General features: G+C 44.0%; 2 protein-coding genes across 10 annotated transcripts; one reads left to right on the top strand and one right to left on the bottom strand.

Annotated features, from left to right (window-relative positions):
• Positions 1-7,726: 7,726 nt before the first annotated feature.
• Positions 7,727-35,230, bottom strand: WDR82 (WD repeat domain 82). The gene is made up of 9 exons (XM_053289752.1): positions 34,853-35,230; positions 25,684-25,781; positions 17,109-17,175; positions 16,823-16,922; positions 16,485-16,601; positions 14,644-14,799; positions 14,115-14,184; positions 13,712-13,854; positions 7,727-8,482 (listed from the first exon to the last, which is right to left on the bottom strand). Exons 1-9 carry the CDS (start codon positions 35,011-35,013, stop codon positions 8,453-8,455), a joined length of 942 nt encoding a protein of 313 aa, XP_053145727.1. The 5' UTR covers positions 35,014-35,230; the 3' UTR covers positions 7,727-8,452.
• Positions 35,231-35,255: 25 nt separating this feature from the next.
• On the top strand, positions 35,256-78,706 carry GLYCTK (glycerate kinase). Of its 9 annotated transcripts, none has more exons than XM_053289750.1 (9): positions 35,256-35,779; positions 39,410-39,794; positions 43,999-44,159; positions 46,049-46,242; positions 48,675-48,741; positions 65,574-65,976; positions 67,309-67,460; positions 73,505-73,680; positions 74,640-78,706. In XM_053289750.1, the coding sequence occupies exons 5-9, from the start codon at positions 48,723-48,725 to the stop codon at positions 75,543-75,545; spliced, it is 1,656 nt and encodes a 551-aa protein (XP_053145725.1). In that variant the 5' UTR covers positions 35,256-35,779; positions 39,410-39,794; positions 43,999-44,159; positions 46,049-46,242; positions 48,675-48,722; the 3' UTR covers positions 75,546-78,706. The 9 variants fall into 9 exon arrangements, with proteins under 9 accessions (XP_053145725.1, XP_053145720.1, XP_053145721.1 ...); XM_053289745.1 differs by lacking the exon at positions 39,410-39,794 and adding an exon at positions 40,012-40,118; XM_053289746.1 differs by lacking the exon at positions 39,410-39,794 and adding an exon at positions 40,021-40,118.
• The last annotated feature ends 65,473 nt before the right edge of the window (positions 78,707-144,179 follow it).

Raw genomic sequence — 144,179 nt, forward strand, 5'->3', positions numbered from 1 at the left:
GCTGGTCTTGTGGTAGCAAGCATGACTGGTCCCCATAGCTAAGCAGGGTCTGCCCTGGTTGCATATGAATGGGAGACTTGATGTGTGAGCACTGCAAGATATTCCCCTCGGGATGAAGCCGCTCTGGGAAGAGCAGAAGGTTTCAAGTTCCCTCCCTGGCTTCTCCAAGATAGGGCTGAGAGAGATTCCTGCCTGCAACCTTGGAGAAGCCGCTGACAGTCTGTGAAGACAATACTGAGCTAGATGGACCTGTAGTCTGACTCAGTATATGGCAGCTTCCTAACACATCCCATTTGTAAGTTGGGGACTCCCTGTACTTTTTATAATATCACCTGACAACAGTCAAATACTATAAGAATAACCGTGGTGGATTAAGCCCAAGGCCTATCCAGTTTCTCACAGTGGTCCACCAGATGCCTCTGGGAAGCCCACAGGCAAGAGTTGAAGGCACACCCTCTCCCCTGCTATTATTCCCCTGCAACTGGTATTCAGAGACACCCTGGCTATAGGCTACCTCCAGGATGAGGTATCCTGTCTCTGAGCATGGAGGTCGCCTATAGTCATCAAGACTAGCAGCTATTGATAGTCCTGTCCTCCATGACCATATTCAGTAATGGTTGGTTTATCCCATCCAAGTGATTGGTACCCCAATCAGGTTGGCTTGCTTATTTATTTAGTACATTTCTATACTGCCCTAAACGCAAGTTCTCTGGGCGATTTACAAAACAATTAAAACAGCCAATAAAAGATTAAAACATTTCAACAATTAAAATTAAAAAATTCAAACCTATACTGCCTGTATCCTTGTAAGAGGAAGAACTTCATGTCTGTTGGTCCCACTTCATCTTTGTTGCTTCCTCCTTCAAGCCCCTCTCTCCAACTCCCTGTGGGTTTTTTTAGTAGGGATGTGCAAAATGTTTCAAAATCTAAATGTATCAACTCAAAACAGGCTATTTTGAGCTCAAAAAATCCTTTAAATAAAGTGCCTGTTTTGGGCTTGGAACAAAACCCCGTTTCAATTTGAGATGTTTCAAGTGCCATTTTGGAGGCCTGTTTTCCCCTTGCTGATTAGTTTTCTGGCACTGGCTTGTTTCTTGGTTGGCTTGTTACACAAATCAAGTGTACACCCATTGGCTGGGGGGAGAGAGAGGGGAACACAAAAGGAGGGTGTTTCAAAACTTATTCAAAGGGACATGGAGGCAGAAAGAGACCTTATAGTGTACCTCTCTTGAAGAGGAGACAAGGAAAGAATCAAGGAAGGTTTGATTTTTATAGTTTTCTCAGCACGGAGTATAATGTGCTTTGTTATTGCTGCTATAACAAAGATGTGTGAATCAATTCAGCAGTGAATTTATTCTACTCAAATCTGGCTGATTCGAGTGTTTATACCTCAAAACTAATAAAAACATAAGAACAGCCCTGCTAGATCAGGCACAAGGCCCAGCTAGTCTAGCATCCTGTTTCACACATGTCTCTGGGGAGCCCACGGGCAAGAGGTATGTGCATGCCCTCTCTCCTTCTGTTGCTCCCCTGCAACTGGTATTGAGAGGCACTGTGCCTCTGAGGTTGTAGTGATGGCCCACAGCCACCAGACCAGTAGCGATTGATAGATGGCTACTAGTCCATCATGAATCTGTCTAAGCCCCTTTTAAAACGATCCAAGCTTGTGGCCATCACTGCAAACCCATGGCAAAGAATTCCATAGATTAATAATATGCTGTGTGAAAAAGGTACTTCCTCTTGTCAATCCTAAATTTCCCAACCTTCAGTTTCATGTGGTGACCCCTGGTTCTAGTGTTGTGAGAGAGGGAGAAAAATTTCTCTCTGTCTACCCTCACCACTCCATGCATAATTTTATACAATCATGTCTCCCCTTAGTCGCCTCTTTTCCAAGGTAAAGAGCCCCAGACGCTGTAGCCTAGCCTCATAAGGAAGGTGCTCCAGGCCCCTGATCATTTTAGTTGCCCTCTTCTGCACCTTTTCCAGTTCTACAGTACCCTTCCTAAGATATGGTGACCAAAGCTGTACACAGTCCTCCAGATGTGGCCGCACCATAGATTGGTATAAGGGCATTATAATATTAGCATTTTTATTTTCAACCCCCCTCCTAATGATTCCTAACATAGAATTAGCTTTTTTCACAGCTGCTGTGCACTGAGATGACACTTTCAATGAGCTGTCCACCATGACCCCAAGTTAAAGAGCATTGGTCCCAGTACGGATTCCTGGGGGACCCCGCTTCCTACCTAACTCCATTATGAAAACTGTCCATTTATTCCTACTGTATCCTGTCCTTCAGCTAGTTACTGATCCACACATGAACCTGTCCTCTTATTCCATGACTGCTAAGTTTACTCAAGAGGCTTTGGTGGGGATCTTTGTCAATAGCTTTTTGAAAGTCCAAGTATACTATGTCAACCAGATCACCTTTATCCACATGCCTGCTGACACTCTGAAATAACTCCAAAAGGTTAGTGAGGCAAGACTTTCCCTTGAAGAAGCCATGCTGGTTCTCCTTCAGCAAGGCCTTATCTTCTATATGCTTAACAATTTTGTCCTTCAGTATTCTCTCCATTAATTTACCCAGCACCAAAGTTAAGCTGACCAGCCTATAATGTCCCAGACACGTGCCCCCACCCCGCCAGATCCCTTTTTGAAAATTAGAGTCACATTGGCTACTTTCCAGTCCTCTGGTATAGAGCCTGATTGTAGGGACAAGTTATATATTTTTGCTAGGAGATCGGCAATTTCACATTTGAGTTCCTTCAGAATTCTTGGGTGGGTGCCATCTGGCTCTGGCGATTTGTTAATTTGTAGTTTTTCAAGACAGTTTAGAACATCTTCCCTTGCCACCTCAAACTGGCCCAGTTCCTCAGCCGCTAAACCTGAAAAGCTCACCAAGAAGGGGTGGTTAGATTTCAAGGTCAAATTGAAATCAGCCAGATTCAAGTAGAAGCTAGCTGATTCAATCCGGCCTTCAATCTAAGGGGGTGGGAGAGCCTCTGAATTACTTTACTAAAAGGAAAACAGCACTGGGGTAAATAATGTATTATTATATTGTATAATATATTGTAAATAATGTATTATTAGTAAATAATGCATTACTTTTGCAGAGCCTGCAGTGGTGACCCCCGACCGGCCACCATTATTCCCCTGCAGCCACTGGCTGCTCCTGTTGAATTACCTGCCCTCTTTTTTTTTTTTTTAACCTGCTCCACTCCTCTGGCAGGAGCAGAGACATAGGGCTGGCTGCTGGCAGCTGCGGGGAGGTGGCGATCAGATCCGCCATTCCTCTCTTCAGCCAGCCTGGCTGGTGCTAGCTCTCACATTGACCACGAGGCTAGCTTCTAAAGGGTCTCTGAGCAGGTGCAGGAAGGCCATTTAATGGAGTGGCCCGGTGTTCTTTTAACTAGAACACTGGTGCTTTTGATCTAAGCACTGGTGTTCTAGTGAACTGCCAGAACACTGGTGCATTAGCTAGTTAAGAACACCAGGCCACTCCATTAAATGGCCTCCCTGCACCTGCTCAGAGACTATTTAGAGCAGGGCTGCTCAATTTCGGCCCTCCTGCAGATGTGGCCTGCAACTCACACAATCCTTGGCTATTGTCCACTAGGGGTGTGTGTGCATGGAACTGTCTGGCCTGGCTCGGTTCGAGGCCGGACTGGCCTCAAACGGAACCAGGCCAGTTTGGTCTGGCCACCTCCAACCCCCCCGCCCCGTCCAGTCCCGGATTGGTCCACAATTTTTTTAAAAAATTAAAGTAGATTTTAAGTACCTTTAGCCCCTTTGGGTGGCTTGCTGAAGCCACGGGGTGTGTGTGTGTGTGTGTCAATGTCTATGCGGGTTCCCTCTCCCCCTGCCGGCCTTCCTCATCACCGCCGCGGCCAGGTAACTGAGCATTTTCGACCCTTTCGGGCCTCTGTACGAGCACGCAGCTGCCATTTTGGTGGCCGTTGTGCATGCGCCAATGCCCTTTGTGAGACCATGGCCTCGCAGAGGGCATTGGCGCATGCGCAGTAGCCGCACGCTCGTATGGAGGCCCAAAAGGGCCGAAAATGCTCAGTTACCCGGCCGCGGCAGTGATGAGAAAGGCCGGCGGGGGGAGAGGGAACCTGTGCGGACACACACACACACCCCACGGCTTCAGCAAGCCCCCAAAAGGAGCTAAAGGTACTTAAAATCTACTTTTAATTTAAAAAAAAATTCGTGGACCAGACCCGGCAGTCCGGTTCCGGTCTGACGGAACCGGGGGGTGGTTCGGTTCGACCCCGAACCCGTGGACTGGACCGCCAGACCGGTCCACACATCCCTATTGTCCACTGTGGTTGAGGATTTAGTCCAAAAACAGCTTGGGGGCCTAAGTTGAGCAGGCCTGATTTAGAGGTTAGCCTGGTGTTCCGTGTGAGAGCTAGCACTGGCCACTAGGGATGTGCATAGAGCCAGGAACCTAACCCCACCCCCTTCCAATGACTTTGATTTTAATGGCCTGTTATGCACGGTTCTGTTATCCAGTTCCCCTGTGGAATGGAACCCCTGTGGATAATGGGGTTAACTTGTATCTGGTTTTGCTGGACAGTCCTGCATTGGGTAGGGGGTTGGACAAGGAGCTCCAAGTTCTGCTTCTGAGTATTCAACCTTAGTCTACTGATAAGCAAATTACTATATTTTTGCCCAACCACCTTGTCTTTTCACCACAGCATTTGTTACATACCTCATTAAGTGGGATGAAAGTAGGTCTTAACAGCTAAGTTTTACAAAGCACTGAAAGCAAGAGATCCCCAGAAAAATGTTGGTGTCACTCCCCCTGCAATTACGTTTGTGAACAGTGTAACAGCACACCCACACTGTGCAAATACAGTTATAACATGATTAGACACACTATCTATAAAATCTTTTATTTTTGTTTACAGCTACAAAATTCAGTTTTTCATATGTTTTCCATGTTTATTTACTTAACAAGTTTCCATACTGCCCAAAATTTACATCTCTGGGCAGTTCACAATCAAAACAAAATCTAAACATTAAAACAATTTAAAACTTAAAACAAGTTAAATATTAAAACTGTAAATCTAATAAAAGCCTGGGTGAATAAATGTGTCTTAACTCACTTTTTAAAAGTTGTCAAGAGATGGGGAAGCTCTTATTTTAACAGGCAGTGCATTGCAAAGGCTTGGGGCAGTAATAGAGAAGACCCATCCGAGTACGCACCAGACGAGCCAGTAGCAACTGTAGATGAACCTCTCCAGACGATCTTAATGGGCAGTGGGAATCATGGCGAAGAATACCCAGAGCCTAAGCTGTTTAGGGCTCTATAGGTTATAACCAGCACCTTGTATTTTGCCTGGAAACTTATTGGCAGCCAGTGTAGCTCTTTCAATATAGGGGTAATATGGTCTCCCCAAGATGACGTAGAGACCAGCCTGGCTGCTGCATTCTGTACCCAACTGCAGTTTCCATGTTAATATGACACAATCATTTTCAGACAAGGGGATCGACTGAACTTGCAGACTAATCCTATGAACTCAGCAGCAAGGCCTAGGGAGTATAATGCTCCCACATGGGTGTGCAGAAGACTGCAGTCTTAGTTCACAAAGTCAACGATGTTTTGTAGTTTTACTCGTTAGCCTCTTTTCAAGGGGGCAGAATTACTCCAATATTCTTCACAGCCATGAACCCGGGTGTTAAAGTGCAATGTTAATTTGGAAGTAACAAGAAATTCAGTCTCCCCTGCCAATATATAGCTGCTTCTATATCTTTTTTTTTAAAAAAAAATCAAACCCTATGTGAGCATAAGCAGACAGCTAAGCTGAACACAAACTTTTATTATGAAGTCATATACTGAAGCCTTAAAAAAAAAGACATTTATTCCTTTAAACACTAAAACTAGAGGAGAGTCCATTTTTGATGTTGCTTAGTATTGCTTGACCAACACGGACTCAATTTTTGTCGTGACCCTGTAAAACATTCAGGGGCCAATAAACCTGTGTGTCAAGAAAGGAGACCTGAGAAAACATATGCCAATCAAAAGGTGGCAATGTTTCCTCAGGCCAAATTATCTTGGAATATTTATATGTGAAGCCCAGCATCAAAAGTTTACAATCTAGCAACTGCTTCAGCAGCTATATGTTTTTTGAATAGGTGGGGAAAGTAATTACTGGTGCACTTTGACAGAAGGGAGTACACAAAACTGAAGACGTACAAGTGACGGAAACATCTGGCAAGGGATGGGGGAGACACTGCACATGTGAGACAAGACAGCAGTGCTCCTTGTATCCAAGACTGCAATTTATTCTTGACTGAAAGTACTTGTAAGGTCATGCTTAAGCTGCAAATACAGGTTTACAAAATGCAACATAAGAGGTCGGATGCACAGTACAGCTTTAAGTTCAGTACACTTGCAAACAGAGCTTTTTCTACAGAGATGCTCCTGTCAAAGCCAGCTCCCAGCAAGATAAATGAAAAGCATACATTTCATTCAGATTACAGAGAACCAGCTCCAGTTGAATAGCAATTACTCAAGGTAAAAAATAAAACTTTATTTTTTAAAAAACAAAACCAACTAAAGAAAATACAGACCAGGTAGAGTAACAAACAAAGCAAAATAAAGAGACCCTGGCATCTCTTTAGAGGTGGAAAAAGGGGGAAAAATGAACTGCTCATATAAAAGATGACTGATGTAGCTTAGTGCAGCACCATAAGATGAATTACTGCCAACACAGAACATACACAAGATTCCTGGCCTGGACCTCGATTCTGCATCTGACTGCCTTGCCACTGGACTCTGAATTAGTGCAGCAGAAACAAGGAGGTACAGTGTTGATGCAATGGAGACAAACCCCTGAGCTGGAGCTTCTTGCACCACTGGAATTTGGCAGGCTCAGGAGAGATTCAGTACCTTGTGTCTGCGGTGTGAGAAACAGCTGAACCAACACAAAACCCATTTTAAATACAAGTACAACCTAGTTAGCACAGAGACAACTAGAAGTCTAAACAAATCTCCACTCACCATGCCCAAACAATGATTTGAAACAATTACATTCCTCAGACTAGCTTATGCATAGCAGCTCTTTGGATGACAGAACACTGGTAATTTGATGTACTAAAACATGTACAAGTAACACAGAGACCTCTGTAACATCTGCCCCCAGATGCGTGAGCAAAGCTAAACTAATTCAGAATATAGCCCAAGTGGGCTGTATGGTGGCTGGAGAAGAGCATTCATTAAGCACAGAGACTTGAGGATGAAACACTACTACTGCTTGAAGCAGTAACACGGTGCTAACTTGAATTCTTGAAGTGTCCACTGTTAATATCAGGTGCTTGGTAGTTAAGATCACAAAGCAGTAGGTCCAGGCAGTTCACACAATGCTGCAATAAATCTGGTAGAAATGTAGGATCAGTATTGGAGAACCCAAGGCTGCCAAATGCAGTTCTGGAAAAAGCCTTACCAAGGGATGGGAGGAAAGCTCATCAAGTGGAAATGCTGCAGGTCCATCAAATTAGCATTCCCTCTCTCCCTCCACACCCCGACTTATGCTTGCTTTAAGTCTGTACACAGAGAATGATATAATACAAAGTGGATAAAGAGCTTGAGGGCTGGGATGAGGTGGGGGCCCTATAACCTGTACATCATCTTGGCAGAATATAATGGAACATATTGGTTGAATCGAAGGAACATTGTTTGAAAAATAGGTAAACAACCAAGACTCATGCCACAATACTGTATTGGTCCAAACATTATTTTAATATCCAACAGTAAAAAAAAAAAAAAAAAGATACAATGCCCTATCCACCCTCCTTCCCCATATTTACAGAATCAACTAACAACACAGAAGGAAGGTGTGCAGGGAGTGTACTTCCATTCAGTTCATTTCAGAGCATGTGAAAGACTCCTTTATTGCTTAGGATTACCCACCAGAACACTCCAAGTGCCCTTCATGCCCGAGATGCTGCCACGGCAAAGGCTTCTATGTGATCTTCTGGAAGCTCTAAACTCATCGGCACTGATGCCATTGTGCAAACAAAAGCCCTCTTTGCATACGTGCAGGGACAGACAGCTGAAGAGGTTTCCCCCAGCAGCTGGGTGGTTATCTGTGTATATATGGCACAAAGAAGTGTTTACTAAGAGTGTGCTATATAGATACTGTAGAGATTTCACACTGGAGAGAACATGCTGCAAAGCTCATTTCCAAACAAGTCCAGGGTCTCAGGAACTGACAAGAAGCAACAACACTCAATTACAAGCAGAAGGGACTGAAAGTACTCAAGTTCCCAGACCAGGAAGTACAGAGTCAAATGAAGTTTCTTTTGAGGAAATGCAGCAAGGAGCTTGGCATACTCAACCATAGGGATATGCTGGATGGGAACATTCAGTCAAAGCAATGCAAACCCAATACTTCTATTATGATCTTCAAAAATACGTTGCACCTCAGCATGGATGAAAGCAGAACTAGTCATCGATTGTCGGTAACCAAAAGGCCTGAAAGAAGCAGAAGTGAGTGAGTTAGTATGAGGCGAAGAATGTCTGCTGCCTGCTGGTTTGTATCAAAATGACTACTCTTGAATGAACACTGAAAGAAACTTCTACAGCCACAACAATTTGAGAGATCCAAATCTGACTGACTGACTGTTTAAGATGCTCATGTCCCTGTGCCTGAGAGAGGTATTCAGGCTATAGAGATCTGCCAGAAGTGAACAGGCACCTAGTACCGACTTTTCTTTAGCCTGAACAGGTGCCCAGCACATCCTGTTGATGACTGATCATCAAGAGCACTCCTTAATTTATTCAAAATTATGAATAGTTTTGTGGTGGACCACAAAAATTTTTAGTAGAAATGTGCGCATCCCTACCACCCCCTCTATCTACCCATTTGCCCATCTGCTGCCAATTCATCAAAGCAGAAGTTAGTTTGAGGAAGGGAGATCCCTCGACTCAGCAGAGGATGCCATGCATTATGTAATACTGCTCATGCTCTTTGTTTAAACCAGAGATATAAATCACTAAGAAGAGACACTGATTTGATTCACTAATTTAAACCACTTTTGTATTTCATAGCTTTCTAAACAACAGTGTATACCAATGGATCAACATAATCATTGAAATATGTTATTTCACAACTAAATTGAGAGTTTATATTATCTGATTAGGCAGCCACATGAATTTTGAAATGCATTACTAGAGATACAAAAGAATTACACAATAGATTTCAATTTCTCGCTGTACTCATGGCAAGGGCAAGGAGGGTGTACGGAGGGAGGGAGGGAGATTTCCTTGAAAATGGCCCACTCCAACCCATTAGTAGGTCAGCATTCAGCAAACAGCCTGGCCCACAGAAAGTGTGCATGCACATTTTGACAAGGTATGAGGGTGGTGAGGCTGACATCCAACCACGCAGTATTTCTGAGCAAGAGCGAGCAAGTTTCCCTGCATTACTCAATTTCTATTCTTGCCTACTCACACAATGATTAAGAGCATTTCAGAAACCGGATATCTAGTTGAGGCCCTGCAAGGACTCTTGCAGGGGCTCTCTCTTTTCTGAAGTCATCATTGTGGGGAGAGAGGTGGTCATAGAGGTCACCCCCACCTTGAGCAATACAGCACAGGTTAGAGTGTCCTCCTCGTGGTGCATTGCTAGTCCCAAACCCAAATGTTACATAGCTGTAGCACTATGATGAGGGGGTTAAGCCACTTCTGGGCACTATATCCTGTGCTATTCATTGGTGATCAGAAGTTTCTACCAAGTTGTATAGCCAACTCCCAAGCCAAGAAGTACAGCAGGGGAAGTTCCCTCAGCTCTTCCCGAGAAAGAGTTAGCTCTTTCCTTGTTGAAAGGGACAGCACTGAAGGGCTTATGTTCAGGACTGATTACTACCCCCAAAATTAAAGCATGTGTGTGTGTTCCTGCTCCCTTGTTTAAAAAAAAAAAAAAAGAAATATGGGGGGGGGGGGGGTAAGAGATGCCATTCCCACCTGAAATTCCTCCATACAGCACGGGGAGCGGGGGGAGGCATTGCGGGGGGGGGAGAATCCTCATGGCATGCATCCCTCAATCTTAATCCCCACCTCCAGGATACTATAATGTTAGGAGCTCAAGCAGGCCAATTTCTCCCCCTCACCACACATACACTCACATTCTAAACATTCAATTTCATAGGTTCTACAAACTACTGAGCATGGATCTTTATCAGCCTCTCCACTTTGTTTTCTCTTATTTTCTTTTAATTTACAAACTTTATTGCTAACTGAGCAAAGAGGCACCTTTTAAGTGGAAACTCTTTATATTTAACAGGGTGAGAGCAACTGCCCTTTACATCCCAACACAGTGTCCTTTCCAGTGGCTGCTTGTTGGTGTCTTTTTTGTTTTTTGATTGTGTATTCTGTTCACTTTTTATACACCACTTTGAGAAGTAGTTTTTGAAAAAACATTATATAAATATATAAATTGAATCAATCAGTAATACTTTTGCATACTTGGAAAGCCCCTCAAGTATACAGAAATCACTATTTTAATTTGAGGTGACTATTTTGTTGCCAAAATGACAGGCACCAAACCATCCAAACTCAGTACTAGGAGGAATGATAATAATATAAATTATCTCACAAAAATATATAATCTGATGTCAGAACTCACCAGGTATGCATTGTTTCAATGGTTCTTTATTTACACAGAAAACTAGCCTTTAACTCAATATATGGAGGGGTCATGGGTCTTGAGAAGGTGTGTGGGTTTTAACATATCTTATAGATTTAAAATATTTACAGGATAGTTTTTCAACTTTAAAAAATTAGATGTTACTTTGCCTGAACCTTGCCTTTTGTTTACCCGTGCCTGAACTGCGTCCTTCAGGGAAAGAGGCTAAATAATTTGAGTCAGGGGTGATGAGAAATGATGTCCTAAACTGCCTGGAAAAGTGAAAAATTAACAAATCACCAGGGCCAGATGACATCCACCTGAGAGAGTCCTTGAACTCAAATGTGAAATTGCTGAACTCCTTGCAAAAAATATATATAACTTATCCCTACAATCAGGCTCTGTACTAGAAGACTGGAAAGTAGCAAATGTAACACTGGTTTTGAAAAAGGGACCCAAGAAATTACAGGCTGGTTAGCTTATCATCTGTTCCTGGCAAGTTGATAGAAAGCATTTAAGGATAAAACTGTATAGCACATAGAAGAACAGGCCCTACAGAAGGAGAATCAGCATGGCTTCTGCAAAGGTAAGTCTTGCCTCACCAACCTTTTGGAGTTCTTTGAGAGTGTCAACAGGTATGTGGATAAAGGTGATCCAGCTGGCATAGTTTACTTGGACTTGCAAAAAGCTTTCAACAAAGTTCCTCATCAAAGACTCTTGAGAAAACTTAGCAGTCATAGGATAAGGGGACAGGTTCATGTGTGGATTGCTAACTGGTTGAAGGACAGGAAACAGAGGGTAGGTATCGATGGACAGTTCTCTAAATGGAGGAAAGTAAGAAGTGGAGTCCCCCAGGGATCTCTACTGGGACCAGTGCTTTTAAATTTATTCATAAGTGATCTAGAATTTGGGGTAAACAGCGAGGCGGCCAAATTTGCAGATGACACCAAACTCTTTTGGGTAGTGAAATCCAAACGAGATTGCGAGGAGCTCCAAAATGACCTCATCAAACTGGGGGAGTAGGCAACAAAATGGCAAATGTGGTTCAGTGTTAACTAGTGTAAAGTGATGCATATTGGGGCCAAAAACTTCACATACAGGTGAAACTCGGAAAATTAGAATATCGTGCAAAAGTCCATTAATTTCAGTAATGCAAATTAAAAGGTGAAACTGATATATGAGACAGGCGCATTACATGCAAAGCGAGATAAGTCAAGCCTTAATTTGTTATAATTGTGATGATCATGGCATACAGCTCATGAAAACCCCAAATCCACAATCTCAGAAAATTAGAATATTACATGGAACCAATAAGACAAGGATTGAAGAATAGAACAACCTCTATTGTTCGGACCTCTAAAAAGTATAAGAATGCATATGTATTCAGTACTTGGTTTGGGCCCCTTTTGCAGCAATTACTGCCTCAATGCGGCGTGGCATGGATGCTATCAGCCTGTGGCACTGATGAGGTATTATGGAAGACCAGGATGCTTCATTAGCGGCCTTCAGCAATTCTGCATTGTTTGGTCTCATGTCTCTCATCCTTCTTTTGGCAATGCCCCATAGATTCTCTATGGGGTCAGGTCAGGCGAGTTTGCTGGCCAATCAAGCACAGTACACTGTATACTTTTCAGAGGTCTGATATTGTTCTATTCTTCAATCCTTGTCTTACTGGTTCCATGTAATATTCTAATTTTCTGAGATTGTGGATTTGGGATTTTCATGAGCTGTATGCCATGATCATCACAATTATAACAAATTAAGGCTTGACTTATCTCGCTTTGCATGTAATGCGTCTGTCTCATATATCAGTTTCACCTTTTAATTTGCATTACTGAAATTAATGGACTTTTGCATGATATTCTAATTTTCCGAGTTTCACCTGTATATGCTGATGGGGTCTCAGCTCTCAGTGACTGACCAAGAGAGAGGTCTTGGGGTTGTGATGGACAGCTCATTGACAGTGTCAATTCTGTATGCAGCAGCTGTGAAAAAGGCCAATTCCATGCTTGGAATCATTAGGAAGGGGGTTGAAAATAAAACTGCTAATATTATAATGCCCTTATACAAAGACTATGGTGTGGCCACGTTTGGAGTCCTGTGTGCAGTTCTGGTCACCATACCTCAAAAAGGACATTATAGAACTGAAGAAGCTACAATCAAGGTGATCAGGGGCCTAGAGCACCTTCCTTATGAGGCAAGGCTACAACACGTGGGGCTTTTTAGTTAAGAAAAACAACAACAACTGAGGGGAGACATGATAGAGGTCTATAAAATCATGTATGCTGTGGAGAAAGTTGATCCCTCTCAGATAACACTAGAACCAGGGGTCATCCCATGAAACTGATTGCCAAGAAATTTAGCACTGACAAAAGGAAGTACTTTTTCACACAATGGAATTAAACTATGGAATTCTCTGCAACAAGATGTGGTGACAGCCAACAGCCTAGAAAGTTTTAAGAGGGGCTTGGACAAATGCATGGAGGACAGGTCTATCAATGGCTACTAGTCTAGTCTATAGGCCCCTTCCAGCCTCTGAAGCAAGATGCCTCTCAATACCAGTTGCAGGGGAGCAACAGCAGGAGAGGGGGCACACCTTCATCTCTTGTCTGTAGGCTTCCCAGAGGCATCTGGTGGGCCACTGTGTGAAACAGGATGCTAGACTAGATGGGCCTTGAGCCTGATCCAGCAGGGCTGTTTTTATGTTCTTACTTTATAGCACTAATTTTACAGAGCCTTATCATTTTAAATAAATTTGATTTAATGTTTTAATTAAGGGAGAAAAAACCTCAGATTTTTACACTGGAGAGAAAGAAAGAAAAAAGAGAAATCCAGTCTCACTAGTTATCCATTCATGCTTGAGTAGAGAGAAGTACACAGGTATTCTATGGATTCTGTCAATTTGGGAAGTAAGAAGAGTCACATAGGTAAAGATATCATCTCTGCTGCCTGAAAGACTATGATGATGATTCAAATTGGATTATGATTACTTCACTGCAACAAGAGGATGGTCCACCAATGAAAGATTCCATTTGCTTAAAATGTTGCAGAAGTTTTAAAACCATAGGTCTCCTTACCATATTGGAGCATGCGCTGGCAAAAGTCATAAACTTGGGATTAAACTGCAAACAAGTGATGGGTCCTGTGTGTTTTCCATCCAACACGGCTACTTTCATTCCTGTCTCTCCATTCCAGACATGGATCTTACCATCCTCTGAACCTGCAAGTTGGATTATGTAATATCAAAATACATGTATATTGCAGCTGATGGGATGCCCAAACAGAATATCACATCAAATTAACTGAAAAGAGACTAGGAGGTCAAGTTCTGCTAATGCAGAAACTGTTTCGGAGTCAGGGCTTGTATGAGAGGGAAAAGCAGTATATAAAACACTAGAAGTAGTCATCATAGTGATTATCTTGACATCCCCTTATAATTAGTGCCCTACAGTTATATAGGAGGAAGCATGTCTCTCTTACCAATCATTATAAACTGGGAGTCCGGAGTGAATGAAGCCTCCAGGGTGACAGCTTTACTGTTGTTGTACCCCTACAAAGGGGAAAAAAACAAACAGAAATACTAATGGCTAGAGGGATACAAGATGAAGTCAAACCAAGTCATGCCTCCTTCTAGAAGATTACACACTTGAAGTACTCTAGTGGCCTGGGTCAAAAATAATTCTAAGATTTTGGGATGAAAGTGGCAATTAAGCAAAGGTGGCAAATATTTGAAGCACACGTGAAACAGAAGTGAAAATTAAATAGAGTGAATGGATGTGCAAGCACAAATAGCACTGAATAGCCCAAATACCCTCCTCAAAATAATTATGGCATAGACATGAGTGTAGAAAGGTGACCAGACAAAGGACAAAGAGCAAGAATGCATGCACGTACATGTATGCATGCAACAACGTCCTCTACAATAGTTGATCTATGTAATACATCACCTTAATCCTGAAGGAAGTTCAAAACAAAGAGCCCCCCAGAAGGTACAGCACAGCAAGCTCACCGCAAATGTATGAAGAACAGCTCCTTTAAAGGCATCAATGAGTCGGATGAACCCTCCACTAGTTGATATAAGAACAAGTTTGCCGTCATTACTGAACTTCAATCCAGTCCACTCACAGGTTCGATCATACTGCATTTTAAAGGTAGCAAATGGGCCCTTCAAGAAAGAGACAGATGAGGGGATAAAGCAAAATCATCCCAGTCACTCTGCTTACTAAAGGCCCTCAGATTTTGAACTATGTTCTTCCAGGAAAATTCAGAGTTGCTAATTTATTTATAGGTATATATACCGACGAATATATCACAGAGGTCTTCAAGGTGGCTTATGAACATATTTGAATAAAGCTATCTTCAGTCACAGCAGGAGTGGGTTTTGATATGCAGACCTTCCATGCTGGAACAAATCAATAGACTCCTCCATCCACCACAAGGTCTACTCTGGGAGTACCAATAATTCCAAGCACTGCTCTCCAGAAATGCCTCAGTAGTAGTAGAAGAGCAAAAAGCAGCTCCTCCCTAAATGCACTCTGTACAAAATAACCATGTCCAGCTCCAGAGGCTAAGGCACCTCCTGCCACAGAGTCCTTCCCATAGGAAGCTGGTTTAAGAGCAGTTAAAATTCTCAGAGAAGTGGAATTTTTAATAAAAATATTTATACTGCTTTTACAAAAAAAAGTTCTCAGAGTGGCTTATGTAGCAGAAGGAATGAGAAAATTGTTCCCTGTTCAAAAAACAACACCAGATCAACAACAGCATTAGGATGAAAAGGGACAGTATATGAGAGTCATTACTTTACCATTTAACTCCTTGCCCAGTTCACAAGGTTTGATGAAACTAACCTTAATGGGGAAAAGAGAAAGCCTTTCCTAGACTAATCTGGGAGTGAATCACATGACTATGTCTGAATTAGGACAGGGCTGCTTTTGCCACAGATTTCTTCAGGTGTTTAAGCAAAAGGTGGGCAGAAGGTAGACTATGTTTCATTGGTAGACCATGGATCAATGTCTGGTATTGATCAGCTAGTGTATTGTTTGGATTCATGCAAAGAATATTGGACTAGGTGGACCTTGATCTGATCCAGCAGGGCACTGATAAGTGATCATGAGTATGCCCTCTTGCTTAACACAAATTAGTTATATGTTAAAGATTCCAAATATGACTTTTTGCTTTACACATGTAATACACAATATATGGACCACAAGAATTACACCTTTTTCCCCAAAAGGCAACTTCATAAGATGGTTAGCCAGCCACCCTGGAAGAACTTGTCTGAACAGGCAGGGTATAAATGATTTAAATAAAAAACCCTGATACCGGTGGACCTCCCTATATGTGGACCCAACATCCACGATTGGGTAATTAACACCCGACCTTGGCATAAATGGGGTGGGGGGGAGAGAAAAGGAGTTAATTCTGCATAACGAATTCATTTCTGGCCACCATTTTATGGGAGGTAAGCCATTTTATGGCTCATTTTATTATTATTATTATTATTATTAATTTTTATTTATTTTTAAGAAGAATCTCCCCAAACCTGCAATTTTTTAAATAACAAAAATTTAGGGACTTTTGGATAAGGGGCATTCTTGGACGTCTGAAGGTCTGTGGAGCACGGTAGGGCACTTTATTTGGCCGATTTTAATGGGGTTTTTTGGCACTTTGTTTTTAGTCTGGAAACCTAACTCATGCAATCCCATAGACTCAATGACTCATCTGTGGTTTTGTTAACTGCAGTAATATGCGGCAACGGAAATCCTGTGAATAATGAGGAACAGCAACAACATAATGCTTACAAATTTTTTTTGTAATTGATGCAACCAAATGCACCTGAGTATTGCATACCTTGTCAAAAGAGCGAAGATCATAAAGTTTAACCATTTCAGAGTTGACCCCAGCTGCAAAAATCAAGCCCTCTGGATCAAATGAACACACAGGCTTCCCTTGAGGATGCATCAAACCCTGCAATTTTGGAAAACATTGAAGAGAATTATTCCACAAGTTGGCTTTCTGAAAACCAAGAGGTCTGTTTAGTGCTATTAATTTACTCATCCTAGAATAATGTCTTGAGTGAAGTATGAGACATGTACTTTTTGTTCATTGCCACTACCATCTTGGAGCAGAACCAAAGGCTACCATCTCCCATCTATTCCACATCTGAAGCAGACTTTGGCACATCTTACCTGGCAATTTGGAGACCGAAGATCCCAAAGCCTGATTGTTTTATCAAGTGACCCAGAAATAAAGGTATCATCCACTGGAGACATGGAGAGAGCAACAACTCTGGAACAAAAGATGATCAAATAAAAATACAACCAACCAAGATAATAATATTTAACTATTTATTCTTGCATGTTATAAAAAGTGAAAACTTGAGACATGAGAGGTAAAGCCTGAACTCTACCATAGCTTTGTTTTGCTCCTCCTGCTTTTACATCACCAAGATCATGACCAGTGTTCTCATCTCACCTCTTACTGTGTCCTGGAAAGTATCTGATGTATTTATTGTCATGCAGCGAAAGATATCTGATTGTATCTGTAAGAAAAGATCAACAATGCTAAGCAATATCATCAGATAGTGGTGATGGCTTGCTCACTTCAGTACAGCAGTTCTTTTCCCCAGGGATCATAGGCCATCCTCAATAGTGGGTTGTGTTTCAGGCATGCTCAAAGCAGACAGGAAGTAGTTGAATTTTGCTAGCTTTTGGCACCAGAAGGTGCCAGTCACCAGTTCCATGATGTCATGTGCAAAGAGAGCAGATAAACTACAGGATCTAGAGAGGAAAAGAGACTGAGAAGCCCAAGTTAGCAGAAAACAGCACAAATAGAACATATCAGAGAACAAAGGCAAGGGGAGGAGTCCCTAAGAACTGTATGCCCTGGGAGCCGTGGTCACTCCAAAATGGCAGACTCTTATCCCTTGCGTAAAACATGATAAACTATATACAACTGAGGGAGGGCTGGATGGCCTACGATCCCTGGGAGAAAGAACGTTTAATGGTAAGAACCAATGTTCCTTTCCCCCCAGAGATTGTAGGCCATCCTCAATAGTGGGACATGCCCAAGCTGAAACTGTTGGCAGAGACTGGATGTACTCAGACCACCTACTGGAGGACTGTGCAGCAAAAGGCAGCCTGAGAGGTCACGAAGGAGGAGATCTTATAATGTTTAATGAAGGGAGTTGAAGACGACCATGTGGCCGCTCTGCATATATCCACAATAGGGGTCTAGGCAGAAAATGCGGTCAAGGTGGAAGCATTACGAGTAGAGTGTCGTGATGCTGCCAGGTTGCCACCTATGCTTCATAGGTGCATCGCCCTCGCTTAGAGCCAGGAGGCCAGAACTGAATTAGATGGCTTGGAGCCCTGCGATGTAGGGTGGAAGGAAACCAACAAGGAATCAGATCGGCGGATGTCCTTGGTGTGTCGAAGGTAGATCCCACAGGGCCCTGCAGACATTCAGAGTGTGCCAGATCTTTTCCCTGGGGTGGGTCAGAGTGGAACAGAAGGTAAGATGAAGTCCTGGGCTCTATAAAAGGTGGAGTTAACTTTGGGCAGGAAGGTGACGTCAACCCTAAGGACTACTGAGTCTAGCACGAAGGTGCAGAGTTCCTTCCGGGCTGAGAGGACTGCTAGCTCGGAAACCCTGAGGGCCAAGGTAAAGGCCACCAGGAATAAAGTCTTGCAGGAGAGGAGTTTTAGGGACAACAAAGCCAGTGGATCAAAGGGTGCTCTGGTCAAGGCATCGAGGACCTTGTTCAGGTTCCACGACAGAAAGCGGTGAATAGGTGGTGATGCTATGTTCAATACCCCTCAAAGGAACCTGCAGATATGTGGGTGGAGGTTCTTTGATCCACTTGTTGACAGATGGAGGACTGATGCCAAGGCCGAGGCTTGATGCCTGCTTGCAGGAATGCTAGTACCTCTGGGACTCCCGCCTTGAGGGGATTGAGATGTTTTCTCCACACCCAATGGGAGAAGGCTGCTCAAGTAGCCTGGTAGATTCTGTTCGCCAAGGGCTGGCACGATACCAGAATGGTATCCTGGACAGCTGTAGAATACCCCTTGTGGACTAGGAGCTTGCACTCAACCTCCAGGCGCAGAGTCAGAGCCAATCGGGATTGAGAATTGGTCCCTAGGACAGAAGGTCTGGACGCAGATGGAGGAAGAGTGGTGGACGTGTGGCCAGAGAGGCCAGGTCCGAGAACAGGCAACGTGGTCAGTGAGGGGCTACTAGTATGAGCTCCTCTCCTTCTAACAGCATCTACTTTATCATTTTGGGGATGATGGCCATTGTGGGGGAAGGCACAGAGGAGTCCGGGAGGCCAGGTTGCTACAAGTGCATCTATGACTTCTGCCCCTCTAGTCTGGAAACGAGAGAAGTGAGGAAGGCGATGGTTTAGACTGTGAGCCCTTTGGGGACAGGGATCCATCTTATTTATTATTTCTCTGTGTAAACCGCCCTGAGCCATTTTTGGAAGGGCGGTATAGAAATCAAATTAATGATGATGATGATGATGTTGGCTGCCCCTGGAGGTATTCTGCCACGACTGAGGCTATGTGGAGTTCCACCCATTGAAAGACAAGGCCAGTTTCATTCATGAGTGTCCTGGATCTGGTGCCGTTCTGATGGTAGATGTGTGATTTTATGGTGACATTGTCTGTCTGTAGGAGTACGTGTTGTACTGCTATGAGGGGGAGAAAATGAATGAGTGCCAGACGTGCTGCTCAAAGTTCCAAAAAGTTTATGTTGTGAGAGGTTTCGCTGTGGGACCAGCATCCCTGGGCAAACTGGTTGGAGCAGTGCACCCACCCACCCCACCACCCATCAGGCTGGCATCCATTGTAATGGTGATTCTGTGCGGGTCTGAGAAGGGAAGGCCCATGGTGGTTGCCAGTGAGAGCCACCACCAGAAGGAGCGTTTGACCTTGTGAAGAAGGTGTATGCTCTTGCGAGTGTGGGTCACTATAACATCCAAAGGGGGAGGATGAGCCATTAGAGGGGACGGGAGTGCCATCCAGGCAGGCAATCATGGACCACAGCACCTGACACAGGAGGTGCTGTGTGGAGGACTAGTGATGGATAGAAGACTCGGGTTTCTCCCTCCTCTCTGCAGTAAGGGAGACCAAGGCTTGGATGGTGTCAAAGACACTGTATGAGGTCCTATTGGGCCTGATATAAGCAGGGGGATCGGATCAGGACGTCGTCCAGGGAGGGATGTAGGTGAATGCTGGATAGACAAAGATGAGCGACCAGGATCTTCGTAAAGACCCATGAGGTGGAAGACAGGCCAAACAGGAGGGCATGATATTGATAGTGCTGGCAGTCGCAGCAGAAGCCGAGGAATTTTTTCTGGGTGAGGTGGATAGGTATGTTAAGGTATGCTTCTGACAGGTCTATCGACACGAGGTAGTCATAGTGCTGTATCACTGCCTTGATAGTTTGGAGCAATTCCATCCTGAACATTCCCTTTTTGACGTATTTATTCAGGTGTTTTAGATCCAGGACTGCCCTTCAGGACCCATCCTTCCTGGGCACGAGCACACCTTAGAGGGAACAGCTTAGAGAGCCAGCATGGTATAGTGGTTAGAGTGCTGGACTAGGACCGGGGAGACCCGAGTTCAAATCCCCATTCAGCCATGAGACTTGCTGGGTGACTTTGGGCCAGTCACTTCTCTCTCAGCCTAACCTACTTCACAGGGTTGTTGTGAGGAGAAACTTATGTACCGCTCTGGGCTCCTTGGAGGAAGAGCAGGATATAAAATGTAAAAATAAATAAAAAACCACAGTTGTAAGCCAGCATCTGCATGAGGGCTGAAGTTGAGCAGCCCTGATTAAAAAAGAGAAATGAAAAACAAACTTTTTGAGAATAAATCCGATTAGCCAAATAGGAACTGAAAAAGGACATTTGGAAATACTTGCAAAGATCTGAATTAGCACGACTTCCTTCCCTCCCTTGCACAATCTGGGAAGGAGAAGGAGGGAGAAGCGGAAAGCCAGGAAGAAGATAGGTCTCAGATCCACAAAAACCGCTGAGCTCTCTAGCTGGAGTTGCTGCCTTGAATAAGACAGGAACGGAACTGGCGATTAGTGCCCTCTGGTGCTGGAAGCTACTCTGGTGCTGGAAGCTAAAATTTAGCTACTTCCTGTCTGCTTTGAGCATGCCTGAAACACAACCCACTACTGAGGATGACCTACGATCTCTGGGGGGAAACTGAAGCGAAGAAATATCATCTCATGAACTACTTTGAGCAAAATAGTACTTAGATGACCTACAGTTAGTGACCCAGCAGGAGTGTGATTTAGTTTAAGCCTTTAGGGACAATACACTGCATTTACTGTTCAAAAATATAACCATTTTTCTAACAGTAGTTTTGGTTAAGTTCTAGCTTGCAGGGACATAGCTATGTTATAAAGTAGCAGACCCATTAACCCAATCAGAGCACAAACTGCCACCAGCTCTGGAGACACTGCCATTACAAAAAGTGGGAATTTTAGGACAATAAGCATTCATATCACCAATCCCCCAAGACATCTCTGAATCCAACACTCTCACTATCTTTATGCTCCGGTTTAAAAGTTATAAACAAGAATAAACAATTTTAAAAGGAAATTGTACAGCTGTACTTCTAAATAAACTAACAGCTCAAAGCTGAACTATGCTCTCTCTCTCTGGAAATGAGCATGAAAAACCAGAATTGCCTCTCAAATGGCCAGGCAAGAATGATCTAATTAGAATGAAAAACCCACAAGTCCTATGGTTCTTCAGTTCCAGGGAAAGCAAAGGTTTTCCAGAGAGTCAGTGGGTGACTATTTTGCACAAATACCCAGAAGTGGGTAGGCCAATTTTAAGAAAAATCCTGCAGCCAAACGTTAATGAACAAGAGCAACATACTAGTCTGAAAAGCCATCTCTTCACTACAACATACTCCAATGATCAGACAATTTTGTATTCAAGAACAGTCTTGGAGTTTTCCTTCTTCAGACAAAGAGTGAGAGACACATTGCCAGTCTCTAACCAGCAAGAGTTACCTGGTATCAAATGAATGCAGCTGGGAAGCTCCGTTTCTTAGCAGACAGAGCGCTGTCCCAGGCAAGGCAGTGGCCTGTACAGTTATCTCCTGTACCGGGTGGTATCATAGACCCTCAAACTGTACAAACTACTACCTCAGCCTGGAATCAGGCAGGTGGAATCACACTTGAAAGTTTTGTGGAAGTCTTCATAGAGGAAACGGTAGGACTGGTTCAAGCAGCAATTCCGAAGCACCCAAACATTAATTTGCACGTGCCATCTCTGGCAAGTCTCCTTCAGGAAAGGATAAAAGACTTCATCCATCCCGGTTCATAATGCTGCCCCATGGTGTAATGCTACATGAATAAGCCCAAGGGAGCCACAGCTTGCTTGCCACTCCCACCCACTCCATGTCACATGTGCCAGAGGAGAGTGAAAGCTTCTACTTTCACAAACTCTGGGAACTGTGGTTTTGTTTGTTTAACTCAGCTAAGTAAAAAGCTTTTATAAGATTTTGCTCATGTGAGATTCAAGTGTTCACAAAAGGCACATAACTTTGAACAAACCACAATATCAACTTGGATTTGATCCCGGTTTGATAACCTGGCTTGTTCTAACCCTACTAAAGTAAACTACAAGTCCCAGAATCCGTACACAACATGGAGCGGCAATTTTTTCTTACAGTAAAAGCAAAAGCATTCATGCCTCTTCTCTGATACATGGAGGAGGAAGGAAGGGAAAGTGGAAGCCTGTGATTTGCCAACGTAGAACTATACCATGGTTTAGCATCATGCCTGAACCAGGCCTCTCAATATTTCTTCTTCACAGATAATGTGTCCAGCAGGCACATCTATCTTTACTTTCACTAGAGAACACATAGTGTCTGCTTTATATCTGGAGCATTACTCCATGTAGTGCATTCCCTCATGTTAGATAGTAAGTTGAACCATTATTTGAAAGGTACCATTCAAGACAAATTATTTATCCATCTATACTGTGAAAAGGCTGTGATCTAGAGAAGTCTGTGGCTGTGTGTGCTTGCATGCACAAATATGCAGGAAGGTCCCCACAACCCCAGGCAACTGCAAACTGCCTTTCAAACGTAGGAAGCAACAAGACCTGACAATGCTTCTTTGAGAGAGGGCAGGATGCCTCCTTGTCTTAAGGAGGCAATTATTAGACCTATTCTAAAGAAGCCTGCAGAAGATCCTCAGAGTTGAGCAACTATAGGTCTATCTTCAACCTTCCATGGCTGAGCAAGGTAACAGAGAGTGGTAGCCTCTCAGATTCAGAAAGTCTTGGAGGAAACTGATTATCTAGACCCATTTCAAACTGGGTTTCGGGAGGGCTATAGGGTGGAGACTACCTTGGTTGGCCTGAGGGATGATCTCCAATTGGGAATTGACAGAGGGAGTGTGACTATGTTGTTCCTTTTGGATCTCTCGGCAGCTTTCGATACTATCGACCATAATATCTTTCTGGAATGTCTGAGAGATTTGGGAGTGGGAGGCACTTTCTTACAGTAATTTCACTCCTACTTCTCAGAAAGATTCCAGATGGTGTCAATTGGAGACTGTTGCTCTTTGAAATCTGAGCTTATGTGTGGCGTCCCTCAGGGTTCCATACTGTCTCTAATGCTCTTTGACATATACATGAAATAGCTGGGAGAGATCATCAGGGGATTTGGTGCGGGGTGTTATCAGTATGCTGATGACACCCAGATCTACTTCTCCATGTCAACATCATCCGGAGAAGGTATAAACTCCCTAAATGCCTGCCCGGAAGCAGTAATGGGCTGGACGAGGGAGAATCAACTGAGACCGAATCCAGATAAGATGGAGGTACTTATTGTGCCGGGTCAGAACTCCAGAAACGATTTTGATCTGCCTGTTCTAGATGGGGTCACACTTCCCCAAAAGGAACAAGTACACAATCTAGGAGTGCTTCTGGATCCACACCTCTCCCTGGTATCTCAGGTTGAGGTGGTGGCCAGAGGGGCTTTCTATCAGCTTCTGCTGATACGCCAGCTGTGCCCCTTTCTTGAGATGAACGACCTCAAAAAAGTGGTACATACGTTGGTAACCTTTAGACTTGACTTCTGCAATGTGCTCTATGTGGAGCTGCCTTTGTATGTAGTCAGGAAACTCCAGTTAGTACAGAATGCAGCAGCCAGGTTGGTCTCTGGGTCATCTCGGAGAGACCACATCACCCCTTTGGTGACAGAAGTACACTGGCTGCCAATAGGTTTCTGGGCAAAATACAAAGTGCTGGTTATAACCTATAAAGCCCTAAACAGCTTAGACCCTGGGTATTTAAGAGAATGTCTTCTTCATTATGAGCCCCACCACCCACTGAGGTAATCTGGAGGGGTCAGTCTCCAGTTGCTGCCAGCTCAGCTGGGGGGCCACATGGGGACGAGCCTTCTTGGTTGCTGCCCCTAGACTGTAGAATGCACTCCCTACTGAAATATGATCCTCCCCATCTCTGACAATTTTCAAAAGGCACTTGAAAACCCACCTCTTCACCCATGCTTTTCCAGCTTTTTAAGAGTTTAAGTTTTAATCTGTTTTTAATTTTTAGATGGCCTACATTGTTTTAAGATTTTTGTGTATGTTTTAACTTGTTTTATGTTATTGTTAACTGCCCAAAGATGAAAGTTTGGGGTGGTGTACAAATTTGATAAATAAATAAATAAAATAAAATATATGGAGTGAAAATCCTCCTTTTAGTGTTAATTGCAAATATGTTTGATCTGACAAGAAACATCACTGAGAAAGAGCAAAACTACTGCTGTTCCAGGTTCCATGAACAATACATGTACAACCAAGGTAAAGCAATGGCAGAGGTCAACACATTTGAGCAAAATTTGTGGCTGGCTCAAGCGGGGAGGCCACATCTTTCACAGGACATCACACTGGTCTTTGCAAGCCCTGCAACATCTCCAAGACCCAGCACAACTGCAGAGGCAAAGCCCTGCTGTCCTCCCTCCATTCCAAGCCAGGGCAGCACCATGACTCTGCAAGCAGCACCCCATAGAAACACCTGCAAAGCAGCAAGATGCTCCTGCCCACCCGCAAACACATATTCAAATACAGGGGGGTCCACAAATTTAGGATTAGCTCACTAGCCAGTCATTATTTGTGCTCACCACCAAACCCCACTCCTCCCTTGAATCCCATCTGGCACACAGGCAGAGGGCTTGGGAGATAAGTGGGTTTTCTCTCATGGCACTGGGATATAAAGAGCCCTCTCCTACTGCTCAAAAGGGATTCCTGCTGTTTTTTACCTTCTCAGAAATGGGATATGAGGCCTCTGTTGACCTGGGTTTCCTGCTTGCCAGAGGGCCAGGGGCACTCACCACTGGCAAGCTGGCAAGTAGATTTGCAGATGGCTCTTCAAATATCCTTTTTTGAGAAAGATAAAAGCAATGGTGTCTAATCCATATCAGTGGATATAATTAGACATCAAACTTTCAAAATTCTCTTTCAGACACACAAATCTCCTTTTTGGGCTTGAATTTCTACCTCAAGATGAACTCAAACGTACACATTTGCATATAATGCCACCAACAGAAACTAGTCAATAAAATGCATCACTTCAGCACAGTTTATTTCACTGATCCAAGGCAATCTTGCAACAACTCACTACAACATTTTGAGAAGAAAAAACTGAGACAGCAGTACTAATTTGGAGGCCACATGGTCAGATGAAGAAAACGACTGGGGTCTAAGCTAGTAGCAAAATTAAATTAAGAGACTAATATTCTTTTAGCTACTATCAAATCACTGGCACATGCCTACATTATGCCTTCAATTTACTGTTCAGGCAAAAACTGGTTAGGAAACTTCTTTGAAAGCAATGCTTTAGAGACTAAATCTTAAGAGCAGGAAAACATTCACTTATGATCTAAAAGCTTCAATGAATAAACCATTCAGTTATGTCAAGACCAATCTTTTCCTTAAACCTCTAGTGCTATTATCTACCCCTGCCAAAATGCAGGCAGAGATTAGGGACAATGAAGAGATCACTTACCATCTATTTTATTGGAACTGTACACCACAGTGTTGGCAGCATGTGTGTATCTGATGAGATCCACTCCATACTTTTTACTGTATAGTGTTCTCTTTGGTCTGCCAGAAAGAAATACAAGAACAATTATACCAGTTCCAACATATAAGAGCCCTGCCAAATGTCAGCTATATCAAAGCCTTTTAAAAAAAACACCATAAATCAAAAGAATCCAACTGCAATTATAAGAATTTCTCTCTCCTCTAATTACCGAAAAGTGAACTGTGACTAACTCAACAGACTAACAATTGATTAATCAATCCTGGCTTATACCATTCATTTAAAAAGTCCCAGTTTCAGGCATCATGCTGAACCATGGTTTACTCCTGAGATGAGCGGCGCTTGGCAAATCTCAGTTGCCAGCTCACCATGGCGCCTGGCTATAGAATTGAGGTGCCCAACCCCCTGCTTACTCTGAAGTGCCTAATTGATAAGATCATGCCAAAAACCAAAACCAAAACCCAACTCTACTGCTGGGCACTTGTCAGCATTAACACCGAGTTCTTCTAAGAGCCCGTGAAATCCCCTCCACTAAAGAGGGCTAGAGTGCAGGCACGGGATTTCCAGGATGCTGGCATCCAGAGTACAGGCGCTAAGGAGAAGAGAGCAGCAGCTGACTGGAGGGCTGGGACTTGGTGAAATAGTTAGACCAGAGAGGAAAAAACACTTTTAGTCTTGGTTTTCAGAACAAAGAGAACAACAAGAATTGATGACTTTAAAATAATATTTGTGACTAACTTGCATAGATCTGAGTTCACAATTTCATTTTCATGGTAATATTATGATACTACATGACAACTGATGGACATGTTGCACAGATTCTACAATTTAGTATCTCATTCTTAACTGTTACCCTTAGGACATTTTTCCACAGAGGAACACAACCCTAAAGCATCTGCAATATCTTTGCCTTGAACCTAATCAATCAAGACATGTTACCTGAGGCCTCTACAAGTCCATGTGCCAAGTCCCTGGATGAACACACACAAAAACTAATGAGAAGTCTCCTATATCACATGGAGCAGGAAAGCCTCTAAATTCTCAGCACTAAAATGACCCTAGTCTCTCATATTGTATTTAACTTTGGAGCAGCAGCACAAGAACTCACACTGCTTCCGCCTTGTCCAAAGCTCAGTACAACAAGGAAAACATCTCCCCTCATATCTCTGGTGGCCACAAAAATGGCCCATTACCAAGTCAAACCAATGATTTTGGACCAATATTTAAGCCTAGGAACTCTGCATGTAAAACCTTTGCTCTCTGTAACCAGCTTTAAGAACACTTAGTTTATAATAATAATCTGCATTAACATGAAGTGCTCAAGGTGACTTTCAGTCATGTTCTTGTCCTAACAACTCTACAAGATAGTTTAGATTGAGAGATTATGAACGTTATGACCAAACCAACATTTGAACTTGAGACTTCCATGACAAACCCCATCATTCTACATATTACACAACACAGATTCTGTCACATGGCAGGTAATAGTATCTGAGCAACTTACTAGAAAGTTCATGTTTTATTCTCATATTCTGTTGTATGGGTGTGGGGCAGAATGAGACAGTTTTTAGAATTGGAAGGCTGTGTGCTATGCCACTTCTCCAGCTGCACTTACAATGCAAAATTAAGTACTTCCTCTCTGGTACATCATTATCCCCATAAATTGTCACACAACTGCAGAAGCAAGGCAAAGTGAGAATACTGAGTGGCAGCTCTATGCTACCATGCCTTTGTGTAGCTTGAGAGAGACTCACTGGAGGGGCAGACAAAAAAAGCTTGGAAACCTTGCTCTAGCAACTTTTTGGTGGTGGTGGGGGAACCACAGCAAAACAAAAACCCATAAGCTGCCAATGAAAAGGTAAGGAAATGGGCTTTTCTTGTTGGCGAAATGCACTTTCCCTGGGGAAAGTGATGGGATGAACAGTATACTTCTACAAATGCCAAAGTACAAGATCACAGGATTGCTTTTCAGCCAATTAGTTAAAAAGCACTTATTCGGCCAAGTTTGCCTTTAAAATAAAGCTTTATTACTTGGAGTTACAAAATAATATTGATTATAAGAGTGTTTCTCATTTATGTTCTGTTCCACTCTTTGATCCACAAACACTAGACACTCTTGCCAGAACCAACCAATTTAATCAGTAAATTGACCCTACCGCATTTCAAGGAATATTTACAAAAAGTCACACAGGCATAAGAATAATATGTTGTTGGTGGTGGGGATTCCTTAAAATTGTATTAACTTATATAACTGTAACTCAATAACCGAAATCTATGGGGTGGAAGAGATGGCAAAAACGGCAAAAACAAACAACCTGGATCAAATAAGCATAATAAATACGGCACAGAAAAGAAAGTGAAGGAATGTTAACACTACACACAGACTTTCCAGAATTAAAGGGGAAGCTAGAAACTTGATTTAAGGAAAGCAAAAGAGTATGGAAACCTGATAGACAGTTTTGCAAGTAAGTACACAGCCTTTAAAGTTGTGCCGTCAAGTTGGTGTTGACTCCTGGCACCACAGAGCCCTGTGGTTGCCTTTGGTAGAATGCAGAAGGGGTTTAACATTGCCATCTCCCACGCAGTATGAGATGATGCCTTTCAGCATCTTCCTATATCGGTGCTGCCCGATATAGGTTTTCCCATAGTCTGGGAAACAGAGCAGCGGGGATTCGAACCAGCAGCCTCTTGCTCTCTAGGCAAGTTACTTCCCCGCTGTGCCATTAGGTGGCTCACACAGCCTTTACATGAAGTTTATTACATGAGGGCAAATGATCTGCAGCTTGCAGCCGTGATACACCCCGTACACTCCTTCATGAGATTCAAAAGCATGTGCCATTTTTATGTTACTAATCAATTTCAGCAGAAGATGCTTTTAGCAAAAATGATTTCATACTTGGCAAATATTTCACCACCTTCATGTATGACTACAGAGGTTATTTTCAAATTCCATATGACATACTCAGAATGAGAATAAAAACCAACGATATTGGTATCTCAGTAATTTCAGAGGACAGGAACTTCTTTTCGAGCTTCTATACTTTTAATAGAATATTGATCAGATAAGGTAATAAAGAATAAAGAATTTTAAAATGTGTGGAAACAAATACATGGAAATTCCAAAGTTCTGTATGGCCTGGGGCTGGTACACCAGCAAACTGAGCAGCTAAGCAGAGAAGTGTAGTGGAAACGCTTCCTATACTAGATTTTTCTGTGGAAAATTTTCCATTTTGAAAATTTCTGCCTGGCTTCGTGAAAAACATATGAGATATAGTGAGGGGAAATTAATATGGTAGAGGGTCCACCCCTCACCCAAATAAATAGATTTAACAAGTCAAATCATATCACATTCTATTAAGGGCATTAGGAAAGAATCATAGTAGTTTTTAGAGGAAAAAGTAATGCAAATGTGGGGAACAATTGTATGGGATTGACAAATCTAGTTTGTCAATTTCTAGAAAATTTTCCAATTCGAAATGTTCTGGAAAACCCTCATCTCTGTGGCCAAACATTATCAAATAATCCATAAGCTGAGAATGCCAGTATGTAGGCCTACTTGGCACAGTTGCCTTTAAAAGCTGATTTTTAAAAAATAATTGTTGCTAGATTGTTTATGTCTGTTTTAATTTGATTTTGTCAGTGTAGATTAACTGTTACAGGATAAAAACCAAAGGAAATAAGTGTTTGATGAATCTCTCACTCACATTTAGGAATCTTCTAAACATTTTAGACTAACTTCTTTAAAAATTGCAAAAAAACTCTCATGATGGAAATTAACTAATTGGTTTTTGTAGTCAACTTAAGTACCAAACCTGTTGATGATTAACGTGTCTATTCATTCTGATAAACTTAATGCTTTAAAATATCATTCTAATAAACTTAATGCTTTAAAAATATGTGGCCTTTATTATATCTGTCAACTGAGCAATTTTTTTTGACTGGTCAAAGGCTCAAGCCTAGAGAGTGAAGTATAACCTTACTTGAAAAATGAAGTTGTAAATATGGACACTCTATCCTTAAAAGGAGAAACAAACCTTCTTAATAAAGTTTGATGGTACTACATAAATAATAATTGGTTTTGAATAAACATATTTTAAACAAAAAAGAATTCCAAAAGTTATTAGTGATTTATTACAAATTTCAAGCACTGTACTGGCAATTTAGTTTCTTCTCCATGATTTCTAAAATATTGACCAACTAATATGAAGCATATTCAAGAACTTATGGATAAGGATGCATGAGAGGTATGAAGAGACACACTGTGCTGATAATTAAGAACAGGGTTTTGAGTACATTACAACACAACAGCATAAAGAACAAACTGTGAAACTGGAAGAGAATATATGTAAGGCATAAGTAAAAACCCAATCACCATTATTAAGCTTTTAAAAAATTAGTTTGCATCGCACCTTTCTGCACAGAAGCACAATGGCTTACATTCAGATAAAGAGACAATACATTAATAAACCAACAGCACAACACGAACTTCAGTGAGGCCACTTTAAAGATCTAAAAAGCTCACCTAAATATAGTTTTCACCAGCCTTCTGAAGGCAGGCTGTAAGGGATCCAGGTAATAATTGCTAGGGAGGCTATTCTACAGTTTGGGTTCCACCACTGAGAAGGCCTTATCCCTCATAGACACCCAGTGCACTATGGTATGTCTATGTGGTGTGAACATGGAGGGGCTCTGTAAAGGACTGACGGCCATAGGCAAGGTTGTACAGAAGGTGGCAGTTCTTAAAATACCATGGTCCCAGGCCAGTTGGAGCATTAATGGTTAAAAAAATCAGTACCCATGAATTGACCTTGCAAACACTGGAAGACTCTACAAGAACAATTCAAATCTAACTTGTCAAATTTAGCTACCAGAGCCACATCATTAACTAGAAAGGTGTCCAACGTGGCAATGTTATGTGGGAAACTCTCTCCCCACCTGTGGGACTTTTAAGCATGGATATCAAGCAGGCAGTACCCCCCAAAAGTCACAGCCACAGACTTAAATCCAAATAAAAAGTTGTTTTATTGTATACAAAATAAGAAGCTTGACTATAAGAATAAAGAGAGAATTCCCACGTGACTCTGGTGGAAGCATGCCTGCTTTACCTTTGCTATAACTACAACTGACAGTGGTTTAAAAAGTGGGGGGGAGGTAGGTGGCTGGTTTTTGGTCTGCTTTTTATGAAGAGGAGGAAAGACCAGGAAAAGGGAAGGAAACAGCCCCTCTACTTTATAGGGGAGGTGACGGACATCTCTCTAATGAAAGGCTATGGACCTTGCTTCCCTGACCTGGTCTCTGGAGAAGTGGAGAGCTGGTCTTGTGGTAGCAAGCATGACTTGTCCCTTTAGCTAAGCAGGGTCCATCCTGGTTGCATATGAATGGGAGACTAGAAGTGTGAGCTCTGTAAGATGTTCCCCTTAGGGGATGGGGCTGCTCTGGGAAGAGTACCTGTTGGAGATTGCTGGGAATCAGGAAGCTGAATCAGGGACAGGAACATTGTTTTGGGAAGCATTGTTTGGGGAACTTGGAGGAAGGAGGAGAAGCTGTTTGGGGTGCTGCCAGAATCCTACTAAGAAAAGAGAATGGAAGTGTAGCAGAATCCTCCGGGTTCAAAGTGAGAGATTGACACCAGCAGTTGAGAAAAAGCAGAATTTATTAGCAAATAGACTCAGTGGGATAATTCCCAAAAAGCTGAGCTCCGATCACATTCCAGCTTCAGCTCTTATACCCATCTTAATTACATTCAGTGGATACATTCCTCATTGGTTGCCATCACTTAATCGTCATTTTACAATAATTATAATCATTGCTATTATTACAATTAGGCAATATTTCTCTAGCTTATAATTGAGCATTCCTCCCCTCCATCTTGTTCCAACCTCTACTCCCTTCAGCTATTGGCCTTGAAGGTCTACTGACCACCACTTTGCTATCTAGAGATATCAGAGAGGCCCTAGCCTGCATTCCACAGGAGACAGATTTATGACTTTTAGCAAGTTACAATTAACAACTTGTAGACTCTTTAACCATTTCTTGACCACAACCTGAGTTCTGCCTCAGAAGGAGCATATGTTTGTGTGTGAGTGGTCTCCCTCTCAGGAGCAAGAGGTGGCTATCCCTTGCTAGTAAAACCACCTAGAAAGCAAACCTTGCTTCGGGGCTAGAAGCAAAACTAGAGTCTCATAGGGGAAGCTCATTTTGGGGTGTTGGGGCACCTGATTTGGGCTTCACTAGATTAGAGAGCAGCAGGGGCTCCTTCCTTTGCTGGTTTCCCTCCAAGGCTTCTAACCATAGGGGTGGACTCTGCCTTCTTCTTGAACCCCCTTGTGTGCAGGCAGACCAAAACTTTGTCCCTTCTTAAGAGCAGAGGTGGTTTCCTGGAGGTCCACTTCTGGACCTTCTAACAACAGAGATCATATCAATGTGGGAATATCCTACAATGCTACTTTGGAGCTTATTTTAACAACTGCTGGTACAGCAGACAAGACCTGCAGAAATCCAAAACAAAACTCATGATTTTGCCTAGGGTCTTTTATATCCACATCACCACCTTCCATGTGTATAGACCACACACAATCCTAGATTCTGAACATTTGCATATGGGGAATGCATAAAAGTTGCACACAAGGTGCCACATGGCTTTAATGTACTGAATGAGGCTGCCCAAGAGCCAACAAACTATCTGTGAAGGAAGCCAATAATCTTTTTTTAAAAAACCTTCATAAGGTACTATAATTAGCACATCAGCTAAGCACTACATGCAGGAAAACAGTGTATTTAGCAACAAGGATGAAGAAAAATATCAGATTCATACAGTCCCAGTGTTTTTGACTTCACACATATTGAGTTGACACTAGATTTATGATCACAAAATGATGATGTCCCCCACCCTCTTCCAACTGCAGCCCCGCAAAAAGCTGCTTCTGAGGGTCAGTGCGACCCTTGCAAATAGCATGTGGTGGTCCTCCAAGGGTTGGCAGAACAGAAACAAGGCTGCTTGGGACAAATAAAGATTTTATTGAACTACCACCTCTGAATATTCTAGCCTAGGTGCTATGGTTAGATTTCTAGGTGCTATGACTCCCCGGCACCTGGGAATTGTCAAGCCGTGCAGTAACAACAGCAACCAAATACATTTATAACCAAATCATTTGCTTTCCAGACGTGTATTAGGCCAATAACATTTCTCTTCAACCTTAATGCTGCACTATTAGATATAAAGACACAAATATAAGATAAAAGCCCAATCACAGACATTTTCTAATCCAATTAGGCTACTTGGCAAAGTGACACCTTTTAATGTGGTGATTCTCTTTATTTAGCAGGGGGAGAGTAACTGGCCCTATTCACCTCCAGCACAGTACCTCCAGTGACTGTTGCTGGTGTCTATCTTATGTTTCTTTTAGATTGTGAGCCCTTTGGGGACAGGGATCCATCTTATTTGTTTATTATTTCTCTGTGTGAACCGCCCTGAACCATTTTTGGAAGGGCGGTATAGAGATCGAATAAATAATAGTAATAGTAATAGTAATAATAATAATAATACTGTGTGCCAGATTAAGGGGGATAACCAACATGACATTTAAAGGATATTGAGTATGATGTTATTCTTTAGCAGAATCCAGATTTTAACACCCAATCCTGAAGGTTTACCTTCAAGTAAATACAACTGATTTTAATAAACATTCTCTTCAAATAAATGTGCTCAGAATTGCATATTTTATGTTACAGGATCTGATCCATATTATTTATTTATTATTATTTATTTAAAATATTTATACTCTGCCTCTCCAGTGCACTACTACAGACACAGATACAATAAAAGTAATAAAATTAACTAAGTTTTTTTTAAAGTGAGATTAAAAACCAGATTATTAGGTTCAAATTAAAATTGAAAATTATAAAAAGCTAAAGAAGCCAAAGAACCTACCAAATATAACAAAACAATAATGGAGCATTAAAACGCCTCCTTAAAAAGGTGTGTTTTGAGATTTTTTTTAAAAAACACAGAGGGAGGGAGATGGCGAAGTTCTTCAGGGAGGGTGTTCCAAAGCTGATGGGCCACAACCGAAAAGGCCCTGTTTCTAGTGCCCGCCAAACGGATCTCTGTTAGTGACGGGGTCATGAACAGGGCCTGAGATGATGAGCGGATATTATTCAGGTAAGTCATTTATGCATAATACTTCAGGGTCAGAATTTCTGCTCCATAACAGGTAACCAGTGGTCCCTCTAATTTTTTAAATCTCTGTGCGGAATGAACTTTGTTCTGGGAGGCAGTATCAAGGCACTGTGTGCGCCCGTGCATTCAGAGTGGGGCCTTCCTAATACAACGTGAGTGGGATCTAAAATGAACTGAGTGAACATCCAAAAACTTGTGAGCGCAGGCACATGCACACACCTTAGAGGGAACAGTGCAGGTAACCACAGTGGCTAGAATTTAATTACTTGTTGATCAAGCTTATTTGTTTTTGGATCATGACAAACAAGGATTTTTTTATAAATTTCATCTAAACTTGATTACAGTGATGAAAGTGTTGCTACTCAGTAGTCTACTATTAATCCAAGCCCGTTCCAACCAAAGTACCTTTTCTGGATGCCACAATTACTTCCCACTTTGCATGCCCGCACTATTAGCTGAACTGCCGCGAAGTACAACTAGCGATCCAAGTAACTTTGTGCCTAGTTCCGGGAGTTCAAAAACAGAACGCATCAGCTGACAAATGCTTTTAGCTTTCTCACATGTTTGAATCCAAAAGCTTAATCACAATTTCTGATATCTGAAATGTCTAACCCGTTAAAAACAACAAAAAACTGTTTTTAAGATGCGCAAGCCCACTTTCCTTCAAGAAGGACTCAAAGCAAGAAATCAGTTCCTCCTTAGAAAGCAGAGCATCCGCCAGAGCCCAAGAGCTGCCCTGTCACGATCCCGTCCCGTTGCTTACAATCGGTCCACGAGGAATCGCTCCTGAGAGAGTAACGGGCTCGGCTAGCCAGGACAGGCAATTCCTTTCTCCGCAGACAGAGGCGGCTCCTGGGTCTCCCTCCAACCCCCCCCCCCCCGCTGCCCGCACAGGCTGCCCCTCCATCCCCCCCTCCGCCGCCGCCGCCGCCGCCCTGCCTTCGCCCGACTCACTTGCCCTCCTGGCAGTCGTAGAGCACGATGGAGTCATCGTCGCTGCTGGAGATGACGGTCTCGCCGTTGGGGCTGAAGTCGAAGCAGTTGATCTTGTCCGAGTTCTCGCGGAAGACCTTGGCCACGCGGAAGTCCCGCAGCACGTTGTCCGTCAGCTTCATGTCGCCTCAGCCGCCGCCACTGCCGGGGAAGAGGGAGGCGGGCGGCGCCTGCACGCCGGGAAGGGAGAGGGAAGGCGGGAAAGGCCTGCCGGGATGTGGAGGAAGCGGGAATGGCGGGCGAGTGAGCTGACCGACTGCGCCCTCCGGCGGCCTTGGCTCAGGCTGCGGAGAGGAGGCGGCTCCTGCTCATTGTGTCCGCCATCTTGCGAGCCCAAGGGAGGGGAGGATGAAGCGGGCAGGCGCGCGCGAGGGATTGTGGGGCGTCGGGGAGGCGACAAGAAGCGGCGGCAAAGGCAGCGATCCGAGCAGCGCGGTGCATGGTGGGATTCCAGGTTAAGGAGGCGGGGAACGCGGCGAGGAGCAATGACTTGTGGGATACAGGGAGGCTCTGGGAAGCATCATCGGCCTAACGGATACGGGGGAACAGACGAGCAGTGCATTGTGGGGGTGGAAGTTGTAAGAACTTTGGGTGCAGGCACGTTCGTGGTTTCTTTGCCCAACCGCGTTCGTGAGGGCGGTTCCCTCGGCGAGGGCAGCATCATAGAACTCCGGAGCGGGAATGTTCTTCTGTGTAGAGAGACACCCAATCTCTGCCCAGCCCCGAGCTTTGACCTTCTTCTCCATACCCCCCCCCGCTTTTCCCTTCTTAGAGTTACTTGTTGTATTGCTTGAAGATTATGGATACGGTCCTGTACACGCTTACCTGGAAGTAAGCTTCAGTGAACTCATTACGACCTACTTGCGAGGAAATATGCACAAGTTCGAGGTACACGGCAAGATTCCCTCCCTCCCTCACTACTCTAAGTCATTTAGTGTCATCTGCAAATTTGACCACCTTACTGCTTATCCCGATTTCTAGATCATTCACTACTGGAATGATCTAGAATTGTGATGATCAGCAAGGTGGCCAAATTTGCAGATGACACTAAACGACTTAGGGTAGTGAGATTCAAAACAGATTGTGAGGAGCTCCAAAAGTATCTCTCCAAACTGAGTGAGTGAGCATCAAAATGTCATAGACTGAGCCAATTTGCCATTTTGCTAGATGTATAGCTTGCCATCCTGCTTGTAGTTTTATTGCTTGTAGCATTATAGTCCTGTGAGTGTTTATAGTATGTAACTTATGGCATACACTTAAAATCAATAGTACCTTTAACATGTAACCAATACTGTGATACCAGTATTATATTCTTGCTGTATTCTTATAAAACAACATGGTTGTTGAGATACTGTCTGGAGACTTTGGTAGTGGGCAGTATAAAAATTTATTAAATAAATAAATAAATGTCAGAGTTATCTTCATGTATAACGATATGTGTGATGTGAGTGGGTGTGTGAATGAAAATTTCTGGAAGAATGAGTTAGTACTGGAAAACAGTGAACAACGGACAAATCTGAAGGGAAGAGATCTTTATGACCTCAAAGTGGTGAAGCATGACAAGATAAATTCTGATAAACAACTGGATTGTTTACTTTTCTGGGAGACAGAGTGAAAGTCAACAATCCAACATGACAAATTGCCTTCCAAAATGAAGACATGAAAGAACTGTAGGAGATCCACAAGGAATGGACACTGACCATAAAAGCACTCCAGCAGCATGATGATTTTGAGAGAGATGCCCATTGAGACAGACGCCCAAAAGAAGCAGTGTGCTGACACAACTCTCCGCTTCATGCATATGGTTTGATCTGACCACCCAGAGCATGACTCCAACAATTCAGTCGGGGATCTAGGTTACAGGAAGCTAGAGCATAGTTTCCTCTTTGAGCCAGGTATAGAAAGTAATACTAGTGTTAAAGGTTTAAAGCTTCTGTCTGGATTCCTTTCTCTGTCCCTCCAAAGACATTTTTTTTACATGTCCTGTACCACCCCACATTCACGCCACTCTCATGTGCAGTTATCAAAATGTTGGAGTCGTGCTCTGAGTGGCCAGCCCAAGTGATACTCCGGAAGTATGTGTTATGTCAGTGCACTGATGCTTCTTTTTGCAGAGTGGGAGTCTCAAAATCATCATGCTGCCGGGACACTTTTATCATCAATGTCCATTCCTTGAGGGTCTCCAGTGTTCTTTCATATTTTGGTTTTGGAAGTCATGTTGGATTATTGACCTTCATTCTGTCTCCCAGAAAAGTAAACAATCCAGTTGTTTTTCAAAAGTTATTTGTTGTGCTTCAGCACATTTGGGTCATAAAGACCTCTTCTTCCTTCCCTTTGGCTTTATCAGTTTATTGTTCTCTGGCACTTCCTTCTTCTAGGCTTAAAGGGTTAAACCCGTTTATCTTTGGATCAGTGGGGGCCGGAAATGACCTTGGAGGTAATTTCTGGCTGTGATTTGAATTCCGCAAAGATCGGGAGCTATTTTATGGCTCATTTTTAAAAAAAAAACTGACAAAAAAAGCCAATGATCTTCAATCGGTTTTTTATTCTTGGGGGCCATTGCTGGACTTCTGGGGACCTGTGGAGCACATTAGGCCACACCCCCATGTTTATAGGGCCATTTTACCCCCTTTGTGACTGGGATCCTAACCCCCAAATTTCCATAGCCCCAGTGATCCAGTATTCACAGTTTCCATATCCATGATAGTAGCAGTTACATGTTAAAAGTATTATTGATTATAAGCATTTGGCATTAGTTACATATAAACACTATCACAGGACTATCACAGTTGCAGGGGAGTAATGGCAGGAGAGAGGGCACGCCCTCAACACCTGTCTGTGGCTTCCAGCGGCATCTGGTGGGCCACTGTGCGAAACAGGATGCTGGACTAGATGGGCCTTGGGCCTGATCCAGCAGGGCTGTTCTTATGTTCTTATGACTATAATGCTACTAGCAGCAGAGTGCTGGACTAGGACCGGGAAGACCGGAGTTCAGATCCCCATTCAGCCATGATACTAGCTGGGTGACTCTGGGCCAGTCACTTCTCTCTCAGTCTAACCTACTTCACAGGGTTGTTGTGAGGAGAAACTTGCATATGTAGTACCTCTCTGGGCTCCTTGGAGGAAGAGCGGGATATAAATGTTAAAAAACAACAACCAACTATGAGCAAGATATACATCAAGTAAAATGGCAATTGGTTTAGCATATGACAGCTTTGAGAACACTATGTCAAAAAGCAGTATGTACATATATTATTATTATTATTTAATAATAATAGTCTGATCTAGCAGGGTCAATCTGCTAGAAGCCCAGCAGAGGAGAGGGAGAGTCCATCTGCTTCCCATCCAGTGCTGCCTGGGGTGAGAGACCAGGTGGGTGCTGGTGGCTTCTGCTGCTGCTACCTCCTGCTTCCCCTGTGGGGCTGCTGCCTGCTGTCTCTGTGTAACATCTGTGGGGAGTGTGTGCAGGATTCGGACCAGCTCCTGAGTGACTCAGCAGTTCCTGGGGTCACCTGCCCAGCTTTGGGCCTTTATAGGAATGCTGCCTGTGATGGCGGGCCCGCCACCAAAGGGGTGACACTAAAAGGGGTCGCCCCTTTGTGGGAGCCACTTCGAGGGGTAACAAGGGTGAGGGCCTGGCTGTTTGGCTTAAGATCCCTCGTGGGTGTGTAAAGGAGGGTGAGTATTGTAATTGGGCTTCTTTTTAAAATCTTGGGTGAGTTGAGTTTTAATGTGTCTGGGTCTGTCTGGAGATGGGGAGACTGGGTGTGTGTGTGTATCCACTGATTATGGGGCAGCTATTCCGGTGGTGGTGGGGAATACAAGAAGTAATGTTGACAGGTCAGCAGGCTATTGCAGGGGAAGGGAAATGAGAAATTTAATTGCTGTTTCCCCTTCTGGCAGTCCTGCCAGCTCTTTGACCTTGGAAAGCAATGCCAACCACTCACAGAGCCTTGTTTTGCTCCTTTGTAATGCCAGGTCAGTCCAGAATAAACCTGAAATCATCCATGATCTGATTCTGGATGAAGGGGCTGATCTGGTATGTATTACAGAGGCTTGGTTGGGGGAGGCTGGGGGCCCAGTCTGGTCATGGCTTCTCCCTCCAGGGTACTCTGTTGAACAGGTGAGAGGATGTAGGAATGGCTGTGGGGTGGAGTGGCTGTGGTCTATAAGAACAATATCTCCCTGACCAGGATCCCTGCAGACGTGTCTGACCATATTGAATGTGTATACCTGAATTTGGGGACCAGGGATAGACTGGGACTTCTGTTGGTGTACCGATCGCCCAGCTGCCCGACGGAGTCCCTAAATAAGCTGACGGACTTGGTCTCGGACTTGGTGTTGGAGTCTCCCAGGCTTGTGGTGCTCGGGCACTTCTATGTTCACTTTGGGACCAATTTGTCCAGGGCGGCTCAAGAATTTATAGCGTCCATGACAAAAGTGGGCCTGTCCCAGGTGGTCTCGGTACTGACGCATATTGTGGGTCACACACTTGATCTGGTCTTTCACTCTGAACAGGATGGTGCTCCATGGGTGGAGACTTCTGCGATTTCCCCATTGTTATGGACGGACCACTATCTGGTTAAGGTTGGACTCATGACCACGTCCCAGACCAGTTAGGATTGTCTGCCCGGATTCCAAGAAGCCTTGGAGGGATTTAGTGTTGGCTCTGCTGGTGATCCTATTGACACTCTGGTGGAGAATTGGAATAATCAACTCACCAGGGCAGTGGGCACAATCGCTCCTAAGCATCCTCTCCGACCCGCTTCAAAACTGTCACCTTGGTATATGGAAGAACTATGAGGGCTGAAGCGGTGAGGTAGATGACTAAAGCGCAAGTGGGAAAAGACTCGATAAATCCGACAGACTATTACATAGAGTGCGTTTGAAGATCTATGCTCAGGTGATACGTGCGGCAAATAAGTGATTCTTTTCCTCCTGTATTGTGTCTGCAAGTTCATGTCTGGTGGAGTTGTTCAGGGTTGTGAAGGGGCTAATATGCACCCTTTCCCCCTTGAATTAGTACTTGGAACCAACAATTACTTGCTGTGATGTTTTTAATGAGTTTTTTGTGGACAAAATCTCTCGTATTCGGATCGACTTAGATTTAAACTCTACAGTTGTTACAGGGTCTGATGCTGAGGTGTCCAGCAGCTCCTCTTATGTGATGATCCTGGATGGGTTTCAGTTCGTGACCCCTGAGGATGTGGACAAGTTGCTTGGAATGGTGCGTCCTACCACCTGTCTTCTTGATCCTTGCCTGATATAGCTTATACTATCTAGCAGGGAGGCTTTTGTAGAGCAACATAAATGCTTCTCTGAGGGAGGGCAGGATGCCTCCTTGTCTTAAGAAGGCAATCAGACTGCTTCTGAAAAAGCCTGCCTTGAATCCCTCAGAGTTAAGCAATTACAGGCCTGTCTCCAACCTTCCATGGCTGGGCAAGGTGATTGAGAAAGTGGTGGCCTCCCAGCTCTAGGTGGTCTTGGGGGAAACTGATTATCTCTAGACCTATTTCAAACTGGGTTTCGGACGGGCTATGAGGTGGAGACTACCTTGGTCGGCCTGATGGATGATCTTCAATTGGGAATTGACAGAGTGAGTGTGGCTCTGTTGGTCCTTTTGGATCTCTCGGTGGCTTTCAGTACTATTGACCATAGTATCCTTCTGGAACGTGTGAGGGCACTGGGGGTGGGAGGCACTGCTTTGCAGTGGTTCCGCTCCTACCTCATGGACAGATTCCAGATGGTGTCTCTTAGAGACTGTTGTTCTTCCAAATCTGAACTTTCCTATGGTGTCACTCAGGGTTCTATATTGTCTCAGATGTTGTTTAACATATACATGAAACTGCTGGGAGAGATCATCAGGAGATTTGGTGCAGGATGTTATCAATATGCTGATGAGAACCAAATCTATTTCTCCATGTCAACATCATCTGGAGAAGGTATAACCTCCATAAATGCCTGTCTGGAGGCAGTAATGAGATGGATGCGGGATAACAAACCGAGGCTGAATCCAGATAAGGCGGAGGTACATATTGTGTGGGGTCGGAACTCGGGAGACAATTTTGATCTGCCGGTTTTGGATGGGGTCACACTTTCCCAGAAGGAAGAGGTATGCAGTCTTGGGGTTCTTTTGGAACTGAAACTCTCCCTGGTGTCCCAGGTTGAGGCAGTGGCCAGAGGTGCTTTTTATCAGCTTCGACTGATATGCCAGCTGTGTCCATTTCTTGAGATGAATGACCTCAAAACGGTGGTACATATGGTGGTAACCTCTAGGCTGGGTTTATGTGGGGCTGTCTTTGTACGTAGTCCAGAAACTTCAGTTGGTTCAGAATTCAGCGGCCAGGTTGGTCTCTGGGTCATCTAGGAGAGACCATCTTACTCCTGTGTTGAAGGAACTAAACTGGCTGCTGATATGTTTCTGGGCAAAATACAAGGTGCTGGTTATTGCCTATAAAGCCCTAAACAGCTTAGGCCCTGGGTATTTAAGAGAACGTCTTCTTTGCCATGAGCCCCACTGTCTGTTGAGATAATCTGGAGAGGTTTGTCTGTGGTTGCCGCCAACCCGTTTGCTGGCTACTCGGGAACGGGCCTTCTCCGTTGCTGCCCCTGGACTTTGGAATGTGCTCCCTCTTGAAATAAGAGCCTCCCCATCTCTGGCAACTTTTAAAAAGGCACTGAAGACACATTTATTCACCGAGACTTTTAATTAGATTTATTGTTTTAATATTTTTAATATTGGGTTTTAAATGTTTTCAGTGTTTTAAATGATTTTAATTGTCAATTGATTTGATGTTTTAAATGATGTAAACTGCCCAGAGACGCAAGTTTTGGGCAGTATAGAAATATTTTAAATAAAATTAATCTATTATTAGGCTGCTTTTTAGAGTAACATTGCGCTATAGCAGCGCTGTCTGTGCATTTTGCATTTTAGTACATAAATCTTTTAGCAGATCCACTTGGGGATGGACATAACTCAATGTTAGAGCATCTCCTTTGCATTCAGAGGGTCCCAGGTTCAATCCCTGGCATCTCCAGGTAGGGCTGGGAAAGCTTCCTGCTGTTGGGAATTCTCTCTGGTAAGAGAAACCCTTTTTCATTATAGCAGAGTGCACAGAGGCACAACGCAGCGGAATTTAGTTAAGGCATGCGTGCATGCTGAGAGTAAAGTAACTTGGAGCCAGTTCATAGTTTCCAATCAATATATAAGGCATTTATTAGAGAACTCAATTCTAGATAGGAAAGTGAGGAGTTAGGATCTCTAATCTATCTAACTGGATGCAGATGGATTCTGCATCTTCTCTGCACACATGGTGAAGGGAGAGGAGCTTGCATGTATGTTGCAAGGTAGAAGGAACAGGAAGAGAAGAGAGAGGAAGTGTCCCTGAGAGTAGCAATCTACATTCCAAAGGGATAGTGTCAGAGCAGTAAAGAAGGGATGACCAATGTCTTGACCCTCTAGCCCTCTGACTCACTAATCTGTCCTCCACTGTCTTTGAGACAAGAGACAGCGCAAATTCCTTCACTTCCAACACCTGCCTAAAACCTTGGAGAACTGCTGTCAGTCCATGAGGACCAAGGGTAGGCAACCTGGGCACCCAGCTGTTGTACTAACACTTCCATCTTCCCCAGCCACAATGTATTCTGGCTGAGAATAATGTAAGCTGCACATCAACAGCTGGGGGGCCCAGGTTGCCAACCCCTGATGTAGACAGTACTGGGCTAGATGGACCAATGGTCTGACTTGGTACAAGGCAGCTTTCTGTGTTCTGAATGTCATATCAGACAAACACACACAGAGGGGAATTTTGATAGAAGGCAGTCTACAAAAACTGCACATTTGTGATGTTGCACTTGGAAATTTTAAAGGGAGAGATTATTGTTTGGCTAGGAATAAAAGTTGTCAGGTCATGGGGACAGGGCTGCAGTGAAACTAATTCATTAGAAATAAAGCAGATAAGTAAAACTTCCAGCCAATGATGTGGTTACTGAGTATCTGTAATGGCCCTGTGTGCCATCTCTCATAAATCCAGTTTATCATGGGATTGTGAGATTGCATACCTCTCTTTTGTTAGGGACCTGCTTAAATCTGTAAGATGCTGTGCTCATGTTAACACAGTGAACAGAGTTTCCTTTATAGCGTACTCAGGAAGACATACCATAGCTCACACAGATTTTAAGGACTGGCATAATTAGTGCCCTTCCCAAAGAGGAACATGTTCAGTGACGGAATCAAAGAAAAAGTATCTCAGACTTCTTGACTTTGTTTTCACAGTACAAGTAATAATCCTGTGGCTCTGCGATGACATGAGGCACAAGGAAAAGCTGAGGCTCTATTCCAGTAATACCTATACACATGTAAGCAGTGCAGCAATTATGGTGTGCCTTCGCTTTAAAGAAGAGTTGTACACCCTCCTCACTGTGGACATTTTCATGTGACATGAACATTGCTTTTTGCATTTCCTACGCTGCGGTACAAATGTCAAACCTATCCTAGCATTCGGTTTTTTAAACCGCTATCTTCCACTTTTCCTTCCTCATCCAGCTTTCAAAATGCACTCAAGTAATGAGCATGAGGCTCAAAAGTGCTTCTCAAGCCACGTGTAGAATTCTCTAAAACATCTCTTTCCATCAGAAGAGTTGGGGGTGGGGGGGAACATGCATCAGAAAAGCTACCCTTAGAGACACTCTTCACAACAAGAGCTTGCTTGTTATGATATGAGAAGATTACAAAGTGGCATAGGCCTAAATAATAAAATTGCCAACTGCTGCCCCCCCCCCATATTTGGTAATATTGGGCTATTCAGTGAAAGGAACATTCTGGATATGTTTAGTCAGAATTATTCAAAATCAGTGGGACCTTTATCTAGCGGTAGCATCTTTGGAGATCCAATATCTAAGGCTCTGGAATTGTTTTCAGTCAAAAGAAGAGCTTATATTTGTCTCCGTCATGAACATTCCTCTGGCCATTCTTAGTGGCCCCACTCTCATAGAACTGCCCTTCTCTCTGAAGTACTATTGTACGTGTCAGTTTTCAATTGTTCCTCTGTTTTCATTTTTGTTTTTCAGGTGCTACCTAATCTTTTTTCTTCTCCTCTTTCTGGCAGGAACATTCTGCTGAACTGTAGAGCAGTGGCCAAAGTCCACCCAAGTGAATGGAATTCTCATCAGCATCTAGATTTCATTTAGATGTTCAGCACACTTGTCTTGATCTGCTAGCATCCGGACATGTCATTCATTGCGCTTCAGCCTGGTGGACTGCTGTGAGGTAGGATTTGCAACTTCAAATATTCCAATAGCCAGTTCTCACTAGAGTGTTTCTAGAACAGATAATACATTCTGCTTCTTGGGCCCGAAGTGATTGTTAGTCTTACAGTGTCACACCAACACTTATTTAGAGATGATTGGCAAGAACAGTAAAAAGGCTCCCTTGTATTTATCAGTGAATAGATGGCATTATGTTAACAAGAGAATGACATTCAGAATGTTTTCCAGAGTCCCACAATTCTAAGAAGATTAATGGGATATTTTTGTTGGCACTAACAAGTAAGGAGGAGTGTTTAGCCTCAGACAGATCAATGAATCCAGTCCAAAACTGACAAGGTGACATACAGTATTCTCCCAAGTTTTCCTTCGGCTGCAGTCCTAAGGATATTACTCCCCTTCTGTGGGACACAGTGGAACTTCTGAGTAAACATAAACACTGCACATGTACTTTGGTTTCCAGTAATGTGGGGTGCTCTACCTTCATCCCCAAGGTTTAATAACCCAGGTTTCAGATACTGGATGGAAGTATATGTGGATTGTTTCTCAAGGTGACATACAAAGGCTTACAACCACTCAGGCACTGACTAGCCCAAGACCAGCTTTGCTTCAGCAAGGTGCTGCGTCCTGTGTCCTCAGACCATGCCCTGGGAACATAATGCCTAGAAATGTATGTATTGTCCTTACTGTGTATTTATAAATTGCCTTTTCCCAAATGCATACAAAGCAGCATGCAGGAAGCCTATAAAGCAACCAACATCTCAAATTTCAGATACAATAATAAAAATTATAAGTAGAACCTATAACAATAGCTATACACACCAAAGCAGCAAGATTGAAACAGAAAAGCTTTCAGAATGGGGTGGGGGGGCGGGGGGGGCCTGTTTAGGGAGGCCGGAGTCTGCCCTGGCCCAGATAGAACAAGATTTGATATCAGAAAATGAGAGTCCCTGCAGGAGATCCTCAATGGGGTGAAAGCATATTTAGTTATTTAGTGTAAAGCTTTGAGAACTTTTCTTGTTGTTGAAAAGTGGTATATAAATATTATTATTAATAATAATTCCCTTATACACGCTGAACCTAGCCCTTGTAGGGCTTAATAGGTAATATTCACTATGAACCACCCCGCCCATTGAGATCATCCAGAGAGGTTTGTCTGCAGTTGCCACTGGCTTGCCTGGTGGCTACTCAGGGACGGGCCTTCTCCATTGTTGCCCCAAGGCTTGTTGAAACAGACTTCCTGCTGAAATAAGAGTCTCCCAATCTCTTACAACTTTTAAAAAGGTAGTCAAGATGCATTTGTTCACCCAGGCTTTTAATTAGATATTGTTTTAATTGTGTTTTAATAGTTTTAACATTTTAAATTTTAATTGTGGTAATTTTAAAATCTTTTTATTTATGCTTTTTATTGTTTTGTTGTAAACTGCTCAGAGACTTGTGTTTGGGGTGGTGTGCAAATGTGTTAAATAAATAAACAGATAGATAAATAAATATCAATACCTTGAATCAGGCCCCAGAAGCTGACAGTTGCAATTATCATGTGAATTAATCTCATTGTCATGGTTCTGTGGATGAACAATAATTTGGCCAGAACTGAATGCTCTTGCACTGTGCCAGCTGTACTGGTACTGCTCAGCTACTGGGTGTGATTTTGGTGTTACCCAGTGTTACATCGTGTCCTTGCATGTGTTGGGAACTTTCAGACGCTGGAACTTGCACACCAAAACAATGAGGCAGATGACAAGGTTTGATGCGAATAATCAATTAGACATTTATTTGGGGAATAATATACACAAGTGAGGGAATAGTAAAGAGCAATAAAGCACTTTAATGAAATTATCAATGATAGCAACCAAAGGAGAGGCATTTGATCAATATACCTATACATTTTAGATCAGGACTCCTTAGGAATCTCTAGAAGCCAGGAGTGTGTTCAGGGCACACCAGAGGACCAGCTATCATGGAGTATCAGTGAAACAGAGTTCCTAGAGATACTGATAGAAGTCTGGAGTTCTTGGAGAATCAGAAGAAAGAGAACTGAATCAGATGGGAGTGAGCAGTTTGACGGATGGCTTGGCTGCCAAATGGTGAGGGAGAGAGAGAGATGGTGGTGGAGCAAGGGGCAAATTATTTATCCCAAGCAGACTGGGTGATGTGGAGTTGTACTTACACACTGTACCTGTTAGCACACCATCTGACTTTCCATGCCACCAGAAAGTCAAAGATGAAGCTGTAAATATATTTTTATTTTATTTTATTTTACATTTTATATCCCGCTCGTCCTCCAAGGAGCCCAGAGCGGTGTACTACATACTTAAGTTTCTCCTCACAACAACCCTGTGAAGTAGGCTAGGCTGAGAGAGAAGTGACTGGCCCAGAGTCACCCAGCTAGTTTCATGGCTGAATGGGGATTTGAACTCGGGTCTCCCTGGTCCTAGTCCAACACTCTAGCCACTACACACATACACAGATAGAATGAGGAAGGGCTGGAGTCAGACCACTTAGAATTGTTTACAAGGGAAACATTTGTAGGGGCTCTCCAGAGCTAGGAAGGCAGTGATAGCTGTGGCTATTTGCAGCTTTAATGCCTGCTTTTGATTTAAGAGAACAGATTCACGAATCCCTTGCCCTGCTCAGGCTACATATTCACAGATGGTAAATTGTTCCATATGTGACAAACAGATGGACAGCAAGCTGAGTTAGTTGGATAAAAGGGGTTCTGCAGAATCCTGCCAATGCTGGTTAAAGATAGAAAGGATCCTAGTAGTTGCACACTGCAGGTGTGGGCAAGAGAGAGAGAGAAACAAGGATTAGAGAGGTGGAGCATTGGCCAGGGAAAATAATATCCTGCTGATCTGTAGGAATCTGTAGAATGCTTCACCCAGATAAGGTGATAAGTCCAAAATTATTTTCAGTTCTTTGCCTGACCTGATTCAGAGGTCCTCCAATTATAGTCTTTGTTTTCCTGTGGAATTACAAAGAAATCAAAGGGGTTTCCAGGGTGATAGTCTAATCAAAGGGGTTTCCATTCATGATAGTCTGACTCTGAAACAAAGAACTTTCTACGAGTCATTGGGGTGGGTACAGCTTGATCGCTGTAAGTCTTCCTTCTACCAATGGGGAACCACTTTGACTTAATTGAATTGTGGGGTACAATTAGTGAGAATCTTCTTGGGCAAGAGCTGGTCTCTTTGTTTTGGAGTTCAGTCATCCTAAATTCCACTTCAGTCAGACTTCAGTCCTTAGTCAAACATCCCTGAATGTTTTGGAGAGGAGCTATTAAAGTACAGGAAGTCCCCAACTTACAATTGGGTTGTGTTCCAAAAGTCCATTTGTAAGTTGGATGTTCATAACTTGGAATGTATATAGATCCCACGAGGGACAACCTGTTGGTATGTGCAGGCTGGCATTTGTAAGCTGAGGACTTCCTTCATGTAATTATGTTATGGAGCTTTGTTTGTAAGTATGGGTGTTTGTAAATCAGGTGGGGAGTGCCTGTAGCTAGAGATTATGCTATTCTTTTTGTGACTCATCAGGATGCCTTCTAGGAGGAAATTCCAGGAATCCCTTCCTTGTAGTGGCTGTGGGCAGGGGTGGGGATGGAGGGAAATCAATCCAATTTTGATTAGCTAGGCCCATGACTCATTTCCTCTTGTCAGGGTCTTTTACCCCTCTGATTGCCCTTTGGCTTCCAAGTTTTCAACTTTGTACCTGTGCTGGTTGGCCCAGCTGTGAACATGCAGGTATGGCATAGACCAGGCATTGGTATAACAGAGGCTTCTCTTCTACCTATGTATTGGCAGCAGAGAAATTTAGTTGTGAGATTCCTAGCTGTCGCTTTTGATCTTCACTTGTCTGCCCATTTATGTGCAAAGTGTGTGTGTGTGTGTGTGTTAATTTTTACATGAAAGAGGCCCTGAACCTTCCACACTCCTCCACCTCACTCTCCTGTGATTCCTTGCTGTAGGCACTTTTCTCCCAGCCCAGGTTTGATCCTGAAAGTGAGCCAGCTGGGGAAACAACTGCTTGTGGGATGATGACATGGGAGGGCTGAGCTCCTCTCATCCGTGCACACCTTTTTGGTGTGCGTGGTCTCATCCATGTACACTTATTTTTGGTCTCATCCATGCACACTCTTCCCACCTCCTGCTTTAGATATTTCATGGGGTAAGTAAAAGTTGTGCCATCAAGTCGGTGCCACCTCCGGGTGACCACAGAGCCATGTGGGTTTCTACAGGTGAATATACAAACATGGCTGCCGCCCCCCCACCCCACAACACAACTAGTCTGGCCCTCAGTGTGTTGACATGCCTTTTGCGGAGTACTTTCCTTTTGCAGTCTCTGTCAGGTGTTTTGCTTCACTTCTAGAGCAATGCTTCCCTCTGGTGACCAAAGTACTTCCAGCATTTGTAAAATGGTGACATATTACTGAAGAGTAGCTCCATTCATCTGTAGGAGCAAAAGCAAAATAGTCAGTCTGTCACACCTTAATACATCTATGCTTTTGTTAATCTTTAAGGTGATGCAGCATGACCCATTTGATGAAAATAGTGAACTGCTATAGAAGATGGGTACATTTATGAAAAGTAGGTTTCTCTTTGTAGGTTTAATTTGTTCATTATGAAATCTTGCCAAAGCCTCGCTCCCAGACTGTATTTTAACTGTCCTTCACAAGAAGTCTTCATTTTGGCTCTATGGACTAATCATCCTCCCAGGAAAACTGATTTTCAGTGAGATGCTGGAGGAAAAGGGTGCATGCCAAAATGATGATTTCAGCATCTCAGCTGGCAAGCTTTTAATTCAGAAAGGACATATGTCAAGATGGCCTTTTCTTCTGTTTAACTTTAGAATCTGCTCTCACAGTACTGTAACAGTTTGACTTCCATCAGGTTCTGTAGGAGCCAAGGAGCTCTATTATTATTATTATTATTTTACACCGTCAGACAGGTGTTATTGACTGGTTTGTTTTATCCAGACATCGAGTCCTTCCCAAGGACCTGGGATGCCAAAATTTTATTGTCAATTGTTATAGATATCATCGCAGAATATAGGCTGTTCCCAGTAAAGCTGCTTTTTGTAATTGGCTGATGGTGATTTCTGTGGCCCCTATGGTGTTGAGGTGCTCTTCAAGGTCTTTTGGAACTGCACCCAGGGCGCCAATGACCACTGGGATTATTTTGGTCTTTTTCTGCCACAGCCTTTCCATTTCAATTTGTAGATCTTTGTATTTTGTGGTTTTTTCTATTTCTTTTTCTTCTATTCTGCTAACTCCTGGTATTGCTATGTCGATTATTTTGACTTGTTTTTCTTTCTTCTTGACTACAGTTATATCTGGTGTATTGTGTGGCAGATGTTTGTCTGTTTGTAGTCACAAGTCCCATAATATTTTTGCATCTTCATTTTCTTCAACTTTTTCAATGTTATGGTCCCCAAAGTACTGTATCAAAGCACATTAATAGAAAGTTATGTGGAAGGGAAAAGTGTGGAAGAAAAAGGTGCACAAGCAGCAGGGATGACCGCAGCCTGGAGAGGATCGTCAGGAAAAGGCCGTTCAAAAGTGTTGGGGACTTTCACAAGGAGTGGACTGAGGCTGGAGTTAGTGCATCAAGAGCCACCACACACAGACGGATCCTGGACATGGGCTTCAAATGTCGTATTCCTCTTGTCAAGCCGCTCCTGAACAACAAAAAACGTCAGAAGCGTCTTACCTGGGCTCAAGAAAAAAAGAACTGGTCTGTTGTTCAGTGGTCCAAAGTCCTCCTTTCTGATGAGAGGAACTTTTGCATCTCATTTGGAAACCAAGGACCCAGAGTCTGGAGGAAGAATGGAGAGGCACACAATGCAAGATGCTTGAAGTCCAGTGTGAAGTTTCCACAGTCTGTGTTGATTTGGGGAGCCATGTCATCTGCTGGTGTTGGTCCACTGTGCTTCATTAAGTCCAGGGTCAACGCAGCCGTCTATCAGGAGATTTTGGAGCACTTCATGCTTCCTTCCGCAGACGAGCTGTATGGGGATGCTGACTTCATTTTCCAGCAGGACTTGGCACCTGCCCACACTGCCAAAAGTACCAAAACCTGGTTCCATGACCATGGGATTACTGTGCTTGATTGGCCAGCAAACTCGCCTGACCTGAACCCCATAGAGAATCTATGGGGCATTGCCAAGAGAAGGATGAGAGACATGAGACCAAACAATGCAGAAAAGCTGAAGGCCGCTATTGAAGCATCCTGGTCTTCCATAACACCTCAGCAGTGCGACAGGCTGATAGCATCCATGCCACGCCGCATTGAGGCAGTAATTGCTGCAAAAGGGGCCCAAACCAAGTACTGAATACATATGCATGCTTATACTTTTCAGAGGTCCGATATTGTTCTATTTACAATCCTTGTTTTATTGGTTTCATGTAATATTCTAATTTTCTGGGATTGTGGATTTGGGTTTTTCATGAGCTGTACATCACAATTATAACAAATTAAGTCTTGACTTATCTCGCTTTGCATGTAATGCTTCTATCTCATATATCAGGGGGTTTACAATTAAAATTTAAAACATCAAATCACTTAACAATTAAAATCATTTAAAACATTAAAATTTTAAAAACATTTAAAACCCAGTATTTAAAAATACGTACATACATACATTTTGATGTCTGCTCAGTTAATTTTAGATCCCGCTCAGGTTGAATCAGGCAGGCCCCATTCTGAATGCACATGTGCACACACTGCCTTGACACTGCCGCCCAGAACAAAACTCATTCTGCACACAGATGAAAAAAATTAGAGGGAACATTGCTGAGCAGTGACTTGTGAGGAAGAGCTAGTAGTATATTTGGGTCCAGGAAACTCACTAAGGCCTAGAGCTCTTCCTCCAAGGAGCCCAGAGCGGTGTACTACGTACTTAAGTTTTTCCTCATAACAACCCTGTGAAGTAGGTTAGGCTGAGAGAGAAGTGACTGGCCCAGAGTCACCCAGCAAATATTGTGGTTGGATGGGGATTTGAACTTGGGTCTCCCCAGTCCTAGTCCAGCACTCTAACCCCTACACCACACTTTGCCCAACTCTGCTGACTCTGCGGGAGAGGAGAGCTGGTCTTGTGGTAGCAAGCATGACTTGTCCCCATAGCTAAGCAGGGTCTGCCCTGGTTGCATATGAATGGGAGACTTGATGTGTGAGCACTGCAAGATATTCCCCTCAGAGAATTCATATATTGCATCTGAATGGGAGACGATGTGTGAGCACTGCAAGATATTCACCTCAGGGGATGAAGCCGCTCTGGGAAGAGCAGAAGGTTTCAAGTTCCCTCCCTGGCTTCTCCAAGATAGAGCTGAAAGAGATTCCTGCCTGCAACCTTGGAGAAGCCGCTGCCAGTCTGTGAAGACAATACTGAGCTAGATGGACCAATGATCTGACTCAGTATATGGCAGTTTAGATGACCTCACATTAGTTCTTTCTATCCCCAGGCTTTCTATCCCCAGCAGGCAGTATTCTGTGGCCCATTGTTTCTTGAGGCTTACATTTAAGGTCTTTTCACACATTACATTTTGACGCTGCACCTAAAATGAATATGATACATATTTTTGTAAACATTGGTATTGTACTGTTGGAATTTTTTATTCCTAATTTTCCCCAGTAGCCAGATTTTAGTAATGGGCTTATTGGGTCCTATTCAGCTGTTTGCCCACTGCCCAGATAATGAAGCACACACTCCAGAAATCAAATTAACGTTTTATTTGAGTTACAAAAGAAAACAAACTAGAGGAGCTAATCTTAATAGTCTAAACATATTAAAGAGTCTAGTAGGTATCTTACCACTCCAAGTAAATCAGGAAATCAGTCTCGGCAACACACAAGAGAAAACTCAAAATAGGAGATTCAATCGAAATTAAAAGAAAAATCACAACGTTATAGCGCTTAAAGCTTAGAGCTAGGGAAAAATTAAAAGAAGAAATCAAAGTATATAGCTAGGGTGTAAAGCCCAAAGCTATGGACAGGATTCAACATAAGGAGTACACAAGTTAGAAAATCATAAAAGGTCAAAAAAGGGAAAAATATAAATCCTAATCTTTTATACAGAAAATCCCAAACTTGTATAAAGCTATACAGCACTACCTTGGAAACCACGAATACCGAGTTACTAAGTCTATGGGATCATGGAGGGTATGTTCCTAGAGGTCCAAAAAATTGAATTAAAAACAGCAAAAAAAAAAAAAAAAAGAGTTTTTAAAAAGGACAAAGTAAAGTGCTCTACTGTGCTCCATGGGCTACCAGCAATCCAGAAGTCGAAATTCTGCCCAGTTCCATTTGAACCAGATCCGGTTTGGATTGATCTCCAGACAGGTTTGAACTGGTTCATGGACCAGTTTGTGGGTCTACTTGAAAAGGGGTGGGGGGCTTCCTAGAGGGTGAAGGAGGGGAGTTAGGGCTACTTACTTTAATTGGCTTTGGCTCCGCTGCCCGCCAGCCTCCCACAGAGTAGCCCGGGTCGGCTGTGGCCCAGTTTGGACCTTCTCCGGACCAGTTCAGGCCTCCATGCACACATGGAGACCGTTTTAGTGACCTCATTTAGGTAACTAAAATGGTCTCCGTGCGTGTGCAATTGATAAAGTGAGATACTACTGAGAGGGTTGTACTAATGAAGCAAAAAGTGTGTCTGGGTGTGGGTGTGTTAGTAGCAAAGAGGCACCTTTTAAATGTGGTGATTCTCTTTATTTAGCAGGGGGAGAGTAATTGGCCCTATCCGCCCCCAGCACAAGACCTCCAGTGACTGTTGCTGCTGGTGTCTATCTTAAGTTTCTTTTTAGATTGTCAGCCTGTTGGGGACAGGGATCCATCTTGTTTATTTACTACTTCTCTGTGTAAACCGCTTTGGAAAACTTTGTTGAAAAGCGATATATAAATATATTGTTAGTGTTGTTGTTAGTGTAAATGAGCCTCTAAGCATAGATTTATAATAATAAAGAAGTAAAATTGAATCAATCAGAATTTACATGGTCATAAAAATGTAGCGTGGAAGCTGATTGCACTAGCTGGTTCATAAAGTTGTTTGATTAGGAGATTGGCATCTTCTTGGATGCAGGGGAAAACGTCTTTTGTTTTAATCCTCTCCAGTTACCTATTATGTCAGACAAAGGACCAAGCAGAAAGGGCCAGGACACTCCCACCCAGGACACCCAAGCCCAAGGGGAAGTTCTTTCCCTCTGGCCTTTAAAAGAAGTATCCCTGTTGGTCACAGCTCTCAGGGCAAATCAGTCAGTGGGGATGATGTCATTCTCAGCTCTGCTTCACGTGGAACTGGAATTAAACACTTCTTAAGCACTGAGCATTTAGGTACAGTTCACACCATTGGTACAGCAAGTCTGGCAAGATGACAGGCATTTCTGTAGCTATTTGCATTTGTTAACATTTGGAATCTAAAAAAGATGAAAGTGTGTCTGTGAGGAGGAGAACTTGGGAGATGTCTGGTTGGAAGGCAAACTGCAGTTCCATATGCATGCAGGGGGCTCACACAGGCTGTTCCCAAAAGTGGTTTTAGACTGGTCTTAGATACAAAGGCATCGTCTCATACAGGAGTAAACCCCTCCTGTATTCTACCAAAGGCAACCCCAGGGCTCTGTGGGCACCAGGAGTTGACACCAACTCAATGGCACAACTTTACCTTTAGATACAGAGTGGAGTCAAGTTAGATGAAAAATGCAGTTACATTTCCATAACAGTACCGAGTGGAAAGTTGCTGAGAAAGGTTTGGTCCTAAGATACCAAGTGCTGTAAATGCACCATCAGCTTTGTCCTGAAAAAGCTTAGACGAACAAACTAAGAAAATAACCACAAATATGCTTATATAATCATTCTCCTAAGTACAGAAACTACTAACGTGCTGCAGTGTAACTTTTTGAATCAGAGTCTAGGCTCCTTATTTGTCGGAGAATTGTCAGCGCTAACCAGTGAGAGTCTAGGGGTCAGCAGAGGCGGGACCAAGGCTCAGTGGAAGAGCATAGGCTTTGCAGGCAGAAGCCCCCAGGCAGGGACTTTTACACACAGCAGGCTTTACTGGGAGGCTTTACTGAGAACTCGAAGTTGTCCCAAAAAACCGACACACATACCGTAGTAGATTTTTTTTTACCTCGGATGTACATCGGACTACACTCTTAACGTGCAGTGAAAAGCTCAAATTGTGTGTGAACTGCTCCTTGATAACTTGCAGGGACTTGGGGGTAAATCTGGCTGATATGTGAACGCACCCCCTCCATTCCGGAGGAGATGCGACTTAAAGGGCTTTAAAAGCCCTCCATGAAAATCTTCCAGGTTCAATGCCTGGCATTTCTAGCCCAGGGAGGGGAAGACGGCCATTTGAAACCCTGAAGAGTGACAGCCAGTCAGTGCAGACAGTGCTGAGCCAGATGGGCTAGTTGTCGGGATTAGGCCAGTCCATATTGATGATGATGATTATTATTATTACATTTTATATCCCGCTCTTCCTCCAAGGAGCCCAGAGTGGTGTACTACATACTTGGGTTTCTCCTCACAACAACCCTGTGAAGTAGGTTAGGCTGAGAGAGAAGTGACTGGCCCAGAGTCACCCAGCAAGTGTCATGGCTGAATGGGGATTTGAACTCGGGTCTCCCCAGTCCTAGTCCAGCACTCTAGCCACTACACCACGCTGGCTCTCTTATGTTCATGACTGAAAGTACTTTGTGCTAAAATGGCAGTCACTGTGGGCTAGGCATGATTCTAATGGCTATGGATTATACATGCCCATAGGAATTTGATTTTGGAGTTGTTTAGACTCCCAAAGTCCCATTTCTTACTGAATTTGATGTTTAACTGCAACGATTTATTTGATTTTACATTATTTCAGGTAAAGTGTGAATGCTCTTAACATATGTATGTACATATCTGTGTGTGTGTGTGTGTGTGTAAGACCCGAGTTCAAATCCCCATTCAGCCATAAGACTTGCTGGGTGACTCTGGGCCAGTCACTTCTCTCTCAGCCTAACCTACTTCACAGGGTTGTTGTGAGGAGAAACCCAAGTATGTAGTACACCACTCCGGGCTCCTTGGCAGAAGAGCGGGATGTAAATAATACTAATACTAATACTAATTTCATATATATATAAGACCGCAATATATATAGGTCATTGGACCACACTGCATCATCATCCCCGGAGGATTTCATAAGAGGCTGGGGATGATGGCCTTATATCTGGGAGCTCAAGTGAGTGGGCTGCTGCAGAATCACAAGGAGCCTTCTGAAGAAGAGCATATGATGATGATTTATTCAAATGAATATGCAGATTAGGACCATTATTCATTAATGGCAGCTTATGAAGTTTTCATTTAAAGGAGATTAATCTAAACCCTTCACAATCCCCAAGCAATCCTGTCACCGAAGAAGCAATTCTCAGCAGATCTCTGCAAAGATTAATGAGGGCTTCTGGACCACTTTCTAAAGAAAGACTTCTAAGTTAGAAATGAGCAAACTAAAAACAAGAAAACTTTGTGTCTTGGCCGTAGTTGTCAAAAAGTCCAGATTCTGCTCCATGGAAACCTAGACTCAGCGCAGAGCATCAATTATACACACTGATGGACTTTCTGCCCTGGCTCTGTCATTGCTCAAGAGAGGACGGTGGCACCAGAAACAGGGAAAGCAGCTGTTGCTCCGAGAGCCTCTTTGCCCCTGGAGTAAGCAGGCGGCCTTGTTATGGGCCTTGCTGCTCTGTTGTGCCAAACAGAGTCACAGCCCTCTTAGTCTAGGGCTGCTAGTAGATGGGTCCCCCTCCCATTATTTATGCCCTGCATTTCTTTTAGCAGCATGCCAAGTACCATAAAGTTACAGTTCAGTAACAGGAGATGAAAACAGAAACTACAGCCCACAAAATCTCAGTCGTGTGTGAAGGCTAGGTAGGTGCCCACTGCGTTTGTGCAAATTCAGTCCGTTGTTCTTGCTCTCCCTTTTCTCCCTCTCTTGAAATGTACGAGACCCTCCCTGTCTTGTTTATGTTACTCCATAGAAGGCCAGGGGTATCAATGGTCCTTGATGAACAAATCATTTAAAAATCCAAAAGCAATAAATTGACCAATCCCAATAAAACTTTTAGAAATGGGGCAGACAGGGAGAGTTCTGAAGACCTATGAAATGGAACATAAATCAAGTGCCTGAAAGTTCATTGCATAGATTAGTAGCAACTGCTGTAAAAGCCCTGTTTCAGTAACTTCATGCTTCTAACATTTCCCCCTAATGGAATCTTTACCTTATTATGGGTAGTGAAGGTAAAGTGTGCCACCGAGTCGGTGTCGGCTCCTGGGAGTTAATCACATGTGGCTTCAAGCATCGGGGTAAATGTTGAGCGAAGCCACTTCGCCCTATACTCGCGGCATTGAAGGAAGCGGCTCCTCCCCTCGGCTTTCGGGTTTGGTTTCTGCAAGTTCACAGGGCATGCCTCCGTTTCCCAGTATGGGAGCTGCACAACTTTGCCTGTTGGATTTCTGTACGGCGCGCACTTCCCCACCACCTAACTGTTGGAAGGCATGGAGACCTGGTGGAAGTGAGCCGGGCAGTGCGGGGCTGATAAGCCAGAGCAAGGCGGCGTAGCATTCTCCTCACCCCCAAAGTTACTATCCTTCTTTAAATGAACACCACGATGCAGGGCCGGAAGCAGCTGCTTCCCCCACGTTGCCTTTGGAGTGCCAGCACAAGCGGGATGGATGGGCTGCTGGGAGAGCCTCACTCTGGGAAGAAGGAGAAGGAGAAGGAGAAAGAGAGGAGTGCATGAGGCACTCCCTTCACGCAGGGCTGCTGGCTTTTTGCTTTCTTTTTGCACCGCAGCGTCCCCTGTCCCGGATCTTTGAGCTAGCGCCTGCTCTGTATGCTAGAATAGCTGACCAAGTGATGGAGAGACCTGATGGAGCTGCACTTTTCCCCAAGCAAACTACAGGCAAAGGTTGCCAAATCCCCTCTACCTGTCTCTTTCAAAGCAGCTGGACCTGCAGCAATTAATGGGTGAAGATGTTAGTGCGATTAAAAGCGTGTGATTAAAAGCTTCAACTGACACTTGATGTTACATTAGACCACCCAGAGGCTTTATAGACAGGGCTTCTACCCCGAATCTCCTTCAGGGGAGAGTGTGTGCGTTCACACACCAGCCACACATACCCCAAAGTCCCTTCGAGATCCTTGGACCCACTCCACACACAAAACAGGCTTTGTCTTGCAAATTCTAGGTTATCTTAAGTTATTTTTGGGTTTTTTTAATGCTGGCTTTAAGCTACTTTTTCTGAAAACTCAGGAGCAAATAGGGAGAGGCACTGTAGAATCATTAGCATGATCAGAGGGATACTCTCTTTAGAAATGCAGATGTAGCTCTTTAGTAATCTCCCACCACCACCATTGGCTAGAAGGAAAACATGGAGGCATGCCATGTGAACTTGTAAAAACAAAAACCAAGAGCAGAGGGGAGGGGCTGCTTCCCTCAATGCCGCGAGTGTGATCCAACATGGCTTCGCTCAACATTTACCCTGCAGCATGAAGCCATGAGGTGAAGGCCCGAGAGCATAGCGAACAGAGCATAGCGAACAGGACGTAGGAGTTTTGCAGGAGTTTAGCGGGAAGTGTGCGGGGGAGCCTGGAACAAGCCCCTGAGATCACAAGGATCACAAGGAGCTTGGTGGAGAAGAGAACGTAAGTACATATCCCTCCCTCGTATCCCTCATATTCTTGGGAAAGGCTGTTTGGACAGTTAAATAGCTGACCATTACAGCTGAGACCTATCCTAATAAACTATCAAATAAACGGACAATAAGCTCCCTAAATACTGTAAACAGCCAACTAAAACAGTATGAAGATAGAAGGTCAGCAGGGGAAGGGGCACTTCCCAGTGTATTGCACAGAGTGCCACATGTACGACTATTTGCCCCATGGGCAGAAGTCATGGGTGTGTGCTCGGTGCAAGGAGCTCCTGGCTCTCAGGGAACAAATCCGTTCCCTCGAGACCAAGGTGGCGGATCTGGAGAAGCTCAGAGAGACAGAGAGGCATGTGGACGAGACCTTCAGGGATGTGATAGAGGCATCCCACTCGAGGGTTGGTAGCTCCTCTGCTGTCAGGGAGAATAAAGGTCTTGGGCAAGGAGGACATCAGTCTGAGGAAGAGGGAAATGCTCCTTTAGAAGGGACCCCTTCTGTGGATGATGACCCCATATCCTCTCGCACAGGGGATACTCCTCTGGGGGGTGGGGGCCTCCTTGTAGCTGGTGATTCGATCATTAGAGGGATAGAGAGATGGGTTTGTGACCCGTGTGTTGACCGCACGGTGACCTGCCTGCCTGGTGCGAAGGTTGCGGACATTACGCAGCATCTAGACAGGCTCCTAGGCAGTGCTGCGGAGGAGACAGCTGTCGTGGTGCACGTCGGCACCAACGATGTGGGGAAACGCAGTCGGGAGGTCCTGGTAGCCAAATTTAGGCTGATAGGTAGCATTTTGAAGTCCAGGACCCCCAAGGTAGCATTCTCAGAAATGCTACCTGTTCCACGCGCAAGTACAGTGAGACAGGCAGAGCTGAGGGGTTTCAATGCGTGGATGAGACGTTGGTGCCGGGAGGAGGGGTTTAAATTTGTTAGGCACTGGGACACATTTTGGGGCAAGCAAGGCCTGTACAAAAGGGACGGGCTGCACTTGAACCAAGATGGAACTAGACTGCTGGCGCTTAAAATCAAAAAGGTTGCAGAGCAGCTTTTAAAATGACACCTGGGGAACAGCCGATGGGAGCTGGGCAGTATCCCGTTTGGCAAAAGCCATCCTTTAAAGTGTGAGGCTGCAAAGAATTCAGATAAAACAGAAGGGGACAGAGCAGAACCGCATAAAGAGCAGACAGGAGCCTGTGCCAGCAGGTCAAAGAGTCAAAAGAATAGCATACATCAGGGGAGAGATACAGCATATAGGTGCTTATATGCCAATGCCAGAAACCTCCGAGCCAAGATGGGTGAGCTGGAGTGCTTGGTTGCTAACACAGAAATAGATATAGTGGGCATAACAGAAACATGGTGGAACAGTGAGAACCAGTTGGACACTGTTATCCCTGGATATAAACTCTATAGAAAGGACAGGGAGGGGCGCCTTGGAGGAGGGGTAGCACTGTATGTTAAAGAAGGGATAGAATCTAACAAGCTAGAAAACCTAGGTGGACTGGAATCCTCCACAGAAACCCTGTGGGTGACTATACAAGGCCGGAAAGGGAACGTGCTACTGGGGACGTGCTATCACCCTCCGGATCATAATGCCGACAGTGACTGGGAGTTGCAGGAGGAAATCAGGGAGGCATCAAGGAGAGGCAGGGCTGTAATTATGGGTGATTTCAACTACCCACACATAGACTGGGTAAATTCATATTCAAGTCAGGACAAGGAGGTCAAATTTCTAGATACGCTAAATGACTGTGCCCTAGAACAGTTGGTCATGGAACCAACCAGAGAGAAGGCGACCTTAGATCTAATTCTGAGTGACACCCAGGACCTGGTGCGTGACGTCAGTGTCATCGACCCTTTAGGGAACAGTGACCATAGTGCCATCAAATTCCGCATACATGCGGGGAGAGAATCACCAATGATGTCTAACACAGACATTTTGAATTTCAGAACAGGAAACTTCTCCAAAATGAGGAGTATGGCGAAAAGAAAGCTGAGGGGGAAAATCAGGAGAGTCACTTCGCTCCAGAGTGCATGGAGTTTACTCAAAACCACAATACTAGAAGCCCAGTTAGATTGTATACCCAAAAGGAGGAAAGGTACCACTAAGTCCAAGAGGATGCCAGCATGGCTAACAGGTACCGTCAAAGAAGCCATAAAAGGGAAGAAGACTTCCTTCCGAAATTGGAAGGCCTGTCCATATGAAGAGAACAGAAAGGAACACAAACTCTGGCAAAAGAAATGCAAGGTGACAATAAGGGAGGCAAAAAGAGAGTTTGAGGAACATTTAGCCAAAAGTATCAAGGGGAATAACAAAAACTTCTTTAAGTACATCAGAAGCAGGAAACCTGCCAGGGAGGCAGTTGGACCATTAGACAATGAGGGAGTGAAAGGGATTATTAAGGAGGATATGGAGGTTGCAGAGAAGCTGAATGAGTTCTTTGCATCTGTCTTCACGGCAGAGGATACTGAGCATATACCTGTTCCTGAAAAAGGCATTTTAGGGGTGGAGGCTAGATTGCTGAGTCAGATAGAAGTGACAAGGGATGACGTTCTAAACTGTCTGGAAAAACTGAAAGCTAACAAATCACCAGGGCCAGATGGCATCCATCCAAGAGACCTCAAAGAACTCAAATGTGAAATTGCCGACCTCCTTGCTAAAATATTTAACTTATCCCTGAAATCAGGCTCTGTACCAGAGGACTGGAGAGTAGCAAATGTAACACCGATTGTCAAAAAGGGATCCAGGGGCGATCCGGGAAATTACAGGCCGGTTAGCCTAACGTCCATTCCAGGCAAATTGATGGAAAGCATCCTCAAGGATAAAATTGTAAAGCACCTAGAAGAACAGGCCCTGCTGGGAGTGAGCCAGCATGGCTTCCGCAAAGGTAAATCTTGCCTCACCAACCTTTTGGACTTCTTTGAGAGTGTCAACGAGTGTGTGGATCAAGGTGATCCAGTTGACATAGTCTACCTGGACTTCCAAAAAACTTTTGACAAAGTTCCTCATCAAAGACTCCTGAGGAAACTTAGTGGTCATGGGATAAGGGGACAAGTACATGTGTGGATTGCTAACTGGTTGAAAGACAGGAAACAGAGGGTAGGTATAAATGGAGAGTTTTCACAATGGAGCGAAGTAAGAAGTGGGGTCCCCCAGGGATCTGTACTGGGACCGGTGCTTTTAAATTCATTCATAAATGATCTAGAAGCAGGGGTAAGCAGCGATGTGGCCAAATTTGCAGATAATACCAAACTCTTCCAGGTAGTGAAATCCCAAACGGATTGTGAGCAGCTCCAAAAGGATCTCTCCAAACTGGGAGAGTGGGCGACAAAATGGCAAATGCGGTTCAGTGTTAGCAAGTGTAAAGTGATGCACATTGGGACGAAAAACCCCAACTATATGCTGATGGGATCCGAGCTGTCGTTGACGGACCAGGAGAGGGATCTTGGGGTTGTGGTGGACAGCTCGTTGAAAGTGTCGACTCAATGTGCGGCAGCTAGGGATCACTAGAAAGGGGATTGAAAATAAAACGGCTAACATTATAATGCCCTTATACAAAACTATGGTGCGACCACACTTGGAGTACTGCGTACAATTCTGGTCACCACATCTTAAAAAGGACATTGTTGAACTGGAGCAGGTACAGAAGAGGGCAACCAAGATGATCAGGGGCCTAGAGCACCTTTCTTATGAGGCAAGACTACAACACCTGGGGCTTTTTAGTTTAGAAAAAAGACGACTGCGGGGGAGACATGATAGAGGTCTATACAATCATGCATGGTGTGGAGAAAGTGGAGAGAGAGAAATTCTTTTCCCTCTCACACAACACTAGAACCAGGGGTCACTCCATGAAATTGATTGCCAGGAGGTCTAGGACCAACAAACGGAAGTACTTTTTCACACAACGCGTGATCCACTTGTGGAACTCTCTGCCACAGGATGTGGTGACAGCCAACAACCTGGATGGCTTTAAGAGGGGTTTGGATGACTTCATGGAGGAGAGGTCTATCAATGGCTACTAGTCGGAGGGCTGTGGGCCACCTCCAGCCTCAAAAGCAGGATGCCTCTGAGTACCAGTTGCAGGGGAGTAATGGCAGGAGAGAGGGTGTGCCCTCAACTCCTGTCTGTGGCTTCCAGTGGCATCTGGTGGGCCACTGTGCGAAACAGGATGCTGGACTAGATGGGCCTTGGGCCTGATCCAGCAGGGCTGTTCTTACGTTCTTATGTTCATGTGCAAATAACTCCCCAGCAGACATTTAAAAAAAAAAACCAAAACGAAAGTGCGAGTAAGCTGAATTGTCGGCAATGGCCCCTCGGCACAGCAAAGAAAAATGTTGGTTTTTTTTCAAAAGCCGCTGGGGATACAGGATTTTTTTAAAGCCAGACATTCTTTGGGCTAAGCCAGAATGCCCAGCCTCGATTCGGTGGGGTGGGAGGGCGGGGCAGAGTCATGTCTGTACTGCTCCATGATAGCCCACAAGATGTCGGGGTAAATACAACTAATATGTGGACTGGCACACTCGAATTCAAAGTGGATTTGAAGTAAAAGCCATGTGTGTAAAGCCACCTGGTGACCACAGAGCCCTGTGGTTATCTTTTACCCATATTAAAAAATGCTCCAATATAATGTAACTGGTGGAAGGAGAGGCATTTCCTAAGAAGAGCTGGAGGGCCAAATTCACCACCCAACAGTTGCCCACGGCCCAACACCTAATTGCTCACCAGGGGGTAGGGGGAAGGAGAAAAAAAGTTCCTTCTGATTCTGACATCAAACCATTAATTCTAGATCAATTGGATATGAACTCTGTGGGTGGGCAGAATGAAGTGGTTGTTGCATTCTGGCAAGTTTTCTGTTCTTAACTTATTATTGCATACCATATATGTGTCTTACTAGATCCCAGAAGCTCCAAGAGCAAGGTTTTCCATTCCCCAAAAGCCAGTTGTCAAAACAGACACTATAACTTACCAGTGGCTGCTGTCAAGAAATATAGCAGCTAATGACAACTCCTTCCTCTGTCCTGCATAGGGCATTGGCTTCCTAGCACTAAAGATGGTTCAAGTAGTTTGTATGAAGTACAACGAGCCACATTGGGGACACTGATACTGTCCATCAGTGTCTAACTTGCTGTAAAATATACATGGCCTCACATGGTCCTGCTGTTGGTGGGCATTGGAGCGGGGGGGGGGGGAACCTAGTCACTGAGGCAGAAGCCTCCCCCCCCATGCTTTCATCCATAGCAGCGGCTTGAGTACTTACCCAAGCCTGCCAACATTGTGGGAAACAGGAAGAGAGAGAAATCAGAAAAGTAGGGGCAAAAATAGAAAACAGAACAGTTTTATGGGGTGGGGAGGAAGAAGGCAGAAAGCAAAAAACCCAGGGCAAAACCAGGGAGAAAGGCAGAAAGCAGAAGTGGGGAGGGGAAAAGGGAGAAAGCAGGGATTGCATTTCCCCTCCCACCAATCAAACAAGCTAGTAAAAGACTTCCCAAGGTTTCCCTGGCTGCTGATCCTTTATTAGCTTGTTTGTTGGGGGAGGGGGCACTGCCCCTCCTACCCTTGCTGACCAGCCACCACTGGTCAGCACTCATAAAGCCTTATATGACCTAGGTTTTGTGCCTTGAAATGCGTAGGTAGCCAGTGCAGTTGAGGCAGGCTGAAGTATATCTCTTTTGTCCCTATTCAAGTAGCTGTTTGCCAGTGTCTGCCTTCTGTCTCTTTTTAGAATTTGAGTCCTTTTGGGACAAGGAGCCATTTTTTCATTTATTTTGCTATGTGATTGAGATGGTTTTTTTTGGGGGGGGGTTCTTGAAAAGCAGTATATAAACAATAATATTTCCCTCCTCTTTTGAGAAGAAAAGCTGCTTAATTTTGCACTAAGTAAAGTCTCCAAACAGTCATCCAGGGGAGCCCACAGAAAACACATTTGCAGACAAATGCTTGCATGGTATAGCCAAGTTCCTCTGTCAGTAAGAAAGGATACAGCTGCCATATTGGATTTAACTAATATAAAGCTCTTATTGCCAAAGCGGCAACTTGAGATTGCAGGAACAATGTCAGCTCAAGAAGCACTCCCAGGCTGTGAACCTGTTCAGCACAGGGTAAAGAAGTCTTGTTTATCACAAAAGTTTCCACCTCCCCGGATCCAGGAGTGTAGGGAGGTTGCCGGCGCCCCCTGTGTCAGACGCAGAGGCCCGGCTAGCCACGCCCCCACGGGGGACATGGTCTCCCTCGCAAATGGGGCCGCGCAGCCCCGTTTGGAAGGGAGATCGGCCCGCGCTACATTGGGCAGGGAGAGCCGTTCCGGCCACACCGCTAATGCAGCGCAGGTCAATCTCTCTCCTAAAAGGGACCGTGTGGCTTCGTTTGGGAGGGAACACGGTCGGCCCCGCTGCATTGGCAGTGAGAGTCACTCCGGCCGTGCTGCCAACGCAGTGTGGGCCAATTTTGGCTCCAAACGGGGCCACGTGGCTCCATTTGGGACCGAAATAATGCCCCCGCATCTGATGTCAGATGCAGGGGGCATGTCAAGCCCCTGAGTGGTGGCAGCCCGAGTTCTTTGAGCCCGTTTGCCCAATGGTGGCTCCGCCCCTGCCCGGATCATTGGAATCCACCATTAAAATAACAATGATTTTGTCTGGATTCAGTTGCAAAATGTTTAAGACCAATGACTGGAGACCATTTCTCCAAGCATGGTCTCCGGTCTCCAGACATTGATTTAGAACAGGCCTGCTCAGCTTAAGCCCTCCAGCTGTTTTTGGACTACAACTCCCATAATCCCCAGTCACAGTTGCCAGTAGCCAGGGATTATGGGAATTGTAGGCCAACATCTTGCAGGAGGGCCAAAGCTGAGAAGCCCTGATTTAAAACAAGCACTGATGGTCCTGGATTGCCTGATAGTGAAATATATAGCTGGGTATCAGAGATCAACACTTGGCATGTTTACCTGGTCTTTATTTGAAGCCTGTTGTGCCAGGTACCTTAAGCCAAACCTGTGAGCAGGATGAAGTAACAGTTTGGGGGGTGGGCTCTAGGGATGCTGCTATCACCTTTGGGGCCTGGTGCTAATGCTAGGCTTGTAGTATCTGCCTGAGTGTTTCCCATTTTCTCAACCTATAGATTACTAAACAATGTGATACTGCAAAAGCACCATGAAACTCTGGTATTGTCCCCTCAGAAAGAAATTGATCCTGCAAAGCCATCCTCAAACTTGTTATTGCTCAAAGAAATAGTGGGGCTTTTCTATTTCTGGAAGGTGACCTTCACTGGGGCTTCTTCTTGTGTAATGCTGGCCTCAGAAATCTTTGGCTTTGTAGACCTGCTGTCCTACAAGAATGGATGCTATTCATTCTTCCATTAGGCTGTAGCTCTATGCTTTTGTGGGGGAAGAAGGCAGTGTGGCCTTCCTGTGGTTTTGTTTACTTTGTGGCTTTGTCTAGTTCCCTTGGTCCTTTAATTATTAACCTCTCCCCTTGATCCAAGACCTCTGGACTTTCCAAAGAGAGCACCAAGCTGGCACTGCAGTTGCTGGAGGCTGAGGCAAGAGAACAATCTAGGGGCAGGCAGAGTTTGAGACAGGGAAACAGAAAGTAGAGACAAATTCAGTACATCTCTCTCTCTCTCTCTCTCTCTCTCTCTCTCTCTCTCTCTCTCTCTCTCTCTCTCTCTCTCTCTCTCTCTCTCTCTCCATTTACTGTATTTCACACCATGGCTCAAAATGTTCTCTTTCCTTCTCCTTGGTTGCAGATATCCTATGGCTAACAACTCAGGCCATGGCCTCTGTCTTTAAAGGCTTGCCTGGCATTGGCAGAGCCTGTTGGCAGCCCAGTTCTCGGTTGACTAGTGAGGCCGGATCTTCCCACATGGCCCTCAGGGAACACGGGCTGCATCTCTTCTGGAGTGCGGTTGGCACCGTCCAGCCAGGGCCCATGCTGAAGCGGGCCCTTGTGCTTGAAAGAGGGCGGTGCCCACAGCTTGTGTTGTCGGGCCAGCCTTTTGAACTGAGGAAGAACTTGTATCTGGTTGGCTTTGGGAAGGCTGTTCTGCCCATGGCCGCTGTGACAGAGGACATCCTTGGCGACTACCTTGTAAAGGGAATAATTAGTGTGCCTCGAGGCATCCAAGCAACGCTCCAGCACAAAGGAATGAGGTAAGGAATATGAGCCTTTATAGGGATGTGCATGGACTGTGGTTCGAGCACTTTTGGGGAAATGGAACAGAGAACAAGGAAAGCAGGTGCTCTCCATCGCCCCATGTAGCTTCCTACTGGGGCGGTTCACATCACAGTAAATAGCTGCGCAATGCCAGTATGCACATGGTGTCCACACATGCGTGGACACCATTTGCGTGGTCATGACCACACAAATTCTGCCCACGTATATGCGGACACCATGTGTGTGCTGGCACCATGTGGGGGGTTATGGGGATGTGCGCTGCCCCAGCAGGAAGCTGCATGGGGCAGCAGAGAGCAGGTAAGGACCTGCTCTCCTTTTTCTTAAAGGTCTCTGTCCCATTTCCCCAGAAGTGCTCGAAACGCGGCTTGTGCACATCCTAAGCCTGTTTAGGGTGATTAAATATGAAACTAGACCTAGGGAACAGGATGTTTGTCTGCTTCTAGGTTTCCTCTTAAGTCTCTTTTTGACTTGACATAACTCAATCCCATTCTTGGCTTTGTGTTGCAGAAACCAGTCCTACCTTTCTGCCAACACTAACTGCAATCTAACCCCAGCCTATAGAGATACTTTTTAACTGAAAGAACAGTTTTCTGTTCTTGGCTGACTTAATGCCAGCAAATAACTGTGCCCGATAGACATACAAATGACAACCTATGCTGCCCTTTTGTTTGCTCATTTTAAGTGTGGAGAAGAATCCCAAACTAGAAATCTTGAGGTCAGAAATGCGATTCCATGGCCACTCTGGTGTAAAGTAGCCAGCCCTGAACTTGCAAGAACTTCTAGCTGATTGACCTCTTCAAAGGATGATCTGAGCATGTTCTAATTCTAAACAGGGGTTTATAGAAAGGGAAAATATCGTGACCTGTGACAAATCCAAGATAGTAGCAACCTTTGGGTGAAATGCTTTGGAATGCATCATTCCTCTGGATGGGCTGGTTGTGTCAGAATAACAGCCCCCGCCCACACACACACACACACCTCCCCGCCCACCCTTACAAGTCTCAGGTCTGGAGAATGCTTTTGCCATAGTTTTGGTAATCCTTGCTGTTCAGCTGGAAACAGGCTATGATTCCATTCATAATAGACCAGAATTTATTTTTGTTTTGTGGGGTATGTGACTGTGAGAGTTGTGTGTGATGCAGCGTGAGAGCTGAACCTTCTGGATGAGAAAGCATAAACCCATCAGTTATTAGATTCTTGCACCCTCACTGAGCAGTTAAGAGGTGGCCCGATTGCACTCTGCTATCCTATGAAGGGAAGTTTAGTGGTTCAGAAGATGCCTGTTATCTCTTTTTTTAACACTGCAGTGAGATGTTGCTGAAGCCCCAAAGCCGCATCCTAGTTATGGAAGGAGCTAAGCACAACCTTCCTGACAGAGAAGCGATGGAGGCAGCTAGCGCTATCCAGGATCTGGCCAAGGGCTTGACAGCAGAAGACCTCCTCCTGGTGTTGATCTCAGGTAATATCTGGGATTCCAGAGCAGGGTACTGTAATCATCCTTCCTTTCCTTTTTCTAATCTGGTTTATATTTTCTCCTGCTTGCGCATGGAGGAAGCCTCTCCATAAATGTGCCTGGTAAACTAGGTCAAGCTGTCTGTTGCAAAGGAAGCAGAACTGGAGCGTAAAGTTGCTCGGAGTCGTTCCCAGCGCGACTCCCACGCTGATGGCGGCTTCACAGCATGTGTGTCAGAATGTGCTCGTCTAGTAGCAGGACAATGGCAGCGACCCAGCCTCTGAGGCATGTGTGATGCTCTCCTCTCTCTGTCTTGCTTTGGAAATGATGTCACCATTGACCCGGTAGCCTTTTTTGTCTTCTGCTCTTAGAGTTTGTTGTCCTTCCATGTTGGGGATCCTAGTGTGTGGTGATGCCTGCTGGGATGAAAGAAGCTGTAATGCGAAATACGAATGATACTCAGTTCAGTATCTCTGCATCATACATTTTAATTAGCTTGCTGAAATAAATTCCTTGGCTCACATACTGGGTAATGTTGCGCACAAGTAAGAACATTTTGTGCATACAAGTGTGGGAGGGGTGATTTTCACCAATCCTCCCCTTCCCTCTACTGCCTCCATGCCCCCCTCCCCAAAATAGGCCTCTGAGGGTTGAGGTGTTTTCAGGAACATATTTGGGGGGGGGGGCATTGAGGGCAGCCGAGAGATCGGCTAAAATTGCCCCCACCTTGTGTGCACAAAAAGTTATGTGCATACAGCATTATTCAGTATGTGAGTCCTAGTTCCACCATTTAGTCTTGAACCATTTTTAATTTTATTTAATTTAGAAATTTATACCCAGCCCTTCTTGTAAAAAGGAGCCCAGGGCAGCTACCAAATTAATATCTAATTAAATAGCTTCCAACACACACACACACACACACACACACACACACACACACACACACACACACACCTCTGATTCTTTTTCCCTGAAACTGATTCTAGTTTGATATTTATAGATCTTACTTTGTAATTAATCTCCAAGATAGAGTTCTGTTCTTGCATTGCAGTTTTTCTTCGTCTCACGAAGCAGTGTTCTTGCTTTTGTTTCTCAGAACCCTTGCATGTATTTTTGAAGCAGCAAGGCACACCTTCTCCAGGGGGTGGCAGTCCTGAATCAGAAAACAAAAAAAGCAAGGCTATTCCAGTTTTTTCTGGGGGTGAATAAATGGAGCCTGCATATAGTAGAGTTAGAGAAACCTACCGGTGGTTTCCTCTGAATGGGATGAGTGGCCATTGAATGGGATGTTGTCTTTTCTTGTCTTGCGGGTACAGTGGCAAGATTCATGTTCTTCACAGGGGTAATGCAGTAGCAGAATGTCTGTAACTTTTCAGTTTTACAGCTTAGTTACATATCATTCAGAATGTTTTTCAGCTACATTGGTGCAATCTTACATGCCTGAAAATATGTCACAAGCGGGTATGTATGTATGTATGTAAAGCATTTAGAAGCTGCTTTTCCAACAAAAGGTTCAAGGCAACTCCAGCGATCCTGATGGACAAGCCATCTAACAAGATGGACTGTCCCCACTGACCATACTTAGAGTGTAATTATATCAATGTTTGTGCAGTACCTCTCTTGATTATATGTACTTTAAAGAAAATATAGCGATCATATGCTATTTCTTAGGCTTAGGGCACAAACACATTAAAATATCTAGCAATATGAAATGCATTTAAAAGTCTAGATCTTCACACATCACCACTCCCCCTGGTATCCCCACAGTACACATGTTTTCATAAATGTACTAGCTTGGACTTTGGTTACCTTGCCGGAGGAGAGACTTCCAGATCTGGAAGGCAGCATCAAAGAATGTCGGACTGTGTGCCAGCTCTAATCTTATATTGATAGGTGGATGCTTGACAAGAGACCACAGCAATGGTTACAGAGCAGGCTGCACAACTTCAGGCCTCCAGCTGTTGTAGGACTACAACTCCCATCATCCTTAGCCAGTTGGCAATGACCAGGGAGTTGTAGTCCGGCAACATCTGAAGGGCCAAAGTTGTGCAGCCCTGTTATGGAGCTTAGGAGAAGGAGAGAGTGATCTCCAAAGTGTTCATACTGCTTATGTGTAGAAACATCCATTGATGCTTTTTATGGACTCCCTTTGTGCACATGTCTTTGTGTGCATGTGCACATGTCTATGTATTTTAGTGTTACCAAAGTTCCCTGAAGACACTTTGTGTGCTAAATTGTTCTCCTAAGTCCACTGCAATCTTCGTGAAGATCCCCGGGTAGCTGTGAGCAGTCTGGCATGCTGGAGAGAGAATTCCACAGCATTCTCCAAACATGCATCTAGCTGGATGAAAGTGCTGGAGATCCCCTTGAGTTTTTGCTGGCCCTTCAGCGGCTTCTCTCTTAAAAAGACTTTGAGACCCTTAAATCTGTCATTGCCAGTTCTCCTTCTGTGGCTGGGGGAGCCATTTTTCAAAACTCCCACATAAAGAGCTCCCTCTCTGGCTACAGTTGTCTCAGGTGGATTCCTAGTGATTGACAAAAAGAGATATCTTTTGAGTTCTTTTTTTATGGTTTGTCATATTTTACAGATTTTGTGCCTCAAACCTCAGAGCATTTATCATTTAATGGTAGCTTTTGTACACCGTGTACAGCATTTGCCCTCTGCTCTTTCCACAAGGCTCGTGATCATCTCTCTCCGCAGCCACCCTGTTGGGTGTGATCACACCTCTGTTGCTTGGACTGTAAATACATCTGGTCCGTGGGCCATTGCTCTGTCCTTCATTGACCCCTCCTTTCCTCTCCCTCTGGGTCACGGCCAGAAGCTTTTCACTGCTTATGCTCTCCGTTCAGGTCTCCATTTCTATTTTTTTGTTTAAAGTGCTGCCCATTATAAACGAGGTCAGGAAAACTGTAGACATTGACAAGTGTACGCATATGGCACCTCTACTGGCACTCCTATTACCTTTAAGTCAGGAGTGGTGAACTCAAGTCGGGGTAGAGAGCAAAACTCCCCACCCAGCAAATTCCCAGGGTCCATAACCACCGTTTTACTGAAAAGTCAGCAGTTTTGATGGGGCGAGAAGTGGCAGGTCCAGTATTCACTTCCAAGGATACTCTTCAGCATCCAGTCCCAGTATGCCAGCCTTCCACATCTTGCCTATTAAAATGGCTTCACTACTAGCATCATTGCTCTCAGTCAGACCTGGGCGCCTGGCAACTCTCAGGTCTCCACTCCACCTAGATGCCTCTGCTTGTCCTCCCAAATCTTTTCACATGCTAAAGCAGCCATCTCAGCCAGCCTGCCAGCCAAGGCTGCTTTACACGCCACCACAGCCTGTTTTCGTTGCAAAGGCTAGCAAGTGGCGAATTCCATGCACAGCCCTGCTTTCTTTCAATGCATTGTCCTCTCCTGTACCTCCACACTTGTTGACACTTTGAGCTGCTCATTTGAAGGTATTTGTGAGACCCTGGTTGTGTGAAGGGTATGCAGTAGCAGTCATTTTCCTTAGTAAGGACATCACTTTCTACTCCTGGAAACTTCATTCATTCGATTTCTATACCGCCCTTCCAAAAATGGCTCAGGGCGGTTTACACGGAGAAATAATAAATAAATAAGATGGATCCCTGTCCCCGAAGGGCTCACAATCTAAAAAAGAAACACAAGACAGACACCAGCAACAGTCACTGGAGGTACTGTGCTGGGGGTGGTCAGGGCCAGTTACTCTCCCCCTGCTAAATAAAGAGAATCACCACCTTAAAAGGTGCCTCTTTGCCCAGTTGGCAGGGGTTAACTTTGTGTGAACAATCTGTGTGAAGTATGGCAGTGGGGCTACAGGCCATCTTGGATATCCTAAAGCCTTGTGCTTCACAACCTTGCTCTAGTTCAGATTTTTTCTGCCCTTTTTAAAATTCTTAATTCCTTGCTGGATCAGTCATGACCCTGATTGTTCTAATTTGAAAGAGAAACCAAGAGTTGTATGCAGCCACATCTCTGTCGGACAGGAGTCTCCCCTCTTAATTATAGGCGCAAGGGCAAAATGGTAGCTTGCAGACCGGTGGATAGCATGTGAAGTTGGTGGCATTCAGGCGTGTGCACAGCTGCCAGCCGCTGATAGTGCGGTGGCCGCCTTGATGTACAGAGCCATGTGAAAGCTGACGATAGAGGAGATGGATGCTGTTAGGGGCTACAAATGAGACTGGAGAGATGGACACTCTCACTGTCCTTGTGACTAATATATTTGGGTGAATGCTTGCCTCACTAATTTAGCATACCAGTATCTTCAGACACATCTGTCATTAGGCAAAGCTCAGTCCTTTTCTTAATTTTGGCTTCATAAAAGTGTATTCCATCACAGAAAAACAAAACTCAGACTCAAAGCCTGTGTCGACTCCTGGCAACCACAGAGCCATGTGGTATTCTTTGGTAGAATACAGGAGGGGTTTGCCATTGCCATCTCCCATGCAGTATGAGAGGATGCCTTTCAGCATCTTCCTATATCGCTGCTGCCTGATATAAGTGTTTCCCATAGTCTGGCTTTCCCATAGTCTGGGAAACATACCAGCAGGGATTCGAACCAGCAGCCTAGGAACATAGGAAGCTGCCATATACAGAGTCAGACCATATAGGTCCTTCTAGTTCAGTATTGTCTACCCTGACTGGCAGTGGCTTCTTCAAGGTTGCTCTTGCTCCCTAGGCAAGTTACTTCCCTGCTGCTCCATTAGGTGGCTAGCCAAATAATCTCCTCTCTAAAAAAAGTATCATTCCCCCAACACGCCACCAAAGTTCTCTTACTTGGACATAGCAAGGGTTTGCTCTGTCCTGGTGATTGTAATTTCTTCCCATCATGCTTGGGGTGAAAGTTAATCTTTGCCATCATCTTTTCATAGTTCCCTATATCATCACAATTTCATCATCTCAGCTTTCCCCCTCTTAGCTCTGACTTCTGCTGTCATTTTGCCCCTTGGTTGTACCAGGATTAGCATCTCTCCCTTCCATTCATTTCCAGAATCTGTCTGCACCGTCTCCTCATCTCTCAGTGCAGTAATTTTGTTTTCACTTTCTCATCTTTTTCTTCCCTGCCTTTCTGCACAGTCGCTTTTCCACCTGGATCATTGTTCTGCAAATATCTGTACATCATGATTCATTGTGGAGACCTCCTTGGATTCTGTTTCCTGCACCCTCATTTCCAAGCCCTCTATCTTCTGCATTGCAAATTGTCTGACATTCATACATACATGCTCTCCTTCAGGAAGCATTACAGAACAAGGTGCTTGTCCCAGCTTCTGCCATTTCTCCACAAATCTAGAAGGCAATTCACACAAGCAGCTCTACCCAGGCATTCACTGCCTTGCCAGGTCACCCGAGGCTTTACCCCAGGCTATTGCCTAGGCGGAAGGGCGCAAGCGTGCCCTGGTTGTGTGAGTGCTCGAGCTGTAGGCAACCTGAGCACATACAGATCCAAGCACACCCAGAGCAGCACCCGGCTGAGGGGGAATTCCTCACTGCACCGTGCCCTTGGTGCAGTGCATTGAGGGATGCCAGAAGACCTCCTCCTCCGGCTCAATGCGGCGTGGTTCGTGTGCTGCGCAAACCGCAGAGCCTTAGAACTTGATTGGATGGTGTGCAGGGAAGCAGGGAGGAGACTGGCTCCCCGCCAGCCCTTCCACTTCGCCATCGCTTTCGGTTGTGTGAATGACCTCCTCGTGGTGCCCAGGCCCAGGACTGACCGGACTGCCCTGAGTCCATGATGTCTGCAGGAGAGACAGGCGTAATGCATTCAGAGGGGCTTTCATATGTGAACCTCTGTTGCAGCTGCTCGGTTGGAAAGAGCTCCTGGTTGTCAGTCCAGGAAACTACCGATGGCTGAAAGCACTGAGAACTGAACCTGCTTCCAGTGCATGCGGAAAGGCAGGGAAAGGCAAATGCCAGCTGCAAAATGTCTCTGTTTGGTCTGAGCTTCTTGTCTAGGAGAGGTTAGTTTCTGGGTTGTGAAAAGGAATCCTTCTGCATAGCAGTGCACTCTCTTCTTAATAACTCTCCTGTGTTTTAGGAGGTGGGTCAGCACTTTTACCTGCTCCCATACCTCCAGTCACCCTTGAAGAGAAAGAGACCATCACCAGGCTACTGGCTTCAAAGGGCGCCACCATTCAAGAGCTGAATACCATCCGGAAGGCCCTCTCCTTGTTAAAAGGCGGGGGGCTGGCACAGGTGGCCTATCCTGCACAGGTGAGTGTGTGGGAAGGTGTCTTTACCCATTGACGCTTTCAGTGTTTCAAAGAGGACACCATTTATTAACTCTAGGTCAGCTGTGGGTGAAATGAAAATAGAATGAAGTTCAGAAGGGCTTGAACAGTGTTAGTCCTCATCGATGTCAGTGGATACAAATCAGGTCAGCTCTGTTTCAGTGATGCTGAAGAGAACGTAGGTAGGTCACGAGTGTCCCCAGTTGTGATGGACATGAAAGATCACCGACATCTGTGCAGCCCTCCTGAAAGAACTGCCATCTTCAGATTGCACTGAGAGCTCTGTGTGTGTCTGTGTGTGTGTGTGTGTGTGTGTGTGTGTGTGTGTGTAGTGCGTGACAAGGAAACCCAAGCTATGCATCCAGAATGAGTTCTGAAAAAAACCCATCCTAATATTCTTGATGGCAAAGGATTTGAAATTGGAGAGGAAGGATTTGGAATTCTTCTTTTAAATGTTTATTTCTTTTTTTTCATATACTTACATGTACATTTAACAAGTTAAGAAAAACCTCTTAAAAAAGGATGTTTAGCATAGACTGGAAAAGATGAACTGTTTCTCATAGATAACTGAGGAGAAGCAGTCAGTTATGTCAGGGATTAAAACTGGCTTCATGCGTAATGCAACCAATACTATTGTTTCTGGGCTTCCCATAAGCATCTGGTGGACCACTGTGGAAAACAGGATGCTGAACTAGATGGGCCTTGGGCCTGATCCCGCAGGACTTATCCCTGAATCAATGTTCTTATCCCTGAATCAATCATCTGTGGTATTTGACCTCTGGTGGCTTCTATACTCCTGCAACTCATTTTGTGATCAAGTGTGCCTGAGTAAACTCATCCTTAGTTGCAGTTAAGGCTCAGTCTCGGGATAGGCACAACTGAACAGTACAAAGCCCTTGTGCTTCATGAACTGCTTTCATCCGCTGCCTTCTTTGTCTCCAGGTGTTGAGCCTCATCCTCTCTGATGTCATTGGAGATCCCGTGGACATTATAGCCAGCGGCCCCACTGTGGCTAGTTCTCACAGTGTCCAGGACTGTTTTCAGATACTGGCCAAATACAATCTGCTGAACAACTTGCCGAAGTCTGTGGAGATGGTGCTCTCCAACTCTGCCACAGAATGCAACATTTCCAAAGACTATTCCCATGTCTACAATGTCATCATTGGCTCTAACAGATTAGCTTTAGAGGAGGCCAAATGCCAAGCAGAAGATCTGGGGTACCTAACGGTGGTCCTAAGCACTGCAGTGTGTGGGGAGGTTAGCACTGTGGCTCATCTCTACAGCCTGATTATTCAGCTCGTTTGCTTGAATGTCATGGGAGCCTCTGGAAACAGCTCTTTAAAAGACGAGGTGAAAAGTGCACTCTCGAATCTTGTAGCAAAGCTGGAGATCCCAAGTTTAAACCTCATGGAGGCTTTAAAAACATTGCAGGGCTCTCAAGCTGAAAAACCCATCTGTCTTCTAGCTGGTGGAGAAACTACTGTGCACCTCCAGGGAAATGGGAAAGGTGGAAGGAACCAAGAACTGGCTTTGCGCGTAGCCTTGGAGTTGCACAGAGCGAAGACCACTGCGGACGGCAGCTTCCTTGGGAGATACGAAGTTGTCTTCCTGAGTGGTGGGACTGATGGACAGGATGGGCCAACCGAGGCCGCTGGGGCCTTTTCTAGCCACAAGCTGGTAGCTGAGGCTGAGCAAGAAGGTTTCAATGTGGAGTCTTTTTTGAAGAATAACGATTCATACACATTCTTCACCCAGTTCCAGAGCGGCCGGCACCTTTTGATGACAGGCCTGACAAGCACAAATGTCATGGACATTCATGCTGTTTTAATCAGAGCCAGAAGTGGTTAGTGAGTGATGCACCTTTCAGATTCTGCAGAGAAGGAAGAGCATCAAAGCTGGGCATATCTAGGCTGCATAAATTGGGGAGTGCTGCTATCCTGATTGCTAATCTCAGTAGTTTCATTTTCTTTAATTAGGCTGAGGCAAAGGTAACCATAGCACCAGCAACCAGGATATATCAAGGCTGCATTAGTACCTTCCAGCCAGAGAGTCCTAAGAGAGGAGAGCTGGTTTTGTGGCAGCAAGCATGACTTGTCCCCTTAGCTAAGCAGAGTCCGCCCTGGTTGCATATGAATGGGTGACTTGATCTGTGAACACTTCATGATCTTCCCCTTAGGCCCTTGGGCATGCATCCTTTGCAAGGTCATTGGGAAAGCAACTAATCAGATCCATAGGATGATGTGACATGACATAAGAGAGGAGAGCTGGTCTTGTGGTAGCAAGCATGACTTGTCCCCTTAGCTAAGCAGGGTCTGCCCTGGTTGCATATGAATGGGAGACTAGAAGTGTGAGCACTGTAAGATCTTCCTCTTAGGGGATGGAGCCGCTCTGGGAAGAGCAGAAAGTTTCAAGTTTCCTCCCTGGCTTCTCCAAGATAGTGCTGAGAGAGATTCCTGCCTGCAACCTTGGAGAAGCTGCTGCCAGCTGCTGCCAAGACAATAATGAGCTAACAGACCAATGGTCTGACTCAGTATGTGGCAGCTTCCTGTGTTCCTAGAACACATTTGTAGTAAGAGAGATTGCTTTGATTTCAGACATAGAAGCTATTACAATCGCGCGGGTGGGAAGGCCGGGTGGAACCTACCTTCCCTGCAGATGATTCCTGAAGGTCCTTTTCAGTGCACCACCACATGCCACACGATCTGTGCTGCACGGAGTAGCGTGGATCTCTGGAGGCTAGGACTTCTTGTCCCAGCCTCTGGATATCCCACAATGCACTACGCGATGAGCATGGTACATTGGGGGATATCCCCATGCGACAGGTGCTCTAGGCGTCCGTCTCTGAGTATACACACAGACTCCATACCTGGGGGTGGGGAAACAAATCCCAGGTATAAGCCCCGGTACAAAACCCAGGCTTGCGGGGAAGGCAGCGCCAGGATCAGGATCGATCCCAGTGCTGCACACAAGCAGCCTTACCCAGGTAGGGCTTCCCGAACCCAGGTAGGGCTGCTCATGTGCATAGCTTTATATAGTGCTTGTGTGGTCCCTGTGCTATTCCATACTAATCTTGCACTGTAGCAACTGGGTTGACCTCATAGAAAGAGGAGAGTAATCACTTTAGATCCTACATTACCAAGCCTCAGTATGTTTACTCAGAAGTAAGTCCCATTGAGTTCAGCATTAACTAATTCTAAATAAGTATATCGGATTGCAGCCTTACTGTTGTATTGTAGCACAAACTTTTATAGGTATCGGCTTACTTCAGAAAGTGCATGAATTCAGAGCTCACCTGAATGAGTCTGTCAGTTTGGCATTTCACAGTCCTACTGCCAAGCATCAGGGGCAGAAGATGTGCCTCCCTTTAATGTTTCCCTCTCCTTTCCAGTTTGATGTCTGTAACCACATATTTATCCAAGGTCTGTTTTTTTGTTACGTGTATATCTATAAAGTTACTAAGGCTCATTTGTTGTACTGACTCTATTAAGCACAGCTAGCCTTTGAGGTGGTCAGACCTCTACTCCTTGAATGTTATTCCTGTAGTGTTATTATGCTTTAAATACTTGTGAGTTGTGGAGTTAGGAGTGTTCAAACATTTTACTTTTCTGTTGTAAAAGCAAATAAGGATTGTTATAATGGTAAATGCTAGCCTCTTGATCCTGCAGTGGGCACTCCTGTGGGAGTTAGATGCTAGGCAGCACTGAACTCTAGAACTCCCAGCCTAAAGGGGAAAAAATAAAATAAAAACAAAAGCAATTAAGAGAGGAAAGTGAAATCAGCATTTCACCACGTCCATATAATAGTACTGCCTATTATTACATAGCTTTCTCATTGTCTGTTGGGTTTTTGTGAAAGTATAGAGGAAATACAATATATGCTTATTCTGTATATTTGTTTTGACATTCTTGAATATTGTACAACCATTATGTTTGTCCACAGTGCCATGTTTTAATATAAGTATACTGGAAGGACATTCCAAAGATAGGGGGTCACCACTGAGAAAGCCCCATCCCTGGCCCCCACTAACCAAATATGTGCCATTAATGGGGCCAAGACCAGGGCCTGTGTTGAGGATCTGAAGATTTTGGCAAATTCATTATGGGTGAACTGTTACACCTAGGAATGGATATGGATCCCAGTTATGTATGCAGTTGGGCAAATAATCTAAATCCAGATCCAAGTCAATGGAACTTTATCTGGAGCGGTTCTGATACCTATACAGTGTCCTCAGGCTTATGGGAGAATTGTTATGAGGCTATTACACAGTTAAGTACATTGGTAGAAGCGCATCTGTGCTGTGTGCAGAATGTCCTGGGCTCAATCCCTGGCGGCAACTCTAGGTAGGACTGGAAACACTGTCTGAAACACTGGAGAGCCCCTGCCAATAGGTATACACCATACTGACCTAGATGGTCCAAACGTCTGATGGTCCAAACGTCTATTATTCAGTGAGGCTATTCCCCCAATCACTGGAAAGGGGGCTAAGGGGGCTTAGCCTGCTTTCCAGGGATCATGGGAACCACCAGGTTCACAGGCGAGTCCGGTGCTCCCAAGGCAGCTAGCCCGCCTAATTCCCCCTCCCCTTAAATGAGGTAAACGGAGCAAGCACTCCGTTAACCTCATTTGGTTGCTTGTGTGTCGCCACAGCGCATGGCAACACTGACCCCTGTCTGAGAGGCTGCAAGCAGCCTTCCAGGCTTGGGGGTCTCTCCAGGATGCCCTACTCACTCGCGCAGGGCACCCTGGACCTTCCAGGGGTTGCATAGTCCCCGATACCTGCAGCCCCCGCCTGCTCTGTGACGGAGCCAGCAGACATGTGGCCGGCTGATCCAGCTGCCCAGGGCTGCCTTTTGGTTGTCTGCGGGGAGAGCGGGCTCAGCCAGGATGTGGTAGCTTCATGTATTCAGTGGTATTTAACACCTTATAGACTCTCTAAAATTTGTCAACATTTTGTGTGAGAAGTGTGAAAGCAAGGGAGGAGGATGATATTATTAAACTTTATATTAGTGGTCTGTGTCAAAGTGAAGATTTTTGGGAACCAGATTCTACATGTCATTAATAACATATTGTAGGTTGTACTGACATTTGATCCAGGACTATTATGGACACAGATAAGGGGGAAAGATCCCCAAGAGAAAGGAGTTCTGTTTTTTCAGAGATGATGGTAGCCGCAAGACTCATAATTGCAAAATAACAGAAAACAACGGACCTACCAAGAGTAAGAGTGTGGTTGGTTAAATCTTGGGATTCAGCAAGATTAATACACTCATTTGGTATCTAGAGTCCCTTTAGAAGTCTGGGCTTGAGCCAATACTGTCTAATATTGTTCAATACATTTGTAATATTGTCTTTATTGTTTTATGTTGTTTGGATGAGGATTATATTAGTTATAGCTTAATAATTGGTTTAACACTTGGCCGACATGTTGCACAGTCTTGTGCTGGCGTTTCTGATTGGTTCACGTGCTGTGGGCCTCTAAGGAAGCAGTAGTGGTCTTGTGCGAGTGCACAAACACTACAGATTGCCCTCCAGCACTTCAAGAGCACAATTTTCATTGGGAACAATGGGAGTTGTGTTGTCAACGTGTGGATGCAACGCTGCAAATATTTTGCACACTCAGTACTCTTGTGCAAGACTACCAGTGCTTCCTTAGATGCCCACAGCAGCCCGGGCCATGAGATGGTGCAGTGTGTCGGCCACTGTTATTAACTGCTGTAAGATCATTTCAGTGTTTGCTATAACCTTGGCTGACATCTTAATGCTGCACTTGTGCAAGGCTGTTGTGCACGCGCAGGGCTGTTGCACCAGCTAGTTGCACTAAGTCTGGAGTGTGCATTCCAGGCTAGTGTCATGCTGCTACTATTGTTTATATAACACTTTCCAACAAAAGTTCTCAAAGCAGTTTACATGAAAAAGAATAAAGTGTGGGGGGTGGTCTCCTGACCCCAAAAGAATCAGTCTACAGACTAGAGATGTACATATCAAGCGGCATTAAAAATATGATAAATAATAAGTAAATAAAAAGATGCACAAGGTAGTCACCAGCGACAGCCACTAATTTTTTTTAAACATTTATATTCCGCTCTTCCTCTAAGGAGCCCAGAGTTAAGTTTCTCCTCACAACAACCCTATGAAGTAGGTTAGGCTGAGAGAGAAGTGACTGGCCCAGAGTCACCCAGCTAGTCTCATGGCTGAATGGGGATTTGAATTCGGGTCCCCCCAGTCCTAGTCCAGCACTCTAACCACGACACCACACTGGTGTAGAGATGCTGTGCTGGGGTCTCCACCTGCTTAGAATTACCACTTTGAAAGAGGCGTTTTGGCCCAGGTAGCAGAGGCAACGAGTGCAAGCTTGCTTGTCCTTGTGCCAGAGAGTGCACAGCTTGTGACATGCCTCATAGTTTTGTAGGGAACCTTTGCACAAGAGTGCCGTGTTGAGCATCCCCATGATTTTGCACGGCTATGCCATCATCTTGCACTAGTGCATTTTTGTTTGTTGCACAAGCACAGCATTAAGAAGCTGGTGCTTGCCTTCATGTTTGTCAGCCCTGTTTTTGTTCAGTATTTGTTCCAACACTGTCTTAACTAAGTATCTTTACTTAGCTGTATACAGGCATGTGGTCAAGTGGTAGCACTTTTCCTGCATGAGATATCAGTGGGCTATTGTATGTTTATTTGCCCTAGCCTGGGCTTGGTAGTGAGAAGATTATTTGGCTCAACTGCTGAGTCCATGACAGAAGACCTTGACACGGAGAATCTAATTTACTCCAGAATCAATGAGGATATGCATTTTAACCTTTGATCCTGGAGTCATTACTTAACACTGAAGCAGCGTGTATTGTCATCAAGTTATGAGAAGAATGGTATGAAAAATAATCCAGATGTATTGACAAAAATGCAATCTGACCCTGTGACTTTTTGCTCACCCTTTGTGATGACATTTTCTTGCTGGTTGGAATTTCATGGAGGAATGAACTGTGCTGTGTGGATGCTGAAAGCAATCCGTGTATTATTTCACTAACTGGCCCCAAAACAATGCAGCCTGAAGTTTGTGACCTTTTTAACTGTATAAAGTCAGAAGTCACTGTCACTTTGATTAAACTTTCTAATCCTACAGAACAAAAGCAAGAAAGCCTGCAGAGGCCACTGTCCTGATCCCAAATTGCTGCACTGCAAAATGCAGACTATTATGAGAGCATCACCAGCTGGTTTGCCTGTTCTCTGGAACAAAACAGTGAGCAAAGCCGGTCTTTGATCCTCTTTTGTCCCATAATGGACTGTGTGAATGGGTCGTTATCATAGATCTGGGAGTTGAGAAGTACATACTCCTCCTCTTGCTCCAATATGCCTCTTTCGAGCACAGCTGGTAAATACCTGGAAACAAGCCCCAATGATATCAGTCTAGCTTACCACAAAGTAGTTAACAGTCCCAAAACGATATGTAAAATCATTTAGTGACTGACAACACTAACAGTAATAGAAACAAAGCATAATTTTTTTCTAAAATTAGAACAAACATAAAGATTTGAAAAACAGGTATACAGTCTCGTTGGGTGCTACATAATTATTGGGAATGGGGAAGAGGATTTTGATAATGAAATTAGGTTCCTGTTGTTCAGTCTTGAGCCTCTGTGGAATTACTGAAAATCCAGCCTTCTGTTTCCAGGCATGTACAAAAGAAGATAAGGATCAAGATCAAAGAGAAATAAGAAATTGGAATGGGAATATGGGGAGGGTAAATGTTTGTGTCTCAGCTGGGCAAGGAATCAGATTACCATGTCACATATCACAATTTTTGTATGGGGTCAATATTGTTGTCAGAATCCAGAAGGGCATCCCATGTGCCGTCAAATTTGTGCCAGGTAGTCCTGTGCATGAGTGTGTGTGTATCTACACATACACTCACATAGACATAGATCACTCCTGAGATGCCGATTCTAGAAGTCTTGCTACCCAGTCATCAGGTAGTGAGCATGGATTGTACCCTTTGCTAAGTAGAATCTGCCCTTGTTTGCATTTGGAAGGGTGACTACATGTGAATGCTCTCTACCATAAGTGATTCTTCTTAGGGGATAGGGCCATTGCTCAGTGGAAGAGCATCTGAATGCTTGCATGCAGAAGGTCCCAGGTTCAATCCCTGGCATCTGCAGATAGGACTGAGAAAGACTCCTGCCTGAAGCCATGGCGAGCTGCTGCCAGTCAGTATAAACAGTACTAAGCTAGATGGACCAATGGCCTGATTCTGTATAAGGCAGCTTCCTATGTTCCTATGAAGAGCAGGAGTTCCAAGCTCATAAAACCACTCACTTTGCAATTAAAGCAGCATGTCTAATCCAAGTCAAAGGATTGAATTTAGGGCCCATGAGTCCACAGTCAAAATGCCTAGGATCACAGTTCTAGATCCCCCAGCTTGTCCCAAGATACTTTCAAATCAATGTTTGCCATAGTCTCGTATCTGAGAGCAGCTCCTGCACAGCTGGGAAAATCTTTAAATTACCCAACCATGTGGGCAGGGCTTGATCATATGGGTCTTTCCCATGGAAACAGTTGATTCCTTGGGAAACAGACCCACACAATTGCACTCTGCCCATGTGGTTACATAATTCAAACTGCCCAGCTATTGCTCAGAAAAAAAGCAACTCCCACTCAGCTAGATGAATGTCTAAAGGGCCCCTAATTAACAAACTGTAATACACCTTTCCAGGAGTTTAACAAAATAATATGGCATAGTTGTGGTGGTAATTTAGCCTGATAGAATGCAACTAGATCAGAAAAGAGTCTGTTTGAACAAGAAACTAGTTTATTGGTTTATAGTATTCAAGATAACATAGATTTACATCTAATCAAGAAATAAAAGTAAAACAATAATTTCTAACTAATTATATGCCTAAAAGAGCATTATTGGCAGAAGTATTCAAAATCTGTACAAAAGATCCAAGAGTCATCATCAGGTGGACTTAACTCCTGAAGTGAGAAATATATTCCTCTCTCTTCCTCCTGGCTAGTGGGTTGGCTTGCATTACAGCACAGACATTCAATCAGTGGCAGAATCAATTTAAGACAGAGTATATGTAGACAGACAAGCTCTACCTTTATGAGGATGCTTATAGGGAAGAGGTGCTTTGTATCAAAGCCATGCAGATAGGTTTCTCTGTTGTGGACTGTCTCAGTGGTTTAACACATGAAAGCACAAGCTGTAACAATCCACCCCAAAAGACTTAGAGCACCCTTCTTGTAAAGTGGGGAATGTCTCCTGGGAGACTGTGTGTGCCATATATAGTCTTTAGGGAGAGGATACAGGAAGAGGAGCATCAAACTTCTTTTTCTAGCAAGAAGAAATACATCTTTGGTTGTCTCACAGAAGATGGGGTTAGCAGGAAGGGAAGTTACTTGGCTTACTCTTTGAAGTCTGAGGAAATGGCAGTTAGGAGCAACAGAGAATTCTGCCTATGTACTAGTGGAGTTTTAGATGTACCACTGGAGGTACGGATTTTTCATGTGAGCACAACATTAACCGTGGATATTGCTAATCCTTAATATTAGTAATATTTTTACAATATTTTTACATTTTTGCAACCTGCATCTCCCAGAAAGGCGTGTGGGTGGGTGGGGATGTGTATGTGTATGTAACACACACTGAACTAGAAATTGCTCTGGACAACCCACAAACTTATGAACCATTCTAAGTTACCTTAGTCTAGGCCAGTCAAGATTTCACTTCACACCTGCAACTACTACCAAACTGTTCTTTACCATCAGGCACGTAGGGGTACCTGAGTCAATGCAAACAGCTTGCGTTGCCATCATTGTGAGACTAGGCCATCTCCCCCACTGCTAGTTCCAGCAGTGAAGAGTGGCAGGCCTGCTTCAGCGGGATAAGAGTGGCCCCAGTGGCATACGGCTTGGGAATTCTTCTGGTACCAGGGACTGTGCGTCCCCCACTTGATATCACAGCAGGTTATCTGCCAGATGCAGATCATCATAGTTCTGTGCCAGATGCAATGGATGTATCTGGCTTGGATATACTTGGTGAGGGGGTGGGATTGAGTACAAACACAAGCATTTTCTCCCTCTTCTAGGTGCTTGTGCATCTAGCTACACAGAAACAAGAACATAAGGAGAACATGGCTGGATCAGGCTCAAGGCCTACCAAGTCCACCCTGTTTTCCACAGTAACCCATCAGATGCCTTGGGAAGCCACACATCCAGGAGATGAAGGCATGTCCCCCCCTCCTGCCATTGTTCCTCCACAAATGGTATACTGAAACATTCTGCCTCTGAGCCTGGAGGTGGCCTATAGCCACCAGGGCTAGTAGCCATTGATAGCCTTGTCCTACACGAATTTGTCTAAGCCCCCTTTAAAGCCATCCAAGCTGGGGGCCATCCCATGGCAGAGAATTCCATAGATTAATTATGTGCTGTGTGGAAAAAAACACTTCCTTTTGTTAGAATATGATGCATGTTAAGCATTTTATATCACACAAATGGTTAATGGAAAAGAATATGATTTTTTTCAAAGCACAAGTAAAGTGTGAATGCAGAGGTTGGGGTGTTCGAGGAGGGGGAGAAGTAGAGCTTTTTGTTCAACTAAGCAAGCAAGCTTACTAAAACCTTTTCCCCACAAAGGAGAGTCTAAACCCATTTGTATTAACTGATTGTCTGTCCCCACCATACTTTCTGCATCCTCCACAGCAGTGGCCTCAGAAAAAAAAAAACCAATTGCTTTTATATCAGCAGAGTTCTTCATTAATCCTTGGAGATGCTGCTTGTGCTTGTTCTCAGACAGATTCACAAAGCCTTTGCAGCATCCACTTCTCGAGGGTAATCCCTGAGCTGTTAGACTAGCGTACATCTCACTAACAACGTCCCTCTGTTTTTTGGTGGCTTACCAAAAAAAAAAAGAGAGAGAGAGAAAATGGAGCATTTCACTGATGATTAAAATAAATTCCTTTTGTAAAGGGAACAGGCAGATAAAAAAGGTTAGATGAAAGGATGCTGCTGTTTGAAGCACACTTCACATCAGTGTTCACTTGGCTCCCTTCTCCCCCCTCCCCGAATATTTTTCTTTTCCAATCTCCGCTCCTTTAATGAGGCAAAGGCAAGAATGGAGGGACTTGGTCAAGGACAATACAGCTGTAAGAACACTTTTACTTTTCAAACGTACCCTACATGTATGACTCTAGTTCTCATTGGAAGGCTGTGGAAGAAGACAAAGGAAGCCTTCTGGAGAGAGAAACCAAATATCCAGTAGCATATTGTGTTGCCACTAGAGCCCTGCCGTAGCTGCTGTTAAGGGAATATTTCTTTTGGAGAAGGCAGTAGGTAAGCGTTGAACTACATTCTGCATCTAGTATATTCACATGCCAATAAGGAGAGACCATTTTGGGTAAGCGAGGATTGTAGCTACTATGTGCTATAAATAAAGAAAAACATGGCCATGCAATCCATATTCTGGGCCAAGAAAAGCTGAATTCTGTAACCTGTATCAGTTATACAAATGACAGAAGATGGCATGATTTCTCTTTGCTAATGAATTCGGTCTTTCTCGATCTGATTTTGCTGGTCATAGAGAGACACTGAATTCCTGCCTCTAGTCGTTTGAAATCTTACTCAGCCACTCTTCTGCTTTAGAGCAGGCACTGCCTAATGTACTGGGGTTGTGCACAACATTCATTCACATGCACTATTTTTTGGCATATTAAAGGAGGTCTTTCTGAGGGCCTGAGTGTTTCTCATGTCCCTCCTGCTCCTTTTTTCCTGCCTATTCACCATTGCCTCTCTTCACAGCATTTTATTTTGTTTTATTTTTAATTTAAAGGCCTTCATCCTGGCCATGTGGCTCCAGCTTCCAGAGTGATGCTATATTGAACTGAGAATGCACATGACTGGAGCATTGCCCATGCCCCTGCACACATGTAAGAGCTGTTGATGGGGCTGTACTGCAGAGCAGCAGCAGCAGCACTCTGTCATAAAACTCTGTGAATGCAGTTGCATGATACAACACCCATCATTTCCAGTTGATATCTGGTCACATAACAGTGTCCACAGAGCTCAGCTGCTTTACAATGGTGCCCTGCAGTGCAGCCCTGTCAGTAATTCTTACACGCACACAAGGACATGGGCAGTGTTCCGGGTCCCCACTCTCCCTTGTGGTATGTCAGCCATGGTGCCACACAGCTCATTAGCCCTGGCTATGTGATAATATCAATGAGATATCACATATCTCACTGAGATGTGATGCCTTTGCCCTGCCCTCAGTCTGGATGTGGGGGAAGAGGGAATAGGTCCCCTTGGCTGAAGCAATTGGAATGATGCTTCTTGTCTTGCTGTAGCAGCCCGGTTACATTGCAGTGGGGACACAGTCCCTCCCCACCACCACCACCACCACCCAAACCATGAGTGAGCAATTGCGCAACACCCTATGGAACATCACTGAAAGGTGCCCTTTTTGTGTGAGCTGAAAGGTTTTGAGAAAAGCACACACACACACACCCCGATTGACTCGGCTGAATGGCCCATACACTTTCAAGCCTACTTTGCAGACAAAAGGGCTCAACATGCTATATTTTTTACAGAACTGTATTTTTCACTTGCCCCATTTTGCAAAGCGTCTTGTTGCATTTATGGCACCATGATTAAGCTCGTGATCTCCATCTCTTTAATTATAATCTGGTGGCTATCAGGCTGGGCTGCTTTCCTAGGAACTAAACACTCACCCATCCTGAGGGCCAATTCTCTCATGACATCTGTCATGACCTATGTATAAAGTGCTGCTACATATGAATGAACATTGTGTCAGTTTCTAATCTGGACCGATTATACTCATGCTATTCCATTTGGGGATGTGCTTTGTATTTGTTGCCTGCTGAGGAAAGGGAAGTGGGGATTGTGAACTGGCTCAAAATTGAGCCAGTTCGCACTTGAACCGGTTCGGTTTGAGCAGAACCAAAATGATCGGGCTGGTTCAGACCCAATTCGGAGCCCTACCGGCAAGGGGGAATCCGGTGAGGTCATGCAAATGGCCTGTGCTCATGTGCGAAGTAAAAGAAATGGCCTCCATGCATACGCAGGGGCCTGAAAGGGGCCCAAATTGGGTCCAAACTAGCTCTGGACACTCAGGGAGAGGGAGGCCCCCTCGCCACGACCATTGCCAGCGCATGTTGGGAGTACTTCCCTTTACTTGTGACTATTTCGAATTAGGAATTTGCAAAACTTGCAAATATCACTGTAAGAGATGGCTTAAAATGTAGCAGAAAGTAATATACAACAATTTTTTTACTTTCTTTTGTGTGTGCTGGTGACCATATGAACAAGGCGGGTCACATTTCCTACCTTGGGTCTATATAGGTGAGACTTTCACAGGTATTTTCACACACTAGATCATCATTTGTTCCAAACTAGCCCACAAAAGAGAAGGTGGGCACATCCCTAGGGCAAATTTCATGGAGTGTAAATGTAAGTGTGGCAAAAAGATGACAAATAGCAGGCAGGCTTGACCGTTTCTGGGACTCTGAAGCAGCATTTCCCCCTTTTTTTCCCCAGAGTGGAAAATGCCATTATTGCCCATTATGTGTGCACTCTCATCCCACTCTTAACTGCATTCAAACAGTTCTTCTGGGTTTGGTAGCACTTCAAAAACCTGCAATAATGCTTTAATCAGAGGGCAGCAATATCTATCTATCTATCTATCTATCTATCTATCTATCTATCTATCTATCTATCTATCTATCATTCTCTAAGACATACCTGTGGCTAATCCCATGCATGGCAGCTCTTGTGAGAGTTTGTGAGTGAGGAGAGGGGGAGAAGAAAGTGATGGCGGTGGGGAACATCAGGCCAGTGGGCGGGCGGAGAAAGCAGCAGGGGCCGGGGGTGGTGGTGGAGAGAGTAAGTGAAAGTGGCAGCAGCTGGGGTGGGGAAGAAATGGTGGGCAGCTGGAAAAAGTGGCTGGCCAGGCAGCCGGCCAGAGAGGAAAAAACACTGGAGGGGGGGAAGATGGAAGAGGAAAGGGGACGGCCAAAAACAAGGGGCTGAGAACAAGGGAGAACTAGAGGTGCAGATGCTCTGCACCTGGGCCAGCTAGTTTTTATTTCTATATTCATCACATTTCTATACCGCCTGACATTTGCACCCCTAGGCGGTGTACATAAGTGTACAAATATAAAAGAGGATACAATGATTAAAATATTTTAATGCTAGAAAACCAATTAAAATTAATTAAAAGCCTGAGAAAACAGGTGCATTTTAAGGGTTTTTAAAAAAACAGCCAAAGATGGAGAAACTCTGATTTTAACAGGGAATATATTCCAGAGCCCCGGGGCAGCCAGAGAGAAGGCCCAGTCCCGAGTATCCACCAAATGAGCCTGTGGTAGCTGTAACGAGACCTCCCAAGATGATCTCAAAAGGTGGCAGGGTTCTTGACAAAGGAGGTGCTCTCTTAAACAACCTGGACCCAAGCCATTAAGGGCTTTATAGGTTATAACCAGCACTTTGTATTAATGGATTAATACATTCACTTTGTATTAACTCAGAAACGTATCAGCAGCCAGTGCAGTTCTTTTAAGATCAGTATTATATGGTCTCTTTGGGTTATCCCGGAGACCAGCCTGGCTGCCACATTCTGCATTAAGTGTATCACCAATACCCGTCTCTCCTTTTTCACCTTCAGCCTTATTAGAAACAATTGTCAGCCTCCAGCCAAAATCTTCATACTGGGATAAAACCCAGGAGGAGGAAACATCTTGCAGCACCCTTCTGAAGATGATCTCACAGCACAAACACATGGAAGACTTGTGTGTGTGTGTGTGTGTGTGTGTGTGTGTGTGTGTGTGTGTGTGTGAGAGAGAGAGAGAGAGAGAGAGAGAGAGAGAGAGAGAGAGAGAGAGAGAGAGAGTTTATAGTTGTTGATGAGAAGGATAATTCTGAGAATAGCACAGGGAGCCATAGCTTACATTCTAAAATAATTTTATTTGTGGGTGGGTGGAGGGGCAAGATTAATAGGTATATTAATCTAGTCCAAACAAGAAAACATTGAAAGCAAGACAGCAGCCTGAATGAGGCTGCTTTCTGGATAGAGTGCAGTAGGCACACCTTCCTCATTGGACAGGCTACAGCCCAATGTAGAGAGGATCAGTGATACAGCAGCTGGCAAAGCACTTTCTGAGGGCTGAACTCATTTTTAAAATAGAGCACTTTGGCCAAACAGTGCTAATGGCTGGGGATAAGTAACTACCTTATTAACAGTGGAAGCTTTTGGCACTAAATTAAACATCTTGGCTTCTCGCCTTGCTACTGCTTTGGCCTCTTAGGAGACATTAATATCTCTGCTCCCCGGCATTCCTATTATTGCTTCATTAAGGATCAGATAATGATATGTGTGGATAGTTTATTCTGTGCAGAGGCTGATTAATGGCGAATATTTCACAAGGTGTTAATGGGGGCCTTCTTTTATGAAGTGAGCATAAGGGGTTCTCCTCTAATCTCTTCCACAAACTGTGTAATTTTATCCATTCCACTAACATGACAGATTTAACACATTCCTTTAAAAGAGCCCCTGATACTCCTTGAGAAACTTGGAGGAAGACTGTAGATTAGCAGTCTCACAGAAGCATCATGTTCTGCATTCTCCTCCTCTAGTTCCGTTAACGTTACTGCCTCATTCTGCGTGAAGGCTGAGACTCTCTGCCTGCAGCCCAGGTACGATTGTTTGTCATGGGTGTTTTTGTCAGAATGGGCCCGGCAGTGAAACATGTTCTGTGACGTTTTAGAAATAAGAGTCTTCCCTTGGAAGAACTGGCTTTGACCTCAAAACTTCAACTGGGGAGCAACTTAACCTGCTATATAACAATGGCAAATATCAAAGGCAGCAGGAGCATGCATGTTAAAACAATTTATTCTCAGTCGTACAAATACACACACACACACACCCCTGAGAATGTTACCTCTCTTTTATTGTTTATGTGAAACACCAGGTGCTCCTCTCTTCCAGTGATGATAGAGAACTTCTTCAGAAAACTGCCTAGAAGCAGGGGCTTGAACATACTGCTCCAGGCATGTTTTCTGTAGTTAAAAGGAAATCTTCTTTGATGTACTGATGAAGATGACCAGCTGTGAGCAAGTCTGGCTAGAAGGGAGCCTACACTGAAACAGGCTCTTTTGAAAGCCTGACAGATTAGGCAGATAAAGGATTATGCACTAATCTCGCAAGCCCTGGACAGTTATCTCAGGGCAGGGTACCAAGTTTCTTCTTGATCCAACATGGCTGGACCAAGATGTAACTAAGTGCCTTGCCCTGAATCAAAAGTAATTCTAATGTGGATGAGATCATTTTTCCACGGAGGAGCTAGTTATCAGTCAAACTGAACTCGGAGAATACATGCATGGCAGGTACTAATACTGCATACCTCCTTGAACACTTCTAGTGCAGTGGTCTATGTTTGCATAACCCAGCAACTGACCCAGAACAAGAAGCCATTTATAATCATAAAAATACCTACATGCTAGGTAAATCTGTAGTGTCATCTGAAGGAACAGGCCCTATGAGAAACATACTCTGCATGTACCAGACCTAGCATCACTGCCCTCAAAACCTGCACAGGTACCTGACTCACTGAGGCTATTCTCACGATGGGGGGAACTGGGCTAAAGAAGCCCAGCCTGGTTTTACACTATTGTGAGAACCACTGGGCTTACGGGCGAGTCTGGTGGTTCTCTGGTGGCTAGCCCGCCAAAGAAGCCCTCCCCTCAAATGCGGTTAGTGGAGCGAACGCTCCACTAACCCCATTTCCCCAACTGTGGGTCACCACGGGGCAGTTCTGCGCCTTGGCAACTCATGAGGAGACCCCCACCAGGAGGCTAAAACGAGCCTCTCGGTGTCGGGGGGGTTGTCTCCCCAGGATGCCCTTCATACTTGTGCAGGGCATCCTGGGACTTCCGGCGGCTGTGCGGCCCCTGATCCCTGCAATCCCTACCAGCTCCGTGACGGAGCCAGTAGTCGTGTGGGGGGCCGATCCAGCTGCCCAGCAATGAGTGGCTGCTCATCTGCAGGGAGAGCGGGCTAAGATCGTGTGTAGAGCCTCATTGTGGCCTGGTTCACACAATCATCTGAATCTAGGTTTAAAGTTGGTAACCAAGCTTACCAATGTCAGTTTGTGTCCTGAGAGGAATCTGAGATTCCTGCCTTGGTGTGGGTTCACACAATCACGCTAATGTCAGTTACCAGCTTCAATGATTGTGTGAACCAGGCTCATGAGAAAACAGCTGCAGAGAACAGGAGAGAGGCAAGATTAGGCTTATGGAAAGAGTTGAGAGCAGTGCATGTCAGCAGCCTCTGGGAAATGCCCATGGTGTCAGCTCTTCCTCTGTTTGTGACTGATGCTGACACTAAGGTCCCTAACAGCATTCTGCTGAACAAGCCTTTCCAAGGTGAGCTAACCAGGAGCCCAGTCAGGCTGCTTGCAAAGTGGCTTCCTCGGTCGTAAACCCCCAGCGTATTGCACGGCTTCAATCCCTATATGAAATTAGCAATATAATCACATAGGAATAAAAAGCCATAGAAGACAATGGGGCAAATGACATATCTTTAGTACCCATTAATGGATGGGCCTCTGGAAAGAAATCCATCATTGTGTGGCTCCTTCATTGCTGCCCCTCGCCCTCTCTTTCCTTTCCTCTGTGGAGGCTGTCACTCCACAGCCTTTATCTTCAGCACTCACTGTGCATTTCACAATGGAACTTACCAGAGAGGCAGGCTGAGGCTGGATTGAAGTTGTCTGATCAGTCATCCTGATTCTTGCTGGGATGATAGTGCTAACACAGCTCCTTGAAAGAAAAGAAATTAAATAAAAGAAAGTATTTGGTGGGAGGAGGCGGATAAAGAGGACACAGAAAAAGAAACAAGAATTAGTTGGCGCACTGGAACAGGGAAATTGTAAGCCTTGCTACACCTCCACCCTTGCATACAGTTGTTTGTGCCAGGGTGATTTCACAGGATGGAAGCTTGTTACTTAGAATTCTGGAAGCCTCAAGTGCAGAAAATTTTCTCTCAATATGGACAAAAGAAATGTCAGGTTGTCTAAACACATTATCCATTTGCATCTCAGAAAAGGAGACAAACACTTCTATATTTTTGTCTAGATTAGGTCCAATAAATCATATTAGTCATAATTAGGAGTGTTGGTCACAGAGTAAGGCAGAGACTCATTATAGGTACAGTATAGGAAATTCTTTTAAAAAGGCAGGCATTTTACAGATATAACATGTAAGACTTAATTGGCAAAAAAAAAACCAATACCAAAAACAAAGCAAAACAAAATGAAAGCAAAGAAACAAGCAGGCCTCCGGGGCTACCTTCTAGGGCTGTGCAATTGTGTCAGTCCCACAGACATGTCGGATCAACATGCCCTCTGTTAGGCATTGTCAGAGGTTCTGTCACCACAGCAGGAAGCCTTCCAGCTGCCGGAATTGTTGGAAGCCCCCTGCTATCACAGTGGCTCTGTGGATATTCAGCGTGTCTGTCAGACCAGACCAGACCTGCCCTCTCTTCCTCATCTCCTTTACCACTAGATAGGGGCAAAAGACAGGCTGTAAAACATACTCTATGCTCTGTAGGGAGCAGTCAAGCAGCTGCCTTGCCTCTTTCAGATTCTGTTTTAAATGCATATTCCCACCCCCACCCCGCTTCAGAATTCCCTTTTAAGGTCCCAGAGTGGCATGGTTGGCTCTGGGATTTGTATTTTAAAAAATTAAATCCAGAGAAGACAGTGGTTCTCCTGGTTAAGGGAATTGCTAGACTGGAAGTGGGTCATCAGCTTGTTCTGGGTGGGTTTGCCCTGGCCCAGGACTGCCTTATGCTAGTGACCCCCACTTGGACAACTGCATTGTGCTGATTGCCCCAGACAGCCTGACTATGCAGAGGGACCTGTTATCTCGTCTCATCTCTCAGAAATACCCCTCAGAGCATAGAGAGGTCAGCCACATCCAGGGACAAGAACCAGGGGAAACACCCGTTGCCCTGCAGTCCTGCTGCTCCGGTACATCCCTGAAATGCGATATTCAATCCAAGCCCGACAGCATGCTGAGCATGCTAGACAAGCAAACTGACACACTGAGTACACAGGGCCCCACTGTTGAGCCCTCAGGAACAGAGCCAGTTGGGCTCCCAGAGCAACACACCAGCCCCCGCACAGGTGGTGAGAACTCCACCCACTACACATGAGCTGCAGTCCCCCAGTGGGCATGCTGATAAACAACTAAACCTTACACCTGCCCTGACCTTATGACACCCCCCTGAGCAGCATAGGATCAATCTTACTTCATGGAACCTGGCAAGGTGGGGTCGTTACAGAGACACAGACTGCGACAGCTTCCTTTCTCAATCTGACATAATTCTTGCTCAGGAAACCTGGACAGCGGCCGACCTTACACTCAATGGATACCACTCATTCTCATTGGGGGCGGTACCTGGCACAGGGCATGGAAGACTCAAAGGAGGATTGGCAATACTAGTCTCCACCTCCCCGTGGGTGACACACCTCACATTGCTTAAACAATACGCTATGGCCCTGTTAATCCATTTTGGATTAACGCTATTAATCAATGTATCGCTATAACTAATCAAGGTATGATTAATAATCAATGTGATTAATGATCAATGTGATTAATGATCAATGTATGATCAATGTTTACTAGATTGCTATTACTAATCAATGTATATTTACTACCACAGCAACAGAAACCTGTAATCTGCTCTGTATGGACTGATCTTGAGCAGTACACAAATTATGACCTTCTTCTGGCCAACACCGAAGCGCTGGCGATCATGGGGAGTGACTTCAATGCTAGGATGGGATCTGATGACCTCACCCTATTTACGCAACATCAGCTACCCATCCCATATCCAGAGTCTGAGCTCCTACCCCATCCCACTCCTCAAAGGATCGGAGAGCAAATTTTGCGGGGCTTTGTTTAGCACAAACGACTGCCAGACTTAACCTTCAAATTCTAAATGGCTCACCGGAGAACGATCATCCAGGATAATTTACATATTTATCCAGTTCAAAAACAAGCATCATAGACCATGTTGCTGTTACCAGGACCCTGCTTCCTTTTGTTGTGAGTTTTAAAGTCTTGCCTCACACAGATAGCGACCACTCCCACTCCTCCTCCAACTGGCACCCTTGGCCCAACAGTTATGCTTGGAGACTCACTACACTCCCCATATTCTACCGGACGGCCAAGGTAGATGTTTTGCCAGATGGACACCCCAGCTTGATCAAACAATAAAGGAATTGCTTGCAGTGGAACCTTTCCTGACCTACTGGCGAGACCTCACATCAATGGATCTGTCGCTTGTCCATCTCAAGACATATGAGGATTCAGTACATGAGCTCCAAAAACATTTAATTAGAAAAGTTGACTATGCTCCAAAGCCACCTGGGTGCCCATCCAAACCCTGGTTTGAGAAAGACTGTAAAGCCCTTACAGCTACCTACCTCACCTACAGAGTCAGCACTGGAGCAGATGCCACGGAGGCCTCTTACATCTTTCACACCTCAAGAAACAATATACAGGTGAAACCCGGAAAATTAGAATATCGTGCAAAAGTCCATTAATTTCAGTAATGCAAATTAAAAGATGAAACTGATACATGAGACAGACGCATTACATGCAAAGCGAGATAAGTCAAGCCTTAATTTATTATAATTGTGATGATCATGGCGTACAGCTCATGAAAACCCCAAATCCACAATCTCAGAAAATTAGAATATTACATGGAACCAAGAAGACAAGGATTGAAGAATAGAACAGTATCGGACCTCTGAAAACTATAAGCATGCATATGTATTCAGTACTTGGTTTGGGCCCCTTTTGCAGCAATGACTGCCTCAATGCGGCGTGGCATGGATGCTATCAGCCTGTGGCACTGATGAGGTATTATGGAAGACCAGGATGCTTCATTAGCGGCCTTCAGCAATTCTGCATTGTTTGGTCTCATGTCTCTCATCCTTCTCTTGGCAATGCCCCATAGATTCTCTATGGGGTCAGGTCAGGCGAGTTTGCTGGCCAATCAAGCACAGTACACTGTATACTTTTCAGAGGTCCGATATTGTTCTATTCTTCAATCCTTGTCTTCTTGGTTCCATGTAATATTCTAATTTTCTGAGATTGTGGATTTGGGGTTTTCATGAGCTGTACGCCATGATCATCACAATTATAACAAATTAAGGCTTGACTGATCTCGCTTTGCATGTAATGCGTCTGTCTCATATATCAGTTTCACCTTTTAATTTGCATTACTGAAATTAATGGACTTTTGCACAATATTCTAATTTTCCGAGTTTCACCTGTAAACATCTATTGACAACAAAGAAGAGAGAGACCACGAGAGGTCATCCAGGCAGCCAAAGCTAAGGACTCATCCACATTCTGGCTCATCATGGCCAACTCTTCCTACAATGGCTTGGCCCGGATTGACTCCCACATCCCTTCTGGGAATTTCACATCCAAAAACTATATGAAGACATCACGGCAAACTCAGATACCCCTCTAGAGGATATAAAAGACCTGCCCAGCTGGCCACCGGTCACTGTATCGGAGGCTGAGTCCCTTGTTTCACAATCTAAAGTGGGAATTGCCCCAGGGGAAGACCTCATCCCTATGGATCTTATAAAAAGTAACCTGGAGTGGTGGGCCCCAGTCCTGGCCTTATTATTTACCCATATTGACTCCAAGGGCCACATTCCCAGGGACTGGGGGCTGGCAATCATCATCCCCATATTAAAAAAGGGACAAAAGGATGACCCTGCGAATTATAGGCCCATTACCATCAGCAACCTGTATGCCAGACACATACATGGAAACTCAAGGACTGGTTGGAGCAAGAAGAGTTGCTGGCAGAAGAATAAGCAGGCTTTAGGGAAGGCAGATCTACAATTGACCAGTGAAAAGTATCCCTCTAACAACTCTACCTCCCTCTGTGTATTGCTCAATATCCATCCCAGTATATTCCCCAACATTATCAGTGTGCAAAGTTATTCCAAACTTGTTCCTTACTCTAGACACATATTCTTTTAAGTTTTGGCAACACCTCATTTTTCACTTTGAGTAGATTAGTTTAAGTATAGCGAGAAAAACCAGCAATGAAAGTCAGGAAATAGAGATTTGTTCCTGGTGTCTTTATTGGAAAGGGACCACAAATATCGCTGTGAATCAAATCCAAAATCCCATTGGATTGCCTTTCTGTGGTTGATCAATATATGCCCTTTGCTGATTTTGATTTAACACATTCAGATTTGCATGGTTTAACTTGTAGGTATGTTGCCAATTGTTCTTTTACTAATTTTGAAATGCATTCCTGGCTTGGATGCCTGAATCTGCAATGTCAGACTCATGCAATCTGTGTGTACACGCTCACTTGCAACATTAGCTTGCTCTCTTTTGCAATCTATTTCATACAGGTGATCATCTTCCAACATGCCTTTCATCAGACGTTTTCCTCGTTTAAAAATAAATCGTGATCCCTTCTGAAAAGAATTCTGCATCCACACCTTGCATTGATTTATACTCAAACTGTTTTGCAAACTTGGAACATAGTACCTCCCTGGAATACACACTTCATACACTCTATTTGCATCAAGATAATACTTCAGATAAACTGTTCCTTTTCCTTCTGCAAAATTTTGCTGCCCATTAGCAAGTTATATAGGACTTCTATGTTCCATGCTTATCTCAGAGAAATCTTGCAAATTATTCTTCCCTTTCTGTTTGCTTTTTCAAGTCAAATTATTGCAAGCATTCTTGCACAAACTCCAAGGTCACATTTTCTTTAATTTGCAGAAAATTACAGGTGAAACTCGGAAAATTAGAATATCGTGCAAAAGTCCATTAATTTCAGTAATGCAAATTAAAAGGTGAAACTGATATATGAGACAGACGCATTACATGTAAAGCGAGATAAGTCAAGCCTTAATTTGTTATAATTGTGATGATCATGGTGTACAGCTCATGAAAACCCCAAATCCACAATCTCAGAAAATTAGAATATTACATGGAACCAAGAAGACAAGGATTGAAGAATAGAACAATATCGGACCTCTGAAAAGTATACAGTGTACTGTGCTTGACTGGCCAACAAACTCGCCTGACCTGACCCCATAGAGAATCTATGGGGCATTGCCAAGAGAAGGATGAGAGACATGAGACCAAACAATGCAGAATTGCTGAAGGCCGCTAATGAAGCATCCTGGTCTTCCATAATACCTCATCAGTGCCACAGGCTGATAGCATCCATGCCACGCCGCATTGAGGTAGTAATTGCTGCAAAAGGGGCCCAAACCAAGTACTGAATACATATGCATGCTTATAGTTTTCAGAGGTCCGATACTGTTCTATTCTTCAATCCTTGTCTTCTTGGTTCCATGTAATATTCTAATTTTCTGAGATTGTGGATTTGGGGTTTTCATGAGCTGTACGCCATGATCATCACAATTATAACAAATTAAGGCTTGACTTATCTCGCTTTGCATGTAATGCGTCTGTCTCATATATCAGTTTCACCTTTTAATTTGCATTACTGAAATTAATGGACTTTTGCACGATATTCTAATTCTCCGAGTTTCACCTGTATTAAGCAAAAGACTATTTTTTCTTGGTTTGGGGCATATTTATCTCCTGCAGTTCGAACATTTTCAGTATTTGCAAAAATGAACATATGTGCCCTTGCAGAATCTCTCCCTCTCTGAATCTTTTATTACAGAACTGCAGCATAACTTGACTATTCATGATTCTTTGTTGAAAGACCTCCTTCAATGTTTCCCACATCTCTCTTGCTATATTTTGTCTTCTATATGATCGATTAACTGCTCACTTACAGTCAGAGATGTGTATCCCATAATTTGCTTGTTTGTAGAATCCCATTCTCATTTCTCTTCTCTGTTCCTCTGTTCCTCCAGAACAAAATGTATTCACCAACATCTTCACTACGAAGGACCATTTTCTGTAGTTTGTTTCATTGAGCATTTCAATAGTTGGGTACCTCCCCATAGATGCAAAAATAGTAATCTTGTCCAGCTTTCTTGACCACAAATTCTTTGTTATCTCACAACTTATTGCTTCACAACTGGGCCCATAACCTAATGTTGCAGATAAATTACTTATTACTTCCTGTAATTATACAGGAAGCAACTTTAACTGAGAAACAAGAGTTTGATATTTATTCCTAACTAAAACATAGGCTAAGAAAACAATAAGCAGACTAACAGTATCTTATGCAGAGAGAGCGAGAAGTTCTCAGTTTGAAATTCAAGACAGCAAGTAAGAAACAAACAAATTGTGACTCCACTGCCAAGTCAGAACATAGAGAAGCATGCCCCATACAAAGAACTGAGACAATGTCTATAGCAAAATCCCAACACCCTGGTCACCCTTCTGGGATGCATTCTGGCTTTTTCATAGTAAAACTTGAAGCATTCAGGAAACGGTAGAGCTCGTTTAACTACATACCATGGAAGGGCACAACAAAATGATTGTGTGTTTCATGAGCCACTGCTTCACCTCCTGCAAAATGTTATCATTTGTACATAGTCTGTGGTTGAATATGAGATGCTCTATTGGGATGTGCATGAGCCAGTTTGGCACCTCCTTTGGGAAGTGCCAAACCAGCTCAAGCATCCTCAGCCAAACCAGTTTGATGGGGCGGGGAGCGGTTTCCTTGAGAAGCAGGTAAGCAGGTCCTTACTTGTTCCACTGCTGCCCCGTCACTCTTCCAGGCACAGCACTTGCTCTAGCAAAGGCTGCGGTGGCTAGGGCGCTGTTCCCTGGAGCCTGCACATGGGGTGTCAGAATGCACACACGGCTGGCATGCATGCACTCCACCCACTCCTGCACGCACAAGGCAAGGTCAAGGTTAACTAATGAACTTGGGTCCAAAATAACTATATTCCATTCAACTGAGTTCAGATGTTCGTTAGCTTAAGCTGGTTTTGGGGGGTTTTTTTAAAGCATGAATCACCAGTATTCCCACAGCCAGCAAAATAATAGTTACTTGCAAAATATCAATCCATTCTCTTGCTCCTACATCTATGCATATAGTCCATTTATATTGTTAGGACACTTAGATTCTTGGATGGGATTTCATATGGTACTGATCTGTAAGAACCAACTCCCTGGGGGGAAAAATAAGGAACAGAAACAAACTCAAAAATTCCAGTTGAGCTTCAGAGTTTTTAAAATCCTGTGGCTTTATTTGAGCCCCTCTAACACTTGAATATTCAAGTTGATTGTAGCCTGGAGTGGTGATATTTCTTAGCTTTATACAAAATGAGTTGAAACAAACCTGAGAACAGATGTCCTGTCTGACCTGCAGAGATATTCCACACTAAAGAAACAGATTCATCTTTATTCTTGTACAACCTTGCAAATCTATAATAAAATAAAATAAAATAAAATAAAATAATAATAATTCAGATATTTATTTTTAAAAAAGCAGTGAACATGTGGAGTACACAGTTAACAATCAATGGTGAGACATTTGGACAGGTTAGCATTAGAAGAGGTATTTTTCAAGGGGACTCACTATCCCCTCTGCTGTTTGTAATCCCCATGACTCCACTTTCACAAATACTAAACAAAACAGGCCTCAGATACCAAACATCTAAAACATCCAGTAAAATCAACCATCTGCTGTACATGGACGATTTGAAGTTGTATGGAAAGTCCCAATCAGAAATCAAATTACTGCTAAACACTGTCCATATATTCAGTAGAGATATAGCAATGAAGTTTGAACTAGACAAGTGTGCTGCATTAAAAATGAACAGAGGAAAAATAAGAAAAACAGAAGGAATAGAACTGCCCAATGGAAGCAACACCAAGAACCTGGAAGAGAAAGAACATTACAAATACTTGGGCATTCTCCAGGCTAACATTGCACACACTGAAGTTAAAAGAAAAATTGGAAGTGAATACATCAGGTGAGTTAGAAAAGTTCTAAAGTCCAAACTCAATGGCGGGAACACCATACAAGCCATAAACACCTGGGCTATACCTATTATCAGATACTGCAAGAATAACAGACTAGATCCAGGCAGAGCTAGAAACGCTAGACTGTAAGACTAGGAAAATAATGACCATCAATCATGCTCTGCACCCCCACAGTGATGTAGATAAGCTATACTTCCCTTGCAGCTCAGGTGGAAGAGGAATGCTTCATGTCCATCAAACAGTAGGAAGAGGAGAAAAGAGGCCTTGAAGAATATATCAAAGACAGTGAACAAGATGCACTTAAAATGGTCAATAGTGAGAAACTATTAAACACCAATGAAACAAAGCAGGGCTACAAGAAAGAATCAGTAAAGAACCGAGCAGAAAAATGGAAAAATAAGCCACTGCATGGTCAATATTTGCACAATATAAGTGGGAAATTAAACATCACCAAGTCCTAGCAATGGCTTAAGAATGGCAACTTGAAGAAAGAAACAGAGGGTTTAATACTGGCTGCACAAGAACAGGCACTAAGAACAAATGCAATAAGAGCAAAAGTTGAGAAATCCACCACAAACAGCAAGTGCCGCCTTTGTAAAGAAGCAGATGAAACAGTGGACCACCTAATCAGCTGTTGTAAAAAGATTGCACAGACTGACAACAAACAAAAGCATAACAAGGTAGCAGGGATGATACACTGGAACATTTGCAAAAAATACAAGCTACCTGTAGCCAAACATTGGTGGGACCATAAAACTGAAAAAGTGGTAGAAAATGAAGATGCAAAAATATTATGAGACTTCCGACTACAAACAGACAAACATCTGCCACACAGTACACCAGATATCACTGTAGTCGAGAAGAAAGAAAAACAAGTTAAAATAATCGACATAGCAATACCAGGGGATAGCAGAATAGAAGAAAAAGAAATAGAAAAAAATCACCAAATACAAAGATCTAAAATTGAAATTGAAAGGCTTTGGCAGAAGAAGACCAAAATATTCCCAGTAGTAATTGGCGCCCTAGGTACAATTCCAAAACACCTTGAAGAGCACCTCAACACTATAGGGGCCACAGAAATCACCATCAGCCAATTACAAAAAGCAACTTTACTGGGAACAGCCTATATTCTGCGATGATATCTATAATAATAACAGCAACAACACTGATAATAAAATTCAGCCATCCCAGGTCCTTGGGAAGGACTCGATGTCTGGATAAAACAAACCAGTCAATAACATCTTTCTGACTGTGTAAACAACAATAATAATATATATATTTAAAAATGCCAACTGTCGTGATCAGCCACCCCACCCCCTGAAGAGTTAACTGGAAGCGAATCCTGTCTTGATTGACAGACTGGTGAACTCCAGGGCTCAGCCAATCAGCACACCAGGTGGGTAGGACCTAGATAGCTCTTGGGAGGAAGAAGGAAGTTATTTGTTAGAGAAGGACATGTGGCCAGGAAGAACGGCTTCAGGAAAAAGATTCTGCAGATCCTTGAAAGATAGGAGGACAGGAAGCTTGAATTCTCCTCAGTTCAGTGAGATAAATAAAAGGAAGCCTGGGCCTTGGGAACTTTAGTCTAGGGAAAAATTTGTTTAGTCAGACTTTGTGTTAGATGTTATATTCTTTGTGTATTTTACATATCCCCGATACTGTTCTATTATAGTTTACCTACAATGTAATTGAAATAAGAAACACTAGCCTACACTCCATACACCTAGGGTGTAGCAAAAGACTGTACAAATTTAAGTGTGCGGCCCCAACAATGTTTGGGGTGCTTTTGAAGTATTCTTGTAACCTACTGAGTATTTTTATCTGTAACTAAAAGCTGAGTAAGCCTCAGAAGGAAGCAGTCTGTAGTACCTGAATAAAACTGTTTTTCTTTTTGGTCCTTTTCTTTTACAAGCTTCTCCGAGTCGTTTCTTAACTCAGGAAAAGCGGGAGGCTAAAGGGGAATTTATCTGTTGCAAACATGTTTCCTCTGGTGTTTAGCAGCTATCAGTTTTCTCACCACATGTAGGCTTGCACGTGGAAGATTTTTGTAATTGTCTAGTAGCAAAATATAGAGAGTTTTCCCTGGGATTCCACCCCAAGCCCGGGGACATTCAAGCTATGTAATAAAGAGGGGTGGTGGTGGTAGCCATTTCTGAACATACCAAAATACAGAAGAGTATTAGGAGAAGCCTAGTCATGCAGCTCAGCAGGGATGATCCAGCATTTATTTCTCTCACGTGAGCTTGCTCTGGGACAAAGGCTTTAATCTGCTACACCAACCCTTTCAGGCATTCAATCTACATCTCAATATGCTTTTTTTAAAATTAAGAACTAACAATACAGCATTCTTGTTAGCAACCTTGCAAATAAATCTACAGAAGTAACTAGCCCACACAAATCTTAGTATCATCACTTCCTAGCTACCAACACATACCTAATGTTAGTAATTTACATTTTCACTCGTGCTCTAAAAGAATGGGAATTGCAAGTTAAGGTGTCCATCTTTAACTTTCACACCATATAAGCTGCAAAGATTTTGTACAGTCTGGTATATGATGGCCTTAGAAATGAGGCTCCATGCACCCACCCTTTAACTTGATCAGAGATGCATCAGGCAGAAATTAATCAGGGGCATCTCTAGGAAGTAATTAGGAAAACTGCACCTTTTAAATGTCTGCCTGGATGCATTCCTCCCCCAGCCCAATGTCCAACTGAAAGACCAAGGCAAAGTATGATTGCATGGAGCTTTATTTCTAAAAGCCATCATCATATAAAATTTATATGATGAATTGTATAAAAATTTTAATAATAAAATAAATATAGCAGATTGTACAAAGTCTTTACAGCTTATATGGCACAGAGGTAAAGATGGGCACCTTAACTTGCAATTTCCATTCATTTTGGAGCACAAATAAAAATGTAAAGCATCTTAACTCTAATCTTAAACCCAAAGTTTTATGGATTACTGAATTTCCAGACATTTTAAAAAGGGAAATCTGCTTAGAGACTATGGAGAATAGCTCACCCAAACCACGAGGTAGAACTTCCTGATGCTGAACACCATAAACTTTGCAAAACCTTCGGCTAAGATAAAGACACATCCTCTCCCTGCTTCCTGAAAAAAATACAATAAAATGGAAATTAGTCGATTCAGTAATAGTGGTTGTGTGTTCCTACCTCATCATTATTCAACAGTGAATAAGGACACAAGAAACAGATAATTTGTGATAACTTTAAATCTGTTCTTCATTTTTTCTTCATCTTAAACACACACACAAACCATCAATAATGCTTTAATAACTGTGTTTAAAACTACAGATTCTCTTCCTAGAAATCTCCCATAACCCTCACAGTTCTGCTTTATTTAATTTCCTTCATGATGGTGTTATCAGGAAAATAGTGGTATGCCTTAAGCCAATCTGACTGAAATAGTAGTTATTAACCTTCATATATATAGTGACTCGTACTCTGCTTTATGAGCCCCTTAGAGCAGTGTTTCTCAACATTTTTGGAGCCATGAACTGGTAGATTCTTTGTGCGCAGTTCCCCGGACCAGCAGTTAGTAGAGAGGTCGCCACCTACTTGCCCCCATCCCCAGGCATGCCCTGCAAAAGAATTTCGGGCCGACTGGGGCCTCCACCACCGGGAGCTCACCGGAGCTCATTTCCAGGCAGCCCTCGCTGCTGGATAACATTCATTGAGAATGTTGAGAAACACTGCCTTAGAGAACAAAAGCCCCTCAATCTTGAAACCGCAACTCTTTTAAGAAATGGAAACCTATAGGACCCCTTATATCTTCTTCTTTCTTCACTCAGGAGGACATGCAGGCATTGAGTAGCAGCACCTCCCCACACACCTTTCCAGGACCTGTTCTCTGTCGGCAGATGAGCTCTGAGGAGCTGAAATGAGTTCTCCTAGCCTTCCCCTTTCAATAAAGTTGTGGCATGTTTAAATGATACTTATTCGTGTCTGTCTCTTTTCCTTCTGTCTAGAAAGTAGTATATTTTAAAAGTTGTACACAAGTGACATTGCCTCTGAGCACACACAAAGTAGATTTATTCCCTTTAAGCCTCAGGCCTCCACTTAATGGTTGATAAGATAATGGCTTACTCAAAGTATATACATGCACACAAACGCATGTATTAAAAGGACATTAGGAGTTCCTTAACGTGCTTTTAATTTCAGTAGGATTACTTTGAGTAATGTTCCTCATTATGTCAGTCACTCTTTCTTGCTGTATTCTCTACAAAGTAAGAGAGGATAGATTATTGGCATTTTAGTTTTACATAGGCTCTTATGCTCTGTGGGATGCTTCGGCTAATGTCAGATTCTTTGAGAACAATCTGGGTGCTGGTGGGTTTACCTCACAGGATTTTTACATTGTTTTCTACTCACATTTTAAAAGGAACTTTCAGTTATTTTCCTCTCCCGCCCCCCGACAATTTTTCAAGGATTGTTTTACTGTTCCCTCATTATTGGGAAACAAGTCCCACTGAGTTTAATGGAGTTTACTTCCTTCTTGGTGTGCACATAGAATTGCAGGTTCTATTATCAAAATGGTATTGGAAACGGCATGTGTACTCCAGCCAAGCATCCTCTTTCTCACAACATTCAGCTACATGCTTCCAGAAAGCTCCAAAGAATTGCAGCAAGGAAATCCCAAAAATCATTCCATTCCCAGTGCCAACAAATTATTGTCGTTGTATTGACTGCACTTGAACATGGAGGTTCTAAATGAGAGCCAAGCTGCCCATGGATATGGAGGCTTCATTTCTTAAGTATGACCAAGTGAAGCTTCCATATTCACTGGCAGCTTGGCTGTAATGTAGAACCTCCATATTCTACACCAGGATGATGGATACTTGGTGCTGGGTGGGAATGGTTTTTAGGATTTCCTTCTTCTGAACATCCTAGCATGGGATCCTTGGTCCCAATCTTCTTTATATTTATTTCTCTAAGATGTACCCGTGGCTAATTCCATGGGTGGCAGCCCTTGCAAGAGTTCACGAGCAGCTGTCAGCTAGCCACGGGTACAGGTGGGGGAAAGAAAATGGCGGTGGCAGCTGGCTGGCTGGCAGGGAAAGAATGGTGGTGAATGGCTGCTGCCAGGCAGAGAAAGCGGTGGGCGGGCAAGAAAACTACTGCGGCAGGGAGGGTGGCGCAGCATCTCTCTCCGGCCCTGCTGGGTGGAAGAAGGCAGTGGGCGAGGCATGAAACTGGTGGGCAGGTGGTGGAGAGGGCTGCCAAAATGAAGGATGGCCTGGCTGCCAGGAGAAGCGGCAGGGAGGAGAAGCGGCAGCCAGGATGGCCACTGGAGAAGAACGTGCTGGGATTGGGCGGGGGGGACACGGACAAACTGGGGCTGGCGGGGGAGAACAAAAAGAAGATGGGGGGAGAGACAGGGAGAACTAGGGGCACAGACGCTCTGCACCAGGTCAGTTCGTCCTAGATAATTCTACTCAGAAGTAAGCACCAGATAACTAAAGGGGGTTCCCCTTTCTATGCTTTGCTAAGGGGCAAGGAAGGGGGGGGGGAGGAGAACCCACATTCTAAACTAGGATCTCTGCTGGTCCTGATTCCTACTCAGAAGTAAGCTCCAGTGGAATCAATGGACTTACTTTCTAGTAATTTGTTCCAAGCTTTGCTGAGGGCCTCTGCTTTCCCCCTTTGGTGGGGAGGAGAGAAAGGGGGCAGAGGGATAAAACAAATGCCAAGGAAAGGGAGGAGGAGGAATGGTTGTTTCACTATAAATGTGCCAGAGTGTTCACAGAGTGTTCATTATCATGCATCTATGTTCAGAACCAGGAAGTCACTCACTAGAAATTGCCAGGATTGACCCTCCCAACTTTGGCTTCAGAATTCTCAGTGGGCAGACTCAGTTACGCTCTCAGCTAACTTTCCCTGAATTATTATCCTTATTATCATGGGGATTTTGAACAGTAATTACTCAAAAATCACAGATTGTTTTTCAAACCAACAAAAGGCACCATTCCAGTATGGACCTGGATTTTGGGGGAGTGCTAAGAAGACATCAAATATTTAAAAATATACATTATCTGTGGTGAAAATATGTGGCCAACACTTTGAAACCTCTTTTTAGGAGTTAAAAAACGTAAACTGCTGTATCTCAGCCATTTTGCAATGGATTTGCACCAAATTCAGAGGAATGGTGACCAGTGTTCCCTCTAACAGGGATTCCCAGATGTTGTTGACTACAACTCCCATAATTTCCAAACAAAAGCCATGGCATCTGGGGATTCTGGGAGTTGCAGTCAACAAGATCTGGGAATCCCTCTTAGAGGGGACACTGATGGTGTCCCATGTCCCCTAGTTGATGTGTGCACGATTGCAGAGAGATTGAATGGATACTTATGCAATAGCAATAGAATGTTTCTAAAGAATATAAGCAATATAATGCTTAGAGCTTATAATGGGATGTTGAAAATACTCCTCAACTATACTGTCACAACTGTGCCAGAATAATCAGTGGCTTCTTGAAGGCGGGGGGAAGACCCCACTCTCTTTGTTACTTTCTGGTCACCTGGTGACAAGTTTTATTTGCCATAGGCAAAAAGATGAGGGCTTATTGACAGTTTGCTTGTGAGTAAGGTTACCTCAATGTTAGTCACCAGACAAATGTTAAATTAAGCAGATGAGCTGACAACAGTGCTTGTCGTCCATATTTGAATTATGTAGCCCACTCATTGCTAGCCTTAAACATTTTCACATCTGAAAATGTTGAATTCACAGATACACAAACTATTCTAAACAGGAATGCTTGTTATTTTATTTCACGACACGTGGAGATAGAGAATGGACAGAGGAATATGGCACCTGTTCGTGTTGAATCTGCTCCCCAAATGGGACTCCTTCATGTGGCTTCATGATAAGGCTAGCCTGACAAGATGAGAGCGAAGGTAGTGGAAAGATCCTTGAGCAAATCGCCCACAGACAGAAAAGGCTGCCTGTGCCCCCTCTCACGCAGCAGTGGAAATCTACAGAAAGAGAGCATCTCTGTTCATCCCTCTGCTATCTACCCACTATGACAGGGTGAAAATGAGAGACCAATTTCCAATCACACTAGTAGAGCGAGCTGTTCCAGCAAGCTGTCAGCACCTGGTACACACTTGTATCAGAATAAATCCCCTGGCAGCCCATTAGAAGCTGCTCTAGGCTGGCTGCAGGATATCTTGACAGGAAGCCAGACAACAGAGTGAACAAACACAGAGATTCTGTTAAGAAGGTGTGTGTGGGAGGAATGAAATCTGGGATCTATTACTTTCTTAGAGTCTGTTTGATAACTACTTACAGGGCTGCCTATTTTGAGGAAAAGAGCAGGGGGAAAGCTCCCAGGTGAGCAGGAGTGCGCGCATGTATACATAAATAAGCATGCATACACACACACACGCCTGTCTCTATGGCCTGAAAAATACACACATACCTTCCTTCCCTCCCTCTTTGGAGTCTGGGATTCTCATTAGTGGAAGCAGGGAGAGCAGGTCATTTTTCCTCCACTTATTAAGACAGGCCTACAGGGGACTCTCGCTGGCCTCTTTGAAAGGGCAATAGCTCAAGAGCAGCCAGCCATCCTAAGACTCCAGTTTGCTGGAAACAAAGATGCTGCTGGTGGCTTTGCAGAATTACTCAGCTTGATTTGTACAGGCTGGTCTTGTACAGATTTAAGACACACACCCTTTGCCTCCCCGATAAAGCATGTTCCTGTCCACAGGCATCGAATGCCTCCTGTACTAGTTCTAACAGTCCCTTTCTTGAACCAGGTTATGAAGGGCTGCAGTACAGTTGCTGTGGAGAATACTGGTGTTACCCCAGTGTTTTCCGCAGCAAAGGCACCAAGTGTGGCAGTAATGCATGTGTCTTTAAACATTCCTCTTCATGCATCCAGGAAACTTCGGTGTGATACCAGTGTCCCCGTAGCAATCCTAACAAATAGCACTGCCTTAAGATCAATTCCTTCATTGACGCTACCAACTTATATATCTAGACTACATTTAGTGCTAATGCAAATGTGTGGGTTTTTGTTTTTTTAAACAGAGTCTTTCTATGGGGGAGGCACTACGGATGCTAAGTAACCATTCAGAAGTAGTGTGGCGTCTTGTATGTGGAAACAGTGACTGACATCTAGATGAACAAAGTGCTAGTACAGCAAACATGCAGCATGAGCTCTGGGGCAGGGATGTCCCTTCTACCCTCAGGGACATATTCTAAAGATTCACAGTGGGCTTCAGAAGGAAGGGGAGACTGATGAAAAATCACCCCTCCCCCATAGCACATCCTGCAAGCTTGCTATACTGCACTAGTACTTCCTTAGTCTGGATGTTGACTAGAAAAGATAGCTCCCTAGACTAGTTTTGGGTGCAAAGAAATATATTGCTCGCAAGCCCCACTGCAATGAGCAGGAGGTGGGCAAGAACATCTATGCTGTTTGCACAAGACTCATGGGTTTGTTCCAAGTGGAGCTCGAGAGGCTCCTGGTTGATTGTGCCCAACATTGATCAAATGTTAAACCAGAATAGGCAATAGGCCATTGCTCCACTCACACCAGGAGAGCAAGGGCCATGATTTTAGGCACTTTATCAGCAGGCTAGGCTTTTCCAAGGAAGGGCTGACTGTGAACAGGAGATGCCAAAAAGGAGCAGGCTCCGCAGCTGCTAGAGTAACGACCCTGGGCTGGTTCACATGAACACAGCCCAGCTCACACGTTGAGGGTGGGGACATGGCGAGAATGTGCCCATCCGGATATCATTAAAGGACATCCTGATGTGCTGCCAGGAGTCCTTTAGTTGCATGAGAAGGGTGTTTTCTGTGTAAACTGCCCTGAGCCATTTTTGGAAGGGCGGTATAGAAATCAAACAAACAAAGAAACAAACAAAGTCAGAGCATCAGGTCCATTTTCTGTAAATGCCCGTTTCTTTTAAGTGCCTGTTCCTATAGCAATTATGTAAGCAACTGCCATACTGTCCATTCCTCATGACGAAACTGAGCTCTGGGATGATAGCTTCCTCCCAGGGGTCAATCCCAAGGGTGGTAAGGGTTGTTGTGCACCATAGAACCCCAATCTCAGCCCAGAGGCGAGTGCCAGCCCTCCGATCCTCATCCATCCAAATGGGGGTTATCTCCCAGGCTAGCAGCCGAAGCCCCACCTCAGTCCAGGCTGAAGGGCATGCCTGGACAGTGTGGCATGTTGGGCTTGAAGAGAAGATCGAATTTGACAGGGAGATCCGATTGCATTGCCTGTGGTTTAGCTGGGAAAGGAGCTATGGCAGCTGCCTCCTTCTCCTTCTCCCCCTCCCCCTCCTCTCCAGGATAGGATGCACATTTTGTCTTGATGGGATCCAGTCCCGGAGCAATCGGAACCAAGATGGTTGTCAGAACCAGCAGCTGAGGCATTGGAGGAGAGCTGGTATTGTGGTAGCAAGCATAAATTGTCCCCTTTGCTAAGCAGGGTCCACCCTGGTTGCCTATGAATGGGAGACAACATGTGTAAGCTCTGTAAGATTTTCCCCTTAGGGGTTGGGATCACTCTGGGAAGAGCATCTGCATGCTTGCATGCAGAAGGTTCCAAGTTCCCTCCCTGGTATCTCCAAGCAGGGCTGAGAGAGATTCCTTTCTGCAATCTTGGAGAAGCTGCTGCCAGTCTGTGTAAACAGTACTGAGCTAGATGGACCAATGGTCTGACTCAGTATATGGCAGCTTCCTATTTTCCTATGAGGCCAAGGTGGAAGGTGTCAGGACCGAAGGGTCCGGCGCGATGTTGTCGGGCCCAAGATCCCCCAAATGGGACAGATCTACATTAGAAGGGCACGCTTGCAACGGGGTCGCAGCCGAGGTCAGAGCCATGGCCAATACTGAATCCATGGTCAGTGCCAAAGAGAAGCTCCTGGATGACATGGAAGCTGACAGTATTGAAGTTGAAGGGGCAGACAGGGCCTTCTCCCAGAGCAGAGACCACAGTCTCAAAGCTCGCTTTTTTCGTGCCTGCTTGGTGAAGCTCAAGCAATGAGGGCAAGAGTCAATGCGGTGGGATTCGCCTAGGCACAATGGACAGCATGTGTGCCCATCAGTCAACTTTGGCCCAGCAAATAGTACAATGTTTAAATTTTACTTTTGCAGCCATACAGGGACAAAGAACAAAATTAATGTTTTTTGTTTGCTCCTGTGCTCCCCGAAGATGAGAGACGGGAGAGTATGGGGTGGAGGAGACTGGAAAATAAATAAATATACAAACGGCAAAAGAATGAGAAAAGGTACCAGCCATGGCTCTGACCTTGGCTGTGACCCCGTTGCAAGCATGCCCTTCTAATGTAGATCTGTCCCATTTGTGGGCTCTCAGGCCCGACGACATCGCGCCGGACCCTTCGGTCCTGACGCCTTCCACCTTGGCCTCATAGGAAAATAGGAAGCTGCCATATACTGAGTCAGACCATGGGTCCATCTAGCTCAGTATTGTCTGCTAACACCTAATAAAGAAGACAGTAGGATTTTAAAAGTATAAGGAGTAAGGCAGAGGGTTTTGGTTTTTGCTTTAGCTGAAAAGGAAGGCACCTGAATGAGCTGTGGATCCTTTGGCATATGATGAAGAACTGAGGGGAAGCTGGAGCAGCACCGGGAAAGGGGGAGGAGCTTTCCCAGCAGAGATGCAGCACAGAAAACAGCTTGGAAGGTTCCCGTATTGGCTACCGTACAGGCACGAACACCCATGGTGTGAACAATAGAGACCACAACAAATAACAAAAATTATAATGTTAAGAAATCACAGTTAAAAAATAATATGAAGCAAGACTACAGCTGCAAAAGCAAAACATGGGTGTTTTTTAATGACATCTGTTCTTTGTGATAGGCAGCAATTAAAAAAATGCTTTCAATCCACTTTGTATATAAAACAAGTTTCAGTCCACCTTCATTTCCTTTCTATTTGTGACCTTTGCAGAAATACAGATTAAGAGTGAAATAGCCCCAGGCCAAAATTGCCGCCTCCTTCAATAGGATGTATCAAAGCATCACCTTTAAACCCTAAGGACCTGTGGGAAATTTCTGGTGCTGCCAGGTCCAGCCTCTCTGCACATCTTCTTTTCCCTTGTTTACACAGTCAGTCATTGCTTTGTCTTAAGAGCCCCTCATTCCTCAGAGACGCCCTCCAAGTGCACCCAAGCCAATCCACAGCACCTTTGGACGGGCACAAAGGATGTTACATGGCTTGGTTTGGAGTTTTTTCCCCTCCACACTCCAAGACAGGTAGTGATCTCAAAATGGAATAATTCTTTTCAAGTACTGGATGGGGGGCAGGGGAGGGAGAGAATGACCAAGTATTTGTTGGTGCTTTATAAGCCATAGAAACAACACATGGCACTAACTCTGCAGGGATGTCAGGGAGGTGACAAAGTTGGTTGCTGACAGACAGCAGTTATGACCTGACACATGAGGAGCAGAGCTTTCAGGGGGCGGCGGGGTGTGTGGGGTCCGGGGGGGGGGGGGAAGTGTCACTTTGACATAGTGACTTTTCTGGCTTTAACAGCACTCTGAGTTTGTTTAAATCAATGTGATGTGTCTTTAACATGCTGGTTTGCTGCCTTGGGAAATGGAAGACAGGGAGGCTCTGTGGACTTGCTGCAGTCCAGGCAACCTGCTGTCTCTTTGATGTCTCTGGACATGTTGCCCTGGCCCAGACTCAACTGGCTCTTGAAAGCGAGGGGAGGCTCTTGAAGAAATAAAAGGCGGTGGGGGTGGACCTTCCCTTGTAGCCACGCTTCCCTCTGCGGAGCATTAAAAAGAGGAAATAACTGCATCAAAAGGAAAGAGTGGGAAGGCAGAGGGAGAGCCTTGCCAAATTCCCCTTTGAAGAGAAGCCTTCCCGCCAAACAGCATCCATTTGAAAGATACATCAAAGGCCCAGGAGTTCGGGTACGGGTAGAAGGTCCCAGGATGGGCCCTGCCATGAAGCAGGGTGAAGCCTGTCACTTCTGGTGGCAGAATTTGGGACTGGCAGCTCCCCAGCACCCCCCCTACATGATGGTCTGTGTCCGCCTGCGGTGGTGATGAAAAGCGGTGCCCTGCGCCACCTTGGGCTGAGCTGATTGGCCCAGGCGGAGCCTTCTGTGCACATGCAGCCTGATGCAGAGGAGGGCAACCAAGATGATCAGAGGCCTGCAGCACCTTCCTTATGAGGCAAGGCTACAGCCTTTGGGGCTTTTTAGTTTGGAAAAGAGGTGACTCTGGGGAGACATGATAGAGGTATATAAAAGTATGCATGGAGTGGAGAGGGTGGACAGAGAGAAATTTTTCTCCCTCTCTCACTACACCAGAACCAGGGGTCATCCCATGAAACTGAAGGTCGGGAAATTTAGGATCAAGAAAACACAGCATATAACAAAGCTATGCAATTCTCTGCCATGGGATGTGGTGATGGCCACTAGCCTGGATGGCTTTAAAAGAGGCTTGGAAGGATTCATGGAGGTCAGATCTATCAATGGCGACTAGTCTGGTGACTATAGGCAACCTCCAGCCTCAGAGGCAAGATGACTCCAAATACCAGTTGCAGGTGAGCAACAGCAGGAGAGAGGGCATGCCCTCAGCTCTTGCCTGTGGGCTTCTCAGAGGTATCTAGTGACTCACTGTGTGGAATGGGATACTGGTAGGCCTTGGGCCTTATCCAGCAGGGCTATTCTTATGTTTGAGCCACCTCATCTCTGGGTCACCTGGCACCATGGAGAAGAAGAAGAAAGGCAAGATGGCACCATGTTGATTTGCCTCTCTCTCCTTCCTTTCACCACCACTAGTCTGCTCTATCTCTCTCCTTCCTTCCAATGGATCCAGAAGAAGATGAACAGGTGGGGCAATGTAGTTATGGCAAGCAGAGAGAGATGCATGGTGGAGGCATTGTTAGAAGGAGGAGGAGACAAGAGGAGGAGACTGGCTGCTCACCTGGCTGTATGGCAATGGCCAGAGTGTTACTGCCCACTGGGTTCTATGGAATGGATGAAAGCAAGTTTTATGTGGATGGCTGGAGTGTGTGTGTGTGTGTGTGTGTGTGTGTGTGTGTGTGTGTGTGTGTGTAGTGGGTATATGTGAGAGAGATGATAAGCTCAATTCTATGCATGTCTACAAAAAGTAATTCTCCATGAATTCAATGGGAAATACCTCCAGATAAGTGTGCAGAGTACTGCAACTTTAGAAAGGAAGGAAGGGGAGAAGATTAAATAGAAAAGGAAGGGGAAGGGATATTTGGAGTTAGTGAGTGAGTGTGTTTTTAATAGAAACAGAGAGTGGAGGAATGAAGGGGTGTCATTTTATGCTTTGTTTCAGATAGCAGAATGTCTTGAGCTGGTACTGAAAGGCCCTACATGGAGGGCAGCAATCAAAAACTCTAGAGCTGCAGGAGAGCGGTGGCAGAACCAGACATTATCAGAAACATAGAGCTGTTGCCCAAAACAGCAACCCTGAGCTAAGTTTCCCTTCTTTTGTCTTGTAAAGAAACACATATGACCTTGTCATGCCATGTACTCTGCCTCCATGGCTGCCAGTGATGTGGAGCAGGAGCAGGGAAAGGCATCTTGTGATGATGTCACTTCCAACTTTTCTCTACTATACACTAATGGGGAGTCAAGGAGGAACAAGACACTGGGCTGTTGTCTTCAGCACAGCGTTGTGTTTTTTCAATAGATAACATAAGACAGCACTTTCTTGAACCCTATTGCCTATTATTGTTTTTACTTGTTATTTTGTGAAATTTTAACTGTTTTTACTCTGTTTTATATTTGATGTGTTTTAAATTCTGTACACTGCCTAGAGATGCACATATTAGGCGGTATAAAATATGATAAATAAAATAAAATAAATAGAAAATGAAGCTTGCTTTTGGATTTTTCTAAAAACAGAGCTTTGTCATTGTGAGAAAAATAGATATCAGAAGCTATAGAGGTTTGGACTTTCTCTTTCTGTACACTGCTCCCTGTAGACTGGATCATATCCTAACTAAAGCTGTGCACATGCAGCCAAAAAGAAGCATGCTTACAGCAGATGCACTCCCACTTCTGAAACGCAGGTCACTCAGCCATCAGGGACGTATTTGTACATTGTTCAGAGCACTTCTGGGGTAAGGGGTGCTGTGGGCAGCAAAAATCTCTCTCATACACACACACGAGCATGCTTATTTCAGAAGCAAGAGTGTATCCTCCGCATGTGTTCTTTTGGCTGCACATGCACAGCATTAATCAAGATGTCAACCCCTATTCCTCAACCCAATACACCCTATTGCCCGCTAATGGTTCCCTGCCTCCCTCCCTCCAAAAACGCAGTACTGTATTTAGCAATAAAATAAAATAAAATTGCAGTATTTATTTGTTCAGTGTAAAATTGTTCAGTCTATTAAATTATTCCAGTGACAAGAATATATATATGCTCTGGTGGCAGATATTTCGTTTCTTCCTTTTAATGAAGAATATTAGGCAACTGGAACAGAAGGCTCTCCAAGCAAAAAGTTGCCGCCATGCCATTGCCCACAAGAGCAAAGAGAAGAAGACTGAGCTCTATCACAGTGGTCTTTTCAGCATTCAGCTTTTGTATGTGCTTGACTTTAGTTCCATAACCGCAATCATAGATGTAGCCTTTTGACACTGAATACCGCTTTCTGTGGTGCAAAACCTGCTGCATCAATGGCTTGTTAGGTCAAAATGAAACACTCTTTTCACAGTTTTCTAGCAGCTTGTAGGAATGGGGTTCATCTCACACAAAGCAAAACTGAATCAACTTGAAATGATATAAAAGCAATAGACTTTCCCAAGTGCAGGTTTGTGAGTCAGACTATCAATATTTCACCACTAGCATACAATTAAAGCTTAAAAAGACAAGACATTCAAGCAAGTCCACTGAGACTGGACTCGTCCAGAATCAATGAAGGCTACACAACTAGAGTCCAGAGCAGGGCTTCATGTATTGTCACATGTCAAGCAGGCAAACAGCCTAAGCAAACCTTGGAATAAAATTAAATCATGCTTCAATCTGCCAAAGCACAAATGCCAGGAGGCCAACGCCATCTTGCAGCATTGTTCATTCAGGAGATGTTTGGACAGGGGAAGAAATATAGTCTGTTTGCTTGATTACATGGAGTTGGAGAAAACAGTTTGGAGGGTGCAGAATATGGATGCCAAAGCACAGGAAATGCAAAGGAAATATCCAAAGGCAAATAATATAAGGTAAAGGATATCCTGCATGTTGCAGATTTCCTACACTGACATAACTTCCATGGAGAAGACTGCAAGTACCCCATGTATATACCATCAGGTATGATGGCTGTGGATGTTTTGCTAGTAGCTAGCATGCAACAGAAGAATTACAAGGGAGCAATAAGACAAAAGGTACATTTACACAATGCATGAGGCTTTGCAGCAAAGGTTTTGAACAATAAAAGTCCATGACAAAAAAGAGGCAGGGCCATTGCTGGTGGAGATGGCAACATAATACCTGACAGAGAGACTAGCATGCTTCCCTCTGTGCCCCAGCACAGACACCACTTATGCTACAGGATAACAGAGAAAGAACATCAAGCCAGAACAATGAACAACAAGAAAGAAGAGGTGTTACGAGAGAGGAAGAGGTATGAAAATTAAGTGCGGAAAAGACCCAGTATTGGATTGTCTACCAGCAAAATAATTGAATCACCAGGAGATTGCAGCTGATCTGTAAAATCATGATGCACAAATTATAAGATATCTGCCTGATGCATGAAAATACAAAGAAAGAAGATGAAACGTAGGGTTTAATCCTCAGGGCACTGAACTGGCATAAGCTCTATTTGCTGTATTGGTGCTCCTAGGCACTTTCCAGATTAAACCCTACAACAGTGCCAGCATGGTGTAGTGGTTAGAATGCTGGACTAGGACCAGGGAGACCCAAGTTCAAATCCCCATTCAGCCATGAGACTTGCTGGGTGACTCTGGGTCAGTCACTTCTCTCTCAGCCTAACCTACTTCACAGGGTTGTTGTGAGGAGACACTTAAGTATGTAGTACACTGCTCTGGGCTCCTTAGAGGAAGAGTGGGATATTTAAAAATGATTAAAAAAAACAAAAACAAAACTACGAATCCGCTAAATGTGCTTCTGTACTTCCTGTGTTGTGACACCACAGTTCCTGTGCTGACAGCAAGGTGCCATTCACATTTTCAATGCCTTCTTTTGGATTTTATCTTTGCAAGATATTGCTACAATGTTGCATGTGCGTCGCAAAAAAAGTAGCTGTATTTTCCCATTGTATGAGTTTGAAATTCTGGGGGTCGTTTTCAATACGATCCTGCCAAGCCAAAGCATTTTACCCCTGTTGTAGGGTTTAATCTGGAAAGCGCCCTGCTGGAAACAGTGACTGCCATCCTAACTAAATTACTCAGTCGAAGTCCTACTGAAATTAAGTAGTCTTTTAGAGTAACTCCTGAGTGGTCCTATTGAGTAATACAGTCTACTAATTAAGTATCACAATATTGCACAAAGGAAGATAGTAATCCAAGACTGTAAGGAACAAATGATCCATGCAAACATACATCTGAAGTTGCCCCAGAGCCATATCGAACAAGGAGAAGGCATTTGGGGAAAGTGGTACAGCTGGTGCAGGTAAAAGAGCTGGATTGGAAGGAGATGTCATGGCCCTCTCCTTGGTTTGTACTCAAAAATTACTTACAGTTAGCAAAGAGAATTATTCTGAGAACTGTTCCTGTAACCTAGCAAACGATGAATCACAGTGCAGAAGCCAATGATATGGCCAGCCACGGATGGTTTCTCTGTATACACAATCATCGTATAATATAGTTCTAATTTCTTTAGACCAGGATTTTACCCCAAGTGTCACAGTTTTGGATGAGACTCTGGATGAGACTGGTCACTGTAGTGCCACTGTTATTCTGAAGATCTTGGGTGCATGGAAAGAGCATGCTTTCCTTTGCTCCTTTGCTATTTGACTTCTAAAATGTTCACAACAGATCCTTTTGTGTCCATCTTTGTTTGGAGCATCATTTGTGCCATTTTTCTGAATAACCGTGCTTGATAATTGTAGGACCCTATAGCCAAAACGACTGCCATATGGCAGTCATTTTCAGTCTGAAACATTACAGAAAGAAAAAGAGCAAGTCAGGCTGCTGTAGTAGGGAGAGGGGGGTGGGGGTTGATTAAAATAAAAGATAGGTTAGAGTAGGGAAGGGTGATTAGGTCTTCAAAAGCCAAAACATTATATGTGTGTGATGCTGTTGCATTAATCCACACGAGGCAGCTGCCTTTGAGTGGTATCAGCAGCAGTTTGGACAAGACGTCAGTGAACCTTTTGAAAAAGCCTGTTATGGTTTTGCTGTGTGAAAAGCATTATATAAATGTATGATTAGTGTTATTAACCAGGGTGAGGGACAAGAGTAGGTATTAGCAATAATTGCACCATGGCAGGTTTAAGAGACCTGTATGACATTTGCTCTCCAGGCTGTTTCCTGGTGCTGTTCAGTTTCTGAGAGCACAATTTGTGCAGTGGCTTTACAGTTACAGGAAACATACCAGAAGGCATGGGAGAGAGCAGTGAGGTATTCTGGGCCTGGTGCCAGAATATAGCAAGCGAGGGGTGAACTCCCTCATCAGGTAAATCTTTCAAAATGGGTTCTACCTAAAAAAGGAAGTTCTCACAGTCTGCAAGTGGGTGACAACGATGATAATCTGTGCAGTGGCAGGGCTGGAGACAATGCAGCACCAGGTCCCCTTGAGTCACATTTATGGACAGTGAATTACTAGACTCTGTTCCTTTTCTCTACTGTACCACCAAAAGCAGCAGCAAGTTGCTCAAGAGACTTGTGGATGAGGAAAAGGGCTGTATTATCAAAGCTGCCTCACCTGCATGGTCTGTGTAAGGATAGATCTAGTTCTCAAAATGAACATAAATTGCTGCTTTTAAGCTACGTATGAACTGCTGCAAACAGAAGTGCAGCTAAGTAATTTTGGAGCCTGGACCTAAAGGCCTTTGGAGTCTCCTCGCCCCCCAAATTAAGCATCATCATGCTTGGCCAGGTGACCACACCACTTGGGACAGACTAAAGAGGATTTGGGGGCCCCCAGAGGCAGAGGAGGCTCTGGACTTCAGCCTGGAAGTCCAGGAGTAAGAGCGCCTCTGGATGCAAGTCTGTATATCCAGTGTGGATCTAATGTGGACTTGGCCTTCATGATTAGCACTGCACAGTTGCTCTACATGTGCTTGAACCAAAGACAAGTGCAATCTCAAGATCAGGGCAGTACCATGTGCCAGCAGTGTTGCAGAAGCACTGTCTGCGTGGCGGCTGTCATGTGACACATTATTCCTGTGCAAATATTCACTACGTCTTGTTGCTGTTATCATCAACCCCAGTTCAACCAAACTGAATGCCACAGACATTGCCGAATCTTTTGTTGTCCATGGTGTGGGTGCTTGCGTGCGTGCAAATAATGACTTTCCATCCATGTCAGGGTGGCCTCATGTCTATTGATAATGGCTGACATAACGGTGCAGAGGCAAGTGTGCAAACCGTCTCTGTAGTGTTTAGTAATGTACAGTCATGCTGCATGTGTGTGTGTATAATTTTCACCAATTCTCCTTCCCCCTGGCAGCACTCCTTGTGACCCACAAGTAGGTCCCTGAGAGCTGTGCCACTTTCAGGATGTCATCCAATGTGTTTTGTTTACATCTCAGGCTCAGTACATTGACACAATTTCCATATATAGACACCTCAGCGAAACAAACTGGTTTGACATTAAATATGAGAATCCCCACACTGAAATATCAAAAAAATTAGTCTTCATTTTTATAATACTTTAATGAAATCAATTAAAACCAATACAGATATATATATTTTTGGTCTGCATAAAATCAGAAGTGAACTGGGCTGGGGTCCTTACTTTGCGTTTCCAAAGCTCCAATGCAGGTAACTGTGTGTAGCAATCAGGACGGAGAATTCAGAATTAAATTCTGAAGAGTCTGATGGAAGGAACCCTGGGAAGTGGAGTCTCCATGAGGAGAGAATGAGGACGAATAAGCATGTTCAAATTTATCACACTGTGAAAAGCCATCCCACCAAGCCTGCAGAGCATAAGGAGGATGTTTGTATCACTACAGCTGGAAGAGATAGGCAAAGATGAATAATACATTGGCAAGTGTGGCTCACTCAAGAAACAGGCACCTCAGCTGAGACCACTGTATATACTCCTCAGTAATCATACTCAAGCACATAGGAAGATATTTTACTATCTTATCCAAGCAGCTGCAAAAACTGCACGATCAGTTACAGTTTGATTTGAGGGAGAAATGCCTGTAGGACCTATCTCCTACTAAAAGGGGTGGGGGAATGAGCACACTAATTTGGAGCCACCACTGGAAATAGTTAAAAATGAAGATTCATGAAATTTATTTTCTAACCTTTAAAAAACTGAGTATGAAAAAAAGTAAATTTTAATTCAGCTTTTTTGCCAAGCAAACTTCAGGGAAAAAAACCTTTCTAATCAACCTCTGGGAATGTTTTCCAGCTTACCAGCAGCCACAAGTCACATCACAGCAAGGATTACACATTGTGCTAGTCTGAGGCTGCCCTTTGATTCACAACAGCTTGCAGTTGAGCTATAAATACAGACAGTCAACGTTTGCAAGGAGTGTAGCAGTGCCTGGTGAAGAATGCAGCAAAGTCAGGAGGCACAGAGGCCACTGCACGCAACTTCAGTTTTTACATGAGCAACTCCAGTGGAGTTATTTTCACATATACCACAAAGGCCCAGAAAATAGCAGTGTTACTGTATACTGAATTTATGAGAGGAATTTCAGTGGTTTAAGGATGCATTTTCCATCTTATCACACTGAAAAAGATGCTAGTGCTTCAATGGTCTTTTGAACTAGGTACCACATTGGCCTAGGTACAGGTACAAATAGGTACAACATGGAGAAGATATGTATAATAGCCCTACCATTTGCTAGGGACTCATTTTTTCCCAGGGAGAAAGAGGGCATACAGTTCTGCTCACTTCTAATTGCCTGAATTCTGATATAATTGAGTGGGTATGTGGCTACTATTTTCTTTTTAAATACAAACTGCATTGGCAGCATCTATATTCATGTGCAGACTGTTGGAACAGAACCTGAGAAACTAAGCCAAGACTCAAATTGACATGGAATTCATATGGGCAACTTTCACTTCAAAAATAGGAGAAAAAAGAGTGGGAACGCCAGTTTAGATTTCATGGTGGGAGGGGGAGATATATTAGTCGAACATACAGTGTGTAGAATCAGTAAGTAAGTGCAGTAATGAAGCAAACATAAAGAAAACCGTGTTTGTTCCCCTCCTGCCACCTTACCTAAATGGTATGCCTGGAAAGGAAGGGATGCTTCTCATACTGGCACACTCTTTTCAGTTTAACATTTCATTTTTCTCTAATTTGGAATACTGCCCACAGTGCCCAGGCCTAGTGCCTTTTTCTAGTGGAGACAGTGACGATCCCTGACCAGAGGCCCCAATGAAGAAATCTATGCATGAAATGGATCTGTGCCTGCCTACCCACCCAACAGATGGCCAGGAGAGTCCGCACTGTCTAACCTGGCAGCCCCAGCTCTGTTTGGCACTGCCTGAATACAAACTCCCTAATTGCGTGCTGAGAACCACACACACAGCCCCAAATGGCCCGTGCATATTTAATCCAGCCGGGGATATGGGCACAGATGCCTCCTTACATGTGCATGCCATACTCATTAGATTAGGGCAAAACAGCAAGACAAAAACAAACATAGAGCCTAAGCAAAAGACAAAGCAGAGGTTTTTGGTTTTACAGGTGACTGCCCAGTGGTCCAGAAGAGATCTTCTGACTCCCCTTCCAGTGTTCCACAATTATTCCTATTTTACTCAAACCAATCATTTTATAATTGTCTGTCAGTTGCCCACACGTTTTGGCCATTTTGTGTAATATTTTGGGCTCAACTGAATGTTCTCCCAGAATGCTACTACTAAGCATTTTTGCAACACTTTACAGTTGTCAAAGCACATCATGAGAATTATCCTGTTACAAGCCTGCCAGGTGAGTAATTATTATTATTCCCATATTCCTGACAGGGAAGTGAGCAAGCGAGGCTTGACTAAGACTACCTAGTAGCTTTATGGCAGAGGTGAGATTCAAACCAGAGAATTCCCTATTTGTAGCTCAGTCAATTAGCCACTACACTGTTCCACCTAACAACGGCCCAAAATACATCTTCTTGAAGCTTCCCTTCCTTCTGGTAGTTTGCTGCTGCTGACAGTTCTGATCAGCTGCAACTTCAGTGCCATTTGTTCGCCGGAGAAAAAGAAAAAGGCTTCTCATCTTAGTAACAGCGACATCAGATAGCCAATCAGAACTGGCTACTTTTTACAATGTCACTGAAGCCAAACTAAAGTCATTCAGGAGAAAGGTAATGCCAGTGGCTGACATGATCTTATTTTATTTAACACATTTATATATTGCCCCATATAAAATCTCAGGGCAGTTTACAACTTAAAGAAACAGCAGCTAAAATTAAAAAAAATAAATAATATAAAACAGATTAAAACTACCATATATAAAATTTTAAAATCCTAAAACTTCATAAACTAAAAGCCTAAAAGTTCATCTTTGAAAAGGACCAGTGCTGCTGCTGTATTCCCAACTAATGGGGAGGAGTAGGCATTTCAGAGACCTCCCCTTCCCCCAGAAGTGCTTGGTATCACACAAAAATATATTCCTGAGGGCTGTGCAACTGTCCGGGATGTATTTTCAGGTGACACAGAGTGCTTCCTAGGGAAGGGGTGTGTGCTGAAATTTGCCCCCATCCCATGTGATTGATGGTGCGGCATTGTCCAACTCATCAGTGGCACTGGTGCTTCTCATGTTGCACCCACACTTCGTTAGTCTAGATGATGGCCCATTGTTTGCTGCTAGGAAGAAAGTGGCTATTTTGAACAAAATAAAATTGCAAAAACGCTGCAGCAGATGTTGGCTATGAAGAATCTTATAATGGAGTACTGCCGCCAGCTGAATACTGGGGGTGGGGGTGGGTGGGGGGCAGGGCAACAATATGTGTTGTGGAGTGCCCCTTCTCTGGGCAAAAACTGTTTTCCCCAAAAGATTACCAAGAGGGGGGGCACATTTCAAGGGAGCAGGAAATGTTTGCTAAGTGTGCATTCATCTTTTCATCTTAGCCCTAGTTTGTTTATAACTTCTTATAAGCTTGCTTGTTATTTCTTGGGAAAGAGACAAGACGTATGTTAAAATAGGGCCTTTGGCCATTATTTGTGCATCTGAGTGTGTGTGAGAAATTCAAATGGAAATTAACCCTCCCAGTCAGTGTGAAAGTTTGCCAAAGCTGGTTCAAAAAGTCCCCTGGATCTCCTCTCCCCACCCTTCCTCATTTGTGCTGGAAATAAATAATGGGTGAAAAGGATTCTGCTGCCACATCTCCCCCTCCCATGCTGTCTCCTCAGACCATAAAGGGCAAGGGCTAGACTTTCAAAAGAATAATTATTTCAGGCTAGCTAAACAAGTGATTGAATGCTTTAGGGAAGATTTAAAAAGAGAATCAGCAAATGAAGGAAATTGTGTAACTGGTATACTAATGTAGATAGCATTGTTGCTTCAGAATCACAGAAGTGGCTTCTGCTTGTTAATTTTGCTTTAGAAGACTAGCAATTCTTGGAAGGAAGAAACATCTAACAGTCATTGGCAATGCACACACTGACAATTTGTCTAGATGTATGATAAGAGAAAGAGGGAGTAATGACTTTTGGGTATAAGAATCCTATTCACTTAGGTACTTCTGTGGCCACCATCCTCCTCTATAATCTCTGAGTGCCTTATATTCCAAAGCCTGTTAAGCCTGACACCATCCCTCTGAGAAGGCATGTCTTGAGCACTGTTTTGTTATAGAATTCAAATCTTTGAATTATAAATCAACGGATTGTTCTGACAAAGAATATAAGATCATTTCCAGGCCTTGAAAAGGGGGTTATTCTGAAACTGCAAGTGAACTTTCTATTTGCTGCGAAACTGCATGTAGTTAAAAACATGTTTGCCTAAATGCTTCTTCACTATAAATATTAAACACCAAACTGTGAAAAATCCTTACTCATGCTGATGATCACATGAGAACACCCACTTGGATAACTCATCCAAGTTACTCCTCAGCGATGCAAGGGCTTCAAAGTCAATTTCAAAGAAATATGCTAAATTCTGACATAAGATTTTAAGGCAAAATCAATCGTGTATTGCTTCCTTGCTACCTACATTCATTTTAACTTCAGTGGGTGCTGTGGGGGGGGGGGAGTATGTGTGTTGGAACAGTGCATGGTGAATTCCACTAAATTAGCAGCAACTCTGTTAACTCCACACATGCTGCTGCTAATTAGTATTGAAGTCAGTTCAACACCACTGAAGCCAGCTGGCTCCGAATCCAGCAATGGTAAGCAAGAAGAAGGTTCATATATGAGCATTCCCTACTGGGCAGGGAAGCATAGAAACAGAAAATTGTCCCATTAAATTCCAAATCAGGCCTACAAGTCCTCAACGATCCAGGAACAGTAATAGAAATGATCAAAGTAAAAATATGGTTTTATTGCAATACCTTGGGAAGTCTTTAGTTTGAGTGAAGTCCACCAGTCTCTTTCACTGCTACCAGACCTGGGGGTCCCTCCAGATGGCAAAAAGATGCAGGATATAAGCAGCTTTTATTCCAATTTGAAGCACAAGTTTACTCACTCTCCACATACTCCTGCGTGCTTTTGTTCTGCTTTTCAGTACAATAGCATGATCTGGTTGAGATGCAGAGCTGGGACATCAGGCGGTTTTTGCACACCAACAGCTCTTGCTTTTCCAAGAAGAACCAGCCCTTTTCCTTGTTTGCCATAAAAGTAGCAATCAGTTCTCCTCGGAAAGCAACAGCTGGTGGTGCTGAGGAAATTGCATGATGTCCCTGCTCTGCATCTGAACACAGGGTCACCAAATCATAAGATCTTGCTGGGAAGTTGGACAGAAGTCAGTGGGAATATGTGGAGGATGCGTAAGTTTGCACTTTGAATTTGCACAAAAGCTTCTCACATCTCAGATCCTCTGGAAGGACCCAAGGATTATCTTCTGTAGAGTGAACATGAGTTCTGAATAAAACCTGTGCCAGAATTCTCCAGATTTTAACCTGTTAGAGCTAATAGGAAACATGGAGTGGATCTCTAAAGCATTAAACAAGCTGTAATGGTTTCCTCACAGGTCCAAGGACTGGGTCCTGTTTGCCCCAAATCTGAAACAGTAAAAACCAGTGGTTACTGTTTGACTCTGATCTCCCAAGAAGCCCAAGGAGATTCCTGAACGATGCTTTTCGGAGATGGAGGCTAAAGAATTGAGTCAGATAGAAGTGACAAGAGATGATGTTCTAAACTATCTGGAAAAACTGAAAACTAACAAATCGCCATGGCCAGATGGCATCCACTCAAGAGTCCTCAAAGAACTCAAATGTGAAACTGCCAACCTCCTTGCTAAAATATATGACTTATATCTGCAATTGGGCTCTGTACCGGAGGACTGGAAAGTAGCAAATGTAACACTGATTTTTGAAAAGGGATCCAGGAGCGATCTGGTAAATTACAGGCAGGTTAGCTTAACATCTGTTCCAGGCAAATTGATGGAAAGCATCCTCAAGGATAAAATTGTAAAGCATATAGAACATGGCTTCTGCAAAGGTAAATCTTACCTCACCAACCTTTTGGAGTTCTTTGAGAGTGTAAACAAATGTGTGTATCAAGGTTATCCAGTTGACATAGTATACCTGGACTTCCAAAAAGCTTTCTACAAAGTTCCTCATCAAAGACTCCTGAGGAAACTAGCAGTCATGGGATAAGGGGACAAGTGCATGTGTGGATTGCTAACTGGTTAAAAGACAGGAAACAGAGGGTAGGTATAAATTGAGAATTTTCACAATGGAGGGGAGTAAGAAGTGGGGTCCCCCAGGGATCTGTACTGGGACCGGTGCTCTTTAATTTATTCATAAATGATCTAAAAGCAGGGGTAAGCAGCGAGGTGGCTAGATTTGCAGATGATACCAAACTCTTTCGGGTAGTGAAATCCAAAACGGATTCTGAGGAGCTCCAAAAGGATCTCTCCAAACTGGGGAAGTGGGCAACAAAATGGCAAATGTGGTTCAGTGTTAGCAAGTGTAAAGTGATGCACATTGGGACAAAAAAAACCCAACTTCAAGTATACACTAATTGGATCTGAGCTGTCAGTGACTGGCCAGGAGAGGGATCTTGGGGTTGTGGTAGACAGCTCATTGAAAGTGTCGACTCAATTTGCAGCAGCTGTTAAAAAAAGGCCAGTTCCATGGTGGGGATCATCAGGAAGGAGATTGAAAATAAAACTGCTAATATTATAATACTCTTATACAAAACTATGGTACGGCCACATCTGAAGTACTGTGTACAATTCTGGTCACCATGTCTAAAAAAGGACATTGTAGAACTGGAAAAGATGCTGAAGAGTGATCAGGGGCCTAGAGCACCTTTCTTATGAGGCAAGACTACAACACCTGGGGCTTTTTAGTTTAGAAAAAATTCGACTGTAGGGAGACATGACCGAGGTCTATACAATCATGCATGGTGTGGAGAAAGTGGATAGAGAGGAATTCTTCTCCCTCTCACATAACACTAGAACTAGGGGTCATCCCATGAAATTGATTGACAGGAAATCTAGGACCAACAAACGGAAGTACTTTTTCACATAACACATAATCCACTTGTGGAATTCTCTGCCACGAGATGTGGTGACAGCCAACAACCTGGATGGCTTTAAGAGGGGTTTTGATAACTTCATGGAGGAGAGGTCTATCATTGGCTACTAGTCAGAGGGCTAAAGGCCACCTCCAGCCTCAAAGGCAAGATGCCTCTGAGTTCCAGTTGCAGGGGAGTAACAGCATGAGAGAGGGCATGCCCTCAACTCCTGCCTGTAGGCTTCCAGTGGGCCATGTGCAAAACAGGATGCTGGACTAGATGGACCTTGGGCCTGATCCAGCAGGGCTGTTCTTATGAGAATAGCACAAGCATCATGTCAAGGATCTTCACAAGTCAGATCCAAAGTTTTCTCTTCTCAGTGCTCTGGAAAGCAAATCAATACAATGCAAAATGTACAGCTTCAGATTATGTCCCACCACAGACTGCTCAAAGCAAAACTGACTGACAGAATAATGAATGAAGTGGTCACCGAATGAACACTGCTTTTGACAGCAACACATGAAGTACAGAAGGCAAGACAGACATATTTGGGACATATTTTATGAATGCCTAGTAATAGCCTACCTAAACTAAAATATCTTCTAGAAAAAAGCAGCTTCCTTCACCGAGAGTGGGAGTTGATGCTTAAAAAACAAACCCAGCCCTTCAGAGGAAGTTGCAGCTGCCTGCAGTGCTCTTACTCTCAGAAAAACAATTTTAGATTGTAAGAGCAGTATAGTACACATAACCTAAGATGTACAGTTTGTGGCACTATTAGGGTATTCACACAGTACGCAGCCTAACCCAGGCTTAGGGCAGCCCAGTCTGGGTTAGGCTGTATGTGTGAAGTGCCGGGAATAAGGTTGTTCCCAGTGCTGTACCCATGCCAATTCCCACTTTCGAATCTGCTGTTTTGCCGATGTTAAGCGAAACTGTGGTTTGCTTAACCTCGGTCGACAGTCATCTGAGGCAATCGCCACAGGGTTAAATAAATTTCCCGACCTGCTGCCATTTCTGGCAATGAGCCAGCGGGAAGGAGCGGCTGTGCCAAGTGTAGCGGCTGTTATTACTAGAACAGCCACCATGCTCGTGCCCTGGGGCACCCTGGGATGCGGGGGAGGGGGGAAGTCCTCCGACTCCTAGTGTCTCCCTCCAGCACACTACTGCTTGTGTGGGCATGTGGTGCGGCAGAGGGGAGAATGGCAGCTGCTCATCTTCAGGGAAAGGCATTCAGGCTCCTGCCTTCCCTGCAGCCCACCCCCCCTCCCTGGTGAGGTCATGACTCATGTGCACAGCCTTGATAAGAAATAAGCAAATTATTTATACATCGAAATATAAAAGACCACAAAATAGGACCTATAGCAAATAATATTGAGTGGTGATATCTGCTTCATATATCAGACAATTGTTCAGTATTCCGATGGCATGGTTTCAGGATATAAGATTAATAAAAACAAAATGCAGATCCTTACATGGAACCTGTCAGATTCAGAACTATTATATTTGAAAGACAAGACTGGATTCCAAATGACAGAAAAACCAATTAAATATTTGGGGATTAACTTAACAGTGAACAACCAAGAACTGTTTAAGAATAATTATTTACCGTTGTGGAACTTTGTCATGGAAGATCTAACCAGGTGGAAAAAATTAAATCTTTCTTGGCTGGGAAGGATAGCATCGGTTAAAATGAATATTTTACCAAAGATAAGCTTTTTATTTCAAATGATTCCTATTAAAATCGAGGATAAAACACTGAATATGTGGCAGAGAAATATAAATTATTTTATCTGGGCCAATAAAACAAATATGAAATCCATCCAGATTCTTGCTTCAGAGTGGTCCAATGAGCCCTCATGGTTTAAATATCTACAAATTAGTACTATAGAGCAGAAAGAAATACAGAGACAAGGTAGCAAACTTAGAGATTTAACAGAATTTGAAGTATTAATTACTAAAAATAGTGATTATTTATTGGGATTGATATATAAATTGCTATTGAAATATGATTCAGAAACAGAACAGGTTAAGGACTGTATGATCAAGTGGATGCAAAATTTAAACAGAACAATTGACATGCAACAATGGTGAATATTAAATTTACAGCAAATAACACTTTAAGGGAAAGTTGGTACAAAATGTATTTTAGATGGTATATTACTCCCACGATGATTGCAAAGATGGATTTGGAAGTGTAAGAGCCATGCGGGGACATTTTATCATATGTGGTGAACATGTCGCAAAGCGCAACAATTCTGGAAAAATATTCACTGTAAGATGCAAGAAATTTTAAACATAAATTTTCCTTACTCTCCAAAGGGTTTTTGTTTGTTTGTTAAACCTGACTAAATCCTATATTCCTACTAAGTATTCAGAGTTGTCTTTGTATATGATTACTGCAGCCAAGATCTTATATACGGCTAAATGGAGACAACAAATAATCCCGACGGTACATGAGTGGTTATTAAAATTATGGGAATATGCCTCTATGGCTAAGGTTACTGCTTACTTACGGAATACTTCAGATGAAACATTTATTTCTACTTAGGAGCCTTTTATAATTGACAATTTAGCACAGGGTCAACACCCTCATCCAAGATTTAGCTTTTCTTTCTAGAATACATGCTAATTAAAGAGGTATTTCTGTGTTTTTGTTTTTTTCTTCATTTGTTCCTTTTAAAAAAATAATTCCCGGCAAGGGTGGATTTGCATGGGTGGGTGTTTTTTGGAAGGTGGAGAACAGAAGGCTGCTGGACCTCCCGACTGATGAATGTAATTATGAGATGTCTAAGAATTGCTAATTGTAGAATTACTTTTATCTTCCTTTTCTATGTTTCTTGTTTATTTCTGTTATTTTGTTGGAAAACTCTCTCTCTCTCTCTCTCTCTCTCTCTCGAGAGAGAGAGAGAGAGAGAGAGAGAGAGAGAGAATTCCTTTACTATTTTCTCCCCACTGAATGGTCATTTTTACAGTTACCACATGTGGAAATCCAAATGAAACTAGATGATATGAATAAGTCCACTATAGGATAGGTATTAATGCCTGTGCATGCTAAAAACATCTTACCTGCTTAAAGTGTGGGTGCATCAGTGATCCAGTTCAGGCAAATTTATGTCAAGTGGATTTCTCCACGTCAGCTCCAAAATTAAACTGAGTCGGGGATCAGGGATCAACATCACTGGGCAAATGCAAGGGGCTCAAAACCAACAGACAAAACTACAACAACCACCTACTGTTGATCCCTGAGACCACTTCTATGCCCATAGCCCACCCAGGCAAGAGTGCTCTCATGGAGGACAGTTTGTCAAGAACCCTCTCAAACCTGGAGCCGACCCTGAGCAAAGTTTCTCTAAGCCCGACAGTGTTGCTCTGCAAAGCAAGAAGCCAGGAGTGGGTGGCCACTTTACATAAAAATGGCTTTCAGAGAGGAAATAGGCAGCCACCATGAGGAAGAGAACCTGTTCAGTTTTCAGACAGAGACGTTTCATTTGCTGGTGAGTGTGTCATGTTCTTCTCCAATGGTGGAAACTGAAGGCAATCCACAAAAACCCCTGTGAATCAAACAGTACAGATTTTTGGAAGATCAAGTATTAATCTGGTTTAAGGGCTCGGATATTATGTGTGTGCTACTGATTATATTTTTTAAGTAGGAATGCCTACATAATTTTTTTGATCAGCTTTAATTATTGGCAAAAGCCTATATTAAAAAACCGCTTTGAAGCATACAAATTTATGTAACCACACATGAGAGTTCTAGCATTTTAAAAAGAATTCAGAATGTGACCATAGCAGGGAATTCCAGGCAGAAAGTGTTGGTCAGTTCCCTCTTATGTTTCTTTATATTGTGCTTTCTTCCATCTACTTTTTAGATGTCTTACAACAGATTCCCTTCTTTACATTTTCTTCGAGCAGTATTCCCACATAGCATTGAACCCAGAATTTGTAAGTGGTTGTAAAAATCTTTTGTTTGTTTTTGGTGGTGATAGAAAAATACCTACACTACAACAATCTGATCCAATCATGACAGCAAATCTTCCCCTTTATTTTATTGTTTTAAAACAATTTGGAAAACTGCACATGCAACTGTAGGCTATGAACAGAATAACTGGATGTGGTATTCAGCAAGAGTTGCAATTATCCAATGTGCTAAATCAAGTTGAGCTATGGCAGGTCAGGATCAAAAGGTAAGATCTAAGAATCTTTACAATATCTCTTACATGAGGTGATCTCAGCATTTCTTAGGACTGGATCCAGAGCCCATGGGGTGGGAGGAGGAATGGAAAGACTAACATTTCAGTGATCAGAGATACAATTCCCTACATTTCAGAAGCTTATAACAGAGTTCTGAAAGAGCCTGACTTGTGCTGCAGAAAGTAACTCTATTCCGCTATGTCAGTGGGTTACTGAGGAATAGCCCACAAGATCAAGAAATCAACCTCAAATCCACATTTGGAGGCAGTTGTTTATTGCACCTTGTACAGCCTCACTCCTCTTGGGATAGAATTTATGTCTTCTGTCCTGTGATTAAATCTATACTGTCTCCATAAAGTAATGGGATATACAGACTGTATATGCACTCTCACTGAACCCACGTTACAGTAGGATAGCTGCTGTCTGTCTCTTGGGAATCACTACACAATCTTTTGAAAGAGTAATAGGATTTATTCTTCATCCCCTGCGAATGAGTCATTGGGGAGTAATTGGATTTATACTGTAACCCTTAAGGAATATCCCTGCAGACTCTTTACAGAGTATAATAGGATTCAGCTGCATCCACTGATTTCAGAGAATGGGTTCACAGTGGCTGGCTGAATTGGGTCACAGGGTTTCTGCATGTCAGAAATCTAGTTGGTACACATTTAGGTGCTACCCAATTAGCCAAAGGCTGGTCCTAATGTTAGCTGCCCCATCTTGTTGGAAGCTATGGACTGAACAGATGCTGCAAAAGAGAAGAGCATGCCTTCCCAACATCTTCTCTTGGCCATTCAAGTGCTCCATGGAGCCTTTTCATCAATTTAAATAGGCTTTGAATCAAAGCTTTAAAGAACTAAACCACATTTATCCATGGTGTTCACTTTGGAGTGCACAAATGCACAGAGAGCACTGATTTTTCCCCAAATGCATGAAAGACTTCATCAGCTTGCCTTATAATTCCTTTTCAGAAGCACAAGTTATTACCTATTTTCAGAATTAAGACCAGAAATAGAACACTTGAAGGGCAATAAAATCAATTTGGAGATTTTATTTTTCCTTCACCCAATCACAGCAGCCTAGCCTCTAGTCACTTACAGTGATTTTAATTACTATTTTTAGATAAGTTTCTGATTTGTAGTGCAGTGGAGGGGTGAGGGCTCTTTAGGCATTGAAGACAGTATCAAAGATAGGCCGTGATATGTAATTAAATCAGCTCTGGATAGAAAAGCAAAGCTAAGGTTATTCCCAATAGAAAATTGATTGCATTTACTCCATTCAGAGATGATGTCAATCTAGGAAGAAGGGTGGGGGACTCAGAACTCTGCTATAATGCACATCTTGGATGAAGACATTTTCAGTGCCTTTGCTTGGAAGCTGCATTTCTACTATATCGAAAATGGCTCTTTTCTGCATGGTAACTCATCTTTTCAACTCACTCATTCTGTACTCTAAGTCACTCCACATGTTCTGTTTGTGAGGTATATTAAAAGCATGCATTGCATGTGAATGGCAGAGCAAATGCCTTTTTGCTCCAACACTGAGGCTGTTCTCATGAGCAGCCTAGCCTGGGAGCTGTGGAGCACCGGGATCCACACGGATCCCGGCACTCCCAACCAGCCTAACCCTGCTCCTAAACCCAGGGCTGACGAGAGAGGAGGGAAGCCAATACAAATTACCAGGGCCCGGCAGTCTGGAAGGGGCCCCGGGGCCAACGATGTTGCATATGTTTTTGTCTTGCCTCCTGCCACCGCCACGTCAACGTTCTATTCAAACTGCACAATTGTGCTGGAGCACCTCGCAGTTCTCAAGGGCTGCTCAGATAGTCAGGCTCAGTGGCCACTCCTAGGGATGTGCACGGAACCGGCTGGTCCGGATTGGTTCGAGTCTGGACTGGACTCGAACCTGACTGGACCCGTTCAGTCTGGTGCCCCTTTGAACCCCACCCAGGTTTGGTCCGGTCAAGGGGTGTGTGTTGCATTTTTTAAAATAAATCTCTTTTTTTAACCTTTAGCCCCTTTGGGGGGCTTACTCTAGGCCTGGGGGGAACGGTCCGCAAAGGTTCCCCCTCCCCCCGCTGGCCTCGGTCATCACCGCCGCAGCCCGTTCAGCCACTTTATTCGGCCCATTCGGGCCTTCGTATGCTGGCGCGGCGGCCATTTTGTTCACCACCACGCATGCGCAAATGGCCTCTGCGAGGCCCTGGGCCATGCCAGGCGTCACAGAGGCCATTTGTGCATGTGTGTCTCTTTGGGCTCCATGGAGCCCAAGGAAACACAGAGATGGATGCCTAGAGTGCTCGTCTCACTGGGGAATTCCCCAAGGCACCGCGCTCATCATGCAGTACCTTGTGGGATGCTAGGAGGCCAGGAAAATGAGTCCCACCCTCTGCTGATCTGTGCTGCCAGGAGCAGCATGGATAGCAGTGCAAGCCATGTGGGCGTGTGGCTTGTGTGCCAAAAGAAAAAAGAGCGATCATATGAGGGAAGGTAGGTTGAACTCTGCCTGCCCTCCTCGCCCACACATCCATGAAGTTGTATGAATAGCCCCTCTATTTCAGAAGTCAGGGCCTAATCAGGGTTATAAATAGCATTTAGGGCACTATTTCCAACAAAACCAGCGAGGAGTCCTGTGGAGTCCTTTAAAGACCAACACCATAAGCTTTTGTCAGCTAGAGCTCATGATGTCATATGTATGAAGTGGTCACTAAGATAGATAGATAGATAGATAGATAGATATCCTGAACACAAAGTGGGGGATGGATTTCACCCCACAAAGGAAAGGCAAAGATCAAGCAACACAAGTGTTACCAGTCCTATGAAAATAATAAACAAATACAGAATTCAGTCAGTGTGGGTATGACCTCACTTCGGACTATTGGACCATTGGTGATGCACAGGCATAGCATGACCAATAATTTACACAAATACTTAAAGAGAAACAGTTACTTACTACAGTGAGCTACCCGCTCCAAGGATCTGTTGAGACCAAGTTCCACAGTATCAGATATACTAATGAATTTCAACTCGGCAGCTTCACATAGAGGTTTCCTTTGAAACTTTTTTTAGTGGAGGTTGATGATGTTGAGGTCTGCTACACAATGTCCTGGAAAACTGAAACGCTCTCTGACTATTTTCTGAGCGTTACTATTTTTAGTGTCTTAATGTCTCTCTCTCTTTTTTAAAACACAGAAACCAATGTGTTTAGCCTATGTAAGGCATTGTTGACAGATGGTGCCATGAATCATGTTAGAAGATGTGCAAGTGAATGAGCCCTTGATAGTATGGCTGATGTGGTTTAGTCCTATGATAGTGTTGCTCAAGCATATATGATGGGGTATGTATCTCCATTAGGTGTCCCACTGTTGCTGTTGAGTGGCTGCTTCAGGTGGAAGGGTGGCGGTTTGAAAGCAAGAATAGGCCTACCAACCAAGGCCTCTAAAAGGGAGGGATACTGCAGTTTAGGCTATAGATCCCTGATGTACTCTGCATCCCGGCCACTTTGGTCAACCATGATGATAATGACGATGAGGCATTAGAGTGATTTTATGGAACCCGCTACAAGACAGGCCCACAGAAAAAGTGAATTCCGAATAGTCTTCTGGCTCTGCTGGTCTGTTTCTTCACTTCCCTAGGTAAGTAATGTCATCTTAAGCATGTCTGATGTAAATCCTGCAAATGTTGCTCACTATCAGGAGAACTGGTTATATTGTAGGTTATGGCTGTAGATGATGGCCCTTGTGGTGCAATCTAGATAGTAGCTGCAAGCATGTAAGTATGTGTAGCAGTCAGGCAGTTTCCAGTTGAAAGTGTTATGTATGTGTTCATCACACAGTTGCACTGTGGTATCCTTGCTTTGTGAATTGGTAAAGGTTCAGGACTGGGTGGTGAAAATTGTTCGGGTCATGGGGGAATTTCTTCAGGACCTCCATCTCACATGTTCAGATTATGAAGATGTCACCAGTGAGGTGGGGATGCATTGCACTAAGACAGCCATATATGTTGATATGCTGTGGGTCCTGCAGGCATCCATAGCAATACTATTCATCTTAATGGACAAGCTGCTCCCAAATCTGAAAGAGTTATGAATATGGACAAATTGGCAAACATCAGCAGCCAGATGTGCTGCGGCATCATCAAGGATGACATTCCTGATGGCTTGTTGCCCATCTTGGTGCAGGATGTTCCTATAGTGTACTTCTACATGTATAGTTGTCAAGATAGTGTTTTCTGGGAGATCATCAATGTGTTGTAGTTTCCTCAAGGAAGCCCACTATATCCCACAGATAGCTAGGACTCCTGGTGGCATACAGCCTGAAGAAGGAAGTCCAGACTCCTCTGCAGCGAGTGCCAGTACCCAAGATAAGATGGTGCCTAGGATTACTGCAGACAGAATGGCCCTGGTTGCCACTCCTCCAAATATCTGTTCCTGCATTTCTATAGGCAGTATCTTCACCAGGTTATACAGTTCCTTTCTGAATCTCAATGGAATTCAAAAATTGTGATCTATAGAATGTGTTGTAGGAGTGTGGTCTCTTGTTCCTGACGACAACTCCGTCATCATCCACTTATTTGACTATAACACTGGAATGGTTTCTGAGTCTGTGGATGGGGTTATGTTCTGCATTGCTAAGATGGCACAAGTGTTGCTGTTTCCTCCGCCACTCAGCTTGAGCATGATGGTGGAAGTGCTCTGCATGAAAGCTCAGTCTGGTATTGTATTTATCAGGAGGGATCCATGAAGAATCTCTCTGAAATGCTGTGTGTCAGTACCAGTGTTTCCTCTAAGGTGTGCACACATGCACCCACTCACAGATTTTTTGATGTCTGCTCAGTTAATTTTAGATACTGCTCAGGTTGAATCAGGAAGGCCCCACTCTGAATGCATGTGCATACGCACTGCCTTGATACTGCCACCCAGAACAAAATTCATTCCACACACAGATAAAAAAATTAGAGAGAACACTGGTCAGTACACTATTCAGTGATATGGTAAAAGTTTCCCTTCAGCTGGAGATAGACCAAATAAGCCTCTGGGTCACTGAAGAGCAGGTGTGTGTGTGTGTGTGTGTGTGTGTGTGTGTGTGTGTGTGTGTGTGTGTGTGTGTATAAAATGGTAGGGCAAAAGGAGAGCTCCCAATATAGGACAGATTGTTCTGCCTGACTGGACACAAACAAACAAACAAACAAACAAACAAACAAACAAACAAAGTCTTTGTTTTTGCTGCAACAGACTAACATGACTATCTCTCTGGAATTTTGTGTCTAGTGAAGAAATGGCAAATGACAAAGATATTGGTGGATAGAATGTTACAGAATAAACACCAAAACTCAGCCGTATTCCCCAATTTTTGAAATTACCCCTTTTATTCAGTTTTTCAGGATATATGAACAGGTGTACAGAGTTTCAAAAGCAAGTTACACTTAAAACCCAACAGATGTTCCCTAAATAGGAGAAACGCTATCCTTTTCCTTCTTAAACAATTAGCATGGTTTTCAGATAATTGTTTGAGAGTCTTTCAATAACTCTAGCATAGTGATAAACGTTTACAAGTTTAGATTGTCAATCTAATGGCAATAATGCAATCCTGCGGCTGCTTCCTAATCCCACTGATTTCAGTCTTCCATAAAGTGAATATAAATAAGCTAATTGTAAGACCAATGTTTGAATTTTCAGCCCCAAACCCTAGTTTAAAAGAAACATGATTATAAAACCCACCCTCTTTCATCTTACAGGCAACAAAATTTCAGTCAAAAGACTGAACTCCTTTTACCCAAGTTACTCTTGGGTACTCAGCAGGCAATACCAGCAGCAAAATTAAAATCTCCTAACTTCATACAATGCTTTTGTGTTTTAGTTCTCTGAGTCAGGCCCATGTGGAGACTTTCTGCTCCCCACGGAAGGTAAGTGACTTCAGTCTTTCTCACCCTTGAGTTTTTTTGCTGCTTAGATTTTGTTTTTAATAACCTGTAATATGAGAAGGCTGGCCCTTGGGAACGAAGGGATTACTGTCAAATATCGTTTCCTATTTGCTGTCCTTTTAGAAGCTTTATTCATGTTAAAACCTGGAAAAGCTGGAGGATTAGCTGGGAACTGAAGGAGGGATGTGAATCACTGGTTTGGGATTTTCAAGGACTAGAGCTTTGTAAGAAACCTTTGTGAAGCAGGGTAGGCCCCAAATATCAACCAACTTCAAATGAATATAATCTGGTGAGGAATGTCTATTGAATTCTAATTAGTTTATTTTAACTAGTTAAGTCCCCCCACTCTTTAAATAGGCAATCTTAGTCTGTATGCAAATGTTGTACAATATTTTGTTCTGTTCTGCAGAGCTGGGAATCCAGCCAATAAGAGGAAATCCTGCATCTGAGATTTCCTGCTTCTTCTCTGGTTGTAATAGCCAGCAGGACATCAAGCAGCAAGCAAGGAGAATGCATGATAGGTCACAGCATCCCCTCACTGTAAGCTCTGATTAATGCCAAATTCTCAGCAGCCTCCTGGACAACTGGGCTGTGTTCTTCACCCCTGCTTCTACAATGGACTCCATAGAGCAACTCAGTGAGATTATGCAATGGTCTCAGTGGCTCATCTCTTCATACCAGAGTGCTTGTGCTCTTAGAACTTTTGCTCAGCTGCTTCTCAGGGATATATTTTAGAACAATAGAGGCAGCATGCAACAGGATGAGCAGCATTAATTCCAAGAAGAACCCCATTATTTTGGCCATAAACACTCAAGCAAATGTCCTGCACTTGTACCCCACTTAGCCACAGTGCATTTATAGAACTCCAAGCACTTGTTTTATAGGGTATAGCTCCGCCTACTTTGGTGCATGTGGTAAGCATTACTGTGATGTCTCTGTCACAGAGCGCATGGAGTCTTGTTAAAATTACTGTAGACACACAAGCTAAGATCCTTGGGCTACATGGATAAAACCAACTGGCATATTAAGCTCATTCTGACCTACCAGAGTCATTGCCAAATTGTAAGGGGCCCTGGGACAAAATCCTGCACTGTGCCCCCACCTGTGATGGTTGGGTGGCAGTGGTCCGGAGTGCTTTGTAGGGGCTACACTGGTCACCACCATTTAACAAACAAACAAAGAGTAACACATTGTTGTTTAAAGAAGTTGCCAGTGCAGATACTGCAAGGCAGTCTGGACCAACTCACCACTGTCACTAACTGAAGTCAGGCCCTGGGCAGGTCCCTAAGTTGGGCTATGGGTCTTTTGATTAGCATGGAACCCCAGTGCCTTGGCCGACCCCTGAGACTGCCCCTGTAACTGCTGTACTGGATATATCTCCACATAAGGGAATAAAACTGTATTGTCCAAGACAGCATTGTAGAAGTGAATAAAACAGGAGAACAAATATGTAATACTTTTGCTTTCCCAGCTTCCTCTACTACAATATGTGAAATAAGTCTTGAGGATCCAATCTATGGCAAGATACACTAGTTACAGGGTTCATGGATTGAGCAGCTGATAAGATTTGGGAATCCCACTTCATATGACATATATTTTCCACTGAACTGATTAAACATGCAGCCAAATCCTCACGAATATTGAAGATAATATCCACCCTTGTATTCAGTCCTGGATGTTGGCTGATGAAACCCTTATTGTTTCATAAAATACAATATCTGTAATCCTTCCCCCCTCTATTCTCATGGTGTTGATATACTATCAGTAACTGAAATATCTCTCTTATTATTCAAGGCCTTAACTATAGTATTTCTAAGTTTCTAGCATTACTAGTTTCTCTAAGACTTTATGAAATTGTGCTTCCTCTTCCTTTACACACACGAGATCTTCCAGCCACCCAAACTTCCTGAATTCCCTTGTTTGGCACAATATCATTTCTCTCTTATGGCTCCTAAATACCTCCTCTCCACACCCACTTCAGTCCAGTATGAAGTACATGGGTTAAGGACTCTGTTAAGGATTCACAGTGCTTTCAGACATTCTGAACTTTGGGAAATGCTGAACGCTGGCTGTCGACAGGCCTATTTGTCTTCTAACAGGCCTATCAACAAGATGTTTGACATGGCTACCCCCACTCCCATTCCCTGACTGGAGTCCAATGGTGTATACTTCTAGTGTGAGATACTGAAATACAGTGTATGGAAGAGAATGAACTGACCAGATCAAAAATGGGGTTTTATGGACTACCTGAGCCAATATAAAGCATTTCCTTTGTCTCAGTACTGCATGGCTGAGGTACTTCAAGAAGACTGCTGAAGACTTTCAGAATGGACTAAGAAGAAAGGTGTCTTGGAACATTGCTGGCAACTTATGTCCCAACCTTAGATGTTTCTTACAGTAGTAACTTAGATGGAATCTTACAGCGCTGATTATCGTATTTGAAACACTTTAAGGTTGTTCTCACAACCAAAATCCCTGGTAGCTAGGGATGGCTGGATAGAAGGTAGGAGTATACCTGCCTTCCCTCACACCAGTATAGTGTCTCTAACGCTCTGCCATGGTGCATGCCCACATGATCAGTGCGGCACTTACTGCATTGGGGATCTGGAGGAGGAAGTCCTTCAATATCCTACAATGCATTGCACGGGCAGCGGAAAGGCTGCCCACAGCAATGCTGCAGCTCCCAGTTCCCTGGTTGCTCTTAAAGTGACACTCTGTGGTTTTAAGGAAGCCAGGCTGCTGGGAGCTGCGGTATACAGCCCCGATCACACACACCATCAGTGCTGCCAAGGTAAGGGCCTTGCCCTTTTGACTTAAGTAAAAGGTTAGGTTTAGGAATATGGCCGCCCTGCTCTGAATTAGCAGGGTAGGAGCAGATTCTGAGGCCCCACATGAGCCTTACTACCCTGGTTTTCCCACTCCTATCCTGCTGCAGCTGGTCATGAGAATGACATTATAAGTAGAACTGTTACTCTGGTCTCAAGGAATGAGTCACACAACATCTATCTGTCTAATTCTCCTAAACGTACCTGTCGCTAATCCCATGTGTGGCAGCTCTCGTGAGAGTTCGCAAGTGAGCTGCCGATTAGTGACGGGGATGGGCAGAAAGAAACTGCTGGCCAGGAGAACGACCTGCTGCCAAGGAAGGAGAAGCGGCGGCTGGAGAAGCAGTGGCCCAGCTGGCTGCTGAGGGAGGAGAAGCAGCAGCCCGGCCACCGAGGAAGCACAAAATGAAGATGGGGGGTGGGGGGAGACAGGAAGAACTCGGGGCGCAGATGCTCTGTGCCAGTTCAGCTAGTATATTTTATTTGGCCAGTTTCAGCTTGTAAAGGATTCTTAAACACAACACTCTTTCTGTAGTTGTATTCTTCTTTACCTATAGATGCTCTCGTAAGAGATCTCACTTTACCTATTTTGTGCCTATAGAACTGCCATTACTGGAAAATAGCCTTTTTGATATTCAGTTGGGGTCTATCCTAGCCTAGAACTTGCTTAATGAAATATATAACCCAAATGTGAATGTATCTATGCAATGTTTGGAGTAACAAAATGCAAGGGGGCGGGTGGGGGGGAGTCTGTTTTCTAAGAACATGGAAAACGACTACTATAAATATTTATTCAGGAAAACACAGGATCTGCCTAGTAACATGATTCGCTAGAAGAGGAGAGGCTACAGTCTCAAACTCGTTGCTCTTGACTATCCATATACCTTATCCACAAGCAGGTGGCCACGGGGAGATGCAACAGCTGCACTCGCATCATGCCCAGCACTTGTCCGAGACCCTTCTTACTGGTTTAGATGCAAACATTTCAGTGCCCATCTGCAGCCCCCCAGCCCTCCAGAGAATTTCCTGCAGGGGGACTGCTGATGAGAGGGAGGGAAATCAGCAACATGCAACCTGCATGTGAAAGAAAGTGCCTTGTATCCAAGCCATTATCTCCTTTCTGTCCTGAACAGTTAATGATCTAAGTGCAGCCCTGCATAATACCAGCTCCAATTAATGTCTTTCGGCCCTCTCTCTCTCTCTCTATGGAGATTGCATTGCCTTGAGGAGCCCCACCCACAGATGCTTCCTCTCAATTTCCCTAGCTACCAATCAGGCAGTTGATTGTCACAGGTCAGTTAGGGGCCTTAGGCAATCCCACCTGCTACCCCTGGAAGGTCCAGCTAATAGCAAGCATCACAGTTACTGGACTCAGACAGCCTAGATTGTTCCATCTGGGGAATCTTCTCTCTTGCCCTGGATGCTTCAGCAGCAATAGGATATGGCATGACAGCTTGCTTGTTTTCATTAGCAAGAAAACACTGTAGTCAGAGAGGATTATGCGTGAGAATGTACGATAAGGTTCTACAACATTTTCCTGTCCTAAATCAGAGCAATTGAGTTACTCACAATAACTTTAATTAGCCACATTTAAAATAAACTAAATAATGTATACTTGTAAGGATGTACACTATAAATGAATAGTACAATATAAATGAATAAAGAAAACATTTATGGCAACAACCTCCAAATCCCTGAATTTGGATTAAATCCAACAAAAGTAAGTTGTGACTCAACCCCAATGAAATCAGTAAACACAAGTGCTCATTGAAATGCTCAAATCCTGTTGATTGCAATGGGATAAGTTAGTTGTGATTATATCTGGCAAGACTGAATCCTTTGTCTGCAGAACTCGGGGCACTGTCCTCCCACCATCCAAGTGTCCACACACACACACACACACACCAGCTTTCATCCCCTACCCTTGCTTTGCTGAAGTACTGGACACTTGCAATGCTTTCCATCAGGCTTCAGAAGACTGCTTTCTCTGGCCCCTCCCCACTGCACTTGCAACGAACAAAACAAACAAACCTTTGCTGCATCCTTCCCCTGCAATGTAAAGTTGCCTCAAGCAGGGCCTTGTTCAGCAGCACTCTGCTCTTTCACAAAACTTCACCCTCTGATTGGCTAACGATGTGCTTTAAGCAGGGCTGTCCTTGGGGCACGGCAAGCAGGGTGATTGCCCTGGGCCCCACTCTTTTAACCCCCATTTGAATTAACTGGAAGGGGCCCCCACACTGGCTGATTTGCCCCGGGCCCCGTACCCGGCCAGGGCTCCCTAAGGACAGCCCTGGCTTTAAGGGTAGGTCTGGAGGATGTTGCGCCTCGTTTCTCTTCTCTTTCTTTAAGAGAACATATTCTTCGTCATGAACCCCACCACCTATTGAGATCATCAGGAGAGGTCCATCTGCAGTTGCCACTGGCTTGTCTGGTGGCTGCTCGGGGACAGGCCATCTCAGTTGCTGCCCCGATGCTTTGGAACATGCTCCTTGCTGAAATAAAGAGCTTCCCCATCTCTGACAATTTTTAAAAAACCTTTAAAGACACATTTGTTCACTCAGGCTTTTAATTAAATATTGTTTTAATAGTTTTAACTTGGTTTTAAAATATTGTTTTAAGGTTTTAAATTGTTGTGACGTTTTAACTTTTTGCTGTCATTTATTTTAACCAGTGTTTTAATTTCTTTGTCGTCATTTATCTGTTTTAACTAATGTTTTAACTTTTGCGTTTTTGCTGTAAACCGCCCAGAGACGTACGTTTTGGGCGGTATAAAAATTTGTTAAAAAAATAAAAATAAAATAAATAATCTGTTTACTGCTGGCATCACACTTATCAACTACTGACTCACAAAACCAGCTTGACTAGTGAACAAACAATAGGGATATGCATGAAGCATCTCTTGCAGTGAGCAGGGGAGGGAGGTGGAGAGTGGGCACTTTAAAAGGAGGAAGGCAGGTTTGACCTGCCCCTCTGTTGCTCCTCCTTTGTTCCCTGCACCTGCAGGGAACACGGAACTCAAGCAGAAAGCAGCTGCACAGGGCGTGGCCTTTCAGAACAGGCAGCGCTGCGGTGGGGCAGCAGAGAAACAGTGGAGGAGCGGCGGAGGGGCAGGCAAGACCTGCCTTCTTCCTTGCACCCACTTGCTTCCTGCTGAAACAATACATCAGGGGCAGTTCGAAGTGTTTCAGTGCCTCGAATTAGCAGCACTGAAACGCTTTGTGCACATCCCTAGATATTAGGGCTTGAAAAAACATTCATAAGCCAACTTATAAGCATGCTTTTCAAATTCACCAGCAAAGGAGGGCACTCAGGCTATGAGCATGTGCAGACAACCAAGTTTGTTCCTGAGTATCTAAGTAGCATATTTCAGAACTAGCAGACTGGTTTTCCTACTTCCCCCCCTTTTTTCTTGTTTTTATTTTGATTGTGAGAGACTCTCTTTCTCTCTCTGATATCCTTCTTGGGTGAGAAGTGGTGTATTCATTTTAGTTCATATATCAGGATTTTTTTAACCTTTTCTATTATCCTGGCTCTAAATGGTATATTTCCACCAACAGTTGGAAAATTCAGAATTTTAGTTTCTGAAATGCAAAGCACTGGTACTTGACAATAAGCAGAAATTGAATCACAGCTTTTAATTAAGTATCTTAGAACTTCACTTCAAACTCTTTGTCTTTGCTTCTTATTGTTGCAGATTAGATAATGGCTACTTGGCCATCTCTTTGTTTGGCAGAATGCTGACTGAAAGGAGGTCACAGAATGCTCACTAGGAGGTCAGAGGATGTTTCTGAATGGGATGTTAATGGTCCTCAAGTATCCTGAATGACAAAAACCATAAACGCCTTTTAAAATGGAGATATACCTCCACTTGATGGAGTGGCTGCTGTGAGTGTGAGACCGCCAGACATGTGTGCTGGGTCAGTGAAAAGAAACAGCAGACAGGCAACTTCAGCAGACAGACGGAGGCTTGGTTCACATAATCATTTGAAGCTAGGTTTAATGTGTGTTACTGACATTAGTGTGATTGTGTGAACTCATACCAAGGTGGTTTAGCGCCAGAGAGGAATCTAAGATTCCCACCTTGGCATGGATTCACCCAATCATGCAAATGTTAGAAACCCACGTTAAACCTAGATTCAAACAATTGTGTGAAACAGGCCATAGAGACACACAGCCAGTTCACACAACTGTAAACTGAGTAGGACATTTGTTCAGGAACTGTGTGTGCTCCCGGTTTTCAGTTTTGTGTTAACAAAAATCTAGATAGGAGGAGGGGAGAGTGATCATCTGCAAGCTCAGAGCTGGTGATGACAACTTTTGGTTCACTCTTGATAAAATGCTGGGTACAAATGCTGGGTTGGATGGTGCTGGCCTGGTGCTCAGACAATCAATCTCCTCTCCACCTACCTAGGATTTGGCTAACACAGTTCTGATGCTGCTTGTAGGAGTGCCTGCTGGTCAACTCCATCTAAGGTTCAAAGTAAATTTGTAAATAAACCAAACAAGCCAAAAATACCATAAATAACACAAGCTTTCAGTGATCTCTCCTCCAATGGGAGCCAGAACCTGAGTAGTGCTGCAACCCTGGAGCTTCGCAGCACACTAGGAAGTGAGGAGTGCACACAAGGTTCATTCACACAAACATCTGGGGGGTAGGTAGGAGCCCAGCTGAGCAGCTACCTTGTCAGTAACACAAGAGCAGTACCCCAGCTTGGATCTGCAAACTCAGCAAACACACAAGCATGGCTGCCAAGGACTCAGACAGTGAAATTGGCAGCTGCAAGCCCCGCCTGTCCACAAAAGATCCTCCAAGGGCCTCTATGCCTTCCCAGCATGCTTTACATTGTCAGCAGACTGGAAAAGCTTCAGTGGCTGCCCTCCTATTGGCCATGCAGGAGCAGGAGGCAGATTCAGCCCTCCCAAAGCTGCTCCAGCTTCAGAACCATAGAGTATGCTTTGCAGAACAGCACATGCACATCCATTGACTGTGTCCACTGTATGCACAGCTCTCTATGGCTTCCATGTGGGGCAGGGTGTGCTGAGTGCCAACAGATGGGCAGAAGAAGTGCAAGGGTTGTCACGACTGGGAAAACAGGGTAGGAGGCCCCTTTTCTCCTCCACCCTCGGTAAAAAGCTGGGTAGCCCAGCTGGTAATAACTTGGGCTGGAAGGAATTGTGTGTGTTCTAATGATGACACAAATCATGGTAGTCTCCCTCCTATTCCAATTTTACCGGCTGTGTGAACCAGCCTACAATATTATATATACTGTTGTTGAGTCACAGTTTAGGAGCATAGGAAATTGAGATTGCATAGAATTAGCAATCTATTTATATTGCTACAAATGGAATAATATAAACACTAAATACATAACAAATCACAAAACAAAATAACTGAACCAGGTTAAAATCAATACTTTATGCAGCCACTTTTGGTGGGATTAATTTAGCAGTTGCAAATATTAAGTTAGTTTTGACTAAGCACCACTGAAATTAATAGGATTTAAGTTAGTTGTGTCTCATTTATTTCAATGGTGCTTCATCATGGTCAACTTAATCTGGATCCTGCCCAGTGAACATACATGAGAAAGGAAGTATAATACACATGCAGTTACCATGTAGACTGAAAACTAAAACAAAGCAGAATGAGTATTTAGGCACAAGGTGAAGAGAGGAAGGCTAAACACTATAATTGAAGGTGATGGTGTTTGCCCCAGATTGGATGGAGGGTGGAGGGACTGCACATCTGTTTTATGTCGACCAATTTCCATAATGATCTACATGCCATTTCTGCTAATTGCAGTATAATATTCCCAACTT

The sequence above is a fragment of the Hemicordylus capensis genome, chromosome 2 (genome assembly GCF_027244095.1).
Source record: "Hemicordylus capensis ecotype Gifberg chromosome 2, rHemCap1.1.pri, whole genome shotgun sequence".
NCBI classification, from domain to species: Eukaryota; Metazoa; Chordata; class Lepidosauria; order Squamata; family Cordylidae; genus Hemicordylus; species Hemicordylus capensis.

Bases quoted from the DNA above. Each gene is read 5' to 3' on its own strand.
- GLYCTK (XM_053289750.1), top strand. The intron at 65,977-67,308 runs GTAAGGAATATG...TTAACACTGCAG, and splicing joins CTCCAGCACAAAGGAATGAG to TGAGATGTTGCTGAAGCCCC. The intron at 67,461-73,504 runs GTAATATCTGGG...CCTGTGTTTTAG, and splicing joins CCTCCTGGTGTTGATCTCAG to GAGGTGGGTCAGCACTTTTA.
- WDR82 (XM_053289752.1), bottom strand. From the start codon at position 35,013: ATGAAGCTGACGGACAACGTGCTGCGGGACTTCCGCGTGGCCAAGGTC. The intron at 17,176-25,683 runs GTAAGTGATCTC...CTTTTCTTACAG, and splicing joins CAGTTCCAATAAAATAGATG to ATACAATCAGATATCTTTCG. The intron at 16,602-16,822 runs GTAAGATGTGCC...CCAAAATTGCAG, and splicing joins TTCGGTCTCCAAATTGCCAG to GGTTTGATGCATCCTCAAGG.